Here is a 105,243-nt window from a genome sequence, read left to right as displayed (position 1 = left end):
AAGAGAGAGATACAACAAACCCAAGAGAGATACACAAACCTACACAAACCCTACACAAACCCTACACAAACCCTACACAAACCCTACACAAACCCTACACAAACCCTACACAAACCCTACACAAACCCTACACAAACCCTACACAAACCCTACACAAACCCTACACAAACCCTACACAAACCCTACACAAAACACCTACACAAACCCTACACAAACCTGCTCTTTCTACCAGCTTAACCCTTACACTTACACAAGCGCTTAAACCCAACGCCAAAAGCGCTTAAAAAAACACAAACGTCTACAAGTGAAAAGTACAAGTTAAAAGCACTAGTCTAAAGTACAAGTTAAAAGCACACAAAACGAGTTAAAAGTACAAGTTTGAGACACAAAACAAAAACACAAGTTAAGAGCACAAGCTAAAAGCACAAGCTAAAAGCACAAAGTACAGGCACCAGTTAAAAGCACAAAAAACAGGAAGTTTGGAGTACAAGATAAAGGCACAAGTTAAAAGCATAAAAACAGATTAAAAGTACAGGTTTGAGGCACAAGTTAAAAGCGCAAGATAAAATCATAAGTTAAAAATACAAAGTACAAGCACAAGTTGAAAGCACTAAAAACAAGTTAAAAGCACAAGCTAAAAGCACAAAAAACAAGTTAAAAGTACAAGTTTGGAGTACAAGATAGAGACACAAGTTAAAAGCACAAGATAAAAGCACAGGTTAAAAATACAAAGAACAAGTTAAAAGTACAAAGAACAAGTTGAAACTACAAGTTTAAAGAGTTAAAAGTACAAGTTTAAAGAGTTAAAACATAATTCCAAAGTACAAAGCAGAAGAACTTGTATGGTACAAAGTACAGTGTCAAATCCTCAATTATATATTAGAGTACAAAGTACTGGTCTACACTCAAACCCGGAGAGTACGCTTTAGAACCACCAGTTAGATGTAGTATTTAAGCATAGAAGATAACCATTAAAGCCTTGTATGAGCAGGTAGGGAAAGAGTAAAAAGAAAACTCATACAAAAGTTGGAAAAAACAAAGCTAACAAATATGCTAAAACAAAGGCTTAAACAAATTCGAAACAAATTAAAAAAAAGGCAGATAAAGTATAGGAGTACAGTCAATGTGCAGCCAAAAAACCAGAATCTACAGAGCATTATTGGTTGTTTTAAAAATGAATTTCTAAGAATTTTTGAAACAAAATTAGAGAAAATAATTTAATTTTCTTAAGAAACCCTAACACGCAGGCCAACCCACCCCCCCACTTGGCCCCCACGTTATCGGAGTTCTCCGACAGCTTTGTCAGACCTTACTAATCTTCGCCCGAGAGAATTACCGTTTTAGGTTAGGCCTTTTTTTTATTTTTATTTTTATTTTAGTCAGAAACTTACTAATCTTCGCCCGAGAAGATTACCGTTTTAGGCTAGGCCTTTTTTTTATTTTTATTTTCATTTTCCGCATTTTTCCGAATCCGCGTCCGCGTTTTCCCGCTCATCGAGTCACAGGTAAGTCACAAGAAAATCACAACGTGATCCAGATCGCTTATTGGTTAAACTCTACACAGCCATCTTGTTTTTCGACTTTGTGAAAATACTCTCTCTTAAGTACACCCCTTTCGCTGTTTTCCCACTCTCTTTTTCTTCCCTTTTCTCTCTCTTTTACACCCTCTTATCTTATCTTATCAACCGCTTCCTGAGCGTCCATCTCGACTCAGTCTCTCCTCACACTACCGCTCCATCTTCCCTCCACGCTAGCACGCTCCTTCCAACTCTCTACCAACACCCCCTCCGCTTCTCGCTCTTGCGCTCCCTCAACATCGATGCCGACTCTGTCTCTTCCCAATCAACGTCGCCATTGTCCGTCAATGCCGATCATGATGCTTCCAAGTCCGCGCCCTTCCCTTTCGTCCACCAGCAACCACGCCTCTTCTTGCTCTGGCGCTTCCTCAACATCGACCTCGACACCAGCCCTTCTTCCTCACACTTTGTTGTTGTCACCAACGCCTGCGCCTCTCTTGTGACGACGATGACTCTTCCTCCTCCCACTCGACGCCCTTTGTTTTTGTCCACCAACACCTGCGCCTCTCACCTGACGATGACCCTGGCTCCTGCCAATCCGCGCCCTTTGTTCTCGTCCGCCAACAACCCCGCCTCTTCTTGCTCTGGCGCTTCCTCACCCTTGACCTCGGCCTTGTCTCTCCTCACTCACCCGCTTCACTCTCCAAGCTCACATGACTGGGCCCATCCTGATCGCGCTCAACTTTCTCCTACCTCCCGCTTCATTTCATTTCTCACCTCCGGCTTTTCATACGCTCCCTCGACCTTCGCGCGCTTGGCCTCTCGCTCATATGCCAATGCCCGTTGCAAGACTGTATACATCTACCAGTGAGTTCGCACAAATGCTTCCAGTTGAGTAGCTTCCCCATCCTGCTGTTTATTCCTGGCTATGCCTTTACTTTAGCTTATTGTTCTCCGCCTCTGTTCTCCTACTTACCTGGTCACATGCTCGTCCTTGTTTTTACTGCTTGTTTCTGTACTCCTCTGTCGATCTTCCTCTCCCACTTACAGCTTATACTTTTGCATTGTATCCAAATATATTCATTCATAAAACAAAAAAACTATTAACCTGAAACTTCAGGGCTGGCAAACTCTTCATCATCGCACAAAGGCAATCCACTCCTGCCTATCGATTTCCATGTGTTGTCAACCTTTGATTCAACCAGAAAAACTCATAAGCCAAAACATTGACTGGCTGATTAGCGTCCACCATTTTTCCAAGGTTATCCAAAAGCCAAGTTTCATCAAATGACTTGTAGCGCTGTGTCTCTTTGAGAGGCCCATAAGACTGCTCAGCATGGTCCATCCAAGCCCTCTTTAGTTCTTCACTGCCTCCATAAAGTATGCCAAACACAAAATAGTGAACTGGGAGACTGCAATCACAAATAATCCCTTGGGGTTCACCCATGATAGAAGACAGAGCGCATCTGTAGCAGGGTGCAGGCAGACATTTGATCTCTTTAGCCATCTGTTTGGCAACTGTAACCGCCTCTCCCACTCTTGGATCAACTGCTGGACAATCTGACATGCAATGAGTGTTAGGCAGTTTATTCATGCAGCAGAAAACGCACTTGTTTCGCCAATGATCGAAAAGTCTGTCCAACTTAGGCGCAAGATCATTGGGGATCCTCGCTGGTGGTTGGGTAGTGACTATGATACCAATTCTCTGACGCGGTGGGCCTTCAACAGCCTCCTCTGACCTATCCATGATTTGTGAAATAGGTCTCTTCTTGGAGGGCGGTCGCTCAACAGCCACGACTGGCATCTCATCATCATCGCTGTCAGTGCCCGGGGATGGTGGATGGTTAGAGTAGCGCTCCACAGGGATCGCTAAGCTTGCCACAGTCGCGGCTGGCTCTTCAACACGCTCGCGATCAGACTGCCTGTTTGTATAGCGACCAGCAGGGGTTGGACAGCAATCACATCGCGACACATTGTCACTTCCACATTCAAGATGGTCATTCACCGGATCGAGATAGTTGTGTAGAAAAGCACGTCGACATTTGGCGGTCATGTAGCCTTGGAACAAACTGATCTCCATGAGGGGAGCTGAGTCCAAAGAGGTAGCATCACCCAGCAGAATGGACTCGCCGCCTTCATGATGATTCCCTGCGCGGCCACTTTCTTGTGCAAACTCAATCAGTGTTCGAGGCGAATGTGTATGAATGACACAGCGTACATTGGGTACCTTGACGCGCATGCTGAAAGATCCTGTTGTTGCAAAGACTATATTGCTCGACCGGTTCGCAGAATCTTCGTTTGCCAGATCATCCTCTTCAGTAGTATCAGAGTCGAGATCCCTTGCACCAACAGCTGTAGCCAGCTTCTCAGCCTGGCTCTTTGTGTTGCAATAAACAATGACCTTGCCGCTCTGATATTGCTTGCTTTTATGTTTGACAAAATCAGCAACAGCTCTATCACGGTCAAGGCCAACAGCGGAGTACCACTCATTGATTGTTGACTTTGGTACAACACTGTAGCGAATGTTTGGACGCACAGCGCTCATGTGGAGAATAGACATCCCAGGGTCGATCTTCTGAGCGACTTCAAGTTGCATCGCCGCTGGCATCGCGCCAAACAGAAGCACCGTCTGAACTTTGTTCTTTAGAAGCAGAGCTTTCAGAATCCGAGCTTGCTCTCGCTGAGCTTCCTGTTCCGGAGTTTGCTGTTCCTGAGGCTGTTCATCTTGCGCTCGCTGTCGCTGTCGCTCTCGCTGTAGCCAATCTTCGGCCTCAAGCTGGTTTTTGAGCAGAGTGTTGCACTCGTCAATCACGATCCGATCTAGCTGGTGCAGGGTTTTGAGCCGGTCGATATAGCTTTTAAACCTCACAGTCAGACATTCTTCAGGAGTGACAAGAACAATGGCCGCACCATCTGGCTGGACCTCACAATCCCACTCCACACAGCGGACACCAATATCTGAGCAACGCGCCTTCATGTCTTGACGATGTGACAGTCGAGGTACAACGACAATCGTCGTTCCATCTGGCTCAAGAAGTGCAGGGAGCATGAACAACAGACTTTTGCCTGCTCTGGTCGGCCAAGTTGCCATCACCAGACTCTTGCCTTATAGGTATAAGTTAGATACAAGTCAAGACAAGGAGATCAATGAAATGATAATAGAAATTCTTACCTTCAACAATTGCCCTCAGTGCTTCTTCTTGCATGCCCCGGAACTCAGAGTTGAGTCTGTCCTTCATCACTTGCCCCAGATCAGCTTCGCGTAATCGAGTAAGCCGGCTAGACTGATTGTCGGCCAATTCACAGCTATACCGGTCATTTCTGAGATTGTATCTGACCTTAGTAGGAGCTGGACTGAAACCAAGAAACCTGTGCCATGCAAGGCTAACATCCTTAAATCTTTCACGCATTTCAGGGTCTACTCCTTGACCTTCTCCCTCCTGACGTCCATAATTCCTGTTTGCAGTCTCAGTGGTATGCCCAGCTTGACGATCCTCATCGTGATCTGGACGGGGCCCTTGAATTGCATGTTCTTGCAGAAAATGACGACTTATAGCAACTGCAATCTGACGATATGACTGCAAGTTGATTCTCTGACCAAGAATATCCTCGGTTTCACTCTTCAATGCCTCGCGCATATGATGTGAATTCAGAGTTTGCATGGCTTTTGCATTGGCCGGCGCTTTGCGGGTTTGATTTGCTGGAAACAGGACTGCTGGCGAGGCTATGTTTTGACCCAGCTCGATCCTCAGCTGCGCGATAAAAGGCTCGACAATCCAGAGATACCACACCAATAGAGCGCCAACATCAAGAGGCAGGTACCGGTGAACAGTGTTGGAATAACCGGTGCGCGCATGCCCTTTGTGGTATCGCAATACAAAGACCACCATCCCATCTTCGATCAAGATGTTGCGCTCAGCCTTTGTGGTGTTGTACCATCGAGCACCAGTGATCTCTGTACCTCGCGCTGGCTGACCACCAGTGACATGCATCAAGACAAGCAACTTCCTCCGGAAAATATCAGCGTCATTCAAGAATTGTGAAGCTCGTTTGCGGTTCAGAACTTTGCCACTCGTCGTGCCACCAAAGAATTCACACTCCAGGTCCGGCTCTCTTATCCGTCGATGAAGCCTGAGTTGTGAATCATGATCCGACAGAGTGCAGCTGCTGTCTTGCAAGAACGACCATCCAGGAGTTTGTTTGCTCGCATCATTGCCAAGTTCAAGCCATGGAATTGCGGGCAGATCTTCAGCAGACCTGGCAAAGAGAAGTTGTTTGACAAGAAAAGTCTCTGTACTGTTCCGAAGAGTATGTACAAAGCCGCGAAAATCACGCATGGAGAATCCGATGGTGCCGTATCTTAGCTGGTCAAAGTCTCGCCAGGAAATCCGACCATTTGTGGTTATGCTCTTTGCAATAGACATGGCGAATGCTCGCATCCGGAGCATCCGGTCCACTGTCGTGTTGCATTCATACAGCATCTTGCTTGCATAAAATTTCTTCAGCGCTAGCAAACGTGCCATGCTATCGGTCGGATGCTGCAGGCAGGAATTCAGAACAACTAGATAGCGGGCAATCTTGATCAATCCTGAGAGTTGTGGTGAGAAATATTGAGCCTTTGTAAAACTCCCATCTTTCAAGAGCCCAAGTACAGCCAGGAAGCGGTAGAAGGTATTTTCCTGATCGTTACCATTCTTCTGGCTCAACAAAGAGATGCAAAAGTCCAAGGTGGCCTGTTGAATTGCTGACAATTGCCTTGGCTTTAGATCGGCGCAGATTGGTAGCTCTTCATTGTCGCCGTGCTCAGCTGGACGGTTCTCGTTATTGTCAGAAGCATCGTACTCTTCGTCAGATGAAAAGTCATCCTCATCATGTTCAAGAAAATCGTCGGGGTCGTCAGGAGCGGGATAGAAGATGTCCTCTTCCTCGTCGTCCTCCGAAGCTGGACAGAGCTCGACATGATCAGCTGGACAGTTCTCCTGATTGTCAGAGGGCAGCGCATCATCGCCTTCATCATGATTGTTATCATCATGGTCAGGACCGGAATGCTCTTCCTCATCTTGGATCTCTTCAAAAATATGATAATCGGCTCTGTCCTCTGGCTGTGGACCCTTGGCAACCGCGTCAAGCAGCTTAGCCCACGCATGTTTCTGCTCATCCGAAAACTGATAAAGGCCGCGCCATGCTCTTTCCCTGGAGTGCTGCGTGCGAAAGAAGAACATAAGAGCTTTCTGCCAATATTCTTGTGACCTCTTGAATGACACAGTTGTTTGGTAAGGGCACAGTTCGCGAATGTTCAGTTTACCCTTATTATTATCATCCGCTCTGCTGCGCTTTGCCTCTGCGGCCAGATAGGTGCCGCTGTTCTTCAGGCAGTCCTCTCCTGCTTGTGCAAGAACAGCAAGAGCGTCCCAAACTGCACGCAGCTCTAGTGCATGACGCTCATGGTGATACTCCGATGATGCTGGATTGGCACGGCGCTTCAAAAATTCCGCAGAACGAATCTCCGTATAACTAGGAGGATGCCGTAGTAGTCTGCGTAGCTGGTTGTGATCTCTGCGGCCAATAACTTTAGGCCACTTCGTATGGATCAGCCAATCATTGGGTTCTGGGTCACCATCACCAGACATTTGCACAGACTCTGCAACGGCTTTGTTGTACTCAAGCATAGTCCGCTCCTCGTCCGACTTTTTTTCTTGCTCCTGCACGACTTCGGCGCTTTCGGCGCTGTCTGGGTCCTGCATGGGAATGACCTCAACGTAGTTTGACTGATCTTTGCTTGCAAAAAACCTTTGCCTGAAAATCTTCACGCACCCCCCCGCATACCGCTCGGCTTTGGTGCTAACCCCTGCCTCTCTAACGCCTCCATGGGAACCAGGGGAAAATGTTGCTCTATGTTGAGAATTCCAGTGCTTCTGAATCTCGCCTAAATTCGATGAAAGAAAGGCGGTGGCTGGATCTTCACAAACCGTGCACCTGTATTTATCGTTCTCCAATTCAAGCTGAGGAATCTGTGGAATAGGTCCGGTTGGCATAGTGAACTCCGCGATGGTGGTCCTCACAGTCGGCCATTTGTCGAGAATTTGGTCCTTAATCTGCTCCCGCACATTTGGGCCTCGAAGTTTGTGCTTCTTCAGCAAGTGTCTGGGAACTTCGTCAGGCATGACTGCGTGACGGCATTTCTTACACCCAATGAGTCTGTACTCAGGCAAGAAGTCAAAGAGCGTGTCGGCGGACATATTGTAGACCTAGACCATGGCATCGTTAGTCCTGAACCCTTGAATAGAAAAAACCACAAACACGTACAGATCACTTCACTATCGCTATACAACAGAGCGACTTGAGCCAGAGTTGAACGCGTCGAACAGCCTAGACGTGCCAGCATCGTTAGTCCTGAACTCTTGAGTAAGGAAGCATCACACACATACCGGTCAATATTCACTATCACTATACACCGCAGTGACTTGGACCAGAGAAGAGCGCGTCGAACAGCCTAGACGTGCCAGCATCGTTAGTCCTGAACTCTTGAGTAAGGAAGCATCACACACATACCGGTCAATATTCACTATCACTATACACCGCAGTGACTTGGGCCAGAGTTGAGCGCGTCGAACAAGCTAGACCGGAGCATCATTAGTCCTGAACTCTTGAATAGAAAGATCACAAACACGTACAGATCAGTTATCGCTATGACAAGTAGAGCCGGTCGAGTACAAGCGACTTGTGTATGTTTGGGGGCCAGAGTTGGACGCATCGAGCTGCCTGGATACATCAAAGGCCCTGCGCGTTGGACGGCACTTTCCAAGCATTCCTGGACGCGTGCCAGTCCTAAGGACGATAGGACGCGTACTAATTAAGACGCGTACTAATTCAAACACATAATTACTTTTGCGAGTGTGTGGCGGCTGGATCATGCTTGGCTTTCTTCTTAAACCGCTCGTTTGGCGTCGTCTTGGTAATCATCGGCTGCTTCCCAGCCAAATTGCTGCAATGGTCCATAGGGCGTACTAGTGATGTCTGATATGATCACATTCTTCTGGCGATGAGGCTTGCCTGTTTATATCTGGAGCTCGTTTAGCGTTGGCTTATCAATCACTGGCTGCCTTCCAATCATCGGCTGCTCCCCGGCCACGCTAGGCTGCTCCCCGGCCACGCTAAGGATCTTACGGCGTTGCCTGATCATGCCTTATCAATCACTTGGCTGCTCCCCGGCCGATGCCTGCCATTTGCGTCTTTGTTTACTTGTACTTGCTACTAAGTCATCCGTCGCGTCCTCCTCATCTGCTCTCTCTCACTCTTACGCTACATGGTTGAGAGTCGGACCGAATAAACCACTGGAACATGTCATCTTTATTCTGCGCTAAGCGCTCCCCAGCTGCTTACCAGCAATCCTCCTGGTTTCATCTTTCAAACAAACATCGATATCTGGTGAGTTCGCTGATCGTTATCTATGCGTCGACCGCGTCAAGATGCTAACCACCTTCAGCAGTCATCATCCTGGCCTCGAGTCTGCCCTTGCTTGAATCCACTGCTCAGTATATATGCGCCGACCGTGTCAAGATGCTAACCACCCTTGGCAGTCATCATCCTGGCCTCGAGTCTGCCCTTGCTTGAATCCACTGCTCAGTATATATGCGCCGACCGCGTCAAGATGCTAACCACCCTTGGCAGTCATCATCCTGGCCTCGAGTCTGCCCTTTTCGTCTTCCCAAGTATCAGTCGTCCAAACCAAGCATCGATATCATCGATATCTGCGGGTGAGTTCGCTGGTCGTTATCTATGCGTCGACCGCGTCAAGATGCTAACCACCCTCCAGCAGTCATCATCCTGGCCTCGAGTCGCATCGATATCTGCGGGTCCACTGGTCAGTATGCGTCGATCGCGCCCGAGTGCTAATCACCCAGCAGTAATCATCCTGGCCTCAAGTCCTTCAGCTACTCACGCCACTTCATCAACTCCTCCCCTCTTGTCAGGATACGTGCCCTTCGCTGGGTGGATGCTTAACTCCTTTGCCTTGACGATTCCTGTCGCTGCCAGATCGTCGCGCTTTTGTCTTGAGTTTGCTTTTGTCTTGAGTTACCGGCTTACTCACCACTTGCCTAGGCTTCCTGCTGCTGATTTCGTCAGCCACTGTAGTGTTTGTAGTAAATCTTTGTGTAATGTGCTCCCAGACCTTGAGAATGAGTGCTCCTAGCGAGATGAGCGCTCAGATCTTGGGACGACGATGCAGCAATGACGTCACTGATAAGGTTTATAAAACAAACTTTATCTGAGATTTTTCACACCACATCTGCTTTCTGCACTTTCTCTTCCCTCTTCATCTGCGCTTCTCCTCCCATTCCTTCCTGCTCTTGCTGTTGCTACGCCAGTCCAGGAGCTGCGTTTTTCTCGCACCTCCTCGTGAGTCCTGACGTGCTGATCTGCTTTTCTACGCCCAGCCGACGTTGATCTGGTTGAGTCCTCGCCTCCTGCTCTGCTCTGCTTCACCTAGCCACGCTGACGAACTCCTTCTCACTCTCAGCACACCTTCTCACTCTCAGCAACCTTCTCACTCTCAGCACACCTCTCACTTCCAGCACACTCTCAGCACAACTCCTGGTGTTCGCTCGACTCCCTTTGACTGCCGCTGCGCCCACCCCTCTTCGCCAGCCGCGACCTGGCCTCGGTCTATATATCTGATTGCTGTCTCTATATTTGAATATACTCCGTCGATTTGATGCACTATTCTCCTTGTAGTTCTTATGTAGTTTTTCGCGTAGCTACACCCCTGTTCTTATGTAGTTTTCCGCGTAGCTACACCCTTACTTGACGTCGGCCGCGTCGTTTAGAAGATCACTGGGCCATCGTCCTGCGCTCCTTTCTCCACTTCCGTCTTCTTCCTCTTCTCTTTTCCTTTCATAAATAGCTTTAGATTGTTCTTCATTTTTTCCGCTTCATTTTCCTCTTTTTAATATTTTTCTTACTTGTCTTGTTGCGCCTCTATGTCGACTTTAGTGTGGTTGTTTTCCCAAACTCCACTCCTCAGCAAAATCTCCCCCCTACACCCCGTTTTTTTGTTCTCATACACCACCTCATACCCCACTTTCTACACCTGCTCTCCTCTCCTCCTCCTGCTCCCCCGCTTCCCCCTACTTTTCCTTGATTTTTGCATTGATTTTTCGTTCATTTTTTAGCTTGTTTTTAGTCTACTTTTCACCTACGCTCGTCGCCTCTGTCTGCTCCTGTTGGTCGCGTTTTGTTGTTGTTTGTCTGATAAAGATCCGGTTATCGCATCGCATCTTATCTCCTCGCTCATCGCCGGGGTGCCGACGTCACTACGCGTCTACCAAAGCTTTGGGACTCCTGCGCTCTCGCCTCACTCGCTCTCGCCCGCTTCACTGCGCGTGCTCCAAGAGCGCTGCCTCCCTGGCCCGCTCTCCCTAAGCTTCCTCTCACTCTTGACCACTCTTGTTGACGTCCTCACGTAGTCTCTGGTCGTCGCCGGGATCGCCGCTCTATGTCGAAGAGCTCGATGTCGAAGAGTGCCGTGGGCGGGCTGCACTCAAACTCTATCGCGTCACATTCCCCGCGACAGCACTGCCCCCAGCAATGCGCTATCCGACATCCCGACTGTTTCAGCTTGGCAACATTCCTCCGAAAACCCCTCACCTGATAGAGATAAGGACAAGGACAAGTTAGATAAAGGACGGTCTCGCCGCCTCGTCCACCTCTCGCCCCATTTGCTCTTCTTCTTTGCTCCGCCACTCCGCTCTCAGCGTCTTCGCTCTCCCTCGTTTCGTCGTCAAGCTCTTCGCTCTTCCCTCATTGTTTCGCCGTCAAGCTCTCCGCTCTCAGTGTGTGCTAACTTCTGGTCTGATTGTCCTCCTTTGCCTTTGTTTGTATCATACTACCGTCCTGCCAGATAAGCCCTCCGCCAAGGCCTCAACATGTCGTCAACCTCCCCACGCTGCTGCCTGCTCGCCTGGCTACTTCCACTCGCGGCGAGTGCTGCCTGTTCGTGTCAACTCGTCGATGAGTGCTGCCTGCTTCCACTCGTGTCGGCTCGTGGTGAGTGCTGACTGTCCGCGTCAACTCGTCGATGAGTGCTGCCGATTGCTCGCCCAGGCTCCTCACTCGTGTCAGCTCGTCGATGAGTGCTGATCCACTCTTGTCAGCTTGTGGACGAGTGCTGATCCACTCTTGTCAGCTGCGATCAAGAACAAGGCCTTGCCAGCGCTGCAAACCACTGTCTGTTTTACTACTCTATACTTCTATAATTAATAAATTATAAAGACTGAATAGAACCGTGTAGCGAGCCTTTGTGTCCGGCTAATGGCTGACTAGAGACTGTTATAAAGACTTGTCGAAATGATTCTCCGGCTGATGGATGACTAATAAATGCAGACTAGAGACTGTTATAAAGACTTGTCGAAATGATTCTCCGGCTGATGGATGACTAATAAATGCAAATAGAGAATACTGTAGACTGTTGATAAAGACTTGATAGCGACGATGTCTAGATGATGACTAATAAAGAGAATAATGCAGAGCTTAGAAAAGAGATCCTGGGACAATGACACATAGAAAAGAGATACTGAGCCGATGACAAAACAGGAGATACTGAGCCGATGACAAAACAGGAAATACGCGATAATGACAGTGATAATGCCAATCGAAGCAGAGCTGGCAGGCGCGCCACCCCTACCCATGTGGGACTCCCCCCCCCCCCCTCCCACTTGCTCTTAATCCCCACCCCTACCCATGTGGGACTCCCCCCCTCCCACTTGCTCTTAATCCCCACCCCTACCCATGTGGGACTATGGCTAGGACCCCCCCTCCCACTTGCTACCCTACGTCTAGAACGTTCACATAATACAATGCCGACAGCAGACGCTTGAGACAGGCCGACAGAAGGACAGACACACAGACAGAAAAAACAGATAAACGAGTGAGCGCGCGGAAACTAAAAGGATCAGACGGGTCGACAAGAGCTAGAGACGACACTCGTTGCGATCGTCCATGTGATGTTATCCTCCAAACTCATCCCCGTGATCAATCACTACCTGTAACTTTCGCAGACTCGAATTAACTAAAGGGGCAGCGTCTGTGGTCTCCTTCGCTACCAGACAAGCATCGTCGTCGTTTAACCGGGTGCAGGTCGGGTGCAGGTCTGCATCTGCATCCGTGTCGGCGACGCGCTTGGGTGGGTTAGCCTGACTGCTCGCAGACAACGGAGAACCAACAGCGCCTAATCGTTCGTCATTCTCAACTGGGGTTTGTTGACGTTCCGGGTTATAAGATGGAGGCGCGTGCTCAGGATGCACAATGTAGAAAACGGCTCTCATCTCATCGTCCAGCGCCTGGAACATTTCGCGCTGACTTGACGTTAGCATTTTGAACCAAATTATTTCTGTGCACACCCGGTGTACATCGTAGTGATCGTCGGGGGATAAGGAGCGCTCCAGTGCATCTGAAAACATATTGAAGCCGCCTTGGAGATGGATTCTTCGGTATCCTTGTTTCGGAACGCGCTTGGTATACTTAGGGCATACGAGTTCATCCTCAAAGTATAGCTTGCTGTACAAAGCAGTGACGAGGACATCGACCTCGTAGCCGTAGCCGACTTCATCGACTCTAGCAAGGCCGCCCAAGAAACGCTCGCACTCTTCGCGCATGTGCGTGTTTCGAGACAATGGCAATTCTAGCTGTAGGAGAGCGGCGCCGACCCACTCTTGTCTGATCTGTCGGTAGTCGGGGTCAATCGAGAGATAGATGGTATACCAGCGACTGAGATGATTGAAACGCTCGTAGTCGCGCATCAAGGTCATCAAACCGGAGTCCGATTGGCGAAGGCTGAGTCGACCGTCTGCCACTGCCTTGCAGGGGATCAATTCGAACGAAGAGCTATCAACGTCGATCTCTGTTGACAGAAGCAAGAAGGTGACCGTGGACATGTTTTCGAGTTAAGCGCCAGCTTTCGTTCCTCAAAAGCCGCTCGGGATAAGGCGTGTTGACCTGACCATGCGTTCGAAGGCCTGTCGGGTGGTAGATCTTTGAAAGTTCAGAAAGAGTTGAAGTCAAATGGGAGTCAGAGTTCAAAAGACTCCAATGTGCTGTGTGAACCGGGAGGGAGCGGAATCCGCCGAACGAGCAAACGAATCAAGGGAGTGGTCTATGACTTCGTGTCCTTGAACAGGTTCGTACGCTGGTGGACTTTCCGTGGGCGGCACAGGATCGAGAAAAGTGGAAGAGAAAAGAAGACCAAGGACAGCTTGGTCACTATAAAGATCAAAAGAAGCCATGGTCGTTGGGAGAGCCGAAGGTTGGGAACGAGGTGCTGATCGAAAGGAAAGGTATGAGGGGGGAGAGAAGAAGAAAGGAAAGAAGGGCGCGGGACGTACATTTTATAACCAAGCATAGCAAGCAAACAAGGCAAAAGGCCGCACATGGTAGCTAAAGATAAAGGGAAAAGGGTGGCTTCGTCAGGTACGGAAAGAAGGCCGTGATTGCTGTGCAAGTCGAAGCCTTGTTGACCGGAAACTAGCAAGATAGTCATTCTTCTTGCCGCCGGCCTCTCCTTTCCTGTCTCTTGTATTCGTAAAACCGGTAACAACATATCCATACAGGCTAGATTCGTTGTTAAATTATTAAAATCATGCACGATATATTAATGATGCGACGGTACCTCGCGCTGTTCGAGCTGTTCTTGAACACGAGAGAGTTGCTGGGAAGTGAGAACATGGCCTCAAAATTAGGGTTTGCTTTGTAGAAATCCCAATCCCACCATAGATTGCTTCAATTCCTCTCTTTTGGCGACTTTGATCACTTCTTTGGTTATTTCTGGGACTTAAACCTCAATATTAATAATAAATCCCAATATTAGGGATTCATTAAACCAATGTCGACAGTTGCTGATATCGCATTGAGCTGAGCGCTTGAGCACACCACTTCTGTAAATCATCATCATCATTTAAGAGCGCACAAGAGCAGCAAACCCTACACAAGGAAGCAATGACAAACTTGTGACATGCAGCTCTTTCCAAAATGTCATTGCATATTGATGGACCTTACAAGATCAAAGGTTGGTGTAAACCCTGAATGCTGCGGTATTATTATACAGCGATCTACGAATATGGCTACATATTAAATAAATATGAGGTGAAGGGAGCCACCAGCAATCAAATGGCATAAGAGATGATCCCCAATGACTCCCGGTTTATTGGAAAGATGCAAAGAAAAACACAAAAGGAAAAGCAAAACCAAAATTCAGAGACTAAAAGGATGATGAATTGAAAACGATACGAGCTATTACACACGCAAGAACCAAGCGACAGAGCCCGGTAAATAATGATTCGCCTCCAGCTCTGCGCGAGTCAGTACTTTTTTTGGTTTTTGGCGGGATAAAAGATAACCCTGTTTCACAGGAAAGATTGGAGGGTATTCCGAGCTGGTACTTTGCAGAGGCCAATGATTCTAACATTCAGTGATGACCGTACAGCAGGGAAGAGGGTGCAGACAGACTGTAGCGTGACTTCTTTAGACAGATACCAATAGGTACTTCGATGAGATGACTTCAGCAAGAATAATCTGTACAATGGCAAGACAGATATACGGTCGAGGTAGATCACTTCTCTCATGAGAACATCTCATGAGATGTTGGGGTATTAGTCTGAGTAGTAGTCGAAGTATAGGACTCTTCTGGTTCGTTCCAGGATGGGATACGCTGCGGCGGGACAGCTAGATGAACAAGGGAAAGTCAGTAAGGCTTGAAAAAAGACAAGGGATCATAGGAGCATTATACAATACGTTGGCTGCTATACAGCGAAGCCTTGATAACCAGCGATTGAAAATCTTTTCTAGAAAGCGCGATCATAGGCAGTTAAAAACGGTAACCCGGACTCGATCCTGCGGTTCATCCGTTGCCCAGCTGGTCCTGATTGTTGCCTTTGCAAATACGAGAGGCGAAATTGTCGTATTCGGCGTTTGAGGGCATCATGTTTATGAGAGTCAGGAAGAGGCGAGAAAAGGAGCACCCTGTCAATATGAAATTCATTGTTGTGCTCTTTCCATCGTGCTTCGTTGTCGTAGTATTCGTCGCGATCGCGGGGTGGGTGACGACCGCTGCCTCTCTCGGTCACTGAGTTGCTTTGCGATGAGGAGAGCGAGAGCGAGTGCGTCGGATTTGGCCGGCTATCGTGCTTGGGGCTCGCAGCAGCATGTTGCGATGCACGAGAAGAACGTGTATTCTTCTTGCCGACAGCCGTAATTGTTTGAGATAGGGACACGGGGAAGGTGGGTGCTGAGGTGGGGAAGTATTGAGAGGTGAAGAAGAAAGAGGAGAAGAGGGTAGGTGGAGCGAGTGGTGCCTTTTATGCTGGCCATTTGTGCCCTGTTCGAACAAGGGCGGCCCTGTACCTGCTGAGCTGAGGTGTGTAGAGACAGTTGGGAATTGAACAAGTGTGTGGAGACAATTGGGAATTGAACAAGGAGCGAGCTACACAAACCCCCTGAAGAATATGCAAGCGAGCTCAACAGCCATTAGTAGGTTACAGAGCAGAGCAGAGTGGAGGAGTCCGAAGAAACAGAAACCCTAACGTATGCCCTCCTCAGATCTATGAGAACGATGGTTCTACATGGTTCATATCATCATCATGTCTCGTTTCTTGCTCTTAACCGACCCAGTCTTTTTTATAACCGCCTGATCAAACACCCCCGGCGCAATTGCGCACTCCTTCGCCAAGCTTCCGAGTAGCGTCGACCAGCGCTGGCCTTCACTTGCTTGCTCAACCTCCCTCCCTCCTCCTCCTCAGACACGGTCTGTCTGCGTTCCAAGTTGATTGTCGCTTACTACCTATTTGCTACTTGCTGCTGCTTTGTTTGTGTAGGGTTTGTTGAGTCCCGCGTTTGCCTTCGACTTTGCTTCTCGTTTTCTGCCTCGATGCTTACCCTACGCTTGCCTCCCTCCTCTCGTACGCTCCCTGTGCCTCTGCCTACGCGCTCACATACTTCACTCGATCCAGCCACCTCGAACGCGCTAGGCTGCGGACCACTCGTCCGAACATTGCAGTTCAAGTCTCAGTCGCGCCCAGATGAAGAGTACTTCGTCAAACTCCTCCTCAGCAGCGTCAGTCGAGACTACCAAACTTACCATGCCAACTACGGTCAGTTTGCTTTCGCTGTTTGTGTTTTTATATCTCCATTCTGCTTTTCAACTTCCTACTGTATAGTTTACACAGCTCCTTGTGGTCGCTTACTTCTACTGCTGTCTGTTATTAGTCGCGTCTTAAGTCCTTCCTTGGACGCGCCAGGATTACAGTCGTGCCTCGACCGGGATTGGGATTCTACAGTTGTCGACCGCCATACGGCATGTTATTGATAGCTGTCAGACCAGGATAGCTGTCAGACCAGTAGCGTTAGGGTTATGAATAATATCGCTCTTTGAGATGAGACAACGGTGCAGAAACGAGTATTCTCGTGAAACCTAGGAGCAGCGAGCGAATATTACAAAGGCTGTTGAAATAAGCATAATATTCGGCGAGATTTGAAACTCTAAATAGTCTTGGTATGACCCGGTTCTCGATTAGTCGTGAGCTGACGTAAGGCGGGCGCTTGCTTCTAATCCATCGGTTTGCTCATCGTCCTTTATTTATTCAACACTAGCTAGTTACTACTACTACTACGATTCTTAAGCATACGGCGCTAACATTTAGTAAAGGCTAGAGCAGATCATGTGATAAGGTTGAGGTGGAAACGAGCATAAATTATTCATTAACTGGGTTAGCGACCCTGAGGGCTGGTCAGATCTCTTTGTGTTGATGACCTGAAACCGCCTAAGCTGCGTTCGAACCACTCCTGAATTGTAAGAAATATAGGGTCTGGTACTCTCCAAGCCAAAATAGTAAATATGCACGTACAGTTTAGTTGCTCGATCTATACAACGCATTAGCCTCGTTCCTGCTTATCTCTGCCTTGGTCGATATTGGTTCGAATAGGGAAAAGCCGAATTAGTAATGACATCTGGAATACACTTGCATATATTTATATTAATAATTAATGATTATAGATTACAAAATAGATTGAATACACACGCTTCTGGCTTCTTGAGCTCAGGACGGTCGCTTAGTGACAATCCAGCACTCTTGTTCTTTATAGCAGACGAAGAGTAAGATTCACATAACTTCTCTGTCATGTAATAACTTAGCTGTCAAACAAACGTAGTCGTGAAGCGTAAATTAAGTATTCATTCTGACATCAACGACAACGTGATATGATACATCGCGGAGCTCCGGTGATATGGGATCAGATCCGTTCTCATTTTTCTCCTTATTTTTTTCTCATTTTGTTCTTAATAAAGTGGTTATCTTCGGGCGCGTGACTGTAGCGAATATGCCATTTCTGGATCCATAGGTGCCGCTGCTGGTGGTCTAGAGGAAGACGATGAGGCTGAGGCCGAGGGAGATGGCAGGCTGATGGGATCAGACTGGGGTCCAGAAGCTGGATGATGACGATGCAAATAGTTGGGGTCCAATGGTGCAGGCTGGAGCGTAGGGGGATATAGAACCGGAACCACGCCGGCTGCCGACATAGGGGCAGGAGTGTGAAAGTTGCCGGTCATGAATGCTGGAGGTGGGTTAGCCTAGTTGCGACGATTGAACGAATGAGGGTCCTTCATACCACAATACGAACTGTAGAATGGTCCGGCCAGACTTTCGGGGATCATGACTGTGTATGGTACTAATGGCTCCCGGTCGTCTGAGCTCAAGGGAGTAGAGACGAGCGGCTCACGAGGATATAGCGAATGGTATACATCCACATGGGAGGCAGGGCCGGGACGGTGTGGTGGATAGTGTAGGACGGGAGGAGAGGCTTGTGTGATTAATGGCTGTAGAGGTGGAGGCTGGATAGGTCGTGGAGGTGGCAGCACTGCAGGCTGATCGGATGGCGGCGGTGGTGGTGGTGGTGGTGGCGAAGAGGCAGTGGACGGTCTCGGTATCTGGAAAGTGGTCTCTGGAGCGGGAGCGGATTTGCTGATGTTCTCCTGCTTCGGGTTGGTGGATGTATCCTGTAGAACACTGCCAATGTTCATGATGTTGCGCGACTCTGATGATAAAGGGGAGGAGTCGGCCGGTGCCGGAGCTTTTGTTGATGATGATTGGGGTTTGGAGGCAGCCGGGTCAGGAACGGACGGACCGGATTTGTGGGATTTGTTGCGGCCGCTGTCCGACGGCAGACGAGGAGATGTAGATTTGCGTCGGTGAGACGACTGGGGTGTAGAAGACAGGGACTGGCCAGCCGGCCGGCGGTCATGGCGCTCGCGGATATTGCGCTGGCGAATGCGCTCTTTGAGCCGGTATTCTTCTAGTAGGGCTAGCTCGTCCGCCGTGAGCACTTCGCCCATTTTCTGGCGCATGATGAGGCGACGTGCGCCGCCCATGAGAGATAGCTGTATCAGAGGCCGATGGAGGGGAAGGGGAGAAGAGCATGGGATGGCATGTGGATGGGCGGTGAAGCGGAGGGCGGGCGGCGAAGCGCAGGGAAAAGAATATAAAAACAATCGGTAAACAGAGGGGAGACGAGGGCGTGGGCAAAGAAGGTTTCGCGGGCTGCAGGTGAGTCGCGGCGGGTAGCGGACGGCGGACGGGTGTCCAGAAGGGGGTTTGTGGTTCAGCGCAGGGCTCTAAGCGACGGAGGAAGGCGAGGGAATGTTTTGAAGGAGCACCAGGCGGACTGCGAGGGCAGTGACTGTGGATGGCGTGTGAAATGGCCAATGAGCCGATAGAGTCCGGTGCTGGGCGAACATGGTTTGGACATCGTGCCCCTGGTGCCTGGCGCTCTTTGCTGCGGCTTACGGCTAATTTCGCAGACCCCTTTCATTTTATCTTATTTGCTGGTTTTGTTTACTGCTTTGGCTCGTCTGCCCGCTCTGTTCTGTGCCTCGTGCACTCCTCTTCACCTCTTCTGATATTATGCTGCACTATAACAATACGCCCTCCCCCCCTCGTCTCTCCATTTCTGTCGACCTGCGGCTGGTAACCATGCACCGGCGTATTGTGCACGCGCGCACTGTTTCGTCCTTCGCGTTCGCAACCCTATATCATAATATACAATCTCCTGATACGCCTATATCGTCCTCATCTGCGCTTTCGTCCCCATTGCACCTGCTCCACTCCCCCTTCTCTCTTCCCCTTGTTTCTACTTACTGGAATTCTTAATACCAACGCTATTCCACATTTGACCGCTGCCCTATTTTTGCAATCTCCCCTCGGCTCCCACCAACCGAGCTCGCTGCTTGCGTTTCGTCTGCGTACCAAGATCACCACGCCCTCCCAAACCGTACGGCTCTATATACTATTTATGGTCTACGCGCAAACACGGGGTCACTCTCAAACAGTCCTGCACAGTCGATCTTATCTCCAAACAGATCATAATCTAGATTGCACTATTCTGAGCATTCCTGAAATACCAAATATGCTAGCGCATTGCAGTCTTAATGATATTGCATCGAAACTACTGTCTCGCTGGCTGCTCCAGAGGCCTCAAAATATTCGTGCAGCGAGACTGTTTTAGCTATCAACCTATCTATTCGCTACATATTGGGCAGAAAACCTTGATAACTGCCGTTCTGTCAAATCAATCTCTTCTTGTACCTGTCGGGCTCCCGTCGAATATCGATGAACCCCACCATACCCGAACGTTCAATACCATTGTGCATATTGCGGATGATTATAACCAAGCACCCTGCAAAAAACTGTCGTCATTCTCTCCATCTTTTCTCTAAATCCCTCTTGGCGTCGGCATCGGCATCGGCATCGGCTTCAAACAATGGCCGATCTTCATAGCGCAGGCCGCGTGTATCAACCAACTATCGCCATGTGGCGTGTCGTCATCTATTCTCTTCGGACTAGTTTGGCGTCGTAGCGCTGATGAGCCTGCTTGACTGACAGCTGTCCAGACTATCGTATCCTCGTTTTGTATCGTACGCAATACTCTGATTTACAAGACTTCCTAAGCTGAGTAAGATATACGCTCTGCAATTTACGCAAAGTCACGTTATTAGCCCAAGGCACCCTAATTCGTAATCAAAATACAAACCCCTTCTGCTTTCTTTGTCGCACTCCAACCGCTAACTGCAGCCTAACTGCACAGCCGGCTCAATTCGGACGTCCAATCACCTTACTTTGCCCAATTAGGAAGAATGTCGCAAGGCTATCTCGGTTTGTTCGCTGCCGACCGCCGACCAGGCCACCATCATATATCTACAACCTCCATATCCTACACCAACGCAAGTGGAAAGGCACAAGAGACCACTATAAAAGAAAAATCAACAGCATGGGATTCATTACTCAATCGCTACTTTGTCTTGCATTTGGATTTGCAGCTGCTGCAAAGTCGTCGTCCGGATACACTTTCACTGCACCGCTTGACGGCGACGTCGTGACCGTCGGACAGTCCTCAGTCATATCATGGAACTCGTCATCCTCTTCCACCTCTTTGATTTCGTTCTACCTCGAAAAGTCGGGCGATGAGGATACGGTCTTATATACGATTGCTTCCGACATTGAAAACAGTGGTGCCATCACTTGGCGTGTTCCCTCGAATGTTTCAACTGGAGATGACTATGTCATTGCTCTAGTTCCCGAGGAAGACGAGACCGATATTTACTACACTGATGTTTTCTCCGTCTCCAACTCCTCCTCGTCAACTACTTACTATCCGACCGAGGGTGAGGAATACGACGCCGGCAGCACTATGGTCATCACTTGGAAAGTCGACAGCGATGTGTCTGATGTTAGCGTCTATCTGATGCAAGGCAAAAGCACTGATAGCCTGCAAAACATCTCAACCGTTGCCACCTCGATCGAAAACACCGGCAGCATAGGTTATGTCATTCCATCCGGCACTGCGAACGGTGATGACTACTACTTTGCCATCGTCTCGTCCGATGACCCTGATACCGTTATCTACTCTGATGGGTTCTCCATCATCAGCGACGTGACCAGCGCAGAGACTTCTGCCGCTGCCGTCTCTGCAGCCTCCGCGTCATCTGCATCTGTCGCTGCGGCAAAGACTGCTTCTACTACTCGATCAAGCGCCTCTGCCGCCAGCTCTTCCGCTCTTTCAACCTCCGCGACCGGCTCATCATCTGCCTCCGCCACGTCATCCGCTGCTTCCACCTCCTCCACTGCCGCTGCTGCCATGAACTCGGCGTCATTGTTTGTTCCGATAATGGGCCCCTTGTTGATGCTCCTGAACTACGTCTAATTTTCCGATAGAAATACGCCGCATGTCAATTTGTTGGGCTAATGCATATTTTTGACCTCACGTCAGTAATTCAAATTATATAATTAACGCACAAGATAAAGGCCAAATTAAAATCCATATATATACAAAAACCTCGACATTGTATCGTAAACCCAAAACACAAAAAAATAAAACTCCAGTATTTTGACGCAAATACAACACCGCCCCTCACAATACTAGTAATCTGATTCATAGTCGTTCTGTAGCATAATCATCTGTTCATTCAGAAATGCATGATCCTCTGCGTCCGATCCGACAGAGTTCTTCGCACCCGAGGCATGTCCGTTCTCTCCGGTTGAGTCTCCTTCAGCGGCGTCGCCATTTTTGGAATCGTCTCCGTTCTTCTTTTGTGTGAACGTTGGCTTGGCCAACAGCTCCTGAATCTTTTTCTCGCGTTCTATCTCTTCAGGACTGTTGCCTTCGACATCGATACCGCTGACTAAGAGAGTCTCCTCTATATGTCCTGATTCTGTGAGATCGATGAGGAGGTCTAGTAGTCGCGAATTTTCACCGTTCAATCGTCTGATACTTCGTCTGGCAGAGACATCGAGGTTTGTGAGATCTTCGTTTGTTCGCATCGCAGCATCAAACTTTAGGCGCAGCTTGCGATATTTTTTCCGATACGATCGGTAAGGTTCTCGTGTTGTTGATGATGATATAGAAGTGCGGGCACCCGAGGCGGTCACACTCCCGGCAGCGGCAGCAGCAGAGGAGGAGGTCGATCCGTTGCCAGGGTGTTTTGTGCTTGAGCCGTATTGATTCGCGATAGGATCCAGATGCGCTGCTATTAATGGGTTCATCGGAAGATCTGCTGATGCCCGGTTACCTTCTGCAGGTTCAGGGGATGTAGGAATTTGGGATGCCATGAGGTTGGTGTTGTTGTGGTGCAGGAAGGAGAGGAGTCGAGGGCGTGCCGAGAATTGCGGTGTTCAATAAGCCGCGACGAACGTGCGGCTCTTGTCAACCTAGCGAGCAGCTTACCAACCGCCGCGGCGGTCAACTATCGATATTCGTTATCGTCATAGATTCTGTATTGTCAATAACTATTTACAACCAGTAGCATTATCTATACCTTTTTTGAGTTAAGATGGTTGCCCCCGAACTTCTCCATCAACGATTCGTGCTTCCGGATGCAACTCCGCGTGCCTCAGAAACCACGATAAATATCGCCGGTATCTTGGTCTATCTGTACGGAGTCAATGAGCTTACTGCAGCACAGCGCTCGAACGTCACTGTTTTGTTTGCCTGCCATGGCCGTACTCGCTCGCACGTGGACTCTGCGAACTTGGCTCATCAATTGATTCATAATCTGGCGCAAAAGGGTCATACCAAAGGGTTTGTTGTTGCGACAATGGACAATCGTAACCACGGTACTCGAGCAATTGACTCGCGATCGATGTAATGCTGCACATCTATATCCCCAAAACTGGTCTACAAACTAACGGATCATTTTTTGTTATTCAGTGAAGTGTGGAAGAATGGGAACCCAACTCATGCGTAAGATTGTCTCGTCGTTGATATGTATGACGACATTTACTAATTTATCATGCAGTCAAGACATGCTTTCCATGGTCGGTAAGTTTGTGTTCATTCGTCGCAATTTGATAATTTGATTAATACTAACAACATATTTGCTCAGATGGTATCGGCATGGACGTTCGTACAATCATCAAGTATCTCGAGTCCTATACCGTTGGCAATTTCGTTCCGAAGGACTTCATCATGTCCGGCGTCTCTCTTTCCGGCCATGTTACCTGGAACCTCCTAGCGCAGGAGCCAAAGATCAATGTTGCGATTCCGATAGTTGGAACCACCAGTCTTACGAATCTTTTGATTGACAGACTTGGAGGATACAAATCCGTGGCTGAAGTCCCTGATTGCCCTGAATGGCCGAAATCTCTCGAGAAGCTGTATCTCGAGCGCGATGAGCTTCTTACTTCTATCAAGGGCAAGAGAATCTTGATTTTGCATGGCGAGCAGGATACCATCGTTCCCGATAAATTTTCAAAGGAGTGGATCGAGAAGTACGGGCCGAATAACGACATTGCCTACTACCACCAGGAGGATACAGGCCACTTTGTGTCGTTCTATTACATGGACCTGATGACCGACTTTTTGTACCCAGAGCTAAACTAGATATTAAAACTGGTATTACTTGGAATGTATTAACCTCGTTGATATAAAAAGAAATATACAAGAACAACTTAAAATGGAATACAAAAGTGTTGCGGTAATTAAAATAAAACAAATGATGGAGCATATGAGACAAAATAACACAAAGAGATGTAAAGCAGCCGTATATGCAAATGTGTAGGAAACCGTTTAGCACAAACAAAACCAACACGGACAAAACAGAACTATATAATATCACTGTGAAGTAAGGCGGAGAGATTATAAAAACCCAAATAAATGCTCTCCATGAGGTATAAAATCAAATACAAAATAAACTATATGATGTTACTGTAAGAAGATCAAAACCGATACCGTTTGAATCCAGAACTCTTGTCTGTTGTATCGTCAAACTCGCCGTTCCGTCGCTTCACTCCACCAAATAAGCCTTGACTTTGTGGAGGCTGCTGCTGATGGTCTAGTGTATCCATACTTTGCTGAGTGCCTTGTATCTGATCCTGGTGATGTTCGTGCTGATGTTGGTGCTGATGCTGGTGCTGATTCTGTTGAGCTATCAGTTGTTCCTCTTCAAGCTGTGCGGAAACGGCATGGAACAATACATCCTCTGGGGCGATCATCATGTAGTCGCGAGCTTCTTGCTGAACAGCACTCGTGGAAGGCAGCTGGTATGACCGGTCAAGTTGTAGGTCTGACCGAAATGTAAACTCTCCGTTCGCCATCGTTACGTCCATTCCCGCCGGTCGTGAACCATGTGACTGTTGATGTTGTGGTTGATTGGGGGCCTCGCTGATACTCTGTAGAGGTTTGCTTTCTTGCTGGCCGTCGTGTGGGCCTGCCGGAGACTTGTCTGCATTACTCAAGTCCTCATCGCCCGAGAAAGCGTACTTCTTTGCTAGCGCCCACTCGTAGATATCCTGCCCGGATGCTATGACTGATAGCACATCGTCAATAGCTTCTCTGTATCCTCGCTCTTTTGCTTGTGTGATATCGCTAGAAGCCGCTCGGTAAAGCTTTGTAACACTAAGCGCTGCCTCCTTAAAAGAGGCTAGCAGCTGCGAATCGTCCCGCGACATGTCCATATATGCTCTGTGCTTGCTGGTCGCTCCCGTATGTGCTGTGAAGATTTGCAGATTGAAACAATCCAGCAATGACGAACGCTTTGTGGAGCGTGCGGCGTGTGGCTTAACAGCCTAAACGGTTGGGCTTCTCTTTTGCACATCTGCGGAGAGTATTTGTCAGTTATGGTACTAAGCCCTATTTGGTACCGGGATGCGAGCGCGTCTTCGTCCTTTAGCACTCTACTCCTTCAATCCCCCTTCCTCCCTCAGTTCTTGCCTCCGACTTGACCCCAGCCTACAACAGTTCCTTGGTACTTCAATTCAACAGGCATAGAGGTCATCTTTCACAATTAGAGTCTGATATTTTCATTTATTTCTCTACTCTTGAGTGTGAATCGCCATGTCACCACCTTCGGCAACCGAGAGAGACGCGTCTACCGCGCCACCTACCGATGAGGAAGATGTTGATGAGCAGGCTTATGTATGTCTTCTCCAGTCGCGATTATTCACAAACAAGCATGCAGATGTTCTAACGGCGCTTATAGGAGTCGGAATCCGAAGTGACTACAAAAGTCAAGTCGAAAGAGCAGCTTTTGACTAAGAAGAAGCAGCTGGATCGGCAGAAAGTACGTATATAGATTTCCACTTACCTACTACTCTTACGTTACCTGGATTCTTCACAATACATGATCATGCTAACCTGATTGCCCAGGTTATTGATTCCGCTCGCCGTTTTAGATATCTGATTGGTCTGACTGGTGAGTGATAACACTAATTACAACTTCTTAATGCATCAAAGATAACTAACATGATGCGCAGACCTCTTCCGCCACTTTATCGACATTCGTGCGCAGAATGACGAAGAAATTCGAGAAATTCTACAGGAAGCTGATGCTGCTGATGCTGTGACGAGCAAACGCGGTCGGCCCAAGAAAGCGTCGAACGCTGATCGTCGTCACCGGAAGACCGAGCAGGAGGAAGATGCGGAGTTGATGCTTGACGAAGAAGAGGATGGTACAGAGGCAACAGTCTTCACCGAGTCTCCGTCCTTCATCGATGGAAAGATGCGTGACTATCAGGTCCAAGGTCTGAACTGGCTCATCCAGCTACACGAGAATGGTATCTCGGGCATTTTGGCTGATGAGATGGGTCTTGGAAAAACCCTACAAACAATCTCCTTCTTGGGTTACCTGAGATTTGTGAAGGATGTCAAGGGGCCCCATCTTGTTGCGGTTCCAAAGTCAACTCTGGACAACTGGGCGCGCGAGTTTGCTCACTGGACTCCGGCCGTCAACGTCCTAGTTCTTCAAGGTCAGAAGGAGGCCCGCGCAGAGTTGATCAGCCAGCGGCTGCTTACTGGCGATTTTGATGTCTGTATCACATCTTATGAGATGATTTTGCGTGAAAAGAGCCATTTGAACAAATTTGCTTGGGAGTATATCATCGTTGATGAAGCTCATCGAATCAAAAACGAAGATTCGATGCTTTCTCAAATCATCCGCGTTTTCAATTCCCGAAACCGTCTTTTGATTACTGGAACGCCTTTGCAGAACAACTTGCACGAACTTTGGGCGTTGTTGAACTTTTTACTTCCCGATGTTTTCTCGGACTCAAATGTATTCGATCAGTGGTTCGAAAGTCAAAACTCCGATCAAGATACTGTCGTGCAGCAGCTCCACAAGGTCTTGCGACCATTCTTGCTCAGACGTGTCAAATCTGATGTCGAGAAATCTTTGCTGCCCAAGAAAGGTATGTACTGCTCCAATGTGTTTTTGATAAGCTCTAAGTGCTAACGATTCATCTCCTCTAGAAATCAATGTTTACATCGGCATGTCAGAAATGCAAATCAAGTGGTATCAGAAAATTCTCGAGAAAGACATCGATGCCGTCAACGGTGCGGGTGGTAAGCGCGAGTCCAAAACTCGTTTGCTCAACATCGTCATGCAGCTCCGAAAGTGCTGCAACCACCCTTACCTTTTCGAGGGTGCCGAGCCCGGTCCGCCTTATACTACCGATGAGCATTTGGTTCAAAACGCCGGCAAGATGGTCATGCTTGACAAGCTCTTGAAGCGACTGAAAGCGCAAGGTTCGAGAGTGCTGATCTTCTCGCAGATGAGTCGATTGCTGGATATCTTGGAGGATTACTGCTTGTTTAGAGAGTATGAGTACTGCAGAATTGACGGCTCAACTGCTCATGAGGACCGTATTGCTGCTATCGACGAATACAACAAGCCCGACTCTGAAAAATTCGTCTTCTTGCTTACAACTCGCGCTGGTGGATTGGGAATCAATCTTACCACTGCCGATATCGTCATCATCTATGACTCTGACTGGAACCCTCAGGCAGATTTGCAAGCCATGGACCGTGCTCACAGAATTGGACAGACCAAGCAAGTTGTGGTTTTCCGATTTGTGACTGAAAATGCCATTGAAGAGAAGGTTCTTGAGCGTGCGGCACAAAAGCTGAGACTGGATCAGTTGGTCATTCAGCAGGGCCGAACTCAGAATGCCAACAAGAACGCAGCTTCGAAGGATGAGCTTTTGTCTATGATTCAGCATGGTGCGCAGGTAGTCATTCAGCAGGGAGCGTCGACTCTGACTCAGATGGACGACATCGACGAGATCTTGAAGAAGTCAGAAACGCGTACTGCCGAGCTGAATGCTAGATATTCCAAGCTTGGTCTCGACGATCTGCAAAAATTCACCAGTGACTCGGCCTATGAGTGGAACGGCGAGGATTTCGCCAAGCGCAAGCAAGGTGTGCAGTTCAACTGGATTGAACCGTCAAAGCGTGAGCGCAAGGAGCAGACTTACTCGGTTGACAAGTATTACAAGGGTGTTCTCCAAACTGGTGGTCGTACTGCCGGAGCTCCTAAGGCTCCTCGTGCTCCCAAGCAGGTCCATACTCAAGATCATCAATTCTATCCGGCTCGTCTGATTGAATTGCACGAGAAGGAGACTGCCTATTTCCGCAAACAGCAAGGATATAAGGTTCCTCTTCCGGACGGAGACGACGAAGATCTTGACGAGCGCGAGGCCGAGAGAGCATTTGAGCAGGGCGAGATTGACAAGGCCGAGCCACTGACGGAAGAAGAGGAAGAAGAGAAGAAGAGTCTCGCAAACGATGGATTCAGTAACTGGTCCCGAAGAGATTTTACCCACTTCATCCAGCTGAACGCCAAATACGGACGGGAAAATATCGAAGCAATCGCTAGCGAGTTTGAAGGAAAGACGTACGACGAAGTGAAAGCTTATAGTGATGTCTTTTGGGAACGGTATACCGAGATCGAGGGTTACGATAAATACATTTCCCAGATCGAGGCAGGTGAAGAGAGGACACGGAAGCTCAATCATCAGCAGAAGCTGCTCCGGCAGAAGATCAACCGCTACAAGGCGCCGTTGCAGCAACTGCAGATCATATACCCGGTCAATAACTCCAAGAAGGTCTACACAGAGGAGGAAGACAGATTCCTTCTTGTTCAGTTGGATAAACTGGGACTGGATCGTGAGAACCTATACGAGCTACTTCGGGATGCTATCAGGTCATCGCCAATGTTTAGATTCGACTGGTTTTTCCTGTCCAGAACGCCTTTGGAGATTTCAAGACGTTGCTCGACTTTGATAACATCCGTTGTGCGTGAGTTCGAAGGCGTCAAGTCCAAAGGTAGAGACAGAGACGCTGTTAGTGATGATGATGCTCCTGCGACCAAAAAGCAGAAGAAGGGAGGCGCGCGTGCGGGTTCTAGAAAGTGAATGAGTGATGTTTTGGATTGTGTTTAGTTTAATGACGAGATTTAGAAAACTGTTATTCTAAAGAAGTTGAGGAATATTATAGGAATATATGGCTACATGATGTATTAAATAAAGTAAGCTACTCCTTGCCCTTGCGCTGTATGTCAAACCTCAGCTGCGAAATATCAGTAATGTCAGCCTCGCTGGACAAATCAGTCCTGTCCGTAAAATCAGTCCTGTCCGTATACTGGGTCATGGTGAATCCGGGGATTAAAATATCCAATTCGACCATTCCATTGGTCCTCTTCTTCTCGATCTCTTTGTTCCTCTTCTGATTCATCTCTTTGATTATGTCTTCGACGAATTCGCCCTCGACGACATCGTAGTCCGGGTCGTCCAGTAACGTCTCATCCAGATCTTCCATGAAATCTGCATGATCTGAGCGAGCTGCTGCAACAAATGTTTCAACCTGCTTGGTTCTTGTAGACTTTCCAATACGGCCATCAACGGCCTGACCGTTTGGAGCGGCAGCAACGGCTTGAACGGGGTCATACTCCTTTGCATCTGTATCTGTGGCATCATTGATCGCATCTGGGTATTTGCGATTAAGCTTTTCCTCTTGTTCTGCAGTAAGTAAGCCATAGTCGTTCATCATCTCGGCTCTTGATTGGGCCAGGAGCTGCTGCGCAGGAGACGACTTATCAGAGGCGAGTCCTCGGCGTATTTTGGACGGTGTTCTGCTATCGTCCGAGCCAAAAGCAACGTTTTCTTGGTTTGCCTTTGCTCTGGAACGTTTCTTGCTAGTGTCCAACAAAGATGCCGCGGAAGTGAAACTCGTTTCGACATCATCTGGCATGTTGAATTTTTTCGCTGGAGCTTTTCGTGTCCGTTTCTTTACCGAAGAGGTGGTTGCGATCGTAGGCTCTTCTTCATTTTCAGGCGGAATATCGATCGTTCTCAAATCGATCTCCGGAGTAACGTCATCCGGCAGGATACGGGAACAAGGGACAAATTCAAAGTTCGATATGTCGCTGATTGATCTTTGAATCTCTTCGTACTTTTGTAAAGCCTGATCAAATCTCTGGCGCTCGTTTTCGGTAAGGATTGCGATAATCTTTCCTTTTCGAAACCGACCTGTTCGACCCATTCGCTGCAGAACTCGAACAGGTGAAGAAGAGGCGTCGTAGCAGATAATCATGTCAACCTGACCGATATCCAAACCTTCCTCTCCGATCGACGTTGCAATTAGGGTGTTATAGATTCCCGCTTTGAAGTCGTCGAGTACCTAATTGATTGTTAGTATCTTGGAGATGGTCAAGTAAATATGGACAGGTTATATCATACCTTCTGCTGCTCCTTTTGCGACATTCCTTGGCCGGCCTCTATGTTTGATTGATCCTTTGCTGAACTTTGACCGATAAACAGATGAGGCTTCACGCTTTCGACTTCACTCAGCACTCGAAGAAGTTCAGACGCCGAAGACCGATATTCGCAAAACACGATGACTTTGGACCGATCAGCGACCACTTCTTCGTCGGTAAAGAACTCGACAAGCTTTGCAACCAGCAAGTTGATTTTCTCATGGCTGACAGCGCCTTGGTCAATAGCTTTCTGTGCAAGTTGCATCATACGCTTGTAGTGCGGGTTGTTGAGTACAGAAGTTGCTCCTTTGCCAGGCTTCTTCGCCTTCCCGGTATCGGAATACCGTTGCGCTTTCTCCCAATTCGAGATGTATTCGTAGAATGGCTTGATACCGTGGTTCTTCAAAAGTCCAAGCGCATGAGCCAAGGGGGTGATCAGGTTAAAAGTCGACTCGATCTTCCATTTGTATCCGTTGTTCATCCCTCTCATTCCATATTGCTTCTGAAAATCACCGCGTGCCAACACAAGACCGTAGAGTGAGATTTTCTCCGGATCTCGAACGAAATAAACATTTGCATTGTTCAGTTCAGTGAGCATAGGTTGCAGAACCTGTCCGAAATTGTTTAGTACTGCGAACCCCTCCTCGGTCAGCTCCGCTGAATAATGCTCGACTTTGCTACCGCGAACGAATCCTTTGACATCGTCGCTCAGCTCTGTTCGAATCTCGGCATGCGATATCGATAAGTTTTTGATCACATTCTGGACTGCTTCGACAGATGATCCAGGAGTAGCCGACAACGCTAGAATCCGTACTTCTTCGCTAAATCGTTTGATGAACTGAACAACATTGACGTAGGAGTAGGCTCCGGCGGCACGATGAGCTTCATCGATCACGAGACAGACGACCTTTTTAGGATCGACAGTGCCGCGCTTTAGATCGTTGTCGAGGATTTGCGGTGTCGTAAAAAAGACTCTCTTTTCGTTCCAGATCTGCTCTCTTACCGCTGGGGATGCTGCAGACCCGACAAAGAGGGCTGTGTCATCTCTGGGAATCCCGGCGATCTTGTAACACGCTTCGGCCTGCTGGGTAACGAGTGGTCTGGTGGGAGCCATAAATACAATCTTTGAGTCCTTCGTCCAGCGATAGTAGTTCAGCATGACAACTGCTGCGATTAGAGTCTTTCCCAGACCAGTTGGGAGAGCAACGAGCGTGTTCGTTAAGATCGCTCGCTCAGCGATATTGCGCTGGTAATCGCGGACCGCAACGTTGGTTGGATAAACCCAGGTCTTGAGACTGTCATGAACCAAAGTGTGATGTGATCTCTGCGGGCGAGATTCGAGGTAGAGAGGCTCGAATGGGCGAGGTGCGCGGGTGACGAAAGCATTTGTCTGTCGGGCAGTGATGCCAGCAGCAACGCCGACTGCTCGGCCAAAGAGGTTGACCTGCGTGCGCGAGTTCTGCATTGAGGAAAAACTGCTGCTTGCGGAAATCGATGCAGATGTACAATCGGGAGACCGGTTGATCTCTTGGAACTGTTCTGCAGATTGTGCTGATGTATTCTGTGCTTCGTTGAAATCGTCTTCAATCAGCGCAGCCAGTTCTTCATAATCGGACGACGGTAACAAATCCTCAAACTCTTCTTCGCCCCCTCCGCTGCTCATGAGAACAAATCAAAAGGGATCGAGCGCGAGGCAAATGTGTCGAAAGCCGCCTCGGATCCCTATGACTATCGTGATGTTACGAGGCTGGTACACTTATGTGACGCGGTTTAGAGCGTGGGCGCGACGCGATATGTGGTTTAGGGTTGTGCACACACCACGATCAACCTCTCGACTGTTAGGGGTTATCGCAGCTTGATAGTGAATCTACAGTTACAAAGTATGTGAAGAATATCCTTTCATTCTAGACACCCGACCGATACACGCTGAAGTGAGCAAGAAAACACAGGTCTGTAGAATATATCCGACCTCGCACTCCAATCAAAAAAAAAAGATAATGACAGCAAATGGTCTAAACGTGAGATAGAGCACCAAACAAATGAACCTTCCTGGATTTGTGTTTCCCTAATGACAGTATAAAGTAGCTTTTGATTTATTCCATAGCAACATGGGCGTTCTTCTGAACACTCTTGTGCAAAACGTGCTCTTTCATGAAAAGAGATGCAACACCAGCGCAGAATGAGAGGAATGTGGTGTTGTACATGACTGCATGGAATGCAGCCAGGAAGCAGTCAATAACTGCCTGCTTCAGCTCATCAGGTACCAGCGCAATCTCCTCGACGTTGTCCTGTACTTTACGGATGATATCCTCAGCACCCGGACCAGTGATGTTTTCTTCCAGGCGCAAGATGAGAACGTTCTGGAAGATGGCGTTCGCAATCGCGACACCGACAGTTGATCCGATAGTACGGAAACCGTAGACGACCGAAGTACAGACGGCCTGCTGCTCGAACGGGATCGCGGCAATCATACCAACGAGAGTTGTTGTGTAGTAGATACCAGCGCCGAATCCAGGCATGAAAAGAAGGGCCGAAACAATCAGACGAGGAGTATCGTACCCGACACTTGCAATGAAACACATGCCGAAAAACAGGCAGCATGCGGCAAGAACTGAGGCGGGGTAATAGCGGCCAGTTCGCGTCATGTAAAGACCGGCACAGAACGAGCCGGAGGCGGTACCAAGGAACTGGGGAATGAGCGTCGTTCCAGAATCAGTGGCGGAAACTCCTCGGACAGTAAGCATGTACATTGAGACGTAGAAGATGTTTGTGAAGTATCCCATGGAGAGGTTAAAGCCAGTCAAAGCAGACGCACAGACGGTTCTGTTCTTGATGACTGAAATGTCAATCACTGGTTCAAGCGCCACATAGATCTCGATATAAGCGAAAGCTATGAGGATGAGAACTGAAGACACGAGCGTGCAGACAATGAGAGGACTTGTCCATGGGAAGTAGGTACCGCCAGCGCTAACTCCGAACAGAAACAGGCAAAGTCCAATGATCATTGTGGAGGAGCCAGCATAATCGATTCGCTTGAGCAGACGCTTGTCAACCTCGGTCTTGGGAAGGTCCAGGTTGAAGAGGATCGCGCAGACTGAAAGGACGATGATAGGACCTTGCATCACGAACGTCCATCGCCAGCCAAAAGCTTCCTGCATCAGTCCGCCGACAACTCCGCCGATTGCGGCGCCAGAACCGTAGACGATGTTGCCGATACCCTGGAGAAGGCCACGCTGTCGGAGGGGAACAATGTCACTGAGCACGATCGCACTCATGGTGAAAAGTCCTCCACCTCCACATCCAGCAAACACACGCGCAGCGACTAAACACCAAAGATTAGGCGCCACGCCGCATAGAACCGACCCAACACCGAAAGAAATCTGTATGAACGCAAACTCGGTTAGCTTTTTCGGTAAGATAGTGTAGAAAAGAGATACGCACGTTGCAGAATAGTAAGATTGGTTTGCGGCCAAAGATATCAGAGAGCTTGCCATACAGCGGCTGGAATGTGGCCTGTGAGATAAGATAGCCAGTGACGATCCACGAGACCGACCGAAACGCGTTGAATTCTGAGGCAATTCTTGATGTGAGGGTAGCGACGATGGTTCCATCGACTGCGGCAAGAAATACACCGACTTGGAGAGAGAAGAAGATGGTGAGCAGGGCACCGGTGGAGAGAATCTCCTCTTCGGCTTCGTCTGCCTCAGCGTCCTCGAGCTTGGCGGGGTCGAGGTTGTTATCGAGGAGGTTGTCGGTCTCGCTGACCTCCTCTATTTCGAGCTCAGTGATGTTGGACTCTGAACTCATGGTTGCTTGTGAGAATATGGAAAAGAGCCAAAAGAGAGATCTCTGGGGGGAATTGGAGAGAAGAAAGAAACAATGGGAGGGGTGACGAGGAAAATTTTGAGGATGAGTTGGGAGAAGGGAGATACGGAAGGGCTAGCGCCAAGGACGGCGGATGACAGTTGTAGTTGAAGCTCTCCGGCAAGCCGATTTCACGGGGTCAATATGGATTTTAGCGACTGGAAGATGACTAACGTTATAAACAGTACAGCTCGTCGCAGTCCGGACAGCTTAGGAGAAGCGGCAGGTGAGTGAAGAAGCCGGGGAAGACCAAGTCCTGGGGTAGCGGGACAATAGATAGCGATGCGGACTGGCTTATCCAGGTAGCACAGATAGTGAACCGCACGATAGCGAGGACAGGGTTTGGGTGCAATTATATTCTATCGCGTGCGGCTGTCTGGGCCATGAGATAATATTGCGTGCGCACGCAGCCAGCAAATAAGAGTAATACTATTACTGATTGCTTACGTATCCAAATGCCGGAGTCATATCCCCACGATAACTAATTAGAGTGCGCGGCTGCTACACCGTGATGACTAAGCTTGTACCGACTAGGGTTTACCACAGTGGCGGGGAGTTTCGGCGGCTCGGCAGCGCTGTGCCTAATAGAGTTGAGGCTCTCCGTATTATTAATCCGTCTCTCTGTCATCTTCTTCAGGTGTTTATAACTCGTTTGTTTTGTTGCGAGAGACATATTCTTTTATACCAGCCCCTCGTTCTCTGACTACGATAGTTGCATTTCAAAAGCATGGCCCAAGATGCAGAGACTGAGGCTATGAAAATATCTGGGGACGAAAACAACGAGGCCATTCCTGGGCTCGTGGGAGACGCAAACGGCATGGAGCTGTTACGGGAGGTCGTCGAGGATGGGGAGCACAAACCTCTGTCAGAGGATGACGTTGTTGAGGAAATAGTGATGGAAAAGACAGGACTGTCAGACATTCCTAACGGGGGTTTGACTGCGTGGTTGCAGGTCTCCGGCTCGTTCTTTCTGTTCATGAACAGTTGGTACGTTTCCCTCTAGCTACCAGAAAGGCTTCTGCTGGGGTAAATGGCTAACTCTGGACAATATATAGGGGTATCTCAAACACTTTTGGAGCATTCGAGGCTTACTATATCGATATAAACCTCTCGAACAAGACTGCAAGTGATATCGCCTGGATTGGATCCATGCAGAATTTTTTGCTGTTGATCATTGGAGTCTTCACCGGTCCTATGTTTGACCAAGGTTACTTTAGGTCCTTCATTCTTCTCTCTACTTTTATGATCACCTTCGGAATGATGATGCTCAGCTTGTGTAAGGAATACTGGCAAGTCATGCTGGCGCAAGCCCTTGTGGTTGGGTTAGGAAGTGGCTTCATGTTTATCCCTTGTGTCGCCGTCATCCCTCAGTACTTCACATCAAAGAGAATCTTGGCTACCGGCATCGCTGCCTCAGGTTCTTCGTTAGGCGGTGTTATCTATCCTATCATCTTCCATAAGCTGGAGCCGCGCGTCGGGTTTGGCTGGGCCACTCGCGTTATCGGGTTCATCATGCTTGCTACTCAATGCTGGTCTCTGGCCGTGATGCGCTTGCGCGTTCCTCCTTCAACTGGGCCACGAAAGCTGTTTGATGCGAGCGCGCTAAGAGAGCCTCCGTTTATTGCACTCTCGCTGGCAATTTTCTTGGGATTTATGGGAGTTTACATTCCGTTCTACTATATTCAGGAGTATGCGGTCTCAAACGGGATTTTCAAGAGCGAAACCGCCTTTTATCTTTTAACGATTCTTAATGCTGCATCGGTATTTGGGCGAATTGTTCCCAACTTCCTTGCGGACAAAACTGGACCCATGAACATTTTGATTCCGTTTACTGTCATCGCCTCGATCATCGCATTCACCTGGACGTCAGCCACGTCGAAAGCTGGAATCGTTCTCATTGCAGTCTTCTACGGATTCTTTTCCGGAACATTTGTGTCATTACCGCCATCGTGCATCATCGCGGTTACTCCAGATCTTGGCGTTCTTGGCACACGTATGGGAATGGTGTTTTCATTATGCTCGATAGGTCTGCTGGTCGGTACTCCTATCGCTGGTGCTATTTTGGATAACTCTGGATACACTGCCACTAGTATATTCTGTGGTTGTATTGTTATGGCCTCCGCGGGTTTGGTGACCGCGTCGCGTTTGTTCAAAACTGGACTGAAATTCAAGGCTCGCACATAGAGAGTCTACCGCTCAACAATGCAATAAGGCTTTATTGCTTGTCTGATCATATAGAGATTTCGACTTTTGAATCTAGAGGGACGAAATTGGAGGCATGGAAGGGATAGATTAATGGAATGTAATAGAATAGAATATGGCAGGAAATAGATTCACAGATACCGAAAAGTTTAGGAGAATGACGAAACATTTAAAGATAGTGGTAATGACAAGACAATTGAAGATAATGGTAATTGGCTTGAGAATAGTTTCGTTTTCTGCTTTATGAGAGCTACCGTGGCAGTTGGTTGTTACTCAAAGCGTATAATAACCACGTTAATATTCAGAATTACGCCGCTCAGGGTTTCTTTTCTAAAGTCGCGCGTTATTTCAAGCACGTATCGCTTTCGATGATATCTTGAGCAGCACAACCTGTGTCGTCCAATATACCATTACTATATCGGCAAACTGTTCATAAAAGAGTCGCTTGTTGTTTGTAGGCTTTCTACTATTCTAACTTTTGGGGAAACGAAGTACTGTTCTGAGATGACTGTAGTCGGCCATATATGCAGCAGAATCAGTTCAGATACCGTAAGAATAACACTGAGTAGGCGCCAAATCAGCTCATTAGTTAATTATTGGAAAGACGGCGGCAGCAAATGCTCCACATCGACTGGCAGCCTTCCCGTTTCAGAAGAGTAGGCTGATACACTTCTCTCACTGCTCATTTAGCTTAAATGACCTTATTAGCGCTGTATGGTCTATACTTTGTGACTACACCTCACTATAGAAGCACAGACAGCGCTGCTCAAGTGATCTCTGCAGTGGACACCGAAATTCAGACGCGAAGCTGCCTGGTTGCCATGGCAGCGAGGGTCTATACTCGGTAACTCCCGTTCTGCGAGGCTCTCCCTTGCACATCTGCAGGGCTCCTTATATCTTGCAGCCGATCATACCGCACTTCACTAGCCGCCCTACTACCATATTAGCGCAGATCTGGTACGCTATTGATTTTACCAACAATCATAGCTTTTCTGCCATAGTCATAGCTTTGTCTTGAATGCTGTTTAGATCTGAAGCAGAACAAAAGGTCATTGCTTTATTTACATCCGATCAACCCTAATCCAATATAGCAGCACTTTGTTGTGATGTTGTCATAGCAACATCACTTGGATGCGGCGCGCTAGACCTTATTTGGCTATACCCAAATATCGCGACGCGTTGTATAGCGTTTTTTGTGACGCACGGCGTTGGCGAGAGTTAATCTCCTTCCAAATTAGCAGTAAGTCGGTGTTGCTAAAAGTAATGGTAGACAATTAGGTTTCTTTTGGCCAGTCTTGCGCATCCTACTCGTTCCTGCACATAGGTGCTTCTGATCAACATATCGACATGATGCAGGTAAATGGTCTGTTAGCAGCGTCTCGTAGTAAGTCTGGTTTGGAATGATCATCTGATTCAATCATTATTTATTCATGTGAGTACAGATCTAGGGCTCACCGACTCAGTCGAGCTATAGTGGATTTTGAGTTTTAATTGTGCCCAAAACGTTTTCTTTCCTGCTATCTCGTCTGAGCTTTTTGTTTACTAACCTCCCAACCTGGGGCGGTGAACGATGGATCCAGCTGAAAACCGCGTCATTGCCTTGCCTTATTTGGCCAAGTCTGTCTCATTAGATACCAGCTTTCAGTGAGCTGAGACATCGTACCTCCAGTCCCATTTGGTTGCTGGTAAGGTTCAAGTCGTTGCCCATTTGCCTCCTCGATATGGATCTGCCTCTGGGCGAGAAAGAAGACGAAACATGGCCTCAGCTCTGTTTTCTGGATTTCACGATCATCTTCTCTTTCCCTCCTCGTCTTCCTCTCTTTCTCTTCACCGTCATCCGTGATCTCTCGTTTTTGGACTGCAACTATTACACTCATTATTACGCTACTGTTATTCTTCCGCTCCAGCTCGACGATCCTCTTCCGCTTCATTCGTTTACTCCTCCACTTCAACCGCGTCGCTCCTTGCGTAATTAGCTCTCCGTCGTCAATTGTGCTATGGTGAAGTACAGATTCTGGCTCTTCACGTCCAAACTTCTGGCCCTGCTCGGATCGAATGCAATTCAGCATGTTCTAGCCGACTTTGACGCGTCTGCCAATTCCAATTTGGCCATGTACTGGGGTCAAAACTCGTACGGCGAGGTTGGATCGCAGGATGATCTGTCCAGCTATTGCGAGGACTCGACGAATGATGTGAGCATAGATCATTGGAAAGGAATAAGAAGCAGATAACTGACTATCAGTACAGATACTCCTCTTGTCTTTTGTGACTGTGTTTTTTGGTACCGGTGATCTTCCGGAGATCAACTTTGCTGGATCGTGCGAAGGCAGTTATTTCGATGACAGCGAGCTTCTCGACTGTCCGACTATAGCGTATATATCATATCTGATGTGTGTGCGAATTGCTTGGTTTCTGACTCTTTGCATCTAGTTCCGATATCGTCACCTGCCAGGATAACGGGAAGAAGATCTTTCTCTCTCTTGGTGGATCTAGCGGTTCCTACGGATTTGACAACGACACCGAGGCCGAAGAATTTGCGACTACGATCTGGGACATCTTTGGAGGTGGATCCTCAGACACTCGTCCGTTTGGCACTGCTGTTGTCGATGGTTTCGATCTTGATATTGAAGGTGGAAGCTCTACCGGTTATTCTGCTTTCGTTACCAAGATGCGTAACTATTACGACGAGTATGTTGCCGCGGGAGGAAAGCAAATGTACATCTCTGGCGCGCCGCAGTGCCCGATTCCCGATTCGTTCTTGAACGATGCGATGGAGACGTCGTACTTTGACTTTTACTTTGTTCAGTTCTACAACAATTACTGCGGCATCAATTTTTGGGAAGAGGGCACGTCGACTACGTTTAACTTTGATGCCTGGGATACTTTTGCCCAGTCATCGGGTTACAATCCTGACGCAAAGGTCTACCTCGGAGTTTCAGCGAGCTCTGATGCTGCTGGAACTGGATACGTCGATATCGATACATTGACTACAGTTATCTCAGAACTTGCCTCTACATATACTAGCTTTGGCGGTGTTATGATGTGGTACGTATGCCAATTCTAATTTGTTTCTTAAGCGGATGTACTAACGTAAACACAGGGACGCTTCTCAAGCGTACAACAATATTCCGGATAGCTCGAGCTCGCTAAACTATGCGCAGTTGGCGAAGCAGGCTTTAGCGGACCTCTCGTCAACGAATGCCTCATCAACTTCTGCTGCGGTTAGTGCGACCTCCACTACTGCTTCCTCAACAATCGAAGTTGCATCTACTTCGACCTTATATGCTGCCTCTGAGACAACCTCATCGACATATGATAATGGATACTGGACTCCGTCTACCAGTACGGCTACGTCGACTGCTTGGAGCTCTACCGAGAGTGAGACTGATACTGAGATCTACTGGGACGTAGCGTCTTCGACGACTTCATCGGCGAGCACGTCTACTACGCCTGACTCTGGCTACTGGTCTGGAGATGAAGAATCGTCTGCCACATCCAGCACTGAATATATTTGGGAACCTTCTTCCACTTCTGAAGTCAGTGTCCCAACTTCAAGCTCTACCGAGAACTACTGGGTATCACCAGAGTCTAGCACTACGGAAGAGTACTACGTTGCGTCGAGCACCTCGACCTGGGAAGGAGACGAGGCCACCTCCACGATTGCGGATTGGGAGCCTTCGACGACAGACTACGCATCAACTTCTACATATGATGACGGAATGTGGAACCCTGAAGGAACTACTTCCTCGACCTCTTCCGCCAGTCTTATTACCGTCTCTTCGATTGACAACATTGGGCAGACGTGGTACATGACGTCTACGGTCACAGAGTCCAGCACCACAGAGCCGACCTCTACATCGACTACCGGTTATCCGGTGGTGGGAGTTTCCAGAACTGTGGTATCGTCTTCTACCACCACGTCTTCTACGTCTGTGCTCTCTACCGATATCCCCGCGGCTACTTCCTCCTCGAGCAGTACGACTGTAGCTACAACGGTCGGGATGAATGCTACTTTTACGACCACGACTCCTTCTGCCTCGGTTGTCTCGACTTTGTCTGGCACTACCTCTGCGGCGGCGGTTACTCCTGTTTTCTCCTCCTCCACTACTTCTGAGGCGGCAGTTACTCCTGCCATCTCCTCCTCCTCCTCCTCCTCCTCCTCCTCCTCCTCCCCCTCCTCGACTTCAACGTTCCCAACTGCGGGCGTGTCGACAACGACAATGGTAGGAGGAGACGGATTCACTACGACTGCAATCATCAGTGTTGCGACTATGACCTCTGTCCAGACTCCGTCTACTGTCTACGAGTCCTCTACCTCCGAGACAGATACTGAAACCGCTTCGTCGGCGACTACATCTGTGGCTTCCTTCAACTCTGACCCAATCACAGTCACTGAGGAAGAGACGGTGACTGCTCCCGCTGTTACAACTACACTGACTGAGTCCACGACGACTACAGCCGAGACTACCTCTGACGCGACAACCACGGTCGCTACCACCGAGACCAAGCTGACATTCGTACCCCGTGCGCCTTTCACAGCGACAGTCTCGATCTTAGACGAGACATCTACAGCATCTGCCGCCGAATCCGCGACCTCGTCCGCGAGCTCGAGCGGTACTCCTGTTTCTTGCCCGGTTGAAGGTGCAGCCTGCGCGGTGCACGGCGAGTTGGCTTGTAATGGATACTCGTACGGACAGTGTGTTTGGGGTACCTGGGTTGTTCGCCAGTGCTACACCGGGCTAGCCTGTATGGATGACGGCGACGAGATTGCGTGTGATTATCCGGGTCCTAGTGGAGTCCAGGCGTGCAGCGAATCCGGCATCTCGACAGACAGCGCGAAGCTGATGAAGCGAGGCGTCTGGGATGATGACTTGGAGTACAACCACGAGATGGCAGAGTCGAATGATATCTGGCAGCACATGCACAGAAAGGCCAAGCGATCAATCACGCACGACCATGTGTTGCGAAAACCCGTAGCGCGCAGAGACGAGTCGCCGTTCTACGACGCCGAGCTGGGGAAGAAACATCATCCGCATGTACCGATGCGGAAGCTGCACGCGCACGAGGACAAGCCTGCGCCAGCTGCGCGACCGCGACCGCGGCATTTGCAGCATATGAAGGCCGCGATTTTGAAGCGCGAGGAGGCGGGTACTGCTGCGGCTACGGTTACTGGTATGGCGGCGATGCCGACGATGTTGCAGAAGGTTGAGTTTTGCCCTGACGGCACGTCGACGACGTACATAGCCGGCAGCGCGACGACGACCGCGACCGCGAGCGCGAGTGCGACTGCCAGCGCGGATTCTAGCGAGCTCGAAGACTTGACGCTCGACAGCAGCGACAACAATACCTACCTCTTGCGCGTCGTCACGCAGCAAGTGAACTCGACCACCTTCGTCGGCACGCTGTACGCTGCGCCATTGACGAACTCGCCGATCGGCCAGAACTGGAAGTTTTCGTTCACGTCGGACGATACGATTACGTCGGTCAGTCGCGGCGAGCTTGTGGCTGGCGACGACGGCAGTTATTCGATTAACAGTATCGCGACGCAGGAGGGGAAGAGGTATATGGCTATTAAGGTCACGTTTTGGGGAACTTATAATACTGATTCTTGAGAATCGTCCACTCATTAGACTGGTTTGGTTATGCTATGTTTTGAATTGTTTTGATTTGTTTTGATTTTTTTTGGTACTTGGGTTTTTGCACATGACGCGATTTGATATCTATGGCACAGGTTTTCTCCGGCACTCTTGACCTCTCAAAACATAAGAAGTGCCACACGACTCTCCTTTTTGAATATTCAGCGTGAAGCTGAAGGAATGTGTTTTTGTTTTGCTAGTTGCAGTTTTCGACTTTGGTTTTTTGGAAGAAAAAATAATTTGTGTGTCATTCCTTTGGCTTGAAATTCTTTGTAGTTAGTATTTGTATTTAATAGTGAGTGATGTGATGTGAGATAGAATATATTCTACTGTAATATTAAGGGCAGAAGTGACTTTTGAGATTGTAAATACAATAGGTAGATACAGAGGTCTATGCCTAAAACACAACACCCTCCTCCTTCAACGCCTTTTCGATCTCAGCCTTAACCAACTCCCGATCCGGCTTATCAACCAAAGTGACGTTCTTCGGCAGCGACTCGAGCTTCTTAAAGTCCTCAGGCAAGACCTTGTCGAACGAGTATACGTCGTCGACGCCCGCCAGCGCGCGGTCGACCGCGTCGCCGAACTTGGCAGGGTGTGCGGTCGAGAGCGAGATGTAGTACGCCGAAGGGTCGGCGGCGATGTTGCGCAGGCTGGCGGTGACGCCGACGGCGGTGTGCGGGTCGAGCACGTATTTTTGAGAAGAGGAGTAGACGGATTTGATGGTGTCGACGGTCTGCGCGTCGGAGACGGCTTCGCTTGAGAACTCTGCGAGGCCGGCGGCGAGGACCGGGCGCGGGACGGCGACTTTGCCGGTCGTCTTGAGCTCGACCATCCAGGACTGCAGGATCTGGCCGGCCTCGATCGGTGTGGCCGCGAGGTTTTCGCGGGCGAGGTACCAGAGCAGACGCTCGAAGTTTGAGGAGATGAGGATGTCCATTGCGGGCGAGAGGGTTTCTTTGACTGCCTCCTCGCCTGAGGTGGCGGCGGCGGGGTTTTTCTCGTACACGCCCGACTTCCAGAATCGGTCGAGGATGTCGTTTGAGTTTGTGGCGACGACGAGTTTGGCGATGGGGAGACCCATGCGCTTGGCGTAGAAGCCGGCGAGGATGTCGCCAAAGTTGCCGGTGGGGACGACGTACTTGACGGTTGGCTTGTCTGCGCCGGAGGAGAGTCTGAGGAGGGAGAAGTAGGAGTGGAAGTAGTACGTGATCTGGGCGAGGATGCGGGCCCAGTTGATGGAGTTGACGGCGCCGAGGTGGTGCTTGTCGTTGAACTGCTTGTCGTCAAAGAGCGACTTGACAATGTCCTGGCAGTCGTCGAAGTTGCCCTTGACGGCGAGGTTGTGCACGTTCGGGTCGGTGACGGTCGTCATCTGGAGCTCCTGCACGGGCGAGACCTTGCCCTGCGGGTGGAGGATGAAGATCGAGACGTCGGTTTTGTTGCGGAGGCCGTAGATTGCAGCGGAGCCGGTGTCGCCGCTGGTGGCGCCGACGACGGTCAAGCGCTCGCGGGCGGGGTCTTTGGGGTCTTTGCCGGCGTTGCGGCGGGTGAGGAAGTACTCAAACAGGTTTCCGACGAACTGGAGCGCGACGTCTTTGAACGCGTAGGTGGGGCCGTGGAAGAGCTCGAGCAGGTAGAGCTTGCGGGCCTTGTCGAGCGGGACGAGCGGGGTGACGGTGTCGGAGCGGAAGGTGGAGTAGCTGGCCGCGATCAGGTTCTTGAGGTCGGCCGCGGGGATCTCGTCGGCGGAGATGTAGAGCGAGAAGACGTTGAACGCGAGGTCTTCGAACGAGAGATCTTTCCAGGTCGTGAGGAAATCGGCGGGAAGGGTGGGGATGGCGGCCGGGATGAAGAGGCCGCCGCCGGGGGCGAGACCGCGGAGGACGGTGTCTTCGAAGGAGAGATATGGCGGGGAGGAGTCCCGGGTGGAGAGGTATTCTTGTGAAGACATTGTTGTGTTGATTGTTGCAAAGACAAAGAAAAGAGATGTTTTGTAATTTTTTATTTCTGTTTTCACTATTCACTTCACGTCTGGGGCGTGCGGCGACGATGACTCTAGTTGTGTAAGTGCTTATGTAAGTTAGTCACATGACGAGAGACGAACCCTAACGAATGGGAGACGGAGCCCTAGTCACGGCCTACAAATTTTCCTCTCTTCTCCCTCGTGGACTGGACTGGGTGTTTGTCAGTCTATACTCTTGTCTATACTCTTAGAGTGTTGAGGAGTATAGGCTTGATTTTATAAGGTATGTGACTGTCTTTATATAAGGAGAAGAAGAAGAGAAGAGCGCTATGATTATTTTGTATACCATCATCTTTCCATCTCCGAACAATTGATGCGGACAATATACAAGCATTCAAGTTTCAGCCTTGTATGAGCGCTCTTCATTCTGTTGATGATGTGTGAGAGTAAGAGTGATACTAACAGCCCTACTGCTCTGTAGGTATGTCTATACATGAAAGAAATAGAGAAAAGAGAAAAGAGAAAAGAGAAAAGAGAAGAGGAGAGGCAGACATGAAATGAAGAGAGATAGTCTAACGACGTGCGGGCATAAGACCAATGTTGAGAACTCTTTCAGTGTACAAACTTTTTTGAAAGTGTCGGATCCGTTTGCCTCTGCCTTGTTTCTGCTTTTGTTCTGGTGGGTGTGCTGAGTTGTGAGACTAACTGGTGGTTTAGTATGTCTGTCTGCTGAGATACAGATCTGGATATATCTCAAAAGGTATGTTTGTACTTGTTCAAAAAGACAAGTAGTCAGGGCAGATTCTCGATGATTATACATATATTCACACTGTGTGACTAATAATGATCTCAAAAATATTTACTGATTTAATGAAACTGAGAGAATCTGCTCAGACTGCTTGTTTTGATACTTCTTTGTTGTGAGGGTGGTGCTAACTGCAAGTGTAGGTTTATATCAATACAGATTACTAGTATCAAATATACAGAATATAATAACTACTACAGAATATAAAATAAACACAGTGTATGTAAATGTAAAAATAGACGGTGACGAATGCTTTACGTAACAGAAGCAAGCGGCTATAGCCGTAGCCCGATGAAACAATGACTATTGTTACGTACAGATCTACTTTTCAGAACAGGAACAGGTTATTACAATTTATTAGAAATTAAATATAGAGGTGGTCTGTAACAGTTTAAGACAAGCACACCATCACAACAGAAACAAAGGAAAGGCAATATTATATAAACAACCGCGACCCTACTATTACACATTAAGATTATCCAGCAACGAAGAAAAGAACAGCGGACAAAAAACGGAGAAGGAGGATTAAAGATAGGACCGCGCGAGAGTCAGAGGTCTAACAAAAAAAAAGGAGTTTACTTGACGGGGTTCATGGCGCCCGAGTTTGCGACGGGGACGGCATCAGCCTCAACGACGGCGGCCTCGGCGTCAGAGACAACCTCCTCGGTCGCAGACTCGACCGGGGGCTCGGTCGCGGACTCGGACACAGGGGGCTCAGTGACGACCGGGGCGGTGGTCTTGGTCGCGGCAGTCTTCTCCTTCTCGGCCGACTTGGGGAGGGCCTTGTGCAGGAGCTTCTTGACCTTGTCGCCCAGGCCGGAAGGCAGGAACGAGTGGCGCTTCGCGGGGGTCGAGGCGGGAGCCGACTTGGCGGTGGTAGCGGCAGGGGTAGACTCCGCGACGGCAGGAGTAGATTCCTCAACAGCAGGAGTCGACTCCTCGACGGCAGCGACGGTCTCTTCGACAGGGGCCTCAACAGGGGCGACCTCGGTGGCGGGTGTAGTAGTTTCTGTAGAGTGGTGTTAGTATGAGATATTGTATGATAACAAGAGCAGCTAGAGATATAGAAGAGCAGGAAGACATACCGACGGCAGACATGGTTAGATAGTAAGATAGCAAGATAGCAAGATCGCAAGAGAGAGCTAAGAGCAGAGAAGAGAGCAGAGGTGAGTTGGCGGGCGAGAGAAGAGGAAGAGGACGGGCAGAGGAGGTTTATTTATGCGCGCGTGGACAGCCGGCGGGCGATGAGGCACGCTAGTCCGGACTAGGGTTAGCGCGGTTAGGAAAATGCAGTATGACGTGTGCGCACGGTGGATTCCGAGGGCTTCCACGGAGTTGAGAGAGAAGGAGAGAATAAGCAGAAGAAAGAGAAGAAAGAGCAGATGAGGAGGAGGACTCTGAACTACGGTAGACGGACTTAGAAGAAGAAGAAGAGAGGAGCAGAGAAGGAAGTGGATGGAAACAGCGAATGTGCTCAGCCAGCGAGCGAGCGATTGTTCGAACGGTTTTTGCTCGCGAGGGAAGTTGAGCACGTTCTGGTGAGTTGGCTCAGTCAGTGATTAGTCTTCATAATCTCTCATATATCCACTACTTTTGACACTATTCACATCAACTAGTAATCAGTAGTAGAACAGTAGTAGAACAGTAGTAGAACCAAACACAAAAAACACTCGATCTTATGCAGATGCCCGCAGTGGCGTTCATAGCGTCCCATTGTTTTGCTCCTTTCTCTTCTCCTTTGCTCGCGCTCCTCTCCTCTCTTCCCTGTGTCTGGCTGCTGCTCATCTCCTGTTCATATTCTATTCCTCCATGCTCTATTCTACTACTACTCTACTCTACTCTACTCTACTCTCCTCTCCTCTCCTCCTCTCCTCTAACTAATACAGAACCTCATGATCGCCGTCCCTGCGCTCGCCTAGCTGCCCAGCCGCTCGCTAAACAACCCTAGTCCACAACATCATTACTAATCTATTACTACTCCATCCTCCCGATGCTCACGGCAAAGGCATCTTCGCCGCCATCGGCACCCCCCACCCCGTCACCGCAGCCTCCGGCGCCGCCTTGCCGTGCGCGTTCAGCTTCATGTTCACCTCCAGCGCTGCTCCCCGTCGATTCCGCCCCCAGAACCCTTCCAGCAGCCCCGCGAACCGCTGCGGCGCGTCCTCCTGCACGAAATGGCCCACCTCCGGCAACACCTCGAGCTGGTACTTGCCCTGCATCTGCCCTATCGTCAGCGGCTTGTCCAGCCTGTCCGTCCCCGCCAGCACCAGCAGCCTGCCCGCGCGCGCCCGTAAGAACTTGCTGCTCAGATCCGCAAACCACTCCTGCCAGTACCGCTCCGTAGACCCCAGCTCGGTCCGCCACACCAACTTCCCCGACCCGTCCTGCGTCCGCACCAGCGGCGGCACGCTCACGCACGCAGACTCCGCGCTGCGTACAGTGTGCGACTTCACATGCCATCTGATTGCGTCCTCGACCGTGCGGAACGACGACGGCCGCGTGCCGAGATACGCCCGCATGTGCGCCAGTCCTTCTAGCGCCGAGCCCTCGACCACGTCGACGACCACGACCCCGCTGATCAGCGGCCGCGGCCGCGGGCTCGGCCAGGACTGCTTGTCCTCGTCGAGCTTCAATGCTGCCTCCGTCACCACCGCGCCGCCGAGCGAGTGGCCTACAAACACCACCTCCGCTTGCTTTTCCTCGTCGCTGAGGTCGGCAAGGTACGCTACCGCACTGATGAAATCCCTCGCGAGCGTCGCAAGACTTAAATCACTATCATCGCCCGTCGCGGCCGTGTGCCCGTGTCCTCGAGCATCGTACGCGGCGACACCGACGTGCGGGATCGCGTCGTGCAGCAGTTTCGCGGACAGCGAGAACGTGAGGGCTGATGATCCCGCGCCGTGGTGGAATACGAACCAGGTGTTTGTCGAGTCTGTCGGGGGGGTGTAGTAGATCTTGTATAGAGAGGAGGGGGTGGATAGTGCAGCGGTCGCGGTATGTGTCCAGTAGGTTGACCAGTCTGTTGGTGTGTAGCTTTTCTGCTTGGGAGGGCGTCTGTTCTGTTAGTAAATGCATTTATGTAGATAGAGCACAGCACATACAGTGGAATTTTGAATTGGTGATCAGCAGGTAAATTCAACTCCCCCGAAGCAGGTTTAATCCCAGCAATCGGACCAAGTCCTTGTAGTCCTTTCACTCCTGCGGATTCTGGTTGATGTGATTCTTCTTCGTCGAGGTGTGGGAGTTTTCCCTTCATCAGGTTTCGTTGTAGATCCGACATGTCTGTGTTTAAATCTGTTTTCTATCTGCTGCTGCTGTCTGCTGCTGTCTGCTGCTGTCTTCTGCTGTCTTCTGCAGTCTGTTGCTGTATCGTATATCTAAATTGTAAATCAATAAAATCGCAATGGAGTAAATCACTCTGCCGTAAACATCTGACAATCCCGAGCCACCTCGGCGCGGTCATCAATCTCCCAACCTGCAATCTTGCTAATATTCAGTGTAAAAATGATCCGCGATACTGACTCCAAGATAGTGTTCTTCGTGCTTATCTTGCGCTTGGTGTTATTGTGGGTGCTCTATTACAGACTATAAAGAAAAAATCATTGAAAATGCTAAGTTATTTATGGACAGTTACAGAAAAATCGGGCTTGTGAGAAGTAATATTAACAATCATATCGTGAGAAGTAGAAATATCAACAATAATACAAAGAATAATTAGACAAATAAATCGCTTTCCTTCCGAGCACGTACGATATTCACAATCGCAAGCTCCTTATCTCCCACCCGCTCTATCTGTTTGCTATTTCTCTCACTCCCCTCTCTGTCTGCATTGTTTTTGTCGCGCTAAATAAACTGTCGAAAAGAAGACTAGTGGGCTGGGAACAGACTACTTTGACTTCTTGGACTCCTCGCCCTCGTTGGCCTTGAACGTATTCGAGTCTTCTTTCCACGCAAACACAACGTATCCCAGCACCACCACGTTCGCGACAATAGCAGCGACCAAGCCTGCCCATTGGCTGTTTCCGTCTACACATCAGTCACCCAGTCAGTCAGCAGTGTGTAGGTTAGATGAGAGATGTAGCAACAGCAGGCATACCAAACACGTAGTTTACGCAAAAGTAAAAGGAAAACAGGGGCGCGATGACCATTGCGGTGGTGAACATCGCCAGCGCGCGGATCACACTCCTGGAGAATAGTAGGTTAGTCAATTGACTGAGAGACTAGGTCTTCTGATTGATATAGACTAGTCAGACGCGAGGAGTAGACGTACCCTGGGACCGATGACGGCCGGTTTGGAGCGACGGTGGTAGACGAGGAGGACATTGTATCTATACCAACAGCAATCAGCATAAATATCCACGCGGAAAATAAACAATGAGGTGCTTACTGCAAGAGATGGAGAGATGGGGATTATCAGATAACTGGACTGGCTGGCTACTCCTCGAGCGGCGGTGGTATTTCTGATTAGGCCCTTGTCCGTGCACGTGATGTTTAGAGCGTATGTTATGTGATGCGAGGACGTGTTCAGTTATACTTATGAGAATTCGAGCAGTGTGTATTCAGAGAGTTTTGTTGAGCATTATTATAGTGTTTTAGTTGTTTAGTTGAACGAGATATACTGCTCAAAGATACTCTGTGTTTGTAATGGATCTGGTGGATGGCGCTGCTGGGGGAGATCGATGACGTGCGTCGATTACGTGATATCTCCCGGATAAGAACGAGGAGGGTGGAGGATAAGGAGCTGACTACAGCCACCCAGCCAATTGCAATTGCATTTATAATTGCACCATAGACAAGTTCTACTGCATCAGATATGCTCAAGCTCACAGTAAGAACAAGAACAATTGCCCCACTGCAGAGCGGAGGTGGAGTCGGACTGGCTATAAAATGCAGAAACCCTAGCGACCTCAGACTCAGACTTCCACTTGCACTTCTCCCGTCTTCTGCTGCCTGTCTTGCTACCCACTCCTCTCCTCCCTCGATCAAGACGTTCAAGATGGCTGTTCCTACTACGCAGAAAGCAATTGTGATCCCAGACAAGGGCGGACGGGAGGTTATTAAGTACACCGAGGTGCCGGTGCCTGAGGTCGGCGAGGGGGATGTGCTCATCAAGAACGAGTATGCCGGGTTGAGTAAGGTCGCTCTTTTTTGTTTGAACAATGAGACGCAAGGCTAATCAAAACTGTTGTAGACTTCATTGACTCGTACTTCCGCTCGGGACTCTATCCGATCTCCTACCCCTACACCGCCGGCCGCGAAGCAGCAGGCACGATCGTCGCGATCGGCTCAAAGGTGAGCAAATTCGCCGTCGGCGACCGCGTGGCCTACATGAGCACCGGTGCGTTTGCAGAGTACACGTCCACCGCCGCCTCCGGCACCGTGCTCAAGATCCCCGCCGGCATCTCGACCAAGACCGCGGCGGCGTCGCTGCTGCAGGGGTTGACGGCCGTGACGCTGGTGAAGGAGGCGTATGATGTCAAGAAGGACGATTACGTGCTCGTGCAGGCTGCTGCGGGGGGAATGGGGTTGTTGCTCACGCAGCTGTGCGCTGGGATTGGCGCGCATGTGATTGGCACTGTGTCGACGGCCGAGAAAGCCGCGCTGGCGAAGAAAGCGGGCGCGGAGACGGTGATTAACTATGCCGAGACGCCGGATTATGTTGGTGAGGTGGTGAAGGCGTCGGAGGGGAAGGGCGTGCATGTTGCGTTTGACGGCGTGGGGAAGGCTACCTTTGACGCGTCGATCGGCGCGCTGCGTCGCAAGGGCTCGATGATTTCGTTTGGCAACGCGAGCGGGTCGGTGCCGCCTGTGCCGTTGCCGGTGCTGACGAGTAAGAATCTGAAGCTGATGAGGCCGACGCTGTTTAATTACATTGCGGAGGAGGAGGAGTTGGAGTATTACTCTGAGTTGCTGTGGAAGGAGGTCGCGAGCGGGGTGCTCGATATTGCGGTGTATAAGGAGTTTGGGTTGGCGGAGTATGCTGATGCGGCAGAGAGTTTGGAGACGAGGAAGTCGACGGGTAAGGTTCTGTTGAAGATCTAGATATCTCAGCCTAGCTGTTGTTACAATAAACAAGAATATAACATTATCAATTGAGAGATGTAGACTGAAGATGTATTGGGTAATTGCTTAGTCCGGGGTAGAGAAACTACTGAGCCGCATAGACAACATCAACTCAAACAACACGATTCACCCAGCTCCACAGAATAATACAACATGCAGATCGACCTCTCCTCCGCGGTGTCGTTTGACAACAAAGTAGCAGGCCATGACGGGGTTCTGCAAGACGCGTCCGGGAGCGTGATCATCAAGCCCGCGACGACGTACGAGATTGAGTTTTACGAGCAACTGGCCGCGCAGCATCCTTCGTTTGCCGCTGTCGTGCCGCGGTTTTACGGCACGCTGGAGTTATCTGGCGAGCAGGGTGGTGGTAGTGCAGAGGAGAAGGGCGCGGACGGGAGTCATAAGATCAAGGACGCGGAGAAGGCGATTGTGCTTGAGAACGTGACGAGCGGGTTCGTGAGGCCGTCGGTGGTTGATATCAAGCTTGGTCGGCAGCTGTGGGATGCGCGCGCGAGTGCAGAGAAAGCCGCGCGATTGGATGCTGTGGCGGCGGCGACGACGAGCGGGTCGCTTGGGTTTCGGATCGCGGGGATGAAGGTGTGGGATAGTGCGAAGGCGGAGTTTGTGGTGTATGATAAGAACTACGGGCGCCGGTTTGCGAAGGAGGACGTGGTGGAGGGGTTTCGGGAGTTTTTGCCGGAGAGCGTGGGGGAGAGGAGGAGGGAGATTACGAGGAGGATTGTGGAGGAGGTGGGGAGGATCGCGGAGGTGTTGGAGGGGGAGGAGTCGAGGATGTATAGCGCGAGTTTGTTGATTGTGTATGAGGGGGATGGGGAGGCGTATGAGGAGGCGAAGGTTGCGAGAGAGGCAGTGTCATCTGAGGAGGAGGAGGAGGAGGAGATTGAGGTTGTGAGTGAGACGGTGGAGATTGACGGCAGGACGGTTGAGCAGGTGTCGTTTGCATCTACAGCAGAAGTGGCAGAAGTGGCAGGAGAGGAGGATGAGGATGAGGAAGAGAAGGAGGTGCTGAAGGTGAAGGTGATTGACTTTGCGCACGCGACGTGGGTTCCGGGGCAGGGCAAAGACGTCAACATGCTGGAAGGGGTCTACAACGTGCGGAAGCTGTTTGAGCAGCTGCTGTGATGAGAGAGAGAAGAGGGTGAGGCTGGTCGGCGACTGTCATCCTGATTGCAGACGGTGCAGGTAGTTGTTTAGCAAATCACACGGAAAAGTAGGATCCTAAATCACTCATTCTCTAAAACAAAGGCTCGGAATTGTTTCCTTTGAAGCGAGCGGCTGAAGCGAGAGGCTGTTTTGACAGCCGCGCTCTGAGTCGGGATGTGGATATGCTTCTTGTTTACTGCTTGTAGATAGTCGCTGTTGGTTGTTGTTCTATTTGATAACTACTGCTCTTGTTGATGCTGCTGTTAATGCATCTTCTGTCCTCTGTCTGCTGTTCTTATCAACCTGCACGTCGGAGAGCCACTAACCTCCGCGTACGGACTCGACCTCGCCGACGAGGCGCTAGTAGCCCGGTTACCAGGTACTCCGACCACCACCGCAGCTCCCGGATCTCGAAGAAGCTGATATCTGCTCAGTCACGTTCTTGCGGCTGCTACGCGTCATCTGGATACCATCGCTGCAATGCCCTGCTCTTATATATCTGTCTTGCCTCTTCTTCTGTATCTTCTGTATCTGTCTATAACTGCACTGCTTCATAATGACTGTCGACGCTGAAAAACAAGATACGACACTCACCGTCTCGCCCTACGAGGAAGGCTCGTCGGCCAGCAACTCCGTCGATGGCCTGCCTAAAGACGAACAATCCCCTCCCGAAATCAACACCGCTGCTCTGGAGGTCCCCGACGGCGGTCTAGTTGCCTGGATGCAGGTCTCTGGCTCTTTCCTTCTCTTCACAAACAGCTGGTATGTCTACCTCTATCTACATCTCCTGCTCTCAGCTAATGTGCCCAGGGGCATCCTCAACTCCTTCGGCGTCTTTGAGACCTACTACGTCTCCATCAACCTCTCCGGCAAGTCCTCGTCCCAAATCGCCTGGATCGGCTCCCTCCAAGCCTTCCTCCTTCTCATCGTCGGCATCTTCTCCGGCCCCTTCTTTGACCTCGGCTTCTTCCGTCCCCTCATGCTCACCGGCTCCATCATCGTCGTCCTCGGCCTCGTCTTCACCAGTCTCTGCAAAGAGTACTGGCAGCTCATCCTTGCCCAGGGCATCCTCACCGGCATCGGTTGCGGCTTGTTCTTCGTGCCCTCCGTCGCCATCGTGCCCCAGTACTTTGACAAGAAGCGCGCGCTGGCGCTCGGCATCGCTGCATCAGGATCCTCTGTCGGCGGCGTGATCTACCCCATCATCTTCCACAAGCTGCACGCGAAAATCGGCTTTGGCTGGTCGATCAGAGTTATCGCGCTCATCGTCCTCGTCACGCAGACGTACGTCGTCGCAATCATGCGCACGCGCGTCAAGCAGCCCCGGAAGCGCGTCAAGGCCTCAAAGAGCGTGATCGTCTACCCTCCCTTCCTCGCCTTCGTCGGCTTTGGCTTCTTTGGCTTTATGGGTGTTTATATCCCCTTCTTCTACATGGAGGGCTTTTCCTTACTCAAAGGCATCTTCGACGCCGACATGTCCTTCTACACTCTCGCAATCATGAACGCCGCGTCGACGTTCGGCCGGTTACTCCCAAACGCGCTCGCCGACAAAATCGGCCCGTTCAACGTCCTCGTCCCCTGCCTCGTGGCTACCAGCGTCCTCATGTTCTGCTGGATCCCCGCCACCGACAAAGCCGGCGTGATCCTAATCTCAATCCTCTACGGCTTCTTCTCGGGCTCCATCATCTCCCTCTCCGCGCCCTGCATGTCCGTCATGACGCCCGACATCGCCATCCTCGGCACTCGCATGGGCGTCTTATTCGCAATCTCAAGCCTGGGTCTGCTCGTCGGCACCCCGGTCGCAGGACAACTGCTCAAGACCCATCTGCAATTCGAAGCCCCCGCGCTGTTCGGCGGCTCCGTCCTCATCCTCTCCGCGATCTTGCTTACAGTGTCGCGGCTGCTGTACACCGGCCCCGTCTTGATGGCCAAAGCGTAGTGCGTACTTTTGTGATTTGTTCTTGCTTTTTTTTTTCTTCATCCGCGTTTGTGCTCGGATGCCGCCGGGCGGTCAGGTCTCAGCGCGGTCGTACGCGAGTGATACCGAGAACGTGGGTTCGTGTAGGGTTGCGAGCAGCTTTTAATCTGCTTTGTCGGATCTACAACTAGTAGTGCTCTGAGTAGATCTTGGGAATATAAAATATGTACGCTGCTTTTGTGTATTCTATCAAGTGCGAGTTAAATTGATTTAGATGGATTGTAAGTGACGGAGGTGGAAGTGCGGTTCACGTGCTGGAGCGGAGGCGGGTTTGTCGAGTTGGCGGCAGATACGCGCTGCGTACGCATCCCGTTGAGCGCAGAACCGGTAGACGGATTCTGGTATCGACCGTTGGTAGAAAGGAGGGATGCTGCTCTAGCTGAAGAGTGCTAGTAGTAGAGCTAGTCTATAGATCTGTCTTGTTCTATTTAATGGATTATGGATGTGTTGCTGTTCTGATGGGTACACATCGAAGAAGTGTCTCCACCTCGAACAGAGCAATGGAAGTTCTACCGCACACTCGCGCTGGATCAACGCTTTTCAGATATTTTTTTCTGTCTTTGGACATGATCTGCTGGATAATGACCGAAATTATGCCTGAATTTATGCATCGAAGGATCTACGCGCCCATATATCCAGCCTCTGTCCATCTTCTGTCCATCTTCTGTTTTCTGTGTTCTGCTGCACTGTGACGATGGAAGACCAAGACCATACAAAAACTGCAGGGGTGGCAGTTATACAACGTACGACGACGGAGAGTACTCTCCAGACCGAAAAGGCAGCCGCGATAACTTTCCAAGAGGCACTTCCTGCGCCGGACGAGCACGCGCCGAACGGAGGGCTTACTGCTTGGCTTCAGGTTTCTGGGTCTTTTGTCCTGTTTATGAATAGCTGGTATGTCTTCTCACTTTATTCGACGACTCGCGCACAAGGCTGATTAGCAGGGGCACAATCAATTCCTACGGCGTCTTTGAGACCTACTACGTCTCCATCAACCTCTCAAACAAGTCCTCCTCCGACATCGCCTGGATCGGCTCCACGCAAGCCTTCCTGCTTCTCGTCGTCGGAATCATTTCCGGCCCGGTCTTTGACCTCGGCGTGTTTCGCCCGCTCTTGATTTCAGGATCGGTCGTGCTCGTGCTCGGGTTGGTGTTCACCAGTCTCTGTCACGAGTATTGGCAATTCATGCTCGCGCAGGGTATCATGACCGGCATCGGCTGCGGCCTGTTCTTCGTGCCCTCGGTAGCGGTCATTCCGCAGTACTTCACCACGCGGCGCTCATTCGCGCTCGGCATCGCCGCCTCAGGGTCCTCCGTCGGCGGCGTGATCTACCCGATAATCTTCCACAAACTGCGTCCCCTGCTCGGCTTCGGCTGGGCCGTACGCGTAGTCGCGCTGATCGTGCTCGTCACGCAGGGCTACGTCCTTGCCGTGATGCGCGTACGGACACGCCCCGCTGGCAAGAAAATAAGACTTACGCGCGAACTCGTGATGTACCCGCCTTTTCTGGCGTTTATCGGATTCGGCGTGTTTGCGTTTATGGGCGCGTACATCCCGTTTTATTACATGGAAGGGTTTTCGATCTTGAAAGGGATCTATAGCTTCGATGTCTCGTTCTACATGCTTTCGGTTCTCAACGGCGCGTCGACGTTTGGAAGGTTGCTTCCGAATATACTCGCCGATCGCGTAGGACCGTTTAACGTCCTTCTTCCGTGTATCTTCGCAGCATCCATCGTCGCGTTCTGCTGGGTCGCGGCCGCGACCAAACCAGGCGTCGTCGCAATCTCTGTCCTCTACGGCTTCTTCTCTGGCTCAATCATCTCCCTCGCCGCGCCCTGCCTTGCCGTCATCACGCCCGACATCTCCGTCCTCGGCACCCGTATCGGGATCTTATTCGCCGTCGCGAGCGTGGGGCTGTTGATTGGTACGCCGGTGGCGGGGGAGTTGTTGAAGACGGGGATGGAGTTTAAAGCCGTCGCGGTGTTTTGTGGGGGGACGTTGGCTGTTGCGTGTGGGTTTGTGGGGGTGGCGAGGGGGTTGTTGAGGGGGTGGAGGGTGTAGCTGCTTGTTTGTAGTGCAATACTGTTTATAGCTGAGGCGATGAGTTGAAGACGTGGTCGTAGGTTATAAGGAAGGAGAAATAGCTCTGGGCAGTTGTATGTAACTTTGCACCCACAAAAACTGATTTTTAACCTACCCAGAACATAACAAACAATTAAACAAGAGCGGGCGAATTCATCAGATAGCGCGCCTCTTTGCCTTGCCTCTTTATAGTGATCGTTCTTTGCAACCACACAAGCTGATTTCTTACCTGCTTAGAATATTACAAAACAAAACATTAAAGAGCCGGCGTATTTATAAAGTAAACGCGCATCTTTGCCTTGCCAGTTTGGGAAGTTACGGATTGGACAGGGAGCAGGCTATTTTAATAGGTCGCAATCACAAGCTGATTTCTGACTGCTCAGAATATAACTAAACATCAAAGAGCCGGCGTGTTCATCAGAGAAGAAGGTCGTTTTTTGCCTTATCAGGTTGGCAAGTTGCGGATTGGAGACGGAGCAGGCTTATTAAGAGGCCGCAACCATACAAGCTGATTTCCTTCCTGCTTAGAATATAGCAAACCATTAAACAAGAGCCAGCGTATTTATTAGATAAGAGGGTCGTTTGTTTGCCTTGCCTGTTTGGGAAGTTGCGGATTGGAGAGGGGCACTTTTGATGATCTTGGGGTCGTTCTTTGTAACCACACAAGCTGATTTCTTGCCTGCTCAGAATATAACAATACAGATAAGAAGAGCCGGCGTATTAATAAGATAACACGCCTCTTTGTCTTGCCTTGTTATAAAGAAGTTGCGGATTGGAGAGGGGAAGATGATCTTGGCGGTCGTTCTTTGCAACCACATCAGCTGATTTCCTACCTGCACAGAATATAACAAAGCATATAAGAAGATCCGGCGTTTATCAGCTTTGCCTTGCCTTCTCGGGAAGTTGTGGGATTGGAGAAGGTTATCTACGAGGCACTTCAGATGATCTTGGGGTCGTTCTTTGCAACCACATAAGTTGATTTCCTACCTGCTCAGAACATAACAAAACACAACCACATAAGTTGATTTCCTACCTGCTCAGAATATAACAAAACGTTCAAGAAAAGCCGGCGTCTATCAGCTTTGCCTTGTCTGTTTTAGGAAGTTGTGGGATTGGAGAAGGGTATCTACGAAGCACTTCAGATGATCTTGGCGGTCGTTTAGATACGCTTAGATACGCGAAGGCTACGCTAGTTTTCTCGAATTATGATGAATATATTGAATTAAATTGAAGAGACGAGATTACGATACGATAAAAAAAACTACTCCCAAGACCCAACAGGCGGTCCGAATCCATCGACCGGCGCCTGATACAGCGTCGCGATACCGCTTCCGTCAACACCAGCCGACGAGACGGTAGTTCCCCACCACTTGAGGGTAGTACTTGTGTACTGCAGCGCAAAGAAGATGAGGATGCCGCTGAAGGCGGTACCGGCGGTAAGACCCGAGGAGAGGATGTAGTTGTACTTTGTCCACCAGAGGAGGTAGCGCGAGCGGATGTAGTACATGAACGCCAGTCCCGCGTAGAAGCCCGGGGTGTAGTACGACAAGTTGTAGGTTGCTCCGTAGCGGGTGACTCCGGACATGAAGACGACGGGGTGGAAGTACTTGAGCTTGCGGTAGAAGATGCGGCGGAGGTAGTAGAATGAGACGCCGACGATGCCGCCGAGGAGGAAGGACCACTTGAGCAGCGGGTAGAGCCTGTCGTATGTGCGATGGGGGCCGACGACACCGAGGAGAAGGGTGTTGGAGTAGAGCTGGTTGGGGAACGAGCACACGAGGCGGGCGGACTGCGTGGTCGTGCAGAGGTCGGGGGTGTTGTCGATCAGCCAGATGACGGCGGAGGTGGTGATTGCGCACTGCAGCAAGACCGCAATCATCTGCGAGCGGAAGACGGCGCGGGGAGGGACCTTGGCGTAGTGGCCGATCTTCTGGTCGGAGATGAAGGACTCGGCCTGCTCGTCGGTGTTGTAGCCAAACACACGGCACAGCAGCGACGCGGTCGCGTTGCCGGGAACCATATAGGCGGCGATGATGACGGTGAGCGTGTCGCAGGGGACGAGGTAGCCGGTTGTCGCAAAGACCATGATGACCGGGATCAGGATCGCGATCGAGACAAGGATGACGACGATGATGGCCCAGAACGGCGTGCCGGTCGGGTAGCCGCAGATAGCGCCCGCGCCGACGCCGATGGCGGCAGCCAGCACGAGGATGAACCACCACTCGGGGACTTCGGGGTATTTGCTCATCATGCGGGAGTGCGGGTCCTTGAAGGCCGCGTAGCCGCTCGCTCCTCGCTTTTCGAAGAAGGACTTTGCGACGCCCATGAAGGCGCTGAGCGCGGTGCGCCACTCGCCCATCATGATGTAGGTGAAGGTGATTGTGTACATGCAGTAGAATGCGCCGAGCATGGTGAGGTTACCGGCGCCGATGTAGACCTGCGAGTAGCTGCGGTAGAGGTCGGGGTCGAAGATGTTGTCGTCGGTGATGACGCGCGAGAGGTTGTACTTTGAACCGTAGCGGTCGTAGACGGCCGAGTTGTTGGGCGGGAAGTAGCCGGTGTACTTGTAGTTTGAGAAGTAGATGCCGGTGATGACGAGACCGGCGAGCATGACGCCAAAGTACTTGTTTGCGACGGAGAAGAAGGGGATGACGAGCGGGGTCGTGTAGTTGATGACCGACCAGTCGAAGGTGGTGATCGGGTTGAAGCCGAGACCCATCTTTGAGCCGGTGATGAAGGCGAGCTTCTTGTTTTGCGGCGAGATCCAGGTCATCCAGTTGAAGGTCGAGAGCGCGGTGAAGATGTAGTCGGGGAAGAAGAAGTAGATGAACGCGCAGATGAAGGTGATCCAGAAGAACTTGTACTTTGAGATCGTCCAGCCGTTGATGCTCTGCTTGGGCTCCGGCAGAAGCAGGGTCTTGTTGAGCTGCAGGATGGGGAGCACGGTCGGCCAGAGCGCGCGCGGGTTGTAGACCGCGAACCGTCTGAGCACGCCCGCGAGTCCGAAACCAAAGAAGTTGGTGACAAGAGACATGAGGAACATGAAACCCCAGCCGGCGTAGGTCTGGTTGAAGAAGATAGGAAGACGCATGGTGAGACCGTAGTGGAAGAAGTTGGTGGAGCCGGAGCCGACGTTGGTCATGATCGTGGCCAGCATCTGCTCCTTGTACGTCCACTCGCCGGGGCTGACTGACATTTTGTATTTTCCAAAGCCGATTTTCTTGTCGGGCAGGATGCGCGAGAGCAGTCTGCCGGACGGGTAGATCAGAATCTGGAAGACGGTCGCGGTGAGGGTGATGGAGGGCTGGCGCTGGTGGTACATCTCGTTGATGAACGAACCGCCGCCGACCCAGATGATGCCGATGATGTACGCGCGGAGCGTCTCGCACGCCATCTCGGGGTCGTCGTGCGGGCTCACGACAGCGCGCACTTCGGGGTAGGGCGAGTGGTACTTGAACACGGCGGCCTGCATGCGGAGGTCGATGTCGTAGGTCGCCGGGTCGAGACCGGAGGCTTCCTGGCCCTGCGCGAGCAGCTTGAGTCTGTCCATGGTGACGTCGGGGAAGTTGACGTCGCCGTTGTGTTCCTCGATGGCCTCGAGGATCCACTCCATCGACTCGGCGGCGTCAATCTCCTTGACTTTTTCGAGCATGTAGTCGAGGTCGCCTTCGATGAGGTCCTTGAGAGACTCTGAGTTTGCGAGGTGGTTGATGACAAACTCGCGGTCGTAGTCCTCGACCGAGGAGGTCTCGGCGAGGTATTTCTCCTTGGAGCCGTAGTTGGAGTCATCGGAGTCCTGGACGACGTCGACTTCGACGGCTTTTTCGTCGTACTCAATCTGTGGGGGTTAGCATGTAGAGAGAGGGGGGATAGTAGGGTAGGGGAGGTAGGTAGGTACCTTCATGGCGGACATGGCGTATGCTTATCCGGGACAGAGGTGGTGAGGACTGAGATTGGAGACGAAGACAGAGACAGAAGACAGACAGAAGACAGGAGAGAAGCAGGATTATATAGTCCACGAGATTAGCACAGCAAGTGGGTTCAGTTTTTTATTTTTGCAGTACGATAATGTTTTTAGTTTCATTTAAGTGCAGCGTTTTGGGGAAGGAGGAGGAGGAGGAGGAGGAGTCAGGGAGCCTCATCGTCGATAAGGATCCGATAGCGACAGGCGCGCAGGGTTAGCTCGCTGTCTTGGCGAGGTCTTATCTCGAGTGCGGTACCGGGCCTCCACCCGGTCCAGCGGGTCTTATCGCTGATAGAGTGTGGGTGAGATGTCGCTGTGTTTATTTGTTAGTGAATATAGATGATATAAAGAGATATCTGGAGGTAGCTGATAGAAACATCTGCGTGCTGAAGCTGGTTGCGGCGTCGGGTGACAGTCGCAACGAGTCAATCAGCGCGACAGCAGAGAAAGTCAACAGACTCCGGCGGTTGTGCTTGCCGGAACTGACAAGACTCATCTGGTGAAGTTTAGCAGCAGCAGCGGTGGTAGCGGGAGTAGTAGCGGGAGTAGTAGCGGGAGTAGTAGCAGCTGTATAGTAACAGCAGCAGAACACTTATCAACACCTCTACCTCCCTACTTCACTCTCTCATTAACAATCACTACAACCAACAACAATATCACTATCATATCTGCATCTACCAATAACTTATCAGAAGAACCGGGCAATCAGAACTCGGCGCACAGACGCAGGCAGCAAGTAGCTCGAACTCTCGTCTATCGAAATGTTTATTTCCAACTGCTTTCTTTCTTTATCACCAACTATTTCACTGGTTCTAGTCAACTCATCTTCCGACGCTGCTCTTTACTTTTTGCGCACTGCGACAGCGAGGTGGGGGCCTTTCTGCGCTCTGACTTGGGCTATTTAGATTTCACTAGTCCTCCTGCTTATCTTTATCACCACTTCCCGCCATCTTCCGCAGCTGTTCAATAGTCAAGACCACAGTGCCAAGCTGCCTGTCTATAACCGCTAAGCTATCGATATTATTGATATTATTGATATTATCAATATTGTATAAACACCGTATCTACATCAGCTCACTATCAGTACCATCATCTTATCTCGCCGCCACCCAGACTCGATCAGGGTTGTCGGCCAGGGCTGTCGGAGGCCTGTCGAGTGGGGAGTGGCGTTCCTGCTTTGCTTTCGACCTGGTATCTACTTGTAAAGACCTATTCTTAACTGATACCTTAGCCAAGAGTATAGCTATTATCTGCTCGTATTGCGCTCGGCGGGTAGCGTTCTGCTGATATCAACAACTCGGGCATACGCCATATCGCTGCTGCTGCTGCATCCGGACAAAGCAGCTGTCCTTGAGTCATCCTCGCAGCTCACATTTTTCGGCTGCAAGAACGAGGCGTTCAATGAACCAGCAGCTCAAGGAAAAACTTCATCCCGATATCCGTCGTTGAATACCTGCTGTGTGCAATAGCTCTTTGTCTTGTCTTGTCTTGTCTTGTCTATTCTATAACGTCTTATCTTATCGGCTACTCTGTCACGGCTCGAGGTCCGCCCGCGCTGTGTCTGTCTGCACGGATGCCCGAGCACCCGAGCGCAACTATCTATTCTCCCCGGCCAGCGACGGCCACCTGTCTGTGCTTGAGCGCGTGCCTATCTGTGCTGTACTGTGCTGTGCTGTGCTGTGGGCCGTTGGCTGAAAGCAGAAGAGTGTCAATCGTCCCTTGTCAGTCTTGACTCAGGTTTATTCATCTCGCGGCGTTTGTTTTTCATTGTTCTCCGGCTGTCGGTCGTTTTTAATCTACAGTGTCATTTCTCTCATCTGCGATCTCTCACTCTAATCAAATAGACTGCTCTAACTCGAACTATTAACCAGTGGAACGAGCGCTGCTACGATAACGAGAGAGCCAGGGCCAAGAACGCACTGGACCTCTCTCGTTCGTATTCGGGCTCGTATCAGACGGTGAATGTGCTGTGCAGGTTTGACTTCTGAATGGTCGGTGTAGAGTATAGTAAAATGCACGGGCGCGGACGTGGTCGTGGTCAGATGGTCAACTTGGATAGGAGGGGTGGGACTGGTTTATTCTTTAACCAAACAGTCGTGTGCGTATATACTGGTAACCAAAAACATGAGACAGGCAGAATGTATGATAGACAAAATGACAAAACATAGCCATGAACGCCAAAAAGTCACCAATCTGAGCAAAATCTCGAGCAAATGTCGAGTAAATATCGAGCAATTTTCAAGAGATCTCTCAGCGAGATCTTAAATTTCCAAACACTCCTTAGCAAGAAAGTAGCTTGGTTATACAGCCGTTCTTTCTCAATCACGTTGTCACTGCTGTAGCCTTCCGAACTGAATCTGCAATATACTTATATCTTCTTATACAAAACCCTCTTCGCACTGAGCAAATACTCCGCCTGTCCACCCTGCTCAATCACGTTCGCATCATGATATCCCAACGGACCACGGTCGCAGTCCGCGCAGGCCAGATACTTGATTCCTGTCGTCGAACTCTTGCTGAAGCCGAGGTTGTCGAATTGGAATGGATCTGTGAGAACCCAGAATAGATCGTCGCCTTCTTCTTCTTCTTCCTGCTCTTTCTCTTCCTCAATTGCGCGAGAGGGAAAGGATTCCTGTACTCTGTTAGATAACCATAACCACATACAACTACAGTAAGACTGACCTTTGGAATCTTTGGTTTCCTTGTCAAAACACCCACGCCAGGCGACAGAATCAGACTCGAGCAGTTATTAAACGGGCAATACAGCTTATGCGCATTCACCGCCCCTTCACCAATCGCCTCCGCCACTTGCTTGTACTCCTGCTTCTCTGCCATCTTCACTGATCTCTAAACTCGTGAAGAAGCCGCGCGCTGCTCAGACTTGAAGATCGGCGGATGTGCGTTTACATAAGCACATCACATGACCTGAGGATGCGCGAAAGATTTGAGCGCGTCGGCGATGGTTTTGTCACCAAAGCGATAAAATACAGAGACCGAGGACTGGCAGAGCGATAATGTCGGCTGGTTTTCGAGTAGATACAAGTTACAAGAACTGATATGGACCACTCCGTTCACTCAGACGTCAACACCACATCGCGCGAGATAGAGGAGCGGCTGCCTGTGTACGAAGAAGAGCAGGAAGAGGAACGCACGCTACAGCCTCCTGCTGAGAGCCCGTCGGTGTCGGACGACGATCCATCGAGAGCACCGGTCATCAAAGAAATCATAAAGACACCGCCGCGACGGCTCAGGCTGATGTTGAACGAGGCCCAGGCGAAGAGCGTGACGCACCCTCTTGCTTCGCAGCTGCAGATCCTGGCCGGTCCAGGGACGGGCAAGACCAAGACTCTTATTTCGCGCGTGATGTACCTGCTCAGTCAGAATGTGCATCCGAGCGATATGATCATCACGACGTTTACCGTCAAGGCCGCGAACGAGATGCGCGAGCGGCTCGCTGAGATGATCGGGCCTTCGGTCGCGAATAGGCTGATACTCGGCACATTTCATTCGATTTCGAGAAAGTATCTTCACAAGTACGGCCACTTGATCGGGATCCCCTCAGGGTTTACAATCGCAGACGACTCAGATTCGCTGCACTATGTCAAGGATTTGTGTAAAGATATGGGATTCAAAGAAGGCCGGACGGAAGCTCGCAGGGTCAGAGATTTAATCTCAAAAGCAAAGGCACATGGATATTTTCCTGACTCGCCAGGTGTTACTGCCGAGATCAACGGTATCGAGCTTGAAGTTTATAAAAAGTATCAGGAGAAGCTGCAAGATTCCAAAACACTCGACGTACGTGCTGATTTTCTTTTTTCTGCTGACGATGTGATTACTGACGGATTGTAGTTTGATGACTTGTTGCTACAATGTGTCAAACTGTTGCAAAGATTTCCGAAAGTGGTTTCCAACATCCAGGCAGTGCTTGTGGATGAGTACCAAGACACAAACTCCGTACAGTACAATTTGATGAAACTTTTCGCCAAAGAAAGAGAAAACATCACGATCGTCGGCGATCCGGACCAGTCCATCTACGGTTTCCGCGCGGCATTGGCGACCAATCTTTCGCTCATGGCCGAGGACTTTCCCGCAACGACCATCATCAGTCTTGAGGAAAACTACCGCAGCAGCGGTCACATCCTCGACGCGGCCTTGACAGTCATTCAGCAGGACACCGAGCGGATAAAGAAGGAAGTACGGCCGAACCACGACATGGGCGCGAAGCCTTCGTACATTTCCGTCATGGACACGACGGCCGAGGCACGGCTGATTGCGGAGGAAGTCGAGCGGCTGTTGACGCTTTCGTGCGGGATTCTCAAGCCGGCTGATTTCGTGGTGCTCGTGCGGACAGGGTTTGCGATGAAGCCGATCGAAGCCGCGCTGACGCGGGTGGGAATCGACTACCGCGTCGTCGGTGGGTCTCGGTTCTGGGATCGCGAGGAGATCAAGCTGGTGCTTTCGTATCTACATCTGATCAAGAACCGGCGCAGTCAGTCGTTGCTGAATATCATAAACTCGCCTAGGCGGGGCATCGGCGGCATGGCGATGGTGGCACTGCTCGGTCACGCGAACGCGCATGAGGTGCCACTCTGGGACGCGATCGTGCTCGCGACCCAAGGCGAGCTGAAGGTGATGAAGAAACAACGGCAGAAGCTGGCGGAGTTTGTGAAGCTTATAGAAGAATGCGACGAGCTAATGAATCCAAGGAGGAGAATCGATCAGCCGCTGGTGAATATGACAAAGCATTTGCTGGAGAAGCTGGAGTATAAGAGCGTGTTGATGCGAAAACATCCGGAAACGTGGTCGACGCGGTGGGAGAACGTGAGAGATCTCCTCGATCAGATGGAGGATTTCGAGGAGATGCCGGCGGACCCAGATCTGCCGGATGTGCCGGGAGTTAGCGGCCGGTCGGCAGCGCTAGAAGACGTGCTCGGTCGGTATTTGGCGACGGTGAATCTGGCGCCGACCGAGAAGGAAGTGCACGAGGTCAATCCGAATATGATTATGACGATCTCGACGATCCACAGTGCGAAGGGATTGGAGTGGCCTGTGGTGTTTATCCCTGGCGTTTGCGAAGGACATATCCCGCACAAGCGCGCAGTGGATGGAGAGCTCGACGAAGAGCGGCGACTGCTGTACGTCGCGATGACGCGCGCAAAGGGATTGCTATACCTCACCCACCCAAAATTAAACACCGGCATGCGCCGTGCGGAGGAGCGAGGATCGGTAGGATTGCAAGAATCCCAGTTCATGACTCCCGAGGCGGTGAAATGTTTCCGCGATAAAATACCGACGATGTCGTATCCTGAAATGAAGAGCCTGGCGCGGACGCTGGGCCGCGAGTGTCCGGATAATAAAACGTTTACAAGGGCGAAAGTGCAGTGGTGTGGGTCCTTCCTTGCTGTTTTTGTTTTAGTTTGTGAGGTGCTGGTACTAACGAGGGATATAGCGAGCATTCAAGGCGCAAGGCCGAGGCCGAGGGGCGCTGGAAGACCATGGAAGATGAGAGAGAAGTATTATCACACCATGCGCGAGAGTATTCTGGGGGATATGACGAGTATGATGAGTACGATGAGTACGAGTACGAGTACTACGCCACGTCTAGTAAGCTTGAGCGACGGTGGGATGAGTTTGACGATGATGAAGACTTTTACGCGGAAGACAGTAAGCGACGAAGACAGGTATCTGCAGGCGGCAACGTCAAGTCGTCCACATCTTTTGCCAGTCACAGACGAGCAACGTCAGCTGGCGGCCGAGCAGTCACTGATGCGGCACTACAGCAGCATCACCTCCGACCTCCGCCTCCGCAGCTTGCCTCCTCATTTATCAGCGCGTCGCGAGCCGTTGACGCGGGGATTTTCGACATGGGGAGCACGAGCGCAAGCGGGGCGGTGTGCGGTGGTGGCGGTGGCGGCGGCGGCGGCGCGGAGAGGGAGCAGGTCATGGCGTTTGATGTTGTGAGTGGGGATGTGGAGAGGCCTGTGAGGTTGGTGGAGGGGGGAGGGGAGAGGAAGAGGAGGGTGACGAGTGAGGGGGTTGGGTTTAGCAGTCTTGCTGTTGCGGAGGCGGCGAGGAGGAAGATTGAAAGGAGGAGGTATTTTCCTTCTGCTGCGCCGTCAGCAGCGACTACTACAGCAGCAGCAGCAGCAAAACCAGAACAACAGCCTCAGAGCCAACCTCAGAACAAGGAACAGAAAGAGAAACAGACAGAGAAACAAGTGACGAGAAAGAGAACAGTAAGCGCAGACGGCCACCAAAAGAGCTTAAGCGCGTTTTTGAAAGCCGGAGGCGGCGGAGTGAAAAGAGGGCATCAGTCGATGCTGCGGAGTGTACAGCAGAGTCGCTTAAGTTTTGTGATGAGCAAGACGACAAAGACAGGAAAAGAGAAGAAAGAAGAGGAGAAGGAGGAAAGTGGATTCGTGTTTCTTTCTTCTTCGTCGCCGTGATGTTTGATTTGTTAGACTGTATAGAGGCGATACAGGGTTGATCTCTACTCTTTTTATTGTACATTGCTATTTGCGTGGGATTTGTGTGATTACTAGCTGGCGTTTGTGTTTGCATATTGCTGATAATAGAACAGATTTTACCTCAATCTTATTAATCAAAGAGATGGAAGTGAAAGAGATCTTATGATACTGATGTGATTAGGATTAATCTGACTATACATAAGCTACACAGATAGCATATTGATAGTGTAGGGTGGAGTGTAGAAAGCAGAAGCAGACCGAAGGAGTACAATCACAAGCTGCCGAACCGCAGTCGGATAAACAAACAAGAGGAGATAATATAGTATAGTATATGAATAAGAGTACAAACACCGTAGAAAGCACAAACACAAAGACAAAACACAAGTCTATAAACAGCTAAAGCAAGCAAAAAGAGAGAGAGAGAACTACTGCCATCGCGGCTGGTCCTCGCCTGATAAAGAAGAGGCGGTGCTGCTGGTAGCGGTGCTGGTCGCGCTGGTGGAGGTGCTGTTTGCGCTGGCGGAGGTAGCGTTGATGAGATCAGATATGCCGAGCCTGTTGTGCTGGGGCTGCTGCATTGGCGCAGAGGTAGGGTGTGGCAGCATGCGCTTGTTGAAGTCGGACGAGGAGCTGGGCGACGCGGGCGCGGAGGCGAGGATGTCTGCGATCGGCAGCAGACGGAGGTTGGTCCCGCTTGCGCTGCGCGAGACGGAGGCCGAGGCGCCGCCGGCCGGGGTGGGTGCGCTCGAGGCGGATTGGTCGGAGACCTCGAGCGGGACGAGCGGCGGGGGCATGTGTCTGAGGGAGAGGGAGCGGATGGAGGGCAGCTGGACGCCTTGGAGGGCTTCGAGCTCGCGCGGGTGCAGCCGGGGGGAGTGGGCGGGGGTGACGAGCGGGGTGTGTTCGGGGGTGGGAGAGTCCGAGAGCGAGAAGGTGGGGGAGGAGGGCGCGGTGGAGGCGGGGGAGTTTGGGCGCGAGCGCTTGTGCTGGCGCGGGGTGAAGAGGTCGTCGTCGGCGGCGTGGCGGGCGGCGGGGGTCGAGGTCGACGAGGAGGCGTAGGAGGAGGGCGGGTTGTAGGGGGTTAAGGGCGCGAGGCCGGGGAAGCGGTGGTGGTGATGGTGGTGGTGCAGGTGGTGGTGGTGCTGGGAGGAGGAGGAGGAGGAGGCGGAGGCGGAGGAGAGAGAGGTCGCGGAGGAGGACTGGTGGAGAGGGTGCTGGGAGCCGGGGAGGGGGAGGTGCTGCTGGGGGGAGACGGCCGAGGCGGCGGAGAGGATGGAGAGCGAGGAGCGCGAGTGGGCGGAGTGGACGGAGTTTTCGCGCTCGAGCTGCTGGGAGGCCGCGGTGGCGAGCATGTGCATGTCGAAGGGAAGAGGAGCGCCGGAGGGTTGGGGAGCAGCGGCAGAGGAAGCAGAGGGGGAGTGGAGGTGGGGAGGGAGGGGGGAGGTGGAGGCAGCGTGGGGCGGAGGAGGGGCGGCGGGGGGCGGAGGAGGGGCAGCGGGGGCGATGTTGAGGGCCGCGTGGGAATGCGGAGGCGACGGCTGGGGGGAGGGCGCATTGGACGCGGGAGCGGACTTTGAGAGCTCGGAAGAGGCCTTGTAGGAGCGCCGGGGGTTTGTGTTTGTGTGGATGCGCGAGTGGCGGGTGAGCTCGTCGGAGCGGGAGAAGCGCTTATGGCAGCCGGGGAAGGCGCAGGCGTGCGGTTTCTCGCCGGTGTGGGTTCTGATGTGGCGGGTCTGGTGCTCGAGGCGGTGGAAGGCCTTGTCGCACATGGGGCATTTGTAGGGCCGGGGGAGCTGCTGGGAGGGGGAGGAGGTCGCGGAGGTGGTGGTCGAGGAGGTGGCGGCGGGAGTAGGGTGGGGGAGCGGGAGGGGGGAGTTTGCGACGGCGGCCATTTCGGGTTTGATGGGGGTGGAGGCGGAGGCGGAGGCGGAGGAGGAGGGAGCGGAGGAGAGCGCGGCGGAGGAGTGGGATTTCCTCATTGTGGGCGGAGGGGCGGGTTCGAAGGGATTTAAGGACGGGGAAGAGGAGGAAGAGGAGGAGGAGATGATCTGAGCAGAAAAGTTCGACGAGGGCAGCTCCTGATAACCCAAACCCATGCAGCCGAGCTGACTAAGTGGGTTTTATTAATTATGTAGTGAAGTATTAGTTATTAAAAGTAATTATATTGTATGTATTGTATGTATTCTAGTAGTAGTAGTAGTAGTTGTTGTTGTTGTAGCTGTAGTAGTAGAATAGTAGTTGTTGTTGTAGTAAGAGTAGTAGCAAGAGAGAAGAGAACAGAGAGAGCTCCGATGGACGCTTTCGGCATTTGAGCTCAGCACAATACAACAAACAGCTGTTCTTTTCTTTCTTCTGTTTGCATCTATTTAAATCCTCTTAAATATGTTATATATTCTCTATCTTCTTCATATATCTTCTCTATCTTCTATCTTCCATCTGCTATCATCCATCTCTCCATTCAACGCATGCAGCTGCCAGTCACACGGTGGTCTGAGACCTGTCCTCGTGCTTCCGGTGGAACCTGACCTTCCTGCTCCGGCCTGCCGGGCCCACTGCCCACTGTTGTAGATATGATATGATATGATACTCTGCAATTATAGAAGAAGAGAATAGTACAATGATACAATTAGAATAAAGAATATAGAATATAGAATACAGATACAGACACAGACACAGACACAGATACAGATGGAGTATACAGAATACAACACTGAACAAGAACACGGGGTACCCCTCCCCCTCCGTCTACCCCAGATACCGGCGATCCCAGACCGGACCACTCCACGCCTCCCTCGGCTTATCTTCTTCTCTCCTCCGCCTCCTCTTCCGACATCCCGAACCATCTCCCGCCATCTGCCCTCGTCTCCATTATTTCCCCTTTCGTCTCTCCTCTCGGCTCCGTCCCGGGGTTTTTCCGTTCCCCGCATTGCAGCTTTGTTTACCTTTCCGACCCGAGCTTCCTTCCCCCGCACTCTGCACTCTGCACTCTACACTCTCTCTATACTAAACATATACTTGTATTAAACCACTACTACTCTCCCACTACTCACGCATGTATCATCTGCTGCACCTTCGGATACAACCTCACAATCCGCTCATACAGCTCCGGATAACTCATCCTCAACACCTCCGGATCCCTCGCCATCGCCGTAAACAACGTCGCCGTGCCCGACTTGATCGGCACACTCGCAATATTACAGATCTGCAGCCCAATCACAAACGCAAACCCCACCACCGGCGCGTTGTAGTTCCCGCTCGAGTTGTACGCCGGCGCAGTGTACTTCAGATACAGGTACGCAAACAGCGCGCACACATACGCGACAAACTGCGCGCCCAGATTCAGCACCGGATCAATCAGACTGTCGTTGATCAGCGCGTCAATCCCCCTGTCCTTAATCAACTTCCACGTCTCCTTCGCGGCAGGGATATACGCGCTCCCGTACAGCGCAATGTAGCAGTACGCATAGTGATTGAAAAACTGCACCGCCCACTGCAACACCATGATCAAGCACCGCAGCACGCAAATCAGCGCGACCGCAATCAGATTATTGTCCTGCCGCGCCGCCTGCTCGCCCCACCCCGCCAACTGCTGCAGCAGCTGGATTATCGACACAATCAGACTGCCGAACGAGATCGAGCCGAGCGAGTACGTCATCGACCGCTTGAACGCTCCCAGCGCCGGCCAGCGCGGCATCCCCTGCGTGCTGCGCGAGCAGAAATACCAGGACCCATATACCCCCGAGATCGTCGTGTGCACGATATTCTTAATCACCTCGGTGATGTAGTATCCCGCAAACGTAATAAACACAATCAACCCAATCAGCTTTGCATGCGAACAACTCCCTCCATCGCACGTCGCGCTGTCAGCCGTCGGATTGTACTTCACATACACCGCCACCAACGTAATCGAGAACCACGCGCCAAACGCGGCCGCGACAAGCGACCCCAAAAACGACACCATCAAGACAGACGGATACGCGCGCGTGACGTCCATGATTGTCTGCAAGATCAGCGTCGCGAACGGGATCCGTCCGATCCACGAGTAAAAACACCACGCGCCAAACACGGCAAAGATCAAAAACACAACCGCGGCCGAGTAGTAGTGCTCGACAAAGTAGTAGATCGCGGTCGCGAACCCGAGCAGCACGTTCAGGATCCCAGTCACCCAGATAAACTGCTTCGTGAACGCGCGCGCGAGCATGAAATACGCAACCGACAGCACGAACCCGATCAGCACCGAAAACCCAAGCAGGTACATTGTATTCGTATTCAGACTGAAGCTCTCAGACCCGCCGTATATCCCCCCGCCAAAGAACGAGTGGTTGGCAGCATACGCCTTGAGCGCGATCGCAGACACCGCCGTGAACCCGCCGAGCACTGCCAGCAAGAGCACGACCGCCCAGAGATCGTTGTAGCGCGGCTTCTCGACCTTGAAGGTCTCTTCAAAGGTCGCCGACGACTGCTTCTCGTCGTACCCGCCTTCCGCTGACACTTTTTGCTGCGTCGGGGTATACTCGGGCGCAGAGGCCGTGTATGTCTGCTGCGACTCGCTGTCGCCGGGGGGGTATCTTGGTTGTTCCTGCGCGTTGTATTCCATCTTCACAGTATATCAGCAGAGCAAACAGAAGAAACAGAGACAGAGGATCTACAGCGGTTATAAATAATCTCCTCCTTTGGATCTTCTTCCTTCTCGAGACAAATGTGTGATTAAGCTTTCTATTCTTCCACCGCCTTGTCACCACCCTGGTGCCGTTCCTGACGTCATTGTCTCATCTCATCACTTCTTTTATTACTAATTGCTTACATAATAGTTCTGTTGCTGTATTACTATTACTATTACTGTACTGTACTGTATCAGACAATCATATATCGATGCGCTGCCCGTTTACATACGCAGCCCCGTCGTCGTCCTCTGCGTCCGCCATCTCCTCCTCGCGCGACATATCCGCGCCCTCGTCGATCTTCCGGCTGTGCTCGTAATTCTCCCGGATCCGTTCCGCCGCCGCGAGATTACTCCCACTCGCTGGCTCGTCAAGGTCGTCGATCTCCATCCGTCTACCCGCTGTGCTGTGCGAAATCATCGAGTCTTGTCGCGACGAGATTAGCGTGACTTCTGTGTCTTGCCGCGCGAGCGGGTGGCGGCGCCGGCTATTTAGGAACTCGTCTTCTTCTTCTTCCGCGGTTGGCCTTAATCCTTTAAAGTGCTCGTCCATAGACGACTCATCCACACTACTCACTGTTAGCCTCACCCTCTCTTAAACAACACACACACTCTCTACTTACAAGGTAAACCCCTGGAAATTAGCCTGCAAAGTAGGCGACAACGGCGTCGTCCCCGCCTGCATAAACCGCGACCCCTGCAACACACTCGTGCTCGCGTTCGTAAACTCCGGATCAAAGTTCGACGTGTCCGTCTCCGAGCTCAGATGGGGCTTGAACGGCGGCGGCAGTTTCTTCTGCACGAGCAAGTCCCAGTCGACGTCGGCGAAGAACGGGTGTCGTTTCAACTCGCGCGCGTCGTCGAGCGCGCCGAGTCTGTGTTTCGGGTTGCGGTTCAACAAACCTTTCACGAACGCTTTGCCTTCCGCTGACAACGCGTCTTTCGGGAACCGCACCTTGCCGAACGCAATGTTCTTGTACATCTGCTGCGTGTCTTCGGCGTAGAACGGCGACCACCCGCAGCACATCTCAAAGATCAACACCCCGAGCGACCAGAAATCAACCATCTTTGTGTATCCCTGATCGTCCAGCAACACTTCCGGCGCAAGATACTCCGTCGTGCCGCAGAACGTATTCGTCGTGTCGTTCGACGCGAGGTTCGCCTTACTCAGCCCGAAATCACACAGCGCGATATGTCCGTTCGCGTCCAGCAGTATATTCTCCGGCTTGAGATCCCGGTACACGATATCATGGTTATGCAGGTGCTCCAACGCGACAATCAGCTCCGCGATATAAAACTTCGCCCGGTCCTCTACAAACCGGCCTTCCTTCTGCAGATGCCAAAACAGCTCGCCGCCAGACATGTAGTCCGTCACCAGGTACAAGTCCGTCGGGGTCTGGAACGAAAACTTGAGTCCGACGATAAACGGCGAGTCCGCCGTCGCCGTGCGCACGAGAATATTGCGCTCGCCAATCGTGTGCGCAACCTCCTTCTTCTGCACAATCACTTTCTTCGACAACACCTTCATCGCATATATCCGGTCCGTGTCCTTCTTCCGCACCTGGTACACCTGCCCGAACGTGCCCTTCCCAATCAACCGCAGAATCTCAAAGTCGTCGGGCCCGTAGTGCCGCTTGCTGATTGCTTCATACAGCATCTGCAGCCTGACCTCGCCGCCGACAACATCCCCTGGCACCACCCGCGGCTCGAGCGTGTACCACTCGTCAAAGATCTGCTCGTTGCGCAGAATCGGCCGGATCCTCACGTGGCCTAGAAACGCGTCGTCGCCGTGCGCGTCGTAGATACTCACGTCGAGCTCGGAGTGGTCGCCGAGCACATCAAACACCGCCTCGTGCTCCCAGCTCGGGTTCGCGCCTGCTCGAGCATCTGCATCTGCGCCGCCATTAGCAGCAGGAGCAGCGGCAGAAGCAGCCGCCGCGGCAAGCGAGAGCGTGCTCTTGCTCTTCTTCTTGAGATCTGCGAGGTTCGTCGTCGACGACTGCCGCGACTTGCTGCTGGTCGGGATTGCGATGCTCGGCGTGGTTGCGCCGTTGCCAATCACGGAGCTCGGGTCTGTGCGTTTGAAAAACGACGAGATGCGCGAGGGACCGAGGCCGCCGGGCGCGACGTCGACGTCGTCGGAGGTGTTTGGGCCTTGAGAAATAAACTCGTTCGACTCGAACGTGCAGACGACGTACGGGCATGCGTCGCGCGAGGATATGCGCAGGTTGCGCGCCTCGATGATTTTGACAGTCAGTCTGCCCTTTGGCGCGGCTACCGCGGCGGCGGCGTCGTTAGTGAGCGCGGTGGTCGAGGCCGAGAACGAGGAGGATGAAGACGACGGCTCGGACGCGGACGAGAGTTGGCTGGCCGTGGTGGACGTCGTTGCCGAGGTCGTCATCGAGCTCGGGGTGGAGTCTTCGCGGGTGGCGGCGGTGGAGGTCGCGGCGGTGGAGAAGGCGTGCTGGAGCTGGGGGAAGCGTTTGTCGCTCAGATCAGGACGGGGGGTGGCTTGGCCGGAGGTGGATTCAGAGTCGGGGAGAGTGGATGCCGACGAGGGGGAGGGCGACGAGGTGCCGGATGGGGGGGATATGGGTTTAGGCGTTGTGGAGCGGGAGCCAAAGAAGGAGAACTTTGCTTTGGGCTGTTGCTGCTGTTGTTGCTGCTGCTGTTGTTGCTGTTGTTGCTGCTGCTGCTGCTGCTGAGAGCTCTCACTTTCAAGCTCAGTTACTCCCTGCGACTCGACCTGAAGTTGACCGTCGGAGGGCTGCTGCTGCGCAGGCTGATCTTCGGCAGAGGACTGCTGCTGCTGCTGCTGCTGCTGCTGCTGCTGCTGCTGCTTCTGAGCGTGGAATGGCGAGAAGTGGAAGAAGGATTTGGCAAAGTCGGCCATTATGCTTGCATGACTCTCGAACAGAGATACGCCGGATGCAGGTCAGAGCAGGTTCAGAAGCCGAGGTGGGCAGAGAGAGGAGGAGGGTGATAAGCCAGGGCTGAGGAGGAGGATCGTCTGGTGGACTGTAGGTAGGAGTTGTAGAGGAAGCTGGAGGCTGCTGTATATGAATGAATAGCAGCTGAATAGGATGATAAACAGCGACAACTATGATAAACAGCAGAACCTGCAGAGGAAATGGTCGAAGAAGGCGATGCAGGCAGCAGAAGAAGATGAGGAGAGCAGCGAAGAAGATAGGAAGGATAGAGTTTAGAGTTGACCTAACCCACCGATGCTGCACTCTGATCCTGATTCTGATATTGAATTGAAGAGACTATAATACAGATACTGAATAGAAGAAGAAGAAGGAGAAGCAAGTAGAATGGCATCGGTCGTGCATTTTGGTCCGTTTGTGGTGACGACGCAGGTGTTCTATGTATGAACGAGAGCAGTGCAGTAGTGAGTGGACTACGACAACAGCTAACGACGATCTGTATTCTAGAGATCCGCGCATTCGTTTGCGCTCGTCAATCTCAAGCCGTTCCTTCCAGGTCATGTTAGTCTGCTGCTGGTGTTGAGTACTTGGAGTGGAGTGAGAAGATGGCTGACTCGATGCAGGTTATGGTGTGTCCGAATCGCGTCGTGCCGCGGATCAAAGAGTTGACTCCAGAGGAGGTGCGTGAAGTATCTTCTTGATTTATATCGCAGTCGAGTTGGGTTTTGCTATTGCAGTCAAGCTCGTTTATGATTGAGTAGAGTGCTAAAAGCTCAGGTATCGGATTTGTTCATCACAGTACAGAAAGTGTCGTCCGTGATCGAGGCGGTGTATAAGGCACAATCGCTGAATATCGCGGTTCAAGATGGTCCGTTAGCAGGCCAATCAGTTCCACATGTGAGTCTTTACTTTCTTCCCCTGATCATCTTTTCTACTCTCCTTGTTTCTTCCGTCTTTCTCTACCTTCTTCAGTGTTATAACTCATCTACCTCGCAGGTCCACTGCCACATCATCCCCCGCAAGTTAAACGACCTCCCCGACGTGGACGACGTATACAAACTAATGGACTCGCGCGACGCCGACATCGAGCTCTCATTTCAGCAGCTCAAGCAACTGAATAGCACGACCGCGAACCCGGACGTGCCTGACGATCTGCGCGCGCCGCGGTCGATGCCGGAGATGGAAGCCGAGGCGAGGATGCTGAGGAGTGAAATGGAGAGGAGGTTGAAGGCTGCTTTGTAAGGGCTGCTTTGTGATGTAGGATAGTATAGCTGAGTGCGGTAGTAATAGCGAAGTGCAATAGTAGCAATAGTAAGTGGAATAGTAGAGGTGAAGAAATATTAGTAATCCATTACATAACTCAACAACGCGTCACTCACCGCGCATCCCTTTTTCTTCACGCGTCCACGCAACTCTCATATTCACACCCACATCTCCCCCATCAACACAACACAACACATCAACAAAATGGCGGACATGACACAGTTTGACAACATCTACTTTGACCAGTCAGCCCGGCCTGGTCGCCTACGGTTCGCCAACTCCGGACTCGGCTGGAAGAGCTCGAGCAAGTCCGGGACCACTGCACCATTTCTTCTTCCGCACTCTGAGTTTGTGTCTGCGAACTGGTCGCGTGCAGCGAAGGGGTACGAGTGCCGGATTTTGACGAAAGATCGCGGGGTGGTGCAGTTTGACGGGTTTGATCTGGATGACTTTGACAAGTTGAAGAACACGATCAAGCACCACTTCGACGTGGTGCTGGAGACGCGGCCGCACTCGATCAAAGGGTGGAACTGGGGCAAGGCCGAGTTCGAGCGGTCGGAGCTCGTGTTTAGTGTTTCTGACCGGCCTGCGTTTGAGGTTCCGTTCGCGCAGGTGACGAATTCTAATCTTGTGGGTAAAAGCGAGGTCGCGCTCGAGTTGGGGGCGGAGCATGAGGTTGCGCTGCGGGGGCCGAGTGGGGTGCGGGACGAGTTGGTCGAGATGAGGTTTTATATACCGGGTACGGTGAGGGCGAAGAATGAGGATGAGGATGAGGAGGATGAAAAGTCTGACGAGAGCGAGGCCGAGGAGTTGAATGCCGCGACGGTGTTTTATGAGACGTTGAAGGAGAGGGCGGATATCGGGCAGGTTGCGGGCGAGACTATTGTTTCGTTCAGCGACATTATGTTTCTTACTCCGAGGTCAGTGTTTTTGTTTTTTGAAGAGTGGATAGTTATTAACAGCTCTACAGAGGCCGGTATGATATCGACATGTATCCTGGATACATGCGCCTTCGCGGCAAGACATACGACTACAAGATCCAATACACGACGATCCAGCGTCTTTTCCTCCTTCCCAAACCAGACGATCTGCACAACGTGCTCGTGATCCAACTCGACCCCCCTCTCCGTCAAGGCCAGACGCGGTACCCATTCTTAGTTGTGCAGTTTTTGAAAGAAGAGGAGATCGAGGTCGAGTTGAATCTGGAGGACGAGGAGTTTGAAGAGAAGTACGCGGACAAGCTCAAGAAGCGGTACGACCAGGCCGCGCACGAGGTTGTTGGGCAGGTCTTTCGCGGGTTGTCAGGACGGAAGATCACTGTGCCCGGCAGCTTTGTGTCGGTGCACGGACAGGCGGGGGTGAAGTGCTCGCTAAAGGCGTCAGAGGGGTATCTTTACTTACTCGAAAAGTCGTTTTTGTTCATTCCCAAACCGACGGTGTTTATGGCTCATGAGGAAGTCTCGTTTGTGACGCTGAGCCGGGTGGGCGGGAGCGTGTCGAGTTCGCGGACGTTTGATGTGACGGTGCAGATGAAGAACGGGACGTCGTACCAGTTCTCGTCGATCAACAGGGAAGAGCAGAATGCAGTTGAGCAGCACTTGAAGGCGCGGAATATTAAGATCAAGAACGATCTGAACGAGGACCAGTCGTTCTTGAAGACGGTGATTGGAGCCGAGTCGGATGATTCGGAGGTGGAGATGGCGGCAAGGGGGGATAGAGGGAGTGCGAGTGAGGATGAGGAGAGTGTGGATGAGGATTTTAAGGCGAGTGAGAGTGAGGAAGATAGTGATGTGGCGGAGGAGTATGATGAGAATCCGGCGAGTAGTGGAGATGAGGAGGAGGAGGAGGAGGAGGAGGAGGATGAGGAGGAGGAGGATGATGATGGGGATGAGGAGGAGCCGGTTAAGAAGAAGGCAAAGAAGGCTTAGATGAGATGTATTATGTGCTGTGATTATATACAAAGATGCAAGTTATATACAAAGATAAAGATTATACAAAGATTATACAAGATGAAACCGACCAAACTCCAAAATTAATATGAAAATGCGATAGACGACGAGAGATCAAGGACAAAGAACAGAGCCGACGGAGCGCTCTACCTTTTTGACGCTGGCGGAGATGTTTGTGAAGAAGCGGGAGATGGACTGTTTTGTAGTCTGCCGAGGAGCGCCAAAGACATGCTCGATTGGTGGTGCGGAGGTGTCGGAAGTGGTGGATGAGGAGGATGAGGAGGATGAGGAGGATGAGGAATCAGAGGACGGCTTGATGAGCATGGGGGCTTCGAGGTCGAGGTAGGAGTAGAGGTAGAACGAGCGGGAAGTTTTGGTGTAGCTTAGACGTCTGACGAGGGGGGAGATGGGTGTGATTGGTTCGTCGTCTGTGTTGATATCAGGAGTGTTGATATTGAGGGAGGTGGAGAGGATGTGCTCGATGAGAGGTGAGAGAGGGCGCATGCTTGGGAGGGAGGAGGGTTGCTGAGGGGCGAGGGAGTTGAGCGCGGAGAGAGAGGTGATGAGGGAGGGAGGTTGTTTGATGAGAGTCGGGGGGTCAATTGCGATGTCCATGAAGTGTAGATATGTAGATATGTAGATATGTAGATATGTAGCAGAGTAGAGAGGGTAGATGAGAAGAGAGATGGAGATGGAGATCGGGCCTTTATCAATTGTCGATAGCCGAGCTGAGGCTTAGCGAAGAGCGGCTGGCGGAGGGCTGAGTCGTTGGTCAGCGCTGACTAAGAGTTATTTATAGATTATTCTGTACTACTCTGGTATTACTCTAGTATTATTGCTATACTACTATTACTACTACCACGACTGCTATCTAATATCACTACTCTCTAATATCATTGCTACACCCCAACACACGCCACCAGCACACGCAACAGACACAAAAAGCAGAGAAAAAAGAAAAAAGAGAGTTGCGGCGTGTTTACCCAAAACGGCAGTGATTGTGCTAGCGCGATGGTCTGTGTCTGAGTCCGTGGTTGATGGCAGGTGAAGAATTTGTAGATGTGCATTTAGCCAGGTGTTGTATCTATCTGTCTATACTGTACTGTACTGTACTGTACTGTTATATAGTAAAACAAGTAGTGATAGTAATAATACCAATACTATATATACTATACTACACCAACAATACAATACTATACTTACTATACACTATAGTAATAACACTCGGTGGCAACATTGAGCCGCAGCCGGTGGAAGCCACGTCCCTGCGCCAAACCGAGCGGCAGCGACTCCAGATTCGGTATCCGAACCTCTTTTCACACCTCCATCGCCACCTTTGCCTCGTGGGTCTGTCTCCTTTGTTGTCTGGTGGTGTGCTCACGGTCGGATATCATCCGTGGGAGGATGTATAAGAGTGCTGTCTGCTGCTGCTGTCTGTCTGCTCTGTCTGCTGTCTGCTCTATCTAATATCTGATCTCTCCTCCATCACCATCTTCAACACTCCTCATCATCTCTCATCACAATGTCGTCCGAAGTACGGATCGAACTACCCTCTCCTCCTCCTGCTGCTCTCTCCTCTCCCTCCCCCTTCTCCTCCACCGCTCCCACCCCCGCCGTCTCCCTCAGATCTCCCTCGACCACCGACCTCCATGATCCCTCCAACCGCAAATTCTCCTTCAAAGAGTATGTTCTCTCTTTCCTTACCATATCCTCTCGCTCTCTCTAACATCTGTAGGATCCCCCGCAACCGCTACAGACTCTTCTCCGCCTGCTGGACCATCGCCGCCCTCGGCTTCAACGACGGCGCAGTCGGCGCCCTCCTTCCCTACATCGAGTCCCAATACAACATAAACTACGCCGTCGTCTCCACCATCTGGCTCGCAAACTCCATCGGCTTCATCTCCACCGCCTTGCTCTCCCACATCCTCTACTCCCGCCTCGGCCGCGCGGGAATGATGACCCTTGGTCCTGCGCTCCTCGTCGCTATGTACGCGCTCATCTGCGCCGGTCCGCCGTTCGGCGTCGTCGTCCTTGCGTTCTATGTCGGTGGGTTGGGAATGGCGATGGTCGTCGCGCAGGTCAACGTCTTTGCTTCGTACATGGTCGCCACCGAGACAACCTTCGGTATGATCCACGGCTCCTACGGCATCGGCGCAACCGTCTCTCCCATCATCGCAACAGCGATGATCAACCACGGCATCAAGTGGCATTATTTCTACTTCATCCTCCTTGGTTTTAACCTCCTCGGACTCGTCTTCTCCGCGCTCTGGTTCCGTGGCTGCGATCGCGATCTGGGTACGCTTTATATGCTGAAAAAGTATCAGACCGCAAAGACGGCTAGTGCGAACTCGACCACCGTCACTCTTGTCCCTGAAGCGCAGACTCCTGCTCCTACTCCTGCCCACACCCCTGCTCCTGCCACTCAAGAAGACTACTTCTCGATGGTCAAGGACACACCCGAGAAAGAAGAGAGAAAAGAGCGCTCAGTCTACTCCGAAGCCCTGCACTCGAAAGTCTCATGGCTGGCCGCCTTCGTCATTCTCTTCTACCAAGGCGCCGAGGTCTCGATCGGCGGCTGGATCGTCAGTTTCATGATTGACTACCGCGGCGGCGCTGCTTCCCAAGTCGGCTACGTCTCCGCCGGTTTCTGGGGCGGCGTGACTGTCGGCCGGTTCGTGCTCAACCCGCTCGTCAGCCGCTTCACGACACCATACCGCGTCATCTTCCCTCTCTGCGCGGGCGTTATCGCGCTCGAACTCGTGACCTGGCTCGTCCCGGACGTCGTCGGCGCGTCAGTCGCTGTCGCGATCGTGGGCCTGTTTGTAGGCCCGATGGCGCCGTCGACGTTGACGGCGGTGTCGGACCTGCTTCCTCGTCGGATCCAGACGTTTTCGCTTACAGTCGTGTCGGCGTTTGGATCGATGGGGGGTGCGCTGTGGCCGTTTATTACGGGGATGCTGGCGCAGAAGAAAGGGACGTTTGTTGTGCATCCGGTTGCGATTGCGTTGTTTGTGGGGATGCTTGTGCTGTGGTGTTTCCTACATACAGCAGAGAAGCTTGATAAGAAGAGAGGTGAGGTTGAGGAGAGGGTGGAGGAGAAGGAGGTGGTTTAATTTCTGGTTGTTTGCTCGGTGTTTTGTTATGTCATGTCATGTTATGTTGTATATATTTGTACAGGAATCTCTTAATCATTAATATCTATTTGCTGCTATGTTATGTTGTATATATCTGTACACGAATATCTAACCATCCTTCATCTCTAAAAGTTCTATGCTCTGTTCTATAAATCTGTGCAGAAATCCTCTATCCTCCATTTATTCACTGCAGAAATCATCTAATCGACCATCATCTATTCGCTGTGCTGTGTTCTGTTGTATCTGTACAGGAAACATGTCATTTGTATAGTCATACAGGAATCGTTTATCTGTCATTCAAATCTATTCACTGATGGTGCTGCTATGTTGTATTTGTACAGGTGCATCACTATCATCTATATCTATTCGCTAAACCATGTTGTAATGGTGCTTATATTGTATAAATTGTACAAGACTTATCTATCTATTCGATGGTGCTATTATTGTATTTGTTATGTATTTGTTATGTATTTGTACAAGATGCAAGCATCATCTATTAACAGCCTCTAAACTCCTCATGAAACTCCGCCCACCACTCCGCATTCCTCTCCACACTCCTCTCCTCGCTCTCAGCCGGCCACCTCTCCACCTCTCCATCGACCAAAACCCCGCCCGCAACTCTGAACAAATAACTCATCACCATATCGCGAAACAACCACGAAATCCCCCCGCCCACATGCGGATGCTCGCTGCATCTGTGATAACCATAAACAGCGTCCAGTTCCATCTTCCTCTTCTCATTATAATCCCCTTCATCTCTCTTCTCTGTCATCTATCTCTTCTACATCACCAACTCCTCTCCAGGGCCTATAGTGAACCAGGGGAACTTGGAGGTTGAGATTAAAAACAAAAACACCTCGCCTAACCTCATCTGCACTCTATTAAGGTTATCAAAACCTTATCTAATTACTAATGGCTTAGTAATATTGTAGGGTTATTGTTCTGGGGCCAGCTGTACGGCCACTTCGTCCCTGCAGCTGAGCTCGAGACTATTTGCTCGACTTCTCATCCACTGTCTGCACTGCACCACCACCACCAACATGTCCTCCGTCGCTGCAAAACTCACATCGCTGCTCGACAGCTACATCGCCTCCTTGCAAGAGAGCAAGACTCTTGCCTGGTTCTCAATTGCGTTTGCTGTGCTTGGTTTCGTCAAGTACCTCTCCTTCGGACTCAAGTTTACTACTCTTCTTGCGCAGCTTACCATAATCCCTGGCCGATCTGTGTGTTTCCCCTTCTCTTCTTCTCTATTATTCAATTACGAAGACTAATAGTATTCTACAGCTGAAGAAGTACGGCGCAAAGAAAGGAGCCTGGGCGATCGTCACCGGCGCCTCGGATGGAATCGGCAAAGAATACGCCCTCCAGCTCGCGAAAGCCGGCTTCAACCTCGTCCTCGTCTCGCGCACGCAGTCAAAGCTCTCCACCCTCGCGACCGATATCTCGACAAAGTACACTAATTCCTCCATCAAAACCCTCGCGATCGACTTCTCGTCCGCGACCGACGCAGACTACGACGCGCTCAAAGCACTCGTCGGCGGTCTTGAGATTGGCGTGCTCGTCAACAACGTCGGACAGTCGCACTCGATCCCCGTCCCGTTCGCGGTCGTGGACGAGCAGGAACTCAAGGACATTGTAACCATCAACGATCTCGCGACCCTGCGCGTGACGCGCATCGTGCTCCCGCAGATGCTCGCCGCCAAGCGCGGACTTGTGCTGACTATGGGCTCGTTCGGCGGGTACTTCCCGACCCCTTACCTCTCAGTCTACTCTGGCTCCAAGGCCTTTCTGCAGCACTGGAGCGCCGCGCTGGCGAAGGAGGTCGAAGGCACGGGCGTCGACGTCGAGTTTGTGCTTTCCTACCTCGTCACGTCGGCCATGTCAAAGATCAGACGCACGTCGGCTTTGATCCCCAGTCCGAAGTCGTTCGTCGCTAGCACGCTTTCGAGTATTGGTTTGGCGAGGGGAGCGTCGACTGTGAGGTATACTTCGACGCCGTACTGGTCGCATGCGTTGTTTCAGTTTGTGGTGGACGCGACGGTGGGTGCGTGGTCGAATATTGTCGCGCAGTCGAATTTGAAGATGCATGTGCAGATCAGAAAGAGGGCGTTGAAGAAGGCGGAGAGAGAGAAGAAGCTGTAAACTACTGGAGACTTGCTATGCTGTTATGTGGATAAATAACGAGTATATAGTAACTATACGTGTGAATATATTTAAACGTTATTAGAAGTACATCAGCTCTCACAACTCTCTCCAATGTTCCAGTAACACCTTGACGCCTGGGTCAACACACCAACGCATTCTCTAACTACACTTGTATATATGTTGAGAAATAGAGTATAATTTTGTGTATACATTAGCTAACATGTAAATATCACCAAGAGTAAATCAGAAGTATCAGCTAACGACCCTCGTCAACGCCTCAGTAACGTCCCTCGACGCCTCGTCAGGACTCCGACTGCATTCCACAACTACACTTGTATATATTTTGAGAGGAATAGTAATGGTTTGTATATACATTAGCTAACATGTAGGTTCTTCAAGAGTAAATTAAAAGTATCAGCTAACAACCCTCGTCAACGCCTCAGTAACGTCCCTCGACGCCTCAGTCAAGACACCGACCGCATTCTCTATCCCCCCACACTAAACACCTGCTTTGACGAATCTCTTGTATTCACAGTCCTTAACCCAACCACCTTCCCCTGATGCCACGAGACCACGATCGCGCCGTCGCCCACGCCCGCCTCTTCGCCCGTCGGATCGACAAACACGTTTTTGCCCGCGAGCACCGCGAGCTGCACGAGCGGCGGCGACCAGGCCTTGTCGCAGAGCGGGACGGATTCCTGCCAGTCTGACTCGAACTGCGGAAGCCCGATCGGCTGGTCTGAGGAGGAGGTTGAGGTGGTGGTGGAAGCGACGTCGGCGGAGGGGATCAGTTTCGGGAGACGGGTGTCGAGAAGGGCGAGGTAGACGGTCATGGAGAAGAGGGTGAGCGGGTGGGAGACGTGGTCGAGGATGATGCCGTCGATGAAGAGTTTGTAGGTGTATCTGTGGATTATCGACAGGCGGGATGCTGGGAGCGTGTTGCGGAGTGCTGTCTCGAGTGTTGTGCAGAGGAAGGTGTGGAGCGGGCTGTTGGATTGTACCCCGGCGCTGAGAGATGTTAGTATGAGATTTACATGAAGAGAACAGCATGAAGAAAAGAGGAAGAGAACATACATATCGCACTGCACTTCAACAAGCGCAACATCCTCCTTCCTACTCTCGACCACCTCAGCTTTAATCCCAACAATACACTCGCCGCCATCACACAGTCTGATGCGCGCCGACCCGTTCGTGGCAGGCAGGATCCCTGCCGATGCGTCGAGCGGCCGGAACTGGTGCTGATCTCGGCCGTCGGGGCGGCATGGTGGCCGGAGAGAGAGGGAGGATGCCAGGTAGCTTTCCTCTGAGAGCGAGAGCGGCATCGTGTGTGTGTGTGTGTGTGTGTGTGTGTGGTGTGAAGGTGGTGAAGGTGGTGAAGGTGAATATCGAATTTTTGAAAAAAAGTTGTGGTTTTGGGTTTGTTCAAAATTGTTCAAGAATATCTAAAAAGTAGAGGATTCAAGCACAAATGCAGGAAGATGTGTGATGTAGTTCTTTTTATATAGTGAATTACTGATTATTTATTGCTGTTAATGTCTATGTATTTATATCTGTGTTTGTCTATGTAGTGTTTACCAACTTATTGAGCTGATTCTGTACGTCTGTGAATATCTACGCCTGGGCAATATTTATGTGTTTGAATTTCTCCTCATTCATACATCTTTCTATTCAATTTCCGTATATGCTCATCAGTAGTAATTACCATAATTACCACCCAAAGATACTCAACATTTCCAACAGCCTAAACTGAACCAACAAAAGTTAGCCTGATTCACTCCACAACTATCTCAATCTCTTGCTCAATCCTCCCCTCTCCTCTCCTCTCCCTCTCTACACCAAGCACGACAAAGAATCACAGGTCAGTGTTGGATTGTTCAAAATATCAACGTCTTCAGAACCCGATGGGTTGCAGATAATGTAGATAAGGATATGGTATATCATCATATGAGTTCTTTGTCGCGTTGAGCGCTGAGCAGTGAGAGATTGAGATGAGACGTAATAAAGCAAAGGAGAGTAATATGGAGAAATAAGAGAATAAAACAGATAAACAACAACAATACATACCCCACAGAACAGCAGCAGCAGCAGTTCAACGCATCGAAGCATCAACAGTAAAGCTGAAGAGAGTCGAGAAAAGATTCTTCAATATATAGATGAAGTCCACGTGACTGTAAGATCGAGGGTCTCGGCCACTGCAATCTGCGGCCCGGCCTTGGCTGCAAGGAACGCGAGGGGCCGCGTCAGTGCATCTGTTAATTCACCACGTTTGAGACTTTGACTGACTGCGAATACTGTGAGTATTTTGTTGTTTATAATGAGAATAAGTGTGAAGAGAGGAATTGAGGAGGAGAGAATTGCTAGCTGGACTGGAGAGGATATTGAGATAGGAGATGTGACGGTAATTGATGATTAGATGCTAATTGTTTGATCTCCAGCACTACTTTTCTGTCTGATAAACCGAATACTCTGATCGATTATACAAAATGACGGTTATGGAAGAATTGCGCACGCGCAACTTTAGGTGGGTTTTTTGTGCTGTTGTTGCTGTGTCTGAAGCTTGTGCTAATTTGATATATATCCAGCTTATACGGACAATGGTGCGCATCTACTGTTGATTGCAAATATGATTACTGTCAGTCAGCAGTCTAATTGATTTCTGCTAATATCTAGGATCGGAATCCTGTCTATCCTCATCTGTCTCGCTGTCGGCATCGCGACCATCTTCACATTCAACGTCGGCCTGATCATCTTCTCTGCCGTCTGCATGTACGTCCTGTCCTCTCTTTGCATTTCCTCATTTACTCCATATTCATTATCTGGAGCTAACGAGATCAGTGCCACCGGCCTGACAATCATCTTTGTCGAAGTCCCGTTCTTGCTTCGCGTGTGCCCGATCTCGGGTAACTTTGAGCAATTTGTCCAGAAATTCAACAACAACATCCCCCGTGGCTTCTTCTACCTCGGGTAGGTTCTCTTCTTCATCTTACTTCTTTCACACACCATCGCTCAGGTATAGCTAACATGCAAATACAGTCTGGCGCTGATCCAGTGGTTCACGCTCTTCATCCGCGGCTCCTCACTCATCGTCGCCGCCGTCTTTTTGACAATTACCTCGGCCTGCTACTTCCTCGCTGCCGCCAAGAAGCAGGAGTTTACTACCTCGACCGCGCTCGGCGGCCAGGGCATGGCTCAGCAGATTATATAAGTGTCTGGTCTTGTCTAAGCTGTAGTGTGGGTGGGAGGAATATCGTTGGTATCTGTGATGCTCATGTGTAGCAGGCCGTGTATTATTGTTCTCTATAGTTTTAGTGACACTACATTTATCTGCACATCCTTATATCTGTATATCTGTATATCTGTAGTATCCATTTGTAGAAATAAACAGCTTACAATGGCAGTCAATTTCGCAGCATAACTGCACAAACATCGCCGCACAACGAATTGTTCGCGCAAAGTCAAAACAAACATAAAGAAAAACCGACTGCTTCTCTCTACATCGATTGATCCGCTTTCGACTGCTTAACACTTGCTGTTGTTTTATCTTCTGCGATTGATATTTGTGCGCCAAAATGAGTAAGTGCTGTTTTGTTTTTATACGGAGAGAGAGGAGGGAGGGGGGAATTGGCGTGCGGATGATGATTTGGCGTGGAATATGCTCGATGCTAACTTGTTTTACGTGCAGGTTTCAATGAGATTGCGAGTACGTCTATTTCATCTGTCTTTATCTAGATTAGAGCAGACATTGCGGATGCTGCTGGACTTGAAAGAGGTGGAAACTCGAGAGAGGTTTGGAGCTGCAAACTAACTAGACACGCGTGCGATTCAGATCAGTTTGTAAAGTATTACTACGATACTTTTGATTCTAACCGTTCCGGGCTCGCGGTTCTCTACGTATGTTTTTCCTGCTCTTTAGAGCTTATCTGCTCTTTGTAGCTTAAGAGGTCTGGTAGCCAGAGACATGCAGAAGTGCTAACATGCGGGGATATAGAGAGATAACTCGATGCTCACGTTCGAGACGAATCAAATACAGGGCGCAGCTGGTATTTCCGAGAAGCTTGTCGTAAGTCGATGCTAATTTCTCTGAGCGTTGGAGTGATGATGGAACTAAGCGTGCGTGTGTGTAGGGACTGCCGTTCCAGAAGGTCGTTCATCGGATTTCCACTTTTGATGCGCAGCCTGCTGGACCTGATGGCTCCATCATCGTCATGGTCACTGGCGAGATTCTCGTATGTTGTTTCTTTGCTTTGCTTTGATTAGTTTTGCTTTATCTTTTATAGTTTTGATTTATTAGTCTGTGGAGTGCACGATCTAACATCTACTCTACAGTTCGACGAGGAGACAAACCCGCAGAGATACTCACAGACCTTTCACTTGGTTCCCGAGGGCGGAAGCTACTTTGTTCTGAACGACATCTTCCGATTGAACTACGCGTGAGCTCGTTCAATCAGTCCTACGATAATAATCAAAGAGAACGAAGGAACAAGAAGAGGGAGATGTGATGTGCTTTTGGTGGGATTGTAGTAGCTTTTGTTCAACATTCGATCTGCCTTTTCTATTCCATTTACTGCGGTTCAGATGTAGTCTGGTCTTTTGTTATTGGATCGCTTTGTTTGCGGTGTGTTGGTGATGAGATGTCTTGCGTAGTGTAGATGACTGCAGATATTAGAGTATGATTCACCTCGACAGGCTTATCTACCCACTCCAACTCCTACAATCTCCAGTATAGCATCCTATGATCTTCTCCAGCCTCCTACTCCAGCATCATCCCTCCTCCAACATCGCCATACAAAACCAGGTCAGAACAGAAAACAAGTCAAACAACCAAAAGACTAACCACCAAGACGCCGCACCGTCTAAACTTAAACCTACTCCCATCCCACCCTCCTCTTCCACTTTCTCACCCTCCTTCCTCCTGATCTATGCATTCCACGACAAGAGAAAGCAATAAAAGCTGAGAGAGGATGCCGCCGCGACATTTTGCTGCGTCGACAGGGCGGAAACTGGTATGTCGTCTCTGTTCTGAGATTGAAAGCTGCTGTTAATGATTCGATTATAGCCGCCGTTCATGACAGGCACCGAGCAAGCTACACCCCCTTCCACATCTGAGACATCAGCGCCAGCATCTTTGAGGCCGAAAACTGCATTTGAACGAGCGCGCGAGGCGGAGGACGCGAAACGGCGGCGGGAGGAGGAAGAGACGAGAGCTGCTTATGAGGATTTCGTGCGTAGTTTCCAGGATGATAGTCAGTCTACGGTTGATTTTGTGGGGAGTGGTGGGAGCGGGTATCGTGGTAAGTCTTTATTTCCTCAAGAGTTTTCTTATTTCTTGCTTACAAGGAGCAGCTGGCGAACAGAGCAGGTTCGTCCCACCCAAACGGAAGCTCAACTCCTCTTCCTTTGAGCCAGCAGACAGATCAGAAGACGACAGCAGCAATCTGCCAAAACGACGACAACTCGATGCGCCGCTTCTACGACCGGACCAGGCGCGGATGAATCGACTGTTCTCCACCGACGCAGAAGCAGCGCAAGAAACTGCGCGCCGCGAGGACCAGATCGCGTTGGCGGCGCGTACTCTGTCGCTTGGGTGCGTGCCTTCTGACGCGACGGCCGAGTTTGTAAGGCAGATATTTAGCAGTAGCGGGGTTGGCACTGTCGAGCAGGTTATACTCCAGCCCGCCGCTGCTGATGGGGAACCAAGGAAAACAAGAGGGAGGACTGTCTCTGTGGTGCTGCGGAATGCGGAGGAGGTCGAGCGGTGTCGGACGACGTTGGACGGGAAGTATCTGGGCCGCGGGTACTGGCTTCAGGCGTGGATCGGGCGGAACGCGGGGTTGAGCTCGAGATTGGAGCGGACTGGATTGCCGTTCAATGCCATGGAGCTTTCGTCCTCGCGAGGGGACGGCGGTCGGCGGCCTCCTCCCTCGCATGGTGGGTCGTGGGCAGCAGGTGGCGGGACATGGCAGAAGCAGGCATACGTGCATGTGCAGTACCCGAGCTCGCTGAAAGACCTGCGACGGATCCACGCGATGGTCGAGAACGTGAAAAAGCACGGCCCAGAGTTTGAAGCCGCAATCATGCATCGCGAGCGGATGAACCCTGACTTTGCGTTTTTGTTTGACTGCGACCTCCCCGAGCATGTGTATTACCGGTGGAAACTGTGGAGTCTCTGCTCTGGCGACGGAATCGAGACCTGGGATGAGAAGCACACGCCGACCGAGATCTTTCGCGGCCGCGAGCTGTGGATTCCCCCGATCTTCACATGGACGGTCGAAGACGAGCTGCGCAGGCTCGATGGCGAGGATATGGACGACGAAGAAGAGGCGCAGAAGAAACTAGCCGCCAGCAGGGGTGAGCCCGAGTGGACGCCTACTTGGCTCGGACCGACGATCCGGCTGCATCTGACTTTGCTGCTGCAGCACATCTCGATGCGGCGGGGCGCGATTGCGCGGGTGATGGCGTTTGCGATCGATAACGCGTACGCGGCCGAGGAGATTGTGGATGTGATTTGCCAGAGCATCGTGAGTAAAAGTGCGTCGACGCAGATCCGGGCGGCGCGGTTATGGGCTGTCGGCGATATTTTGTATAACTCGGGCATGGGCGTCGGAGGCGTTGCTAAAGGAGTTTGGAAGTATCGTACTCTGTATGTCTGTCAATTTCATTTAATGAGTGCTGTGTGGGATGGTGCTGACTTTTTGATAGGTTTCAGACGAAGCTGGTTGAGGTTTTTGAGGGGTTGAATGAGGTTTATAGATCGTTCGAGGGAAGGATTCGAGCTGATAACTTCAGACGGCAGATTATGTCTATAATCAGTGTCTGGGAGGTGAGTGTTATTTCTGTCTGCACGTGTTGATGGTGGAGTAGCGCTGACGGTATTTGCTACGATCATAGGGATGGAATATTTTCACTCATGACGCGTTTACTACCATGACCAACAAATTCCTCGGCACGGAAGACAAGGCGAGCGAGAGCGAGAATGCTCCGCCGTCTGCGGCTGTACCGGTGGATAAAGCAAGTAGCTTTCGCGCGCTTGCTAATCGCTGGAAAAAAATTGATCAGCAGCATCGAGAAGAAAAGGCAGAGGAGCCGGACAAGGAGAAGGAGGAAGGAGCGGTGGGGAGTGATGCGGGTGAGGGGAGTGTTGCGATTGAAGATCTTATCGATCCTGAACTCGACGGGGAGCCGATGACGGATAGCGACGAGGAGGAGGAGGGTGAGGTGGAGGTCATAGAACAGTGAAGTTGCTCTTCTGTAATCATTGTAAGCTAATTGGTGTTTCCGTGTATATACGTTACTTTGCATTTAATGGACATTTTCCACTATAAAACGAATTACCTCTTCAGGACATTCCAACCCCTACCCTCACTCACAGCCGATAGGGTTCAAAGCCAACGAGACAACCTCCAAAGGCCTCCCGAGCGATTCTGATCTGGCAATTGATTCGCGTGCAATTCAGCACAGATTAGAGTGAGTATAAGAGTCTCTGAAATGTCGGAAGCACCTGAATCTGCCGCTTCTCCGACCAGCGCGCAGCATCCTGCGATCCCGAGCCGAAGACCGGCTCGAGCCGCGGAGGTATCACCCACCGCATCAGCAGCAGCATCAGCAGCAGCAGCAGCGAGTGGTCCCGGGATGCCCTCAATTCCCTCGCGGCGTCCGAGGCCGAAGACGTCAGACTCGAGCGGGAGTGAGGTCTCTACGTCGTCTGTGCCGGTACGTGGTGTCCCTGTTTTGTGAATCGGCGGGTGTGGTTTGCCCTGCAGAAATGTGGTTTCGTGGTCTGATCTCTCTTTGGTTTTCGTGATGTTTAGATTCAAACTGCTGCCGAGCAGATTACATCCTCTATCCCGACGCAGTCCGTGGTCTCCGAGACAGATGAGACCGAGGTATCGCCGTACAGCGGCACAGCGGCCTCCGTGCCAGTCGCGATCCCGCCCCGTCCGCGCAGGGCTGATTCACCGTCCGTCAACCTGCAACCGGCGCGAAACAGCTTTGAGCGGGATCAGCAGCTTGCAGAGGTTGAGATGGATCTCTCGCGCACTCTGGCAGAGAAATACAAAGACGAGCCGGCGTCCGGTGGCGCAGCAGCAGCAGCGGCGACGGCGGGGGACGTGGACGAAAGTGAAGCCTCTGAGGAGATGATTCCGGAGGCGTTGACGAGGTCGTATAGCGGCGAGGAACATATCGCGAGGGGACAGCTTGAGATGCATGATGAGCCGCCGGTTGATGAGATTATTAGCTCTGCAGAGTTATCTGGCGCGGACGCGAGTGCGAGCGACGATTCGCCGCGGCAAGGTAAGCTCACTTCAAACTAAGTTATATTTTCAAGATTTGCGTCGTTTCTAACTACTTGTCTGTAGATGGACCAATTCTGGCGCATCCGCAACCCTCGATTCCTCGTCGTCCGGCGACGCAGCTACCAACCTCAACAACACCAAAGATCCCTGAACGCACTCGTAGCAGCGGCGGCGAAGAGCCTTTAATTCCCGACCGCCCAGCTTCAAGACCATTACGCCGAGTCCCTACGAAAGAAGAAGAGACCGCACCAGTAGCGAACGAGCCGAGTCCTGCTGTTATTGAGCAGCAGGTGCCGAAGATTCCTAGTCGGCCTACCACGCCGCGCGTCCCCGGTCGTCCAGCAAGTCGCGCGCAGAAAGAGACGGAGACGGGAGCGAGTGAGGGGCCGGCTGCTGTTGAACCGGCTGTGCCTCATCGGCCGGCAGGACGGCCGTCGCGAGGTGGTGTTTCTGCTAGTACTACGGAATCAGCTGTGGCGCCTGCTGCTGAGGAGGAGGGTGAGAAGGAGAGTCCAGTGGTCGAAAGCCCGGTCGTCGAGCCAGCGGTGCCTCATCGTCCTGCTGGGCGACCTTCACGAGGAGCCGCTAATACTACAGCCGAGGAAGTGGCGGTGAATGTGCCCACGACTGAAGGAGATGCTGAGAAGGAGATCTCAGCTGTCGAAAGCCCGGTTGTCGAGCCAGCGGTGCCTCACCGTCCTGCGGGGCGGCCATCGCGAGGTGTAGTCGCTAGTACTCCTGCTGCGACCCAATCAAGCCAGAAAATCGCGGAGTCTGTTCCTACAACCGAAGAAAGTGCTGAACAGGATACCTCAGCTGTCGTTTCTTCGGAAGAGACCCCTGCTATTGCATCTACAGAGACAATTAAATCTGCGGAAGTGGAAGAGAAAGTAGATGTTCCTCCTACGCCGCGTCTGGACAGAACCGAGTCTGATGTCTTGGCCGGGTTGATTGATTCATATACCTCCGAGGACGGCGACCTGGAGACGACGAAGGAAGGTGATGAGAAGGAAGTTGTGGGTCTTGATGCTGTTGCAGAGGAGAAAGAGAAGGTTGAAGCAGCAGTTGGAGCTGAGAGCGCTGCTGCTCATGAAGACAAGGCGAAGAGTGTCGATCCGAAGGACGTAGTGCCGCCGGTGGAGGAAACACGCGTACCAGCCGGTATGAAAGCTTTGCATTTTTGTATTCTACGATTTACTAACTTTTGTCACAGCCGAAGAGCAAGCATCTAGTCCCCTGCCACAGCCCGAAGCTCCAAAACGTCCGAGTATACCAGCTCGTCCCGGCGTTCCACGTCGCCCTCCTCGACCGTCTACTCAGCGCAGCGGCAGTGGAGGCAGCAGCAGCAGCAGCTCTGCAGTCCCCGTCAAGTCGCCGACTGAGGAGAGTGCACCTGCGCCGCAACCCAAGCCGAAACCCGCACCGCCGGCGCGTCCGAACAAGTTGTCCGGGATCCGGGCGGCATTTGCAAAGGATCTAGAATCACGACTTGGCAAGAACGGACCGATGCCGATGATGATGCCGCGGCCGCCTGGTGCGCCGATTTCGAGTCGATCTGTAGGCGAGAGCGAGGCTGCGGGTGCGACGGAGGAGAGACCTGAGGAGACGAAGAGTAAAGGGAAAGAGACAAAGCTGGAGGATGCGAGGAAGAGTCGCGCGAGGGGACCGAGAGGGCGGAAGTTGCCGACGCCGGCGGTGGTGTTGCCTAGCGGATGGGGGTTCAGCAGCGTTGTTACCGTGTGGGAGGTTGGGTATACCGAGACACCATTGGCGAAGGAGCCAGAGGTGGAGCCTGAGCGTGAGCCTGAGTCTGCTGCGGTGAAGTTAGACGAAAGTGTTTCAGGTTCGTTGAGTGCAGTGGAGACGAGCGAGGAAAAACCTAGAGAAGAGACGAAGGATGGCGGCGAACTCTCTACTGCAGAAGGCTCTGCAGCACCAGCGGCTGTCGTTGCAGAGGATGCTTTGACGACGGAGACGGCTGCAGCTGCAGCTGCTGTTGCAGAGGAAGGCAGCGGTGAAGTAAGTGCTGCTGCTCCTGCTGCAGAGGAGAAGGATGTGGAAACGACGGTAGTGGAGGAGGCGGTATCTAAGGTGACTACGTCTACATTTCCGGATGGTGATGAGGAGGACGACGAGAGTCATACATTTTACGATTCTGCGGAGACCACTGCGGGACTTGCTGCGAGTATCTCGAGTGAGAAACCGGAGGAGGTTGTGGAGGAAGAGAAGGAGGAGGAAGAAGAAGAGAGCGAAGAGGTAAAAAAGCATACAGAGACGGCCGAGAAGAGGAAGGAGATAGAGGAAGCGGCGGGTGTTGAGACGGCCTCTTTGTCGGAGTCGTGAGCTGGACGGATGAGTTACGAAGCGGGAAGGTACGACGACGTGAATGTGGACGGGAAACAAAACAAAATATCTACAACAAAAATAAAGTGAATTTACACTATAGTCAAATGTCTCTGGTCGGCCAGAGCCAGGAAACAAGCAGAAGACACGATAGCGTCCTCATGTTTCCAGTCAGTTTCTAGGCTCTGCTCTTCTGTATGTTTCTCAACGAACATGATCAATAATAATTCTTGTTTATGCTTTAGCTTTGTGAGTTATTCTCACGCAGCTGCAGCGTGCGTGGCCGGATTACGAGCTAACTTTTAGAAAGGCTGTGTCTGTTGAGGATATGCTCTTGGAAGCTTGAGGGTTGGCTTGGATGCTTTGGCGGGAGGCTATTGTGAGTGAGTATGGATTACGAATAATGAGTGGACGAGCTAGATGATAGGGAGAGATAGGATATAGATATCGATTTTGTTATCGTTACCAAGTTATCGCGAGAGCAAGATATACCGACGAGTAGGATAAGCTCGCCTAAGTCCACGACTATTACCCTCGCGTGGCGTGCTTAGCTGTTATACTTTCTCAGTCTGACTTGCCGAGCGCAGCACGCCAGTCTATTGTTTTCTCTTCTTGAGTTAGGACTTTTGGAGGGAGGAGAGGTTTCGGGGCTATCACTTGAAGTGTGCAGGACCTGGCCTGATGCTTAGCTGAGGTGTCAAATGCAATTGCGTACGCGCGGTAAGAAAATAAAGAAGGTGGGTATGAGACAATGTGTTCACCGAGCGGGTAGAATTGTAAGCAGACAGACGTGAATTCAAGTGGTGAGCTGTACAGCGTGTGAGTGTGGTTAGTTGAGTTATATTGTCTTTTTTAGTAAGTTCAAGGTTGGTGGGTAGCTGACATGTGAAGATGAAGTTAACGAAAGCAAAAGTCGGGAACTTGCTGTACGCAGTTTTGCGTCTTCTTTTGCACTTGTGAAAGACAGATTACTGTTCCTGCCCGTCTTTGGTTGCTGGATTTCTGGAGGGGAAGTTGTGGGAAGTTGCGAAATCAACGGGATTGCTATTGCCCACGACAGAATCGCAGCTAAAGAAAAGCGGTAGTAAAAGTGGAGGATGAAGCGGCAAGTTACTAGCTGATAGAGGTAAGTAGAGCCACCCAGGCCTGTCTGCCTGCTTACTACGCCTGCGCCCGGCCGCAGCAGCCGAGAAAACGGCCTTGACCTGACTTATTGGCTGGCTGGCTGACGCGACTGCATAGGTGAGCGATCAGTTCTCGTGAGTCAATGAAAGTCTACCTGGCTGCAGCCGCCGTCCGGTCGTAGACATGCGTGGTCAGGCTTGGCTGTCCGTTGGGATTGATTTGAGCTACGACACGGAGAAGCAAGACATATCTGTCAATGATAAACGAGGGCGTGGATGCGGAGTGGCTGCGGAGTGGTGGTCGCAGTGGAGGTTATCGCTATCTTTTTGTGGGGTTGGGTCTGAGACGGCATGTGCATAGTTATCAGCCCACTTTTGCTTCACCTGGGTATACCTCAGGTTTATTTCAATGATTTCTGACTATATTGCTGTCTTCCAGAGTATTATTCAGATCAATTCTGCACGGAGATGCTTCTCGACTATTAATTGAGCAGAAAAGAAGAGAGTAAAGGGCTTAGTAAGGCAACAGCAAGAGGTGGGCGCAGTCAGGCGTCCTCTGCATGCAGCAGCGCTGCAAAACTCTGAAGCAAAGGCGCTCTCCTCCAATTTCAAGCACAATCCGAAACTGCCGCAACAGCAAAACAGAAAAACACGAGAACGGGGAAAACCTACTTGACAGTCAGAGTATTGAATGGCTGTGCTGTACAAAGTATGGAAGGAAGAGAAAGGTTCAAGTTAGATATCCGGTAGCGTTGCGCCTCTAGCGGCGGTTGGCTGGCCTGCAGGACGCGCATCTACAGATAGAGGCCGGCAGCGACCGGCAGCGAGCAGGTGGTGTGTTTGTGCGCAACACGGTCGACGAAGACACTGTGAACAGTGAGTCCAGTTAAGTTTGTGCAGTGAGGTCTGGTGAAGTTAAGATAACTCAGCTAAAAGCCGCAATTATCGTGACCCAGCGCAGTCCATTTCCTCAGACTTGTTGGAGATTGCTGTTTCTTTGAACTTTTTCTTCAGTGTCTCTTTAGTATATGGTGTAGTTATACTCAAAACCTGCGAGCAATTGCCATGCCGGTGTCATTCATGACTTAGCATTCAGTGAGCAGACTCAAGCGGCGTAGGTAGACTTCTCTCTCTCCCGCGCTGATAGCAGTCTATACCGCAATCCCCAGCTCTTATTTTCTATATCGCCGAGGTCCCACTTCCCTACTCGCCGTCCGGCGCCTTTCTCGCGGAGCTAATCAGCCATTCGCTCAACTACATCGCGATGGCTGGGTAATCATCGTCCTAATTTTAGTTAACCCTACGAGCGAATGACGAGATCACCTCACTGTCAACCGACTTGTTGGTGCTCTGTAGTGTGGGATCGTCTGAAATTCGTAATTATTTCTTACTTGTCTATCGTTTATTTATTCAGCTGGTATACCTGATTTTCAGACGTTTGACGAGGGAAGTGGGTAAGCTGGTGACGTCGGCATCTGCCGTTTAACCACCGGCCTGGACGGTTGAGTTAGTGTGGAGGTCAGTCAGTTAGCGGTTAGTGAGAAAAACGCACTGCGTTAATAGGCAACGCAGATCAGAGATCTTGATGCACAATCTTCAGCTTCATCTGTAATCTGTCAGCATGCAGATAGAGAGATGGATTTCTAGGACTAGACTATACAGGATGATATGATAGCTGGTATTGTCGTGTATGCATGGAGATAGAGAATGGATGATGAGAGTCATGCTAAATGAAAGATCGACAATATAGTGCCCTTTCCGCACTACCGGATGGCCTATCTCGCGATTAAAAAGAGCCCTGCATCGATAGCAACGCAGACATCGAAAGCGGGGGTAACTAACCAAGTGAGCGAGCGGAAACGAGACGCGTAAGAGACGAGAATGAGCGGGATACAAAGGAAACAGGCTCGGTTACGGAACTGGATGAGTGAGACAATGGAGGATACGGATACAAATCCTCGCGACTCCAACGGCGTATTTGTCTGCGGCTAACGGGACGACGGTGAGTATGGGATACCGTTCGTTTCCCAGCCGATGAATTGACTAGCGATTATTGTTTTTTTATTGTCAAAAGACTGGGCGGTGAGTTTCCATTCCTCGGGAACTATCAGTGGTATTTTGATATGTACCGCGGTCAACGAGATGGATCACATCACGATTTGATGACGATAACTTGTATGACAATAACGATATGGACCTCTTAGCGATGCCATAGCAAGTCAGATATATGACAGATTATATGGAGAAACGGTTTTATAGCAGATGAATTGAGGACGCAGACATCACGCCAAGATGAAAGACACAGAGCAGCGACTCTCCGAGAGCAAACTGAGAGCAAATTCAGAGAACATTGTAATACTGTGGGACCTGAGATATAGAAGAGAATTTAATAATCATAGACCCACGGGACTGATTCAGGTCCGCCCGAGCAGGCGGTATTCCAAGCATCTGTGGAGATGGATATTGGTGAATATTGATTTCTGACTGCGCTATGCCTACAGATCAGACAGCCTGCACTCCGATGACGATGGGGGATGAAGTCTAAAAAGCCATTGCGGTGATCATCGGATTGATGATCAGTCAATGTGGGACTGGGTGTTGAGGAGTATTGGTGTGATGGTCGGCTAACGGTATTAAACGTGATTTGTTGATCGGAGGAATGTCGAGAAAGTTAACTGCCACTCGTAGATCTATTCTTCTTACCTCTCACTTCTCACTTTTCAAGTATCGAAAGAGAGTGAACAACAGCGAAGAGAGCGAGAAACGTGAGCTGTGGATAGCTGGGGTGGCAGAGCGCGATCGATAATGACAGATCAGGCTTGGCTGAGAAACCGGTGGTATGGATCTGTTTGGATCTGTTTGGATCTGTGCGGTGGATCTACACCTACAGAGCAGCAGGCCCTTGAACGGCCTCAAGTCCACCCGCCACACGCTTACGTAGACCCAGTCAGCTCCATCACTTACCGCTTTGCTGAAAATAACACGATCTAGGAGATCGAGATTCCAATAGAACGAACATATCCATATCACAGGATGAAGTCGCACGTTCGGTAACCGATCGATTGTCTTTGAGCACCGTTCATATCACAACACGATATCGCTCGGCTGAAACGAGCCTAAAGGTTGGCACGCAAAGCTTGTCTTGGTGTTGTTTATCGTCTTGTCGGAAAGTCTGGAGGTGAAGGGACCGACAAATTCCGAATCCGAATCACCACCGGCGCGCGGCGATGGCCGGTCTTCCTGTTTGACTGGCTTGCAGCAGATCATAGAGAATTGGTAGATCACGGCACGCCTCACGTATCCGTATCTTGCTGATCTTTAAAGTTAAAAAAAGTCATATTTCTTCTTTCATGTCAGATGGATGGGAAATCTGAAATGAAAGTGAGGTAATTCTATCTGATCTTGATGTGTACGACAAAAAGACGGAGAAGAAGGAGAAAGCCGAAAGGCAGGGTGGGCGACGCCGATCGGAATTCCTGTCAGAAGAAGGAATCCAGAAGAATACGCTTCGTTCGAGAAGGACAAGATTTTATTGTAAAGGAAGAAAAGAAAGTAGGAAGGAAAAAGAGAAGCTTCGAGAGCGGGACTGAATGACTGGACTGGGCTGGGCTGCGTTTTTCGTGGTGGATGTGATCCGTACATTGAAAAAGAAGCGATGACCCAGAGAATGGATCAAAAGCGTACTTCATGGTGTATTTCATTATTTCACCTTTTTATTCTCGATATTCTGTTCATCTTGTGGGTGTAAATTACATTGTGTCTCAGAGCGAACCAGACTATGACGACCGATTGTCTCAGAGGGTCGGGGAAGTCTTATCTGCATTCGAAAAGAAACAGAAAATGAGTTCCGGACGAGATGAAGGACTATAAGGTTGTAAAAACTCTAATCGTCCGTGATTACCTGCGTCGAGCTAAAGTTGAGCTGACAGTGAAGAACAAGTTTTTTTCATACGTTGCGTGCACTGACGATAGCCCATCCGTCAGCCATCTAGACAGCCAGACAGGATCCACGACCGCGATCTTCTCTTTCTCTGTCTCTCATCGCAGTGGAGAAATTAATAAGAACGAGGCGTTTGGGCGGCAGATTCCGGTACAGCCGATCATGCTCCTAATCAGGCAGAGACGGTTGCTCACTTGGCGTTTTCAATGACAGTCTCATCGGGCTTATCATTGGAGGTGAATGTTAGGTAAAGTTGAGACGAGACGGAAAAAAATAATTTTACGATTTCAGCCCGATTCCAGACAATTTGAATCCTACAATCGTCTGATTACTACACAAGCTCTGGATCAAAGACTACAAAAGCACATGAAAGAGAGAAAGAGTAAGAAGTGGGGGGTAGGATCCAACAGCGAAGGAAGACTTGAGTGAATGCTGCAAGCCTTGCATATTCCCACATACAAACCGAGATTTGACGGCGCCGCGAAGATCTGATCTCGAATCCAAATAAAAAAATAAATAAAAAATAAAAAAAAAACACACGGCCTGCTAAGATTTTGCTCACGCTCATGACCCTAGACTACGGCACAACCAGCCCACCCCGAGAAACCTGCAATCGACCGGGCCAGGGCCTCTCGACGGCGCTGTCTCGATACGTCATCCTTCAGTCGGGCCCTTCGGTCCCTTCTCTGCCGGCCGCGGCTTTAATACGCACCAAGGAATTCATCTTACTAGCTCGGAGTTTTGGCTGTGGCCTGACTGCAGACAACGAACGTCCTGTGTTCTGTCGCGATTAGAATCGGATTGCAATTGCAGAAGCGGGGTTTTCTTCAAGCTGTCTTTATTCTTTGATCCCTTATTCTCGGTTTTTTATTATTTCCCCTCTATAGCTGCTCCCTCGTCGATCTCTCGCCATCGCCGGTGAGCAAGAATATAATGAGGAGAACGAGAAAGACCGCAGCCAGCCAGGATCCGGTCCGGTGGCAGAACACATAAGGTACGCAGGCCCAGTCGCCAGGTATCGGGCGGCGGCCGCCCAGGGGTCGCTGGCTCTCTGCAAGTAATCCAGGCAGTTCACCTATAACTTATAACCTATAACCCATTACTTAATACTCATAACTTAATACCTATTACTTGGCCCCTACGCAACTTGTGATCCATAACCCAGAGCCGTGTGTGATGCGGCTGGCTGGCTTAAGGTTTAAAGACGCGTCCACAGCGGACACAAACAAATCGTTTTGTCGCGCGACAGTTTTAGGTTATCGCAGCGCGATGGGTTTTCTGGTAACGAGAGGTTAGGGCGTAGGCGACCGTCTGAATTCTAATCACGCACTGGTCTTCTGAAGAACAGGCAAGAGAGAGATCAGCAAGCAAGCAGAGGCAGCCGATAATAGCGTTGGAAAACGGTATTGCTGATTGCTGATGGTGCGTGCCCGCTCCTCACCCTTGTCCGATTTCATCAAATGAGCAAAAGTTGACGAAGTTGCCTGATTGCTGTTGGAAAAAAACAAATATATCGTCGGCGAGCTTGGGGATGTGACGACGGCGTTCGATTGTGCCTGCCCGCAGCCGACCGACGTCAATCAACTCTTGCTCGGACTCTAGAAGATCGGAAATCTTCAGACAGCCGGAATTCTTACTGTTTCTTACTCATAGTGATCCGCCTTCGCTATCTCTTTCAATCTAGAGCGGTTTCATAGCCCAACAGCTGATAGCAATCCTGATCAATTGATACTGCCGATTATCCTCCGAAATACAAGCGGGAATCTGAGCTATCATAGCGATCAGGATACGCAGATCTGCCAAACGTACGGTGTGCCGGTTCTTCATCCCACCCCGCCTCAGACGACCTCAAGCGTGCATGCGCGCGATTCCATCCCCAGGGTTACCGACTGTGAGCTATCCTGATTGTTTTTTTCGTCACCTCTTCTGCTCTACCTTTCTATTGTCAATCACTGTCTGCATTAAAGCTCAAGCAGAGACTCAAGCCATGATGATTATTCACAAAGCGAGAATAACAAAAGGATTACCTGCTCAACAGTGAACCTCGCTGATGCACTTTCCGTACCTGCGCTAGTCAACAGGACAGTCGGCTTCGTCTATCATTAACCACCAACCCTGGCGTATTTGCCGTCCATCGTCTCATCCGAAATCTTGTCTTGGCTCCTTGCCGCTAGCAGCCTAGTCAGGGCCGCAAGAGATAGCGGCAACTTTGCGGGTATTTGCCATCGCCGAACTGCTGATTAGCAGACTGTGGAGCGTCAATGATCGATCTCGACCTGGTCTGCTGACCGCTGATGATCTGAACATCCTTCACTCAGCTCTTCCTGCCTTCAACTTCACAGGAGAGCAGTCGCTATCACAGCAGCTGGATGCGCGAGCACCTGTCAAAACCAAAGAATGGAAGCAAAGCAAGAGTTCTTGTCCATCCCTCATGCGCGCGACTGCGGTTGTGCAGCAGTGCACACGATGAGCAGTGAGTAGACTAGTCTCGTTTCTTTTCATCCCTCGCATCCCTTCCCCAGCCACTGACGCGTCCCGTCCGATGCCCTGGTCCGGTATTATCTTCACACCTGCTATGCACCGTCAACACAGCTTTTCAACCACAGCTGCAGGCCGCTCTGGGCTGTTCCACATCAACTTATCTCGCGACGAGGAGTGAGACGAGGCTTGGATGAAACCGCAGCGGGTGCCTTGCGTTATCTGCAGAAGTTGATGTGCTTACTTTGTTGGTGTGATGCTCTTCTTCGGTTTCCGTCGGATATGCATGAGGGTCCGCAAATCATGACCATAGCGTGAGTGCGGGGAGGTGTATTCGCACAACAGCGAGGATCAATGGAGAACTGTTCTTCAACATACCAAAAGACTGCTGAGAAGTTCTAAATAGAAGAAATCCCCGAGGGGTGGAGAAATAAGAATAGTTCTTGTAACCACTGTTCGTGAAAAATACCACTATTCTGCACCAAAAATCTCGGAAACAGCAGCGTTCGAAACAGGTGATTGGAATTGCATCGCATCAATTACTCTGAATATCAGAGCCTTGCTGTCTAATGTGATTAATCCATTCTGACCAGCTACCGGAAACTCCTTATCTTCCATCCCCGGGCTCATTTTCGGATGGAGACTTGTCGCTGATGTGTTTTGCTGGTGCTGATTCGGGCATCTGAAATCCGGCACTGGGGTTTTATGCGCGGTGACCGGCGCAGCTGTCGAGGTGATATGCTGCCTTGCCTCGTCTCTTTCTTGTTATCTGATTGTGCGTGCAGCTATACTATAGATCAACGATCAATGCCGTGAATGTCCTCGGATTTTCTGCTGATATCGTGATTTGTTATGGTAGGGATGGAACTGGGTATGCTGTTACCATGTCTGTGTTGGGATAGTGAACGGAAGTGAATTGTGGAGTAGTATAGCAAATAGTAAACCCCCACCTCCACACATCATTTTCAGCTTCTCGCTTTTCTTCGTTAATGATCAATTGAATTTTCTGCTGCATGACAAACTAGCACATATGGGATGACAGGTAAGGAAAAGAAACATTGCATGTCCAGCCTGCCCAGGAAACGACTCCTACTGCTCACGCATCCTGCACCTGCAAAACCCATTAAGCCACAATATATATGCAGAGTACTCTCCACACTATTATTATAGCGCACCAGCTCTCTTCATGCACCTTCCTCTCTCGTCACCCCGCGTCCTCGCTTCTCGTTCCTAGTGCCGGGGTAGAACCCTTTTCGTTTTGTCAGTGCTTGCGCAGCCCCTGGAGCTAGTGGGTGATGAAATCATGAAGTGAGGTGCGTGAAAGGGGAAATTAAGGCACGAGTTCTCGAATTCAATCAACTGACCAAATACGAACGATGCCGGTGAGGCTGTCGTCGGTCGTCGGAACTGGATCTGTCCTTTTGATCACGGTAGAGTTGTCATCTGAAAAATCAGAAGTTTTCTGAAGACCGACCGAGGTTGTAAATCTGCTCTCAAAATTTTTCTTTTCAATTTTTTATGTTGACGATTGATTGGAGAAACTCTCGCATCTTCACACTAATACTGAAGAACAGTGCTTCATTTGAGGATGTAACGACGTCAATAATCAATGATGAATAACAATGCACGGTAAAACGAAGGTGACCAAGTCACACACAAATGAGCGCTACGCAACGAAAAAGAGGAAGTGACGCAGCGCTCTACTCTATTTTTAGGGGCGATAAAACGGAAATTACAAGAGAAATCCTCATTACAAGACTACTTGTGAGCGAGCGTATTTTTGAAATTGACCATTGTGGTTAATTGGCCGTGTGCAGATTGTTTAATTATATTAGTGGCCTAAAGTGCTCAAAGTGTTCAGCAATTTGTGCCTCTTTGGGAACAATAATTGAACGGACGCGCGCGCACACAAAACGCGTGAGGTTTTTTCTGAGAAGAAATGAGGATTTAGCGGCCGGCCTCAGAACTCGTGAATATAATACAACTTCAGTAACCGATTTCATACTACTGTTTATTAGCTGTATACAACCAGAGTCTCTCCTATTCAACCTCGTCGTTAGGCGTCTGTTTGGAGTATATATTTTCATACGCAAGTGTCGCCTGTCTTGACTCATCAGAGATTATGTCCACAACTAGAGGCTGGTAACCAATACCCACCTCCATCTCACTTGCACTCACTCACTCTCACTTATTAATCACTGAGGACACTTATGTTCTCTGGAAGAAAATGGGGTAGTTTTAGGCTACTTTGACCTCATGACTGCAACGTAAATGAAATACGCATTGTTTATAATGTCTTTTGCCCCCTTCTGCTTCAGCATTGACTGACTTCTTTCTTATCCTTGCCATTGCCACCGCTATCCTACCTTCAACTCCCACTCCTCTAGCCACTTTTGCTTTTATCTCCGCTTGTATCATAGGATGAATGAATTGCATTTGACTTACGTTTTATAACCTGCCTTTGAAATAAGTCATGCTGCTGAAACTACCCCATGCATCCTCTACCTCTCCTCTCTCGCAAACGCTTCCGACATCCACATAAAACGCATGCCCATTAATCAGCGCGCCATACGCATTATGCCGCCTCTCACTATTTCTCCCACCATGGCCACCAAAAAGAAAAGAAAGACGCAGACCGTGACAATCGACCCTGCTCCTTTACCATTATCAACAGTTATAAACTCTGCTCCTTACTCAGCACAGATATTTCAGACGTGCAGCTGTGATATACTCCGACTGACACTGTAGATCACTGTAATCGTCTCCAGCGTCGCAGTCGCGGGGTGAGCATGAGATGAGCAGGCGCAGGTATTATCGCCTAGCTTTTCCGTCGCCGCCGCCGTCTTAGGCCGCTAGCTCGCGCGATCACAGGGCATGATACAGATAAAAGACTTTTCAATCAAAATGCTCGATCCATACACCCGGCACGTCGAATTTTTACTAGCGACGGTGATCTGCACCTTCGCTCTGTCACGCTGCGCTGCGTTCGCTTGCGTACTGGGACAACGCGAGACAGATGGATATTCACTGATTATTAGACACAGAATACATGGGTCTCAGTTCCTATTATCTCCGCGTATGTCTGTGGTAATTGAAAAGAGCAAGATATAGCAATTTCTGTCTCGTGTCCAGCATTGGCTTGCTGCATTTAGCAGATAATTGATATGATTAGGATCCGCCACTTACCTGATCTGTTTCTCGGTCGCCATCATCTCGCTTACCTCTGATCACTAATAAAGCCTTATAACCCCTACTCGCAAAACCCACCGAGACGGCTTTTATTTCCTCACTGCTAATGCCGGTCAAGTCCAAGCAGGTCACAATTCAATTGCGCTCGTTCGCATCGCGCGGAAAAGAAAAGCCGGCAGCGGGAACCCAATACTGTATCAACAGGTGCGCGTACTCTTTGGCGGTAATTGTCAGGTTTATGCACAGAGGTAGGCAAGCCGACGGCTGACATCACCATTCACGCATGTGCTGTGTATGTGTGTGCACGCGTGCTGAGCCAGCAGCGGCAGGTAGGAAGCAGCAGCAGCAGCAATCACACAGACCAAGAGCCCGCTCACCTTTTGAAAAAATTGACCACCGTCGATCCGTCGGACGATGGTTACATAAGTCGGCAATCTATCCAACCACGATCAGCTATCAAAAGCTGAATTTGATTCGTTTTCATCAGATCAGGGAAAGAGATCGCGAGAGAGGGTAAAAATAAGAGGCGAGGCGGGTAGTTATTAGTTCATAAACGGCCTATCCGAAGTAAAATATAAATCAGGCGCGACGGCGGCCGCCGCAGCTGCAGTGTCCGGGCTGGAAGTGGTAAGTAGTAAGCAGGAAGCAGCTAAGCGGATAAAGAAACTTTCACAGGTCTGCATGTTTGATCGCTCGCAGCTTGCTCTTGTGCCGACCAACAGACTGTTTGACTTGCTACTTCATACTAAAGCAATTCATCACATTATACAGAGTTATACAGAGTCTGATCAGTCGAGATTTCTATCTCGTGAAGAGAACGACACGAGCAATTGAGTAGGAAGCAGCAAAGCACTATGCACGGTGTTGATCGTCGCTCTGTCACGGTGAATCGGGATGAAAAAAATAATAATGGAAAAGCAGTCCGGCTGCTATAATCTGGAACGATACATGTTCGATCTTGAACAGTGCGTAAAGTTCATAATAGATTATGAACAATCTGGTTAACAAATCATTATATTAAAAATAAATAGATGAAGGGGAACAAAGAAAAGCATAAGCTTGAATGAACAACATAGAATCCTCGTTTGCGTGGTGAACATGGTAGAACGTAATCATAATGCGCATGTGCTGAAACATATTAAAGAGACAACGGAAATCAGAAAACAAAGAAACAGTAAAGAAAAAGTGACAAATAGGAGGCAGACGACGCAGCTGGTGACTGCTGCGAGAAAGCAAGGAGCGATTGATTGGAAAGGACATGATATAATCGACTCCAAATCACATCATATGCTGCTGATGTGCACTCCATACCTTGTCTGCCCTCGATCAAGACAAGTGGAGAGAAACAAAGAAGACAAAGTAATCAGCAAAAGATTGCCATTTCGAACAGTATATATGATTTTTTTATTCTTTCGCAAAATATTGCCGACTCTCACACCGCCGTAGATGATGCGGGAACAGTAGTGAGACGATACACACCGAAAAATCACATGAAAAGGTAAGACACAGGAGTGTAGTGAACAAGGAA

General features: G+C 50.6%; 38 protein-coding genes across 38 annotated transcripts; 19 read left to right on the top strand and 19 right to left on the bottom strand.

The window, feature by feature from the left end:
* Nucleotides 1-757: 757 nt before the first annotated feature.
* BZA70DRAFT_286186 (uncharacterized protein) lies at nt 758-1,188 on the bottom strand. The gene has a single exon (XM_064913843.1). The coding sequence runs from the start codon at nt 1,155-1,157 to the stop codon at nt 972-974; it is 186 nt and encodes a 61-aa protein (XP_064765470.1). The 5' UTR covers nt 1,158-1,188; the 3' UTR covers nt 758-971.
* Nucleotides 1,189-2,535: 1,347 nt separating this feature from the next.
* On the bottom strand, nt 2,536-4,891 carry BZA70DRAFT_103884 (P-loop containing nucleoside triphosphate hydrolase protein). The gene is made up of 2 exons (XM_064909346.1): nt 4,690-4,891; nt 2,536-4,617 (listed from the first exon to the last, which is right to left on the bottom strand). The coding sequence occupies exon 2, from the start codon at nt 4,606-4,608 to the stop codon at nt 2,683-2,685; it is 1,926 nt and encodes a 641-aa protein (XP_064765469.1). The 5' UTR covers nt 4,609-4,617; nt 4,690-4,891; the 3' UTR covers nt 2,536-2,682.
* Nucleotides 4,892-12,290: 7,399 nt separating this feature from the next.
* On the bottom strand, nt 12,291-13,783 carry BZA70DRAFT_286172 (uncharacterized protein). Its single transcript, XM_064913842.1, has one exon. It carries the CDS (start codon nt 13,448-13,450, stop codon nt 12,524-12,526), a length of 927 nt encoding a protein of 308 aa, XP_064765468.1. The 5' UTR covers nt 13,451-13,783; the 3' UTR covers nt 12,291-12,523.
* BZA70DRAFT_103849 (uncharacterized protein) lies at nt 13,560-14,205 on the bottom strand. Its single transcript, XM_064909345.1, has one exon. It carries the CDS (start codon nt 14,116-14,118, stop codon nt 13,669-13,671), a length of 450 nt encoding a protein of 149 aa, XP_064765467.1. The 5' UTR covers nt 14,119-14,205; the 3' UTR covers nt 13,560-13,668.
* Nucleotides 14,206-15,106: 901 nt separating this feature from the next.
* Nucleotides 15,107-16,035, bottom strand: BZA70DRAFT_303112 (uncharacterized protein; the record flags this gene model as incomplete). Its single annotated transcript, XM_064914749.1, has 3 exons — nt 15,107-15,795; nt 15,912-15,919; nt 16,001-16,035. 3 exons carry the CDS (start codon nt 16,033-16,035, stop codon nt 15,353-15,355), a joined length of 486 nt encoding a protein of 161 aa, XP_064765466.1. The 3' UTR covers nt 15,107-15,352.
* Nucleotides 16,036-17,853: 1,818 nt separating this feature from the next.
* BZA70DRAFT_270091 (uncharacterized protein) lies at nt 17,854-18,930 on the bottom strand (the record flags this gene model as incomplete). Its single annotated transcript, XM_064911249.1, has 2 exons — nt 17,854-18,116; nt 18,171-18,930. The coding sequence occupies 2 exons, from the start codon at nt 18,928-18,930 to the stop codon at nt 17,854-17,856; spliced, it is 1,023 nt and encodes a 340-aa protein (XP_064765465.1).
* Nucleotides 18,931-20,625: 1,695 nt separating this feature from the next.
* On the top strand, nt 20,626-21,844 carry BZA70DRAFT_286158 (uncharacterized protein). Its single transcript, XM_064913841.1, has one exon. The coding sequence runs from the start codon at nt 20,826-20,828 to the stop codon at nt 21,756-21,758; it is 933 nt and encodes a 310-aa protein (XP_064765464.1). The 5' UTR covers nt 20,626-20,825; the 3' UTR covers nt 21,759-21,844.
* On the bottom strand, nt 21,845-22,764 carry BZA70DRAFT_286157 (IEC3 subunit of the Ino80 complex, chromatin re-modelling-domain-containing protein). Its single transcript, XM_064913840.1, has one exon. It carries the CDS (start codon nt 22,661-22,663, stop codon nt 21,974-21,976), a length of 690 nt encoding a protein of 229 aa, XP_064765463.1. The 5' UTR covers nt 22,664-22,764; the 3' UTR covers nt 21,845-21,973.
* On the top strand, nt 22,765-24,019 carry BZA70DRAFT_286156 (Alpha/Beta hydrolase protein; the record flags this gene model as incomplete). Its single annotated transcript, XM_064913839.1, has 4 exons — nt 22,765-23,195; nt 23,262-23,294; nt 23,350-23,372; nt 23,437-24,019. Coding segments are annotated over exons 1-4 (859 nt in total), but the record flags the coding sequence as incomplete, so codon positions are not given.
* On the bottom strand, nt 24,020-25,065 carry BZA70DRAFT_286155 (uncharacterized protein). The gene has a single exon (XM_064913838.1). It carries the CDS (start codon nt 25,004-25,006, stop codon nt 24,269-24,271), a length of 738 nt encoding a protein of 245 aa, XP_064765461.1. The 5' UTR covers nt 25,007-25,065; the 3' UTR covers nt 24,020-24,268.
* Nucleotides 25,066-25,238: 173 nt separating this feature from the next.
* On the top strand, nt 25,239-28,838 carry BZA70DRAFT_298000 (chromatin remodelling complex ATPase chain ISW1). The gene is made up of 5 exons (XM_064914586.1): nt 25,239-25,466; nt 25,531-25,611; nt 25,698-25,743; nt 25,805-26,734; nt 26,796-28,838. Exons 1-5 carry the CDS (start codon nt 25,386-25,388, stop codon nt 28,736-28,738), a joined length of 3,081 nt encoding a protein of 1,026 aa, XP_064765460.1. The 5' UTR covers nt 25,239-25,385; the 3' UTR covers nt 28,739-28,838.
* Nucleotides 28,839-29,486: 648 nt separating this feature from the next.
* BZA70DRAFT_242932 (P-loop containing nucleoside triphosphate hydrolase protein) lies at nt 29,487-31,543 on the bottom strand (the record flags this gene model as incomplete). Its single annotated transcript, XM_064910583.1, has 2 exons — nt 29,487-30,002; nt 30,062-31,543. Coding segments are annotated over 2 exons (1,998 nt in total), but the record flags the coding sequence as incomplete, so codon positions are not given.
* A 628-nt stretch (nt 31,544-32,171) lies between these two features.
* BZA70DRAFT_242930 (multidrug resistance protein fnx1) lies at nt 32,172-33,885 on the bottom strand (the record flags this gene model as incomplete). Its single annotated transcript, XM_064910582.1, has 2 exons — nt 32,172-33,458; nt 33,520-33,885. 2 exons carry the CDS (start codon nt 33,883-33,885, stop codon nt 32,172-32,174), a joined length of 1,653 nt encoding a protein of 550 aa, XP_064765458.1.
* Nucleotides 33,886-34,477: 592 nt separating this feature from the next.
* BZA70DRAFT_103696 (MFS monocarboxylate transporter-like protein) lies at nt 34,478-36,387 on the top strand. Its single transcript, XM_064909344.1, has 2 exons — nt 34,478-34,929; nt 34,998-36,387. Exons 1-2 carry the CDS (start codon nt 34,670-34,672, stop codon nt 36,124-36,126), a joined length of 1,389 nt encoding a protein of 462 aa, XP_064765457.1. The 5' UTR covers nt 34,478-34,669; the 3' UTR covers nt 36,127-36,387.
* A 1,754-nt stretch (nt 36,388-38,141) lies between these two features.
* On the top strand, nt 38,142-39,208 carry BZA70DRAFT_242953 (glycoside hydrolase family 18 protein; the record flags this gene model as incomplete). Its single annotated transcript, XM_064910584.1, has 3 exons — nt 38,142-38,336; nt 38,392-38,516; nt 38,575-39,208. 3 exons carry the CDS (start codon nt 38,142-38,144, stop codon nt 39,206-39,208), a joined length of 954 nt encoding a protein of 317 aa, XP_064765456.1.
* A 1,117-nt stretch (nt 39,209-40,325) lies between these two features.
* Nucleotides 40,326-42,108, top strand: BZA70DRAFT_286147 (uncharacterized protein). The gene has a single exon (XM_064913837.1). It carries the CDS (start codon nt 40,365-40,367, stop codon nt 41,754-41,756), a length of 1,392 nt encoding a protein of 463 aa, XP_064765455.1. The 5' UTR covers nt 40,326-40,364; the 3' UTR covers nt 41,757-42,108.
* On the bottom strand, nt 42,109-43,758 carry BZA70DRAFT_286146 (tryptophan synthase beta subunit-like PLP-dependent enzyme). The gene has a single exon (XM_064913836.1). It carries the CDS (start codon nt 43,732-43,734, stop codon nt 42,178-42,180), a length of 1,557 nt encoding a protein of 518 aa, XP_064765454.1. The 5' UTR covers nt 43,735-43,758; the 3' UTR covers nt 42,109-42,177.
* Nucleotides 43,759-46,428: 2,670 nt separating this feature from the next.
* BZA70DRAFT_300441 (Alpha/Beta hydrolase protein) lies at nt 46,429-47,831 on the bottom strand (the record flags this gene model as incomplete). Its single annotated transcript, XM_064914706.1, has 3 exons — nt 46,429-46,485; nt 46,642-47,605; nt 47,653-47,831. The coding sequence occupies 3 exons, from the start codon at nt 47,829-47,831 to the stop codon at nt 46,429-46,431; spliced, it is 1,200 nt and encodes a 399-aa protein (XP_064765453.1).
* Nucleotides 47,832-48,049: 218 nt separating this feature from the next.
* BZA70DRAFT_286135 (vacuolar ATPase assembly integral membrane protein VMA21) lies at nt 48,050-48,960 on the bottom strand. Its single transcript, XM_064913835.1, has 3 exons — nt 48,822-48,960; nt 48,648-48,736; nt 48,050-48,577 (listed from the first exon to the last, which is right to left on the bottom strand). The coding sequence occupies exons 1-3, from the start codon at nt 48,899-48,901 to the stop codon at nt 48,438-48,440; spliced, it is 309 nt and encodes a 102-aa protein (XP_064765452.1). The 5' UTR covers nt 48,902-48,960; the 3' UTR covers nt 48,050-48,437.
* A 587-nt stretch (nt 48,961-49,547) lies between these two features.
* On the top strand, nt 49,548-50,593 carry BZA70DRAFT_242912 (uncharacterized protein; the record flags this gene model as incomplete). The annotated part of the gene is made up of 2 exons (XM_064910581.1): nt 49,548-49,683; nt 49,743-50,593. The coding sequence occupies 2 exons, from the start codon at nt 49,548-49,550 to the stop codon at nt 50,591-50,593; spliced, it is 987 nt and encodes a 328-aa protein (XP_064765451.1).
* A 133-nt stretch (nt 50,594-50,726) lies between these two features.
* Nucleotides 50,727-51,895, top strand: BZA70DRAFT_103525 (inositol polyphosphate kinase-domain-containing protein). Its single transcript, XM_064909343.1, has one exon. The coding sequence runs from the start codon at nt 50,768-50,770 to the stop codon at nt 51,755-51,757; it is 990 nt and encodes a 329-aa protein (XP_064765450.1). The 5' UTR covers nt 50,727-50,767; the 3' UTR covers nt 51,758-51,895.
* A 439-nt stretch (nt 51,896-52,334) lies between these two features.
* BZA70DRAFT_242908 (major facilitator superfamily domain-containing protein) lies at nt 52,335-53,717 on the top strand (the record flags this gene model as incomplete). The annotated part of the gene is made up of 2 exons (XM_064910580.1): nt 52,335-52,540; nt 52,589-53,717. 2 exons carry the CDS (start codon nt 52,335-52,337, stop codon nt 53,715-53,717), a joined length of 1,335 nt encoding a protein of 444 aa, XP_064765449.1.
* Nucleotides 53,718-54,084: 367 nt separating this feature from the next.
* BZA70DRAFT_103471 (MFS general substrate transporter) lies at nt 54,085-55,830 on the top strand. Its single transcript, XM_064909341.1, has 2 exons — nt 54,085-54,650; nt 54,701-55,830. Exons 1-2 carry the CDS (start codon nt 54,451-54,453, stop codon nt 55,815-55,817), a joined length of 1,317 nt encoding a protein of 438 aa, XP_064765448.1. The 5' UTR covers nt 54,085-54,450; the 3' UTR covers nt 55,818-55,830.
* Nucleotides 55,831-57,059: 1,229 nt separating this feature from the next.
* On the bottom strand, nt 57,060-60,051 carry BZA70DRAFT_307874 (putative oligopeptide transporter). Its single transcript, XM_064914843.1, has 2 exons — nt 59,737-60,051; nt 57,060-59,634 (listed from the first exon to the last, which is right to left on the bottom strand). Exons 1-2 carry the CDS (start codon nt 59,749-59,751, stop codon nt 57,100-57,102), a joined length of 2,550 nt encoding a protein of 849 aa, XP_064765447.1. The 5' UTR covers nt 59,752-60,051; the 3' UTR covers nt 57,060-57,099.
* Nucleotides 60,052-62,070: 2,019 nt separating this feature from the next.
* BZA70DRAFT_103399 (Mss4-like protein) lies at nt 62,071-62,777 on the bottom strand. The gene is made up of 2 exons (XM_064909339.1): nt 62,485-62,777; nt 62,071-62,434 (listed from the first exon to the last, which is right to left on the bottom strand). The coding sequence occupies exons 1-2, from the start codon at nt 62,635-62,637 to the stop codon at nt 62,171-62,173; spliced, it is 417 nt and encodes a 138-aa protein (XP_064765446.1). The 5' UTR covers nt 62,638-62,777; the 3' UTR covers nt 62,071-62,170.
* Nucleotide 62,778: 1 nt separating this feature from the next.
* BZA70DRAFT_103434 (P-loop containing nucleoside triphosphate hydrolase protein) lies at nt 62,779-64,606 on the top strand. Its single transcript, XM_064909340.1, has 3 exons — nt 62,779-63,597; nt 63,652-64,431; nt 64,509-64,606. The coding sequence occupies exons 1-3, from the start codon at nt 62,860-62,862 to the stop codon at nt 64,569-64,571; spliced, it is 1,581 nt and encodes a 526-aa protein (XP_064765445.1). The 5' UTR covers nt 62,779-62,859; the 3' UTR covers nt 64,572-64,606.
* Nucleotides 64,607-66,416: 1,810 nt separating this feature from the next.
* BZA70DRAFT_252419 (uncharacterized protein) lies at nt 66,417-68,304 on the bottom strand. Its single transcript, XM_064910722.1, has one exon. The coding sequence runs from the start codon at nt 68,246-68,248 to the stop codon at nt 66,695-66,697; it is 1,554 nt and encodes a 517-aa protein (XP_064765444.1). The 5' UTR covers nt 68,249-68,304; the 3' UTR covers nt 66,417-66,694.
* Nucleotides 68,305-69,315: 1,011 nt separating this feature from the next.
* Nucleotides 69,316-70,866, bottom strand: BZA70DRAFT_292305 (putative DUF580 domain protein Pns1; the record flags this gene model as incomplete). Its single annotated transcript, XM_064914368.1, has 1 exon — nt 69,316-70,866. One exon carries the CDS (start codon nt 70,864-70,866, stop codon nt 69,316-69,318), a length of 1,551 nt encoding a protein of 516 aa, XP_064765443.1.
* Nucleotides 70,867-71,062: 196 nt separating this feature from the next.
* On the bottom strand, nt 71,063-73,721 carry BZA70DRAFT_286111 (putative camp-dependent protein kinase-like protein). The gene is made up of 2 exons (XM_064913834.1): nt 71,553-73,721; nt 71,063-71,498 (listed from the first exon to the last, which is right to left on the bottom strand). The coding sequence occupies exons 1-2, from the start codon at nt 73,328-73,330 to the stop codon at nt 71,132-71,134; spliced, it is 2,145 nt and encodes a 714-aa protein (XP_064765442.1). The 5' UTR covers nt 73,331-73,721; the 3' UTR covers nt 71,063-71,131.
* Nucleotides 73,722-73,746: 25 nt separating this feature from the next.
* On the top strand, nt 73,747-75,235 carry BZA70DRAFT_286108 (HIT-like domain-containing protein). The gene is made up of 5 exons (XM_064913833.1): nt 73,747-74,297; nt 74,364-74,417; nt 74,480-74,536; nt 74,634-74,753; nt 74,853-75,235. Exons 1-5 carry the CDS (start codon nt 74,244-74,246, stop codon nt 75,096-75,098), a joined length of 531 nt encoding a protein of 176 aa, XP_064765441.1. The 5' UTR covers nt 73,747-74,243; the 3' UTR covers nt 75,099-75,235.
* A 33-nt stretch (nt 75,236-75,268) lies between these two features.
* Nucleotides 75,269-77,115, top strand: BZA70DRAFT_103231 (uncharacterized protein). Its single transcript, XM_064909337.1, has 2 exons — nt 75,269-76,039; nt 76,090-77,115. The coding sequence occupies exons 1-2, from the start codon at nt 75,324-75,326 to the stop codon at nt 77,045-77,047; spliced, it is 1,674 nt and encodes a 557-aa protein (XP_064765440.1). The 5' UTR covers nt 75,269-75,323; the 3' UTR covers nt 77,048-77,115.
* A 1,248-nt stretch (nt 77,116-78,363) lies between these two features.
* On the top strand, nt 78,364-80,354 carry BZA70DRAFT_103234 (major facilitator superfamily domain-containing protein). Its single transcript, XM_064909338.1, has 2 exons — nt 78,364-78,751; nt 78,804-80,354. Exons 1-2 carry the CDS (start codon nt 78,591-78,593, stop codon nt 80,179-80,181), a joined length of 1,539 nt encoding a protein of 512 aa, XP_064765439.1. The 5' UTR covers nt 78,364-78,590; the 3' UTR covers nt 80,182-80,354.
* An 855-nt stretch (nt 80,355-81,209) lies between these two features.
* Nucleotides 81,210-82,338, top strand: BZA70DRAFT_252402 (3-ketoacyl-CoA reductase; the record flags this gene model as incomplete). The annotated part of the gene is made up of 2 exons (XM_064910721.1): nt 81,210-81,425; nt 81,487-82,338. Coding segments are annotated over exons 1-2 (1,035 nt in total), but the record flags the coding sequence as incomplete, so codon positions are not given.
* Nucleotides 82,339-82,624: 286 nt separating this feature from the next.
* BZA70DRAFT_286099 (polyribonucleotide nucleotidyltransferase) lies at nt 82,625-83,692 on the bottom strand. Its single transcript, XM_064913832.1, has 3 exons — nt 83,422-83,692; nt 82,845-83,355; nt 82,625-82,806 (listed from the first exon to the last, which is right to left on the bottom strand). The coding sequence occupies exons 1-3, from the start codon at nt 83,667-83,669 to the stop codon at nt 82,762-82,764; spliced, it is 804 nt and encodes a 267-aa protein (XP_064765437.1). The 5' UTR covers nt 83,670-83,692; the 3' UTR covers nt 82,625-82,761.
* Nucleotides 83,693-84,583: 891 nt separating this feature from the next.
* On the top strand, nt 84,584-85,744 carry BZA70DRAFT_286097 (Golgi apparatus membrane protein TVP18). Its single transcript, XM_064913831.1, has 5 exons — nt 84,584-84,868; nt 84,930-84,944; nt 85,018-85,113; nt 85,183-85,311; nt 85,381-85,744. The coding sequence occupies exons 1-5, from the start codon at nt 84,831-84,833 to the stop codon at nt 85,550-85,552; spliced, it is 450 nt and encodes a 149-aa protein (XP_064765436.1). The 5' UTR covers nt 84,584-84,830; the 3' UTR covers nt 85,553-85,744.
* Nucleotides 85,745-85,835: 91 nt separating this feature from the next.
* Nucleotides 85,836-87,235, top strand: BZA70DRAFT_286091 (nuclear envelope protein). The gene is made up of 6 exons (XM_064913830.1): nt 85,836-85,920; nt 86,030-86,047; nt 86,174-86,238; nt 86,336-86,407; nt 86,472-86,573; nt 86,674-87,235. Exons 1-6 carry the CDS (start codon nt 85,917-85,919, stop codon nt 86,779-86,781), a joined length of 369 nt encoding a protein of 122 aa, XP_064765435.1. The 5' UTR covers nt 85,836-85,916; the 3' UTR covers nt 86,782-87,235.
* BZA70DRAFT_286088 (uncharacterized protein) lies at nt 87,236-89,662 on the top strand. Its single transcript, XM_064913829.1, has 4 exons — nt 87,236-87,638; nt 87,691-88,987; nt 89,047-89,167; nt 89,236-89,662. Exons 1-4 carry the CDS (start codon nt 87,413-87,415, stop codon nt 89,581-89,583), a joined length of 1,992 nt encoding a protein of 663 aa, XP_064765434.1. The 5' UTR covers nt 87,236-87,412; the 3' UTR covers nt 89,584-89,662.
* Nucleotides 89,663-89,832: 170 nt separating this feature from the next.
* On the top strand, nt 89,833-92,984 carry BZA70DRAFT_292294 (uncharacterized protein; the record flags this gene model as incomplete). The annotated part of the gene is made up of 4 exons (XM_064914367.1): nt 89,833-90,057; nt 90,156-90,639; nt 90,705-91,802; nt 91,855-92,984. The coding sequence occupies 4 exons, from the start codon at nt 89,833-89,835 to the stop codon at nt 92,982-92,984; spliced, it is 2,937 nt and encodes a 978-aa protein (XP_064765433.1).
* Between the last annotated feature and the right edge of the window lie 12,259 nt (nt 92,985-105,243).

The sequence above is a fragment of the Myxozyma melibiosi genome, assembly GCF_037950935.1.
Source record: "Myxozyma melibiosi strain Phaff 52-87 chromosome Unknown BZA70scaffold_18, whole genome shotgun sequence".
NCBI lineage: Eukaryota > Fungi > Ascomycota > Lipomycetes > Lipomycetales > Lipomycetaceae > Myxozyma > Myxozyma melibiosi.
This window is presented reverse-complemented; position numbering and strand designations above follow the sequence as displayed.

Bases quoted from the DNA above. Each gene is read 5' to 3' on its own strand.
- BZA70DRAFT_286186 (XM_064913843.1), bottom strand. From the start codon at position 1,157: ATGCTCTGTAGATTCTGGTTTTTTGGCTGCACATTGACTGTACTCCTA.
- BZA70DRAFT_103884 (XM_064909346.1), bottom strand. From the start codon at position 4,608: ATGGCAACTTGGCCGACCAGAGCAGGCAAAAGTCTGTTGTTCATGCTC.
- BZA70DRAFT_286172 (XM_064913842.1), bottom strand. From the start codon at position 13,450: ATGTCCACGGTCACCTTCTTGCTTCTGTCAACAGAGATCGACGTTGAT.
- BZA70DRAFT_103849 (XM_064909345.1), bottom strand. From the start codon at position 14,118: ATGGATATGTTGTTACCGGTTTTACGAATACAAGAGACAGGAAAGGAG.
- BZA70DRAFT_286158 (XM_064913841.1), top strand. From the start codon at position 20,826: ATGGGATTCATTACTCAATCGCTACTTTGTCTTGCATTTGGATTTGCA.
- BZA70DRAFT_286157 (XM_064913840.1), bottom strand. From the start codon at position 22,663: ATGGCATCCCAAATTCCTACATCCCCTGAACCTGCAGAAGGTAACCGG.
- BZA70DRAFT_286155 (XM_064913838.1), bottom strand. From the start codon at position 25,006: ATGGACATGTCGCGGGACGATTCGCAGCTGCTAGCCTCTTTTAAGGAG.
- BZA70DRAFT_298000 (XM_064914586.1), top strand. From the start codon at position 25,386: ATGTCACCACCTTCGGCAACCGAGAGAGACGCGTCTACCGCGCCACCT. The intron at 25,467-25,530 runs GTATGTCTTCTC...CGGCGCTTATAG, and splicing joins ATGTTGATGAGCAGGCTTAT to GAGTCGGAATCCGAAGTGAC. The intron at 25,612-25,697 runs GTACGTATATAG...CTGATTGCCCAG, and splicing joins AGCAGCTGGATCGGCAGAAA to GTTATTGATTCCGCTCGCCG.
- BZA70DRAFT_103696 (XM_064909344.1), top strand. From the start codon at position 34,670: ATGGCCCAAGATGCAGAGACTGAGGCTATGAAAATATCTGGGGACGAA. The intron at 34,930-34,997 runs GTACGTTTCCCT...GACAATATATAG, and splicing joins TTTCTGTTCATGAACAGTTG to GGGTATCTCAAACACTTTTG.
- BZA70DRAFT_286147 (XM_064913837.1), top strand. From the start codon at position 40,365: ATGGTAGGAGGAGACGGATTCACTACGACTGCAATCATCAGTGTTGCG.
- BZA70DRAFT_286146 (XM_064913836.1), bottom strand. From the start codon at position 43,734: ATGTCTTCACAAGAATACCTCTCCACCCGGGACTCCTCCCCGCCATAT.
- BZA70DRAFT_286135 (XM_064913835.1), bottom strand. From the start codon at position 48,901: ATGCTGATTGCTGTTGGTATAGATACAATGTCCTCCTCGTCTACCACC. The intron at 48,737-48,821 runs GTACGTCTACTC...ACTATTCTCCAG, and splicing joins CGGCCGTCATCGGTCCCAGG to GAGTGTGATCCGCGCGCTGG. The intron at 48,578-48,647 runs GTATGCCTGCTG...ACTGATGTGTAG, and splicing joins TTGCGTAAACTACGTGTTTG to ACGGAAACAGCCAATGGGCA.
- BZA70DRAFT_103525 (XM_064909343.1), top strand. From the start codon at position 50,768: ATGCAGATCGACCTCTCCTCCGCGGTGTCGTTTGACAACAAAGTAGCA.
- BZA70DRAFT_103471 (XM_064909341.1), top strand. From the start codon at position 54,451: ATGGAAGACCAAGACCATACAAAAACTGCAGGGGTGGCAGTTATACAA. The intron at 54,651-54,700 runs GTATGTCTTCTC...GCTGATTAGCAG, and splicing joins GTCCTGTTTATGAATAGCTG to GGGCACAATCAATTCCTACG.
- BZA70DRAFT_103399 (XM_064909339.1), bottom strand. From the start codon at position 62,637: ATGGCAGAGAAGCAGGAGTACAAGCAAGTGGCGGAGGCGATTGGTGAA. The intron at 62,435-62,484 runs GTCAGTCTTACT...AACAGAGTACAG, and splicing joins GGAAACCAAAGATTCCAAAG to GAATCCTTTCCCTCTCGCGC.
- BZA70DRAFT_103434 (XM_064909340.1), top strand. From the start codon at position 62,860: ATGGACCACTCCGTTCACTCAGACGTCAACACCACATCGCGCGAGATA. The intron at 63,598-63,651 runs GTACGTGCTGAT...GACGGATTGTAG, and splicing joins AAGATTCCAAAACACTCGAC to TTTGATGACTTGTTGCTACA. The intron at 64,432-64,508 runs GTGATGAAGAAA...AATGAATCCAAG, and splicing joins CGACCCAAGGCGAGCTGAAG to GAGGAGAATCGATCAGCCGC.
- BZA70DRAFT_252419 (XM_064910722.1), bottom strand. From the start codon at position 68,248: ATGAGGAAATCCCACTCCTCCGCCGCGCTCTCCTCCGCTCCCTCCTCC.
- BZA70DRAFT_286111 (XM_064913834.1), bottom strand. From the start codon at position 73,330: ATGACGACCTCGGCAACGACGTCCACCACGGCCAGCCAACTCTCGTCC. The intron at 71,499-71,552 runs GTAAGTAGAGAG...AACAGTGAGTAG, and splicing joins AATTTCCAGGGGTTTACCTT to TGTGGATGAGTCGTCTATGG.
- BZA70DRAFT_286108 (XM_064913833.1), top strand. From the start codon at position 74,244: ATGGCATCGGTCGTGCATTTTGGTCCGTTTGTGGTGACGACGCAGGTG. The intron at 74,298-74,363 runs GTATGAACGAGA...TCTGTATTCTAG, and splicing joins TGACGACGCAGGTGTTCTAT to AGATCCGCGCATTCGTTTGC. The intron at 74,754-74,852 runs GTGAGTCTTTAC...TCTACCTCGCAG, and splicing joins CAGGCCAATCAGTTCCACAT to GTCCACTGCCACATCATCCC.
- BZA70DRAFT_103231 (XM_064909337.1), top strand. From the start codon at position 75,324: ATGGCGGACATGACACAGTTTGACAACATCTACTTTGACCAGTCAGCC. The intron at 76,040-76,089 runs GTCAGTGTTTTT...ACAGCTCTACAG, and splicing joins ATTATGTTTCTTACTCCGAG to AGGCCGGTATGATATCGACA.
- BZA70DRAFT_103234 (XM_064909338.1), top strand. From the start codon at position 78,591: ATGTCGTCCGAAGTACGGATCGAACTACCCTCTCCTCCTCCTGCTGCT. The intron at 78,752-78,803 runs GTATGTTCTCTC...TAACATCTGTAG, and splicing joins CGCAAATTCTCCTTCAAAGA to GATCCCCCGCAACCGCTACA.
- BZA70DRAFT_286099 (XM_064913832.1), bottom strand. From the start codon at position 83,669: ATGCCGCTCTCGCTCTCAGAGGAAAGCTACCTGGCATCCTCCCTCTCT. The intron at 83,356-83,421 runs GTATGTTCTCTT...AACATCTCTCAG, and splicing joins GTTGAAGTGCAGTGCGATAT to CGCCGGGGTACAATCCAACA. The intron at 82,807-82,844 runs GTGGGGGGATAG...GTCTTGACTGAG, and splicing joins CGTCAAAGCAGGTGTTTAGT to GCGTCGAGGGACGTTACTGA.
- BZA70DRAFT_286097 (XM_064913831.1), top strand. From the start codon at position 84,831: ATGACGGTTATGGAAGAATTGCGCACGCGCAACTTTAG. The intron at 85,114-85,182 runs GTACGTCCTGTC...TAACGAGATCAG, and splicing joins ATCTTCTCTGCCGTCTGCAT to TGCCACCGGCCTGACAATCA. The intron at 85,312-85,380 runs GTAGGTTCTCTT...ATGCAAATACAG, and splicing joins CGTGGCTTCTTCTACCTCGG to TCTGGCGCTGATCCAGTGGT.
- BZA70DRAFT_286091 (XM_064913830.1), top strand. The intron at 86,239-86,335 runs GTATGTTTTTCC...GCGGGGATATAG, and splicing joins CCGGGCTCGCGGTTCTCTAC to AGAGATAACTCGATGCTCAC. The intron at 86,408-86,471 runs GTAAGTCGATGC...GCGTGTGTGTAG, and splicing joins GTATTTCCGAGAAGCTTGTC to GGACTGCCGTTCCAGAAGGT.
- BZA70DRAFT_286088 (XM_064913829.1), top strand. From the start codon at position 87,413: ATGACAGGCACCGAGCAAGCTACACCCCCTTCCACATCTGAGACATCA. The intron at 87,639-87,690 runs GTAAGTCTTTAT...TACAAGGAGCAG, and splicing joins TGGTGGGAGCGGGTATCGTG to CTGGCGAACAGAGCAGGTTC. The intron at 88,988-89,046 runs GTATGTCTGTCA...ACTTTTTGATAG, and splicing joins GTTTGGAAGTATCGTACTCT to GTTTCAGACGAAGCTGGTTG.